This window comes from Amborella trichopoda, chromosome 2, assembly GCF_054954075.1.
Source record: "Amborella trichopoda isolate Santa Cruz 75 chromosome 2, AtrichopodaSantaCruz75HAP2 v2.0, whole genome shotgun sequence".
In the NCBI taxonomy this organism is placed as follows: Eukaryota; Viridiplantae; Streptophyta; class Magnoliopsida; order Amborellales; family Amborellaceae; genus Amborella; species Amborella trichopoda.
Window position 1 is genome coordinate 12,681,061 of NC_142337.1, and position 120,199 is coordinate 12,801,259.

The 120,199-nt window shown below is 34.8% G+C and overlaps 2 protein-coding genes across 7 annotated transcripts; one reads left to right on the plus strand and one right to left on the minus strand.

Moving 5' to 3' along the window:
- The first annotated feature begins 42,126 nt into the window (after positions 1-42,126).
- LOC18448059 (heat shock protein 70 (Hsp 70) family protein) lies at positions 42,127-81,822 on the plus strand. 5 transcript variants are annotated; one of them, XR_002283351.2, is made up of 10 exons: positions 42,127-43,830; positions 51,961-52,173; positions 68,098-68,190; positions 68,354-68,533; positions 79,839-80,039; positions 80,120-80,266; positions 80,384-80,512; positions 80,611-80,741; positions 80,922-81,095; positions 81,512-81,822. XR_002283351.2 is itself a non-coding variant. In XM_011630166.3 (9 exons), exons 1-9 carry the CDS (start codon positions 42,661-42,663, stop codon positions 80,962-80,964), a joined length of 2,307 nt encoding a protein of 768 aa, XP_011628468.1. In that variant the 5' UTR covers positions 42,127-42,660; the 3' UTR covers positions 80,965-81,398. The 5 variants fall into 5 exon arrangements, 3 of the variants coding, with proteins under 3 accessions (XP_011628468.1, XP_088714189.1, XP_088714190.1); XR_002283350.2 differs by lacking the exon at positions 81,512-81,822 and adding an exon at positions 81,190-81,398; XM_011630166.3 differs by lacking the exon at positions 81,512-81,822 and having other exon boundaries at positions 80,922-81,398.
- A 1,195-nt stretch (positions 81,823-83,017) lies between these two features.
- LOC18448060 (protein DETOXIFICATION 40) lies at positions 83,018-95,943 on the minus strand. Of its 2 annotated transcripts, XM_011630167.3 has the most exons (7): positions 95,571-95,943; positions 89,803-90,434; positions 89,185-89,241; positions 88,208-88,446; positions 86,350-86,468; positions 85,844-85,930; positions 83,018-83,293 (listed from the first exon to the last, which is right to left on the minus strand). In XM_011630167.3, exons 1-7 carry the CDS (start codon positions 95,877-95,879, stop codon positions 83,225-83,227), a joined length of 1,512 nt encoding a protein of 503 aa, XP_011628469.1. In that variant the 5' UTR covers positions 95,880-95,943; the 3' UTR covers positions 83,018-83,224. The 2 variants fall into 2 exon arrangements, with proteins under 2 accessions (XP_011628469.1, XP_088714191.1); XM_088858065.1 differs by lacking the exon at positions 89,803-90,434.
- Between the last annotated feature and the right edge of the window lie 24,256 nt (positions 95,944-120,199).

A 120,199-nucleotide genomic window follows, 5' to 3' on the forward strand; every position in this document is an offset into this window, starting at 1 on the left:
ACACTGATTATGAAATTGAAGCTACCTTGAGGGCGCATAAACACTTATTTTTTGTGCGAAATTAACAATCTAGACAATGTCTTACAATATACACTATTTTTAGGGCTTGAAATCCTTATCTTTTTCACAACTATAATGATCAAGACCAAGATTATCGATTTGAAGGCTCGATGATGGCCCAAAAATCATTTTTCACTACCGACTATGAAATTTGAGGATTAAAAAATTGGTGTAGTTCAATTGTCACAGTTTATGAAATACTAGAGAGAGAGATAAACTTTTCATGAGAGAGTGCCACTTCAAACTTTTCATGTGATGTTCTTACAAACAAACACAAAAACTAAATAAGCTAACCATGCGACAGTGCTATGGGTGTCTAGATGATGTTGATGTCATTGGCTTTGACTAAGATTTCTTTCTATTTAAAAAGATGACTTTCTTTGGATGAAAGGCATCCATCTTTATTAATTATTTCAAACACGTCATTAAATATTAAGAATGTCAAATGCACAAAAAGGCAGAAAAAAATATGTCTTTATTAACCATTATTAACATGTATATATAATACAATTAAAAGAAGTCAAAAAAGTCATCGTGTAGGTACCTTGTAAGTCAAGATTTATTGGAACGCAAAAGAGTGTAGCAGTAACACATTGGGCTTTATGTCAATGGAATGTAAAGGAACAAATTGGGGGCAACTCTCTCTCCCTATGGCGCAAATAAAAATAAGGAAGGCGGCAACTCTCTCTCTCTATGACGATCTTAGAAGGCAGCGACTCTCTCTCTAGATCTATAGCTAGAGTATCAAGGTACCTTGCTCTGATACCATGTCGAATACATAAAAAGGCAGAAAAAAAAACGGTCTCTATCGATCATTATTAAAATGTATATATAATACAATCAGAAGTAACTTGTACAATAATATAAATTACAATAAGTAACTTTCTATACATGATATATATAAAATAAATATAAGATCTTCAATTATCTAAACATGTGTCCTTTTTTATATAAACAACAAAAATTGGAATAAACTATGCCAACATAATACCAAAGTTGGTTAAATGCAACTCTCATTTCCCATAAAGCCTTCTTCACAGGTTTTTCAAAAAAATCACCAATCTTCGACAAAATGATAGGAAAAATATTTTTTTTTAAAAATTATATCACAAATAAATTTCTTATTTTTTCATAATTTTTTATGATATTTTTGAATTTTTTGAATATCCCTTGGGGTACCCAACTCGAGGTAACTCGGGCAGGTTCGAAGCCCGAGTACTGAGCCCGACAACTCGGCACTCAGACTGTTCCTAACACAAGCACGTGGAGATATATAATCGGTCTCATGTATGAAGACGATGACACTTGAGAGATACGTAATTCTAATTTATTGCATCTCAACATGTTCATGCTTCTAAACTCATACGTAATTCTAATTTATTGTATCTCAACATGTTCATGCTTCTAAACTCATACGTAATTCTAATTTATTGTATCTCAACATGTTCATGCATCTAAACTGCACCACAAATGCACGCAACGTTTCTTATTGTCATTGCAAAATGTGGACATGATTAAGAAAGTCTTCACTGTCACTTTCAACACTGTTTTTCTACTTTGGGTGAGGGTGAGCTAATTACTTGGCAAAAAATATTAAGAAATAAAAAAATAGGGGGGTTTAAGGAGGTCGGAATTTGGGGGACCTACGAAAACATTAATAAACTTAGGATAGAAAAGGAAAAAATATAAAAGAGGGAATTTTTGGGACCATGCCGATAATACCCATTTTGCTCGAAGAAAGGGAAGTGTAATATTATTATTCTTCATTCTTATAACTCCTCATTTATTACCATTTTTTCCTTTTTGTAATTCGATATTCTATTATATCAAGAATTTTGACAATTCAGTTACTAATATTTTCTCAATGTCTCACGATTAATTTGTTAGTGTGATTCTCTACTGTACATTTCATTGCATTAGTGTTTTCTTAATGTCGCACGGTTTATTGGTTTTAGTGTGATTCTCTATTTTACTTTTCATTGTATGGAATGTTTTTATTAGAACACGGTTTATTGGTTTTAGTGTGATTCTCTATTGTACATGTTTTATTAGAACATATAGGGAAGAAAGACTTTTCAGTCACATATAGACATTTAGTCATTTTTAATTGCATTATCATATAAAATAATAATACTCTCACCCCAAAATAATGAGTCAAAAATCACTTCTACTAACTGATTTTCTTAATTTTGAGAACTTTTATTAATTTTTAATGGGTTTTCATGATTTTAAATATTGTGAACGATTCAGTGTTTTCAATAATAAGAGTTTAAATACTCTTTCAAACGTTGTCTTTTCCACGAAAAGAGGATACCAGTTTTAATACTAGCTTTATTTTCAATTTTGGATTTTTAATATTTTTATATTTTTTATGAGTTTTAAAAATGTGAGGTTCATTGGACAACGTGACGTGCTTCACTATTGCAGCCTTTTTGTTTAACTCTATAAGTCTAGATTCAAGTTTGCAGGTAACATGCTTTAAAGAGGTAATACTCATATATGTTAGTTTTATGTATTTAAAATTTTTATAACTAAATTTTTAATTTTTATTACAACTTTTTTAAAATTTTATGACAGTATTTTATATTCTTTATATTAGTTATTAATATTTTTTGTGGATTTTGGTGCATTGACGAACTCCATTGGCAACTACACGAAATTATTCAAATAATATTGTTATTTGGAATTATTTAGTAAACCCCAATACAAAAAGAAACAATAGTTTCATGCTATAGAACATGCAATGGAATAATAATTCCACTAACGACAATAATATGGAATAAAAAAGTATGACTTTAATACCTGTGTATTTATTAGAGTTTTTTATTTATTAAATTTTTTTAATTACGATCCCCAAGGCCCATGCGCGCCTACTATCATTGTCATCCCACTATAGTATCCTTGAGTTTCCATGAAATATTGTTAAATTTATTTTTTATTGTTATATTATAAAAACTATATTATCATTAAATTTATTTGTTAGAAGCATTTTTTGGCTGCGAATTGTGTGCTTGCATCTAAACATGCATCTACAGAGTTTATGTAATTATTTACGTGCACATCTATGTGTTGGGAGTTACCATCATTTTCGAATTGAAATTCAAATTTTGAATTTCAAATTTTATGATTGCTTTGGATTTTGTTTTGCTGCACAATTTCTATTGTCGTTTCCATCTCCAAAAATATCAAACTGATATTGGTAAGTTTGCATCTCTCCATCTTTATGTTTGCCTCTCTTTCCTTCTAATTGATTTTAGATGGGTTTTTATTCCCTCTCGTTGTTGCCATAAAATATCAAACCCATTCCACTGATTTTTGTTTCGCTAATTTGATTTTCCAACCTGCGTTTCTTTTTAAGCCGAGATTTTTCTTTTTTTGTGTACTTGTTTTGGTGTGACATGATATCACACGTTGATGTAGGGAAAAAAGAACACTGGAAAAATAATAATAATAAGGTTTGAGAAAATATACCATCTTTCAAAAGTATTCAAGAATAATAAAAAACAAGAAAAAGTTGAGAGAATATATCATCTCTCAAATATCTTTTAGGGAATCCACCCCAAAATATTTCCAACACCAAATTTTATTCAACTTATCAACTCCTTTACAATGAAAATGACATCTCCCTTGAAATAGACTAAAAAGAAGATAAACATTAATTAAACCAAAAAACATATCTATGCATTTTTCCTATTTTATCTCTTCTTCCCTATTTACTCTCATTCCCTATTTTCTCTCTCTTAAAATCACGTCCCAGCTTCTATCCCACGTTTCACCCTAATCCCAATTTTGTTTCTTATTGAAAAGTTAAACCCGTTAGATCTAACCTTATCCTATTTATACTCCTAAACTAACCAATAAATATCTATTTATATTCCAAATTAACTAACCCAAATCAATCAATAACTCATGCACAAAATTCATGTGCACCAATCAATCAATAACTAACTCATGCACCAAATCCCTACGCACCTCCTAGAGTTAAAAGATAAACTCAAAAAAAATAAAAAATAAAAAATTTTCTCTGTATCATTCTCTCGGGGTTGGGAGCAGCTCGACCTCGAGCTTGATTCAAAGCTGATCTCTTTTTTCATCACCATGGAAGTTGATTTGTTGAATTTGATCTTCTAGAACTTCTTCATCTTCCTTACTCAAGTGTACCTCCATCTTCGTTTTTGGACATTCAAACGCACGATGTCCTGGCTCGTTGCATCGATAACACATAAACTTTGCAGTATCTTGTTTTTCTTCATTAAATTTCTATTGGCGTAAAACCTCCTTTTGGGGGTAAAAGTATTTATCAGTGCTCCCTTGGTATTTCGTTTCTACTCGTAAAGCAAGTTGAACCATGGGCGATTTAGAAAAACATCATCCCTAATAGTAGGTTGAAAGTCATATACATATCAAGCAATCTTTTGTTTTTCCATCTATTGGAAGCTATTTCAAGTGACTAATCGATAAAACTCCCTAGTATAATAAATCGATAAAACCCCCCAATATAATCTTCTATTTTTTGTTCATTATGTCGAAGATTTTGTAGTTCTTGAAAGAAAATTTGCTCATAATCAGCAGCAAGAAAAATTTTTTTCAATTTTTTTTTCATCGTTTGCCAGTTAGTAATTTTTCCTTTTTCACTACGAAGTCGAGATCGTTGAACTTGCTCCTACCAGGCTGCAGCATACCCACGGAGCTTGGTAGCAATAAGTTTAGCCTTACGGTCCTCTGGTAATTCACTCCATTCAAAATAATTATCAATTGCACTTTCAATGTAGAGCTTACCATAAAATTCTGGTAGATAGACTTTAATACCAAAATCTCGTAGTCGCTCTACATGACGCGGATCTGGCATGTAATTATCGTTACGCTCGAAATCAACACCCTGGATCTGTCGTGAAATTTATGATGCAAGATTAATGTGGTTGCTGGTACCTTCTTCATGAGGAAGGCTATTCTCCAATCGTTGCACCCTCTGATCCAACTGTTGCATCCTCTGATTCATCTCCTGATTCATCTCACATACTTCAGTTCGAAATCCTCTAGGGCTTTAGTCAAAATTTCTTTAACTTTTCCCCAACGATCATCCATAGCAGGATTAACTTGATTAGCTTTTAGTGACATTGTAAAACGCCGAATATTTTTGGATCTAATTTTGCTTCTCTCTGGATCTAAGAGCGGATCTAACTTGCTCTGTGGATCTGACTTGCTCTGATACCAAATTGATGTAGGGAAAAAAAACATGAGAATAATAATAATAATAAAGAAATGGCTCATAGAATATACCATCTCTCAAAGGTCTACAAGAATAATATTAATAAAAAAAAATGATGAGAGAATATACCCTCTCTCAAAGGTCAGCAAGAGAATCCACCCCAAAACAATCTCTTCACGAGACCAAATTTTATTCAACTCATCAACTCCTTTATCATGAAAAGGACATATTCCTTTAAATAGACTAAAAAGAAGATAAACATTAATTAAACAAAAAAACCTCTCTACACTTTTCATATTTTATCTCTTTTTCCATATTTTCTCTCTTAAAATCACCAGCCAAATATTTACTTCTATCCTACGTTTTACCACAATCTCAACTTTGGTTGTTGTTGAAAAGATAAGCCCCCTTAAATCTAACATTATCCTATTTATACTCCTAAACTAACCAACAAATATCTATTTATATTCCAAATGAACTAACCCAAATCAATCAATTACTAACTCATGCACAACATCCTTGCAAACCAATCAATCAATAACTAACTCACTCACAAAATCTTTTCGCGCCTCCTAGAGTTAATAGATAAACTCAAAAAAATAAAAATTAATTTTTTTTTTCACTGCATCACATGCCCTATATATTAGATAGACTCCATGTTGTTGCATGTTCTCTGTCTTTAAATTTTTACGATCCATGACCGACATCGTTACCAATACCACCATGGATTCTTCAAATGCAAATAAATCCCTTTATTTTTTACAGCATTCTGACAGTGCGGGGACTGTTCTTGTTTCGCATCCTCTCACAAGGGGTGAAGAGAATTATTCTACTTGGGCTTGTGCCATGGGCATGGCCCTAAGTGCCAAAAATAAGTTGCATTTATTGATGGAATTATACCTAAGCCAAGCCTTCTCCATCTTTTTCCATTTGGGAGATATGTAATGATATGATTTTGTTTTGGCGTCTTAATGCCTTGTCCAAAGATCTTGCAAAGCGGGTTGTCTTTACCTCCACAACACAAGAAGTATGGATTGACCTGCAAGATCGTTTTTCACCTAGCAATGTCCCACAACTTTACTAAATCAAAAAATTTTAGCCACCTTTCAACAAGAAAAACGCTCAGTTACCTCTTGCTTCAGTTAATTAAAAAAAAAATGGGATGAGTTGGCCTCTCTCACTTCTTTTACCCTATGTTCTTGTGGGGCACTTAGAAATCTCAACTCTTATATCCAACAAAAAAGACTTCTACAATTTTTTTTAGGTCTTAATGAGTCCTACAATGTTGTGTGGAGTAACATGTTACTCAGCGATCCACTACCAACTATTGCCAAAGTCTTATTCCCTTGTTCTTCAAGAAGAACAACACCGTGAGATTAATTTACATATCCTTGCACCAAACGCTATAGCCTTTGTTATGGTTCAACCTCATGCACTTGAGAAACCCATCACAAACCATAATACTACCCAAAAGAAAACTAGTACATTCCCCTTGCTACATTGTGATTACTGAGATGGTCACACAAAGGACCGGTGTTTCAAACTCGTGGGCTATCCAAAAAGCAAAATAAGCATCATGCCTTCAATGTTGAAACCATTGCAATTCCTTCCATCATCCAACTTACATCCACAACAGCCCCTCAATTTATAACTGACCAACACCATCAACTTTTGCAATTGCTATAGGCTAGTAGTTAAAGTCACTTGGCCAATCTCATTGGTAATCTATGTTGCTCTACCTTTTTTTCAGCCAATGATACATGGATCATAGGCAGTGGTGCCACTTGTTTGTTCTCCATCTTTCATTCATCTATAGAACCTTCACCACCCACTAACCTTGTGAAACTGCCAACTGGTAATTTTACACATGTTCTCCATATTGGCTTTGTCATTCTTTCAAAACAAATAACTTTACACAATGTTTTATGTGTACCATCCTTCCCCTACAATTTACTTTATGTTAAAAAGCTTACATATGATCTACAATAATAACATTTTTCTTCGACCATTTTATTTTTTAGGACCGGTTATTGAGGATGTTGATTGGAGTGGGTAGAGAGCACAATGGCCTTTATATCTTTTATCCACTCAAAGTTGTCTTTGCCTCTCCAGTGTACAGTTCCAATATGAATCTGTGGCATTGGCGCCTAGGTCACCCTTCTCATGCTCATTTACATTCTCATATTAAAAACACTCAAACATCTTTTTTTCAAATAATTGTCATTGTCATGTATGCCCTAAGGCAAAATAGCTGCGACTTTCTTTTCCTAATAGTTTGATTTCTACTAATGCTCATTTTCAACTAATTCATTGTGATATATGGGGTGGTTCTGCAACTTCATCTCATTCAGGAGCACATTATTTTGGTTGACAATTTTAGTTGTAGTACTTTGATTTTTCTAATGCGACACAAATCTAAAACGAATCTATATTTAAAATCTTTGTTTGCCTTGGTGAAAATACAATTTCATTGTTCAATTCAGTCCATTTAAATGGACTACAAAATTGAGGTTTTTTTTCTGAAGATATGCAGATTTTTTTTCAAACAAATGGTGTGTTTCATTAATACTCTTGTTCTACAACATCCCAACAAAATGGCATTGCTAAACGTAAACACTCTCACCTCCTTGAGGTTACATATGCCTTACGTTCCGAGCTAATTTACCTCTTTCTTTTTGGGGGATTGCATTCTTACAACATCATATATTATCAATCACTTACCTACCTCTATTTTAAATGGAAAAAGCTCACATGATGCCCTTTTCAATTCCCTTATTAAGGGTATTTGGCTGCCTTTGTTATGCCTATAACATACATCACCAACACAAATTTGTCACCTGGTAATGCCAATGTATTTTCATACCCTCATGGTTAAAACTCCTAATGTTTATATGACCTTAAAGTTTTTATTAGCAGAGATGTCATTTTAAATGAGCATTGCTTCCCATTTTCTAAGTCTTCGTCATCCCTAAACCTATTAAACATTGTTCTCCCACGTCCATTACTTGACATTCCTACAAATATAACATCACCACACCTAGTTGATTCATCCCACATTGTTGGGCAGTCACCTTGATCTCCAACCTCTATCAAACTTCCCTCACCATCTTTAGCACCACCTACAACTTCAAATGCCCCCCGACATTCTGACCAGTCTTGCCAAGCTCCAAAATATTTATAAGATTACTAGTGTTCCATCGTTGTGCATTCTCAATCTGCTTCAACTTCTCCTCAATTGGTTCCAGATGTTTGCTATCCTTTAAGTTATATCATCTCTTATGACAAACTTTCAGCCTCTTGCAAATATTTTGTTGCCACTATTTCAACCACAACTGAACCCACTTCTTTCAAACAAGCATCCACTGATCCTAACTGGAGAGAAGTCATGAGTAAAGAGATAACTGCATTGGAAGCCAAAAACACATGGTCTTTAGTTGAACTACCCCAGACAAACGACCCATTGGTTGCAAATGGGTCTACAAGATAAAATATAAAGCAAATGGGTCTAACAAGCGTTACAAGGCTAGATTGGTCACCAAAGGATATAACTGTTGAGAGGAGCTTGATTATCATGAAAATTTTGCTCTGGGATCAAAGCTTACAATTGTTCATTGTCGTCTTTCAATAGCTACTATTAAAAATTAGTCTTTGCGCTAATTGAATATTCAAAATGCTTTTTTGTATGGTGATTTACATGAAGAAGTATTCATGAAGATACCATAAGGTATTTCACGCAAGGGAGAGCACTAAGTTTGTCCTTTGAATAAGTCCCTTAAACAGGCTTCTAGGCTATGGTTCGCTAAATTTTCATATGCATTACTACCAACAGGATATACTCAATCAAAGGCGGATTATTCTTATTTACCAAAATTATTGGCAATTCATGTTGCACATATGTCCTAGTTTATATAGATGATATCTTGATCACTGGCAATGACATTAAAGTCATTAATACCATCAAGACCTTTCTCAATGATCGTTTTCATATCAAGAATTTAGGTCCTCTGACATACTTCCTTGGCATTGAGTTTTTTCGTTCTAAAAAAGGGATCATTCTCACACAAAGGACATACACTCTTGAGATTCTATAAGACATGTGTCATTTGACTATAAAATCTATTGCTTTCTTTATGAAACGAAATTTAAAATTGAATACCTAAGATGGACCTCTTTTAGATGACCACACGCCTTATCGATGATTGATTAGTAGACTTATTTTTATCACAATTACAAGGCCAGATGTTGTCTACTTGTCCACATCTTTAGTCAATTCATGAACCAACCTCGTAAACCACACTTAGATGCTGTTACTCGAATTCTTCATTACTTAAAATGAACACCTAGTCAAGGAATTATGCTCTATGCTAATAGTAGTCTACAACTCTCTACTTATTATGACTCTGATTGAGCTAGTTGCCCAATAACCAGACGCTCGATTACTGGTCACTGCAATACGTTAGGAGACAGCCCTATATATTTGAAAACTAAGAAACAACAGACAATTTTACAATCATCTGTAAAAGCAAAGTATCATTCCATTGCAATTGCATCTTGTGAACTTACTTGGCTAAAATACCTTTTGTCAGATCTTGACATTTCTTATAATGACCCCATGATGCTTTATTACGACCAGTGTTTCAAAAAATTGCCGATTCGATCCGGAATCGGGAGATCCAAATAGGGTATCGGTGATAACTGATCCAAATGCAGTATCGGTAAAACCAGACGGTTCTTACTTTTATTTTTCAATCGGGTTTTCTTTTTATGCACCCACCCTGGTTTTTTTGAAATGTGATTGCCAAATTTTTATGCCAACTGGCACTCCCCCTTACTCCCCCCACGTGATTGCCAAATTTTTATGCCAACTTGAAGTCCCCCTTACTCCCCCCACGTGATTGCCAAATTTTTATGTCAACTGGCACTCCACCTTACTCTCCCCACGTGATTGCCAAATTTTTATGCCAACTGGCACTTCATCTTACTCCCCCTTACTCCCTCGCACTCCACCTTATGCCAACTGGCACTTCATCTTACTCCCCCTTACTCCCTCGCACTCCACCTTACTCCCCCCACGTGATTGCCAGCTTAAAAAGTCTCTACGTGCAATACGGACGCTTCACATGGCCAAGACAACATTCAACATAACCAGATCATTGGGTTTTTTTATAGTATTCATTCTTCTCACATCGGTTCGATGTGGGATATATCTATGAGTTAAAAAATGCTGGCAAATATTATTAACTTGGGATAAATTACAGTGAGATGGTGTACGCACGACAGTGTACACCCGTCATGAATAAGAAAGTTGTATGTCCGATTGTGGCAATGAAATTTGATGATAAAAAAAGAAAAAAATTATTTAAAATAATAATTAGGTGCCCATCACCCCTATCTTTCACCAAAAAATTTTAAATTTACTTACCAAAAAAACATAAAAACTCTATTAAGCTATTATATCATGGTATTATTTCATTATATGAGTAATAATTAATTAATTAGTTAATTAGGATTAAAAAATTAGTACTAGCTCATAGGATAAAAAAAATAAAAAGTAATACAACAAGCAAAAAAAAATGTAGTACAACATCTTCTTCTCTTGTCAAAAAAAAAAAAAATGATAATCAACAAGTATCATATTTTTCTTGTTAAAAAAAATAAAAGATAACACAATAAGTATTTCTTGTCAAAAAAATAAAAGGTATTTCTTAATACAACCTAAGAATAAATGGTCTAATTATATTTTTTATTTTTATAACATGATGGTCTTTAACATAAATTTAGTAATATTAATTTAAAGATAGGATTCATACAATGAGGCCATTTGAAATCTCTCTCTTTCTACTAACAATCTCTTCCACTAATTTATTCTAGAAACCTAAAAATTAAAAATAATTGGTACGCATTCTAATAATTTATACATTGATAACCAAATCTTTTATTTTATTTATTAATTTTGTATTGTAAATCATGTAGTGTACTATTTTTCTTACAGTTGTCAATAACACATTTTAAATTAGATGATATTATAAAATATTTTGGATTTGTTATTATTTATATAATAAAATAATTATAAAATATTGTCGGTATATAATATTATAGTTGGTTAGGTTGTAATAATTTGGGTTTTTTTAACGGATTAGGGTTTTTCGTCAATTCGAGATTTTAGTGGCCAATTTTTCATCGATTTAGTCAACTCTTTATTGTAATCCATATATGATTATATATTTAATCCATGATAATTCTATGATTTATTTTGTGTGATGTAAATTTATGGTCAACATAAGTTCATACCGGGAAAGAACATCTCAATATTTATAAATTGATGAAAACAATGAAAGTTAATAATGTAGTACCCCTATTTCTTATTGGATTCCTAAAAAACAACATTTATAATGAATTTTAATAATTTTTTTGAATTTTTTTAAGGCTTAATCCAAGCAATTCTGCTTGATTCCCGATCCGGATAGCTGATTCACCGATCCGGATCGGTTTTTGGGATGCCCGATCAAGGTCACCGATCCGTTTTTTAAACCACTTATTACGACAATAAATCATCCATACATATTGATGCCGATCCAGTTTTCTATGAGTGAACTAAGCACATTAAACTTGATTGTCATCTAGTTCACGAAAGAAATTCAACAAGGTCTCATTCATATTGCTCACTTCTCAACTGGTTCTCAATAAGCCAATATATTCACAAAAGCTCTTGGAAAAAAGCAATTTCAGTTTCTTGCAGGCATGTTGGGCGTACTCAATGTTTACCCTCCAACTTGAAGGGGAGTGTTAGGAGTTATCATATTTTTTGAATTGAAATTCAAATCTAGAATTTCAAATTTTGCAGTTGCGTTCTATTTTAGTTGGGATTTTGTATTGCTGTACATTTTCTTGTTTAGTAGGATATACATTGTACAATTCTATTCTTGTTAAATAGATCCCTAAAATTAACGGATTGCAACCTCTTGTGCTCTTTACATATATCCTACAATTGAGCTGTGCTCTTTACATATATCCTACAATTGAGCAATACAAGTACTGTAAAAATTATTCCATTCAAATTTGATCTAAATCTTAACACTATGCATCCTTCATTGCATATTGACATGATTATCTATGTGATCGCTTATTTTATTTTCACGTACAACACACGTAATCTCATTAGTTATTGTGATAAGCAAGTAATCTCACTAGTTACTATAGTACCATAACATGAAATCACTCCATATTATTATCTTGTATATGTCATGACTAGGACTTTACCTGAGCCTAGTCCAAGTTGGGTCTGGCTCTAACTTAGACCCAGTTGGGCAGATCTGGGTCAGGTCGATCATAATCCGGACCCAACCCATTTCATATCCTATAACTAGTGCATCAAATGGGTCCCTGGCCATTGATATTGTTGATGACTAGTACACGAGATGTGCATCCTTGATATTGATGTGGTTTCCATGGAGCATGTGAACCTTCACCAAGCATTGCCACTCAGTTCCTCACTAAGCATTTCATTCTTCTAAACTTATTGGCATTATGAACCTATTAATTTAATAGTTTCACAGTTAGCTAGTTGTATAAATTATGGGCACTCATTTTGATATTTTAAGCACAATTAATGAGCATGCGCGACTCTTCAAACTGCCAATAAACGTCAATGCTCACGACAACAAAAAACATTTTTTTTTACTTTGTCACTTTGCGTAATTCAGCTTGATATATTAATATTAATGAGTATAGTAGTTAAATGATAATAATAGCTACTAGATTAATATTAACAGGGTGTGGTTTGGATAAAGATGAGGATATAAACATTCAAAGTAAGGCACACTTCAAATAGTGTCGAAAGATATTGTTTCAGCACTACAAATTTTATAGATGACTTAACAATCTATTTTCATCTGTAATATAAAATTTAAAGTTTTAAACATAGAGGAGATCGAGCAGATTCATGAATATTTGAAATCTTGAAAATTAACTATAAAAAAAATGTACTACAAGATGCACTAATTTTAAGACTTAAATTCTATTTTTTCTCATGTCCATACATTTTGAGGTTAAAATGATCGATTTGAAAAATTTTGCGCATCGAAACAACGTTACTAAATTTTTTTATAAGAAATGATCCTATTGGACCCTCCCCCACCTATGTGTATAAGACTTTAAATGATCACCATTTAATTTGGCACGAATCTATAGAAAAGTTAAGTCTCATACTTATATGATAACTTTTTTAGATATCCATACCAACTTTAATGGTGACCTTTTTGGGGTTCTACACACATAAATGAGAGAAGGTCTTATAGGATCATTACTCGTTTTTTACATGCTCCTTAATTTGATTGTTTAGGACCTCAACTTATAGAAACTTTTTCAACGTTAATATGTTGTTTAGGAGGAATGTCAACTCTTTGGTATCCACACTACGTGACAATTGGCACCATAACGTCGACGCAACACCCTTCTATACTTGCCAATGAGGAAACAATTTTATTTTAACTCAAATCATTAAAAAGAATTAATATTGGCCGGTTAAGACCTTTCTCCTTGTCATACGAGGCAACAACTTTATTTTAAGTCAAATCATTAAAAAGAATGAATATTGGCCGGTTAAGACCTTTTCTCTAACCTACGAATAGATTAGGGGTGGGAATGGCCCGGGCCATCTGAGCTCCTAACCCAGCCCTAGCCCTATCATGGCCGAGCCAAATATAATTGAGAATAAAACAACTGAAAAATATAAGTAAAGAGGGCGGGGCTAGCCTTATCCAGGTCTTGCACAGCCCTACCCTCAAACGTAGTTGCTTGGCCCTCGACCCAAATTTTGTATCCTAGACTGGAGATTTTTAGGGTCAGGCTGGTGGGGCAAAGCCACCAGGGCCATTGCCACCCCTAAAATGGATAGAGGTCAATACATCATCTGCAATCATTTGTAGGGCGTGGACTGGGTGGCTTTAGCCCTAGGAGTAGGCCTGGGCCTGAATCATGGGTGCATGGCTCTACCCGGTATTTTTTTGCTTTCTTTTTATGAATTTTGAAAACAAATACGAAAAAAAAAAAAAAATCTAATTGGACAGCCCCCCGTTGTCCCATTAACAAGGCCGGGCTCGGCAGCCTAGCCCAAAAGTCAGATCAGCTTGGGCCATGGCCTTTTTGGCCAAGTGCAACCCCTCTAGGATCCGGGCCACGCTGAGGTCAAACCTGGCCCAGTCCAAACCTGATTAGTCCTTTGCCACCATGACGTACTCTACTATATAAACACAAGCTTGCCTCAAGATAGTTATCCAAAGCGCTCTTTTCTTCTTTTTGTCTTCCTTTCTCTTTTCTTTATTTTATTCTATGAGCCAAATGAGGAAGGCATATGCGTACCACAAGCTACCAGCCTTCCATGAAGACCCTGAAGAGCAAAACCATAGGCTTGCTCTCTATTTGATTGCAAAGACACTTGAGAAAGCAGACAGGCCAAGAAGGAGACCATCTTTTTTGAGATTGAGACTCTGCAAATTGAGAATTCGACTCGGAAAACAGATACGAAAACTGAAGAAAAGGATTCAAATGGCTTTTTTGTTTATAAATTCTGATGTGTGCATCCAACTCCATGGACAATTGAAGTTTTTGAAGAGTTTGTTTCGTGGTAAACAAGCAATGGCTAGTCTGCAACCCCCTTATCCTGCTTCAGGAGAATAATGGCATTTTCTCTTTAATATTTCACATCTCAGCTACTTCATGTAGAGACCGCGGAAAGTTTGTGTTTCTCAGTCTGCGTTATTTTCGTGATCTATTAGTCATATTTTCGTAGAGCAATGGAATTGGATCAGCTAAACCCTTCCTTACTCTGTAAAAACAGGTGTTTATTAGTGTTTCTATTGTAAAAACAGTGGTATTCTGAGTGAGGGGATGTAAATTATGTTGAGGGGATGTAAATTATGTTGAAGTTTTCAGTTACAGCATTTGAGGACTTTATGTGAAACAAACTGTGGATTATCTTCAAAATTGCATCTTTCATCTTTATGTATGATCAATGTTTAGAAAATGGGCCTTGGATTCGGCCCTGGCTGAGGGGCCCGGGTGAAATTCAAAAGTTAATTAAAAAAATAAAAAGATCATAAAATTATAATAAATTGTGGAATCAATGTATAAATATTTTGTGTAATTTGGGTTTTTTGACGATGATTTTGTGAGTTCTTCTTGTCATATGCCACATTTCTATATTTTTCTCTTTTTTGGAATTTTTGAAATGCTTCCAACTGTAAATCAATCTTTCTTAAATCCATTTTTACATATGTATTTTCAGCTCATTTGGACCTTCTTTATAGTTTTTATAGTTTTTGGCTCAGTTTCACGACTGGATTGGTGTCATTTGAGAAATAAGCCACCACTGTTAGACGAAAATAGTTAACAAGTACAACAAACAATTATCAATAATTTTTTCTATTTCATAGTTAAACTGATATAAATTGTTTAAAATAATAAATATTTTTATTAAAATAAGAGAAAGAAAGCATATCACATGTTACCTTATTCTAGCCCCATTAGGAGAGGGCTATTTTTGATAAAAAGAAAAATTAGTGAGAGCAATATGGGAAAGACAAATTGTATAATTAAGGTTTCTAATTAAAAAGGGGTTAGGTTTTATGTGGGGTGCTAAACTAAAGAGAGAGTTTAAGATGCTTTATTTCTCTCTTAAGTTATTTTAAGGGCGGAAAACTTCTACTACTCTGGGTAACCCTATATTTATTGATTTTTCATTATTGCCAGGAGCAATGATCTAATGCAACGGTTGTATCATAGTATAATGCAACAACACTTTTTAAAAACCATGTTTGTGGTATTTGTATGACTCAAAATTTTACACACACACTCTCTTCATCTCAATAATCAATCCCCAAAAAAAAAAAGTTCAATTTGAACTCTAAATATGGTCAAAATGAGTCCCCTCCAAAAACGAATCTAGACCACTCATTTGGTAAATTTCAAGATCTTGGCCTTTATAAACTCAAAATCATTTTTTTCACTTTTAACATTATTCAGCTAATGATAATAAAACCATCCAAAAAAATTGGAAGTAAAAAAATCCTTCTAAGACCTAGATCCAAGAAGCCACCAAAATGAACATCCTATGGTAATTGGGCTAAAAAAATACTTTCTAGGTTGTGTTTTCAATTTTTTATTTTTTTGTGATTGTTCATTAAAATGAAAAGAGTGTATATTTCAAATTTTGGATCAAACAAACAGTCATAACATGATTTTTGGTGGTTGTTGCATCATATTACTATGCAACCGTTGCATGAAATCATTGCTCGTTTGTCATATCGTCAAGATATGTACAATGGGCTTGAGCAAAAGGAAAAAGTTTATATAAAGTTGCAACTTTAAAATATAGAATTAAAGATGTACCTAAAAAATCCATCCAAAGTGGTTGTTTTAATAATAAAAAACCCTCTAATTGATCATCTCGACATCAAGATGTATATATATATATATATATATATATATATATATATATATATATATATATATATATATATATATAAAGATTTTGAGTCCCAAAAATGGACATGGTTTCTATGAGTCCATGTAGAAATGAGTCATCTCTTAAAAGTCTATTTTTTAGATGGATTTTTTGACCTAATTTTTATGGACATGTGATCTCTAACATGGAGATAATGAATATGAAAAATAAATAAATTTTTAAAATTAAAAATAACAATTCTATTAAGGAAACATTTGAACCATTAGTTTCAATTGTTTTTAGATGGCCACCTATTTGCATCTATCTTTAAGATAGATGCTATATACCGTGGGGACCACAAATGTAGAAATGCAGTCTCGGCCGCATGAAATTATTTTTCCCCAGAAATAGTACATCTTGCAACACATTATCTAGACCGTCTATTTTCAAAATTTTCATATGTTTATAGATCTACTTGAGTTTAACCATTTTTGGAGATTAAATTTAATAATTAGATATGAAAATAGATTTTCAAATAATTTTAAGAATGTTTTACACCAAAATTATATTTTATGATAAAATTTCGAGACGCACATTAATTGGATTGTTTAAGGTTGCAACCTTGTACAAACCCACACTAAGAAGAAATACGGTAATTCTTTTATTGCTTAGCGGATTTCATCAATCATGGCCCCAATGGTGTTTTTTTCCTTCTTTGAAAGGTTTAAATCTTGGTGTTATGGTTGATTTTAAATTTCATGTAATTTGCATACGTCTTTTTGGTTTGGTAATTGATTAATAAAGAACCTCTCGGTGATTTACACAGACGTGAAAGCACTAGTTCCAAATAATATAAATATTCCTTAATTTAGAAAGTAGGAAATGAAGCCATTCAATAAAATTTTGAGAATTTGTTAAACCTTATTTATTAGTACGAAAGGATAAATTCATTTTCATATCCCTTATTTTTAACTGAATATCTTTTAGACAATAATAATTTATAAAAATACTGCAAACTTTAAGAAAATCAAGAAGCTAGTTTGGTCCTATATATGTATAGAAACCTTAATTAGTTAGTTAGGATCTATACACCTTTCATATCTTTTAATTTATAATAGAATTTTTAAAAATAAAATTTAGAATAAAAAACATTTTAAAAAGGTTCATTTAAATAATTTTTAAATAAAAATAAATAAAATACAAAAATGAGCCTAAGGTGGTCATGGTCATGGTGATGGATTGCTACAATATAATGTCTTGAGCTCTATTCCTATCACGAGTTGGGACCTTATTTTCACTGAACTATCCGAAAAGATTCTCCTTACCCTTTTTCACTAGGAGTCTTGAAAAGCATTAAGCAATCCATTACCATTTGTATCGAGTTACTCTATCTAATAGGATAAGAAATGACTTTTTTATTTACATCAAAATCGATTAAATCAAAAGACTATGATTTTATGCTGATGATGAAAAATAGGCAACACCAGGGCGCCGGTTTAATAAGGGTGAGGACCTTAAATTTTCCCTTAACCAGTCCCAAGCCTAGATAAAAGAGGTGAGTTGCAACACAAAAAAAAAATTTAATATAGGTAATATAAATTAGGAGGCCGGTCTAATAAAGGGTGATCACCTTAAACTTTCTCTTAACACGTCCCAAGCCTAGGTAAAGGAGGTGGGTTGTGTTAGGTAAGAAGCCAGCATAAAACTTTGAAGAACAAAGTTTACCCTTGAAAAAAAACAATTGAGGAACAATAATCATGTAGCTTACCCCAAATTATTAGAATAAAGTTTGGATGATGATGAATATGAAATAAGGGCAAATATTTTGTTAAAAATTAAACTTGGTTTCAATAGAAAAGCTAGTTTATTGTATAAAATTGGTATATATGGTTGTTCCGAAGGGAGAGTCCCATGTAGTGTGCTCCCACGGGAGCAAACTATATACTTACTCATATTTAAAAACCTACTTAGGTTGTTTCCTCAATCTAGAATTTTAATATCCAGTAGTCACCAAAAGAGTATACTATTGAAAAGTGGATTTTGAGATTACAATGACTTTAGATCTAATCATCCAACTCCATTCAATCTTGGGATGTCACTTGGTTTTCAAGCACATGCTTCTTTTTCTTCTTTTTTAATTGATGGAAACGTCGAGTAGTTTACCTCCCCAAAAATTTAGGTCTTGCTCCTACATAGTATTTGTACTCGAGGGGGATATACGTAGAGGAGCGTAGTGATCGTAACAAAGTCCCTTCCATATACAAGCCAAAAGATTTTCTCCTATCGGAAGAAAATAATATCTTAGGATTTATTAGAGACCGTTCGATTTTTGAAGGACAAGATCTAAGAGTCAAAAACTCAAAATTCAAATGTTCCTTTTTTAAAAGATTCTTAGTTTCCTATCTATTTACTTAAATCCATCTTTAAAAAGGATTTCTCCCATGACAAACACCCAAACATATTCAAATATCTTCACAAGAAATATAGTTGTTGACGAACACATCCTGCACCCAGAATTAGAACTGCCGCTCTTTTATCTACGTGACCTCCTGCTTGCACCATTTTTTCACCAACCTTTAATGAAAATCTATTTGTACCTCTCTTGAAAATTCTAGCCTCTGAATTATCACTTGGATTAGTAATAGAAGATATCAATTATTTGGTCAAGCATGCCTTGGTCATCGACACCAACTTCTAGTTCTAAGAATAACAAGGCATCCCCACTTCGACCACCAACAGCCTCAATACTATGCCTTATTGATAAAAAATTGATCAAATACATGACCACTAAGAGAAACCAATATCGTGTATTTCTTGTGGAGGCCATTGCAAGGGTTTAGCAGTGGAATATATTTATATAAAAGTGTAGGCCCTCCTTTGTGAGATACGCAAGCTCTTCTTAAATGAGGTAAATTTGAGATGTGAATCGTAGAGGCTAAGACACCAATGAAATTGGATAGGAAATCTCCAAAATATTGGGTCTCTTCTCTTACAAACTCAGTTGGAAGAATGTCGACAGCTAGACATATTATACCCTCGCCCCCCATATCCTCATGATAAGAAGTTGTGAAGGGATACCTAGAGAAAGACTTCTTGATTGACGTGGTTTAATTAACACACTCAATTGAACCAGCAACATCACATGTTACATCTGAATTATTAACAAGTGGGCATCATTTTCTAATTATGTCTTGTAATTGCTTAGTAATAAGCAATCGAGGAAAGCTTCTCTCCCAATACATGCAATTCACTACTACAGATGTATATAGTGCAATTCTTTCATGGAAAATGACAACATAGTGTTCTGCATGTTCATAATAGTCAGCCCTATCAAATGTTTTTGCTGCGAGGTATGTCCATGTCTTCACAACTGACAACACAATCATATACTTGAAAATTACTACACTAATTATAGAATGGTTCCAATAAATGATCAAACCATCCAAATTTATCATAACCATTCCACACATCATGGTTAGGCTTTTTCATAACAGACAACCAATCACAACTGACCATATTCGTACCAACATTCTCATCACCTCTACTAGATAACTCCAATGCATACACACAATCTTTACCACCAGCACTAACATTAACCACATCATCAACTACAATTTAGATATCATCAATTTTTTCCTTTATAAGTTGCAAAATAGATATTCGAGCCACACCCTCGTCTTTTAAATATTCAGGTGGAGTGTCATCACTTAATGCCAAAAAAGATAGTTCATGTCTGACCATTGACAATTTGCTTTGATAAAAAACCACTAACTTGGTTTTCTCATCCAATTCGAAATTCCATTTCATTGTAGTTAGGGTTTGCTCTGCCATATTCACTAGGAGGGAATCATTTGGAAATCCAACATTGTCTTCAACAGAAATAATGTTAAAAGTCAACATTTCCTTCTGATCAATACAATGATGAATTTTTCACTATTAGATATAGAATCATCCATACTTACGTCAATAAAAGTTCTAGGCATATCCCTAATTATCTGTTCTTTTTCAGTATATTGATCTACAATTATATCTACTCTTTTCTCATTAGATTTAAGACCCTTTGTGTCTTTCAAAGCATCAATCTCTCTAGTGGAAAATTTAGGATTTTCATTTACCAAGAAATCACATACATTTATCTATTTATTTGTATGATGCTCAGGTTTTGTTGTAGGGACAACAACCCCTCAAGTTGGAGGCGTCAGTTTCCTAGCTTAGGATGATCTGGCTTTAGGTGTCAATCTGGATGTAGGAATTTTTTTTTGCTTATCTCGACATTGCCTTTGGTCTACTCGCCTATGGGAATGACATTGGCTTTGGGGTTGTCGGTCGCCCAACTTTTCTCTGCATTCATGCTCTCGTTAATACCTCTTTCTAGATTTTCCCATTTTGTCTCAATCCTCTTTTCTAGAAAAATTTTCATCCTCTTTTCTAGGAAATTTCTCTACGCCTTACGTGTCAACCTTCTCCTATCATTCTCTTTCTAATTATCTAACAATCCTACCTAGAATAGGATCATGGAATCCTAAAGCTTAGAAATTTATCAAGCTCATCCTAAATAAAATAAAAATCAATTTCTAACCTCTATATGAATGTCCCTAAAATTTAGTCCCAACAATAAATAAAAATATTGGATGCGATTTGCATCAGGTCGTATTAATGGACATGGAAAACCCTCTTCCACCAAACTTATCTCCACCTCATCAATAACAAACAAATTATATAATCTTTATTACAAATGAGATATTTAAGGCTGACTATATCAATTTGTTAAATGTGTATAAATACATCAATGGACATACCACTCCTCTAATCTCAAAAATATGAAAGTGAGTTTCAAAGTCTCTCTCCTAATCTCAAAAAATGTGAGTTTCAAAATCTCTGTTTCCTCTCTCTCTCATATAGTTATCAACAGGTACTTTGTTTTCTCTCAAGAGATGGATTCTCTATCTAGCAACTTACTAGCTGAGTTAGTAGAAGAAATCTATGTGAAGTTGTCTACAACTTTCATCCTTAGTTTCAAGAGGGCCTCTAAATCTTGGTATAACCTCCTCTCCTCTCTTTGCTTTCTACGCCTCTACTTTCTCACTCCTCATTCTTCTTCCTAACCTTTTGCACTCTTCCACCCATCCTTCCACAAAAAATCTCCTATTTTAACCATCATCTTCAAACACTATGAAGATATCATGCAACTTTGTGAACTACCCCATAGCTCTTTATGGATGCCAAGAAGAATAAACTGCAGCAATGGCATACTTTACATAGTAACAAACAGGGGTGCCTTCTACATTGTTAACCCTGTAACCGATCAATCCACTTACCTCTCGCATATTCATGAGCCTTGCGTAGTGCATTTTGGATTCTATTTTGACCTCCAAAATTGCAAATTCGAGGTGTTGGCAGTGCTTTCAGTGAGATTTATTGGAGGTTACAAGGTTTTCAACTCATCGATCGAAAAATAGGTATTCTTTGACAGAATAGAGCCACTTAAAGCTCTAATCTTCGGCTCTCTAGAACTCAAAACCATCAGACATACACGTTAGAACTATAATAACTTCAACAAACCTTATGTTATGGAGTTGGTTGGGTTTGACATGGATAAAGAGGAGGTAAAAATCATACCAGCACCACCATAAAGAGAGTGGGATGATCATGCTACGGTGTTGGAATGGGTTGGTTGTGTTTCAATTGCAGTTGTCAGCCATAGTTTGGAGCTAAGGGTCTGGGCTATAAGAAAAGAGAAGCAATGGGAGAAGGTGGTGGATGAAGATTTGGGGGAGTTGGGGCTCCAAAGTGAAAGTGAGAATAGCTATCCATCTCCAAAGGTTGTGGTTGGAAAGGATATATTGATAGTTTATGGTGATAAGATGGTAAGTTATGGGTTTGAGATTAGGAGGTTGAATGCCTTGTTACTAAGTGAGAAGGGATTATGTCATGGTGATTATCTATCCCACAAACCCACTTTATTCTCTTGAAAGTATGATGATGTTAAAAAGGCAAAAGGCAATAAATGTGGTAAGAAGAAGAGGAGCCTTGCTCAATCATATCCAAGTGCAAATAGAAGATAACATCTTCCATCACATGATTCACCAGAGTTTTCAACATGGTTTGGTGATTTTCTCATAGTTAAACACTTAGTTTTCAACATATTTTGGTGGTTTTTCCATGGTTAGACAGAGTTCTCAACATTTTGTGGTTTTCCCATGTAATATGGTTTTGAACACGGTTTGGTGATGTGATATGGTTGTATGGGCTTGGCTAGACTCATCTAATATGATTGTGTAGGCTTGGTTAGACTCATCTAATATGGTTGTTTGAGTTGGGCTTGGGAAGAGACTGAGCTAGTTGTTTTCTTATGTTCTATTTAAGTTGAATTTGTAGGGGAACATTGGTTGTAATTTATGTTTCATTACTATTTTAATTGATGGCTCTTTATCTCTCTTCTTGTTTATAACCGATTTGTATGTATGAATTCTCTCTCTCTCTCTCTCTCTCTCTCTCTCTGTGTATATTTTTTATTTATTTTTATGATTGTGTAGTGCCAATAAAAACTGACTAGGATTTAGTGCTCTCATTTAGCAGTATTGATACAATTCGCTAAAAATTTGGATTCCTCTATGTAATCTATTATAAGGTCTGGATAATTTTGAGTTAGGCTATTAAGCAACATGCAAAAGGGAAATTTTGGGTCTAGAATATTAAATAACATACCAAAAGAGAAACTACCGAATACCCCACCCCCTTTTCTCTCTCTCTCTCTCTCTCTCTCTCTCTCATATTCATATATAAGTAATGTTGGAATCTTGTCCATCTCTGTACAATTGAGATAATGAGGGGCTTAATGAAGCAAATATAGTGTCTCATATTCATATATAAGTAATGTTGGAATCTTGTCCATCTCTGTACAATTGAGATAATGAGGGGCTTAATGAAGCAAATATAGTGACATGTAGTAGGTAATATTTTCTCCAAGATTTTAAGAATTATATGAAAATTATCATCAAGAAATTAGAAGTAGCCCCCCTTTTGGCACATGTGGTCATTTTTTTAAAATAATATTTCCAATATCGTATTAACAAAAAAAATAAAGACTAGAGATAAAAAATAAGGATGTGGTTTGTATAAGGTTGTGGCCCTAAATAATAAAAGTAAGGTGCACATTCAATAGTATTTAAAGATGTTGGTTAAGTACAGAAAATCTTTATGATTGCCAAAAAATTTACTTTTATATTTAACTATGAAATTTAAAGCTTAAAAAATAGTGTCGATCGAGCAAATCTATATATACTTGAAAATCTTAAACGTTGATGGTCCTAAAAATGCATTACAAGATGTACTATTTTCAACACTTGAAATCCAGAGAGAGTAGACATAGGTGTAGATACCTCGAACCTGATGGAGAAAATCATGGAAGACCAAAAATCCTCGGGCAGGCCATCTAGAAACTTGAACTCATCATAAGCCAATGGTAAGAAGGAAAAAGGGAATAAAAGTCGCAAGAAGAAGAGGAGCCTTGCTCAATCATTCCCAAGTACAAAAAGAAAAAGATATCTTCTATCACATGACTCACCATAGGTTTCAACATGGTTTGGTGGTTTTCCCATGGTTATACACATAATTTTCAACATGTTTTGGTGGTTTCTCCATGGTTATACACAGTTTTCAACATGGTTTGATGGTTTTCCCATGGTTAGATTCATGTAATATGGTTTTCAACATGGTTTGGTGGTTCTCATGGTTAGACTCATATGATATGGTTCTTTGGGCTTGGTTAAACTCATCTAATATGGTTGTTTGAGTTGGACTTGTGAAGGGACTGCACAATTTTGAGCTAGTTGTTTTCTTATGTTCCATTTAAGTTGAATTTGTAGGAGAACTTTGGTTGTAATTTATGTTCCATTATTATTTTAATTGATGGCTCTTTATCTCTCTCTTCTTGCTTATAACCGATTTGTATGTGTGAATGCTCTCTCTCTCTGTATGTATTTTTTTACTATATGTATTTTTTTGTTTTGTTTTATGATTGTTTTGCGCCAATAAAAACTGATTAGGATTTAGTGCTTTCATCTAGCAGTATTGATACAATTTACTATAACTTTCATTCCTCTATGTAGACTACTATCTTGATAATTTTGAATTAGATTATTAAGCAACATGCCAAAGGGTAATTTTGGATTTAGAATAGTTTGCAACACACCGAAAGGGAAACTATAAAAAGCAACATACCAAAAAGGAAACTATAAAGACCTCTCTCTCTCTCTCTCTCTCTCTCTCTCTCTCATATTCATATATAGGTAATATTGGAATCTTACTCATCTCTGTACGATTGAGATAATGAGGAGCTTAAGGAAGGAAATATGTGACAGGTAGTACGTGTCTCTTTCTCCACGATTTTAGGAATTCTACGAAAATCATCATCAATAAATTAGAAGTAACCCCCTCTTTTCATATATGGGGTCATTTTTTTTTAAAATAATCTTTCTAATATTGTATTAACAAAAAGATAAAGACTAAAGACAAAAGATAAGGGTGTGGTTTGTATAAGGCTAAGGCCCTAAATAATCAAACTAAAGAGCATCTTTAATAGTATTGAAAGATGTTGCTTAAGTACTTAAAATCTTTGTGATGGCCTGAAAATTTATTTTTATATCTAACCATGAAATTTATAGCGTCAAAAATAGTGTAGATCAAGCAGATCTATAAATACTTGAAAATTAACGGTCCTGAAAATACATTATAAGATGCACTATTTTCAACACTTGAAATCCAAAAAGAGTAAGCATATGTGTAGACACCCCAATCCCAATAGAGAAAACCGTGGAAGACCAAAAATCCTTGGGCAGGCCATCCAGAAACTTGAATCAATCATAACTCAACGACAACTAATCATGAACCATACCTATGCATCCAAACTAGCATCGCAGAGCTTGAGCACTGAAAACTGCCCCCAAAGATCGAATGAGGCAGATCGGAACCAACTTGTGCCACCTTCGAATTTGTTGAATGAAATGTCACATCACCTAAAACCATACACTCGTGCTCAAACAGTCGACTGACAGTGATGTATTTGTCAATGGTGCCACCAACATTCCAAATGTCATCGAAACCTGATTGGCTAGTCAAAGGTATAAAAGAATGGTCAGAGACCGAAATGTGGCAGTTTCTGTCAGAGCGAGTTTCCAACTGATGCCAACGACATTGCCAATGTCATCGGGCCTCTGATACTCCGACCACAAAAGTGCACCCGGTCCAAGATCATGGGATTTCGAGCATTAAATGATGTTGATCATAATTAATGCTAAAGTGTCTCCATTAGCAATGGCGCCGAAGTATTTGCCTGCTGCGCTGGAATCTGGGAGGCCAAGATTTCATCTCAAAAGCCCAACGGTGATTCTAAAATAGTTTTGCCTATAAATAAGAGGCCCCTCTTAAAGCAAAAGGGTCCGAAATTTTTAGTTATTATGCGAAAGCTCTGCGGCTCTAAACCCGACCCCTATCCAAACTAAAATCCAAACCTGAACCCTAGTCCTAAGCCCTAAAATATATATTAAACCTCACTCAAACCGAAGGAGGTCCGGATAACCGACTTTGCGGGGGCCCTCTTCAACCCATATCTCCTTGTCCGGTAAAATCCCCGAAGGACCGGGAGTAGCCGTGCAATTACTAACTCTGAACCAGCACCAACTCTAAGCGTCGGGCCCAAGGGTCTAGCCTAAGGTATCATTATCATTTTCCTTCATTTTCTTTGTTTTAGTTGCTTTATTTGTTTGCTTCCCTCTATTTGCAAATTCTTCATAACTTCCCCCCTCTTTTATTATGCAATACTCGAAACTTCTTTCAAACTCCAAGACTAAGACATGTTGGAAGCTGGCTCTACCAGCGGTCTAAGCGGGAGAAGGTCTTGTGGGCCAACTTCTGCACTAAACATATTCTCTACCAACTCCTTTGACGAGTTTACACTCGAAACCAAGCAGAAACCGCACTCCATGTCGACAATTTCAAGTATAAACAATAATGTTCATGATCATTATAGCAAAATTTCGAAAAAATACTATAGGCTGGTTGGTAAATAACAATTAATAAAATTGAACATAGGCTGTTATTGAAAGGGCCTAAATATAGCTCTTATTGTAGTCAAAGAATAGTCATTGAGGGAGATCATCATCAAATGTGATTAAGTAGTTTACCAAGGAGATGGGGGTTCCTTAGTTATTGACAATGTTGTGGGAATAGATTATGGATTTATAGATTGATATAGAGGTGACATTCATGCATGTACATAGGAAAAGGATATTGTTGCAGATAGGTCAGCAAAAGATGGTGTGCAAGAGAAGGAAATAATAAATTGTTGAGAAGAAAGATGTTGCACAATTAATGTTTATAGTGGATGAGAGGCGGCAAACGTCTTTTTATAGGACGGAGTTACAGTCTTTATAACGGGTTTCTCTATGTGTGTGTTTGATGAGTCAAATGATATAAATGTATATACTTTGACATGCTATAGTAATATGTTCCACTTTTCAAAAAACAAAATCAACAGTTAATATCTACCATTAATCTCCACCATTTATCTAGAGGATGGATGATGGACAGTCATTTCATGTCCTAGAATACACAAGCACACACACACCTAAAAATGTGTGTAAAACCATGCAACCATTCCTTCTCAAATCACAATTGACTCATGAAAGCACGCTAGATGTAATGTGTATGGCAACGCTTTGGGATTGGGGAAGGAGCATCATAAATAAAAAATGTTAGACTAAACGATGATGGTTATAAGTTATCCACCAAATATGTCATTACTTTGAATTGTATGGACTACTGCAACACCATCACTATCTAAAGGGAAAAGTTTATACAGAGTCGAGGCTCTAAACAATCGTATTTGAGCCTACCTCAAAAATTTCACTAGAAAAGGTTGTTTTGATGCCCAAATATCTTCAAATTGATCATCACGACATCAAGATGCATGGACACTAAAAAAAATGGATTTCAAGTTTTGAAAATAGTGTATCTTGTAACACATTTTTGCACCGTCAATTTTCAAGATTTTCAAGTTTTCATAGATCTGTTGATCTACACTATTTTTGAAGCCTTAAACTTTATAAATAAATATGAAAATATATTTTAAGGCTATCACAAAGATATTCGGTATTGAAACCACATTCTCGATACTATTTGAAGGTAGGCTCTAATTTGAATATTTAGAGCCTAGGCTCTATACAAACAGCACCCCTATCTAAATCACAACGGGAATGTTGATAATAATACTCGAAGAAAAAAGTTGAGATGGTGATGATAACTCTTCCCATGGCATTTGTCCCATAGTACACGAACCCACACATGAATTTACATTATATCTATATTACCATCAACGTTTTCCCTCCCCTTATATTCGCAGACTCATGGCATTTGTTTTGGCCTTTATTTGGCACATATATTCTCTTGGACCTAATTAATAAGCCCATAGAAAATTAAATTTTTTTAAAAAAGTATTTTTTTGGACTTGACAATTAAGGTTTTTGATCTCATGGACTATTAAAGTAGACTTTTAAGAACTCAAAATCAATTTTTTTTTAATTAGTTTAGTTATGTAAGGCAATATATGAAATTTAAGGTCTCTTGGGACCTCGGTCTAATAAGATATTTTGTTTGTAAAATAGATAGCTCGCATTTTCCAGGGCTTCATTCCTAAAAACACCAATTTCTAGTGTTCTTTCAAAACAAATTTCACAATTGTCCAATCCCTTGTTGTGTGAACAAAAAGGACACAGTTTCTATGTTGCCAGCCTACATATTGTGGAAATGCAGGCTTGGCAACAAATATATTTTTTAAATATAATTTGATCCTAATTTTTAGAGAACATATAATCTTTAAAAAAGAGATCATGAATATGAAAAAAATAATTAAAAATTAGAAATAATAATTAAATATTTGGACAGTTAGTTACATTTATTTTTAGATGGACCACCTATTTGCCTCCATCTTTAAGATGGATGCTTTATACCTCTGGACCGCATATTGTAGAAATGCAGTCAGCCCACATGAAACAAGTTTCCGAGCAAAAATTAGAGATGTTGTTGCAGCTCACTCTTGATCATATGAAATCTTTTCCATATACATCTCCTAGGTTATCATAGCCAACAACTACCGTCTATCTCAACTATTTTGCCTTCATTTATTCCCTCAAAATTATCTGTACATCTTCCTTTTTTGTCCCCTTGTATTTGATCCACTATTTTATTTTTTGGGTAATTCAGAGGTTAAGACAACCCCTACCCGTTTTTTTCAAATAGTTTAGAAGTTAGTATTGTGAAGGTATAATTTTAGTGGTATTGATGGGAATGGAAATCACAACCTAATGATTAGGATATGGGGGTGTTATCACCTGGACCCAGCCCTTTTCCCTTGTTCTCTACTTTTTATCTAAAGAAACTCTAATATATTTAATCTCACAACATAAAATTTATGTGGGCATCATTCCTCTCTCTCATTATCTATTTATTATTCTTTTGTATTCATTCCCTTGATTTCATAAGACTTGTGCACGCTAAATATGTTTTAGAGAGAGAAACTATCTAAAAAATTTTAAAGAGAAAAACTATCTCAAATTTTAAGTTTTAGAGAGAAAGTATATTCAAATTTTAGATAGAGAAAATACCTAAAAAATCTAGAAAGAGAAACTATCTCAGTTTTTAAAAAGATAAACTATTTTAAATAAGTTTTAGAGAGAGAAAGTATCTTAAAATTATAGAGAGAGAGAGAGAGACTGTATAAAATTTTAGAGAGAGAGAGAGTACTCAAAAATTTTGAGAGTGAAACTATCTCAAAATTATTAGAGAAAAAAATTCTCTCAAGTTTTATGTTTTAGAGAGAGAAAATATCAAATTTAGAGAGAGAAAATATATCATATTTTAGATAGAGAAACTACTTAAAAATTTTTAGAGAGAAACTACAATTTTAAATATTCGAATAAAAAGTAATGATTTTTTGATAAATGCACCCATCATCCCCCATTCTAACCTTAATCTTTGTATTTTAAATGTTTGTTAGCTATAGATAAATATATATGGGGATAATCTACAACTTACCACCCTGTAAAATGTAAAGGTAAATAATAGAATGAGTTTTGAAGGGGTATATATATATATATATATATGAGGTAAACCTTACAATAGCTGGCCAACTATAATAAATAGTATATAGGTGGAATGGAAGCCATCAGATCTTCATCACGAGGTTCATAATACACATCACTATTTTAATTTTAAGTTGTTTATATAAATCTGATTAATATGAAATTTTGGGTGTATATACCTAATACTATTGCGCACTATATAAAAATATAAATATATTATTTTCAATGATTTAAAATGACCAAAATACCCCTATTATTTTTCAGGGGTAATTCGATCATTTTATATTCTGAGAAATATTTTTTATTTGTGCACCCTATTTTTTAGTACACATGTCTAAAATTTCACTATGATTTAATTTATAGAAAAATAATGAAAATTAAAATAGTGACATGCATTTTGAACTGTATGATGAAGATCTGACGGTTCTCATTCCACCTATAGCACTATTTATTATAGTTGGCCAGCTATTATTAGTTTATATATATATATATATATATATATATATATATATATATATATATATATATATATATATATAGAGAGAGAGAGACAGAGAGAGCAATGATCCAATGCAACGCCATTTCTAGAAAACCATGTTTATGGTATTTTTATGACCCCAAATTTTGCACACACACTCTCTTCATCGCAATAATCAATCCCCTAAAAAAAAAAAACTTAAATTTTAATTTTAGATATGGTCAAAATGAGTCATCTCTAAAAACGAATCTAGACCATTCATTTTGTGAATTTCAATATCTTAGCCTTTATAAATTCAAAATCAATTTTTTCTTTTTTAACATTGTTCATCTTATGATAATAAAGCCATCCAAAAAAATTGGAAATGAAAATATCTTTCTAAGGCCTAAATCTAAGCATCTCATCAAATGAACGGCCTATGTTAATTGGGCTAAAAAAATACTTTCTAGGTTGTGTTTTCAATTTTTTCTTTTTTTGTGATTGTTCATTAGAATGAAAAGAGTATATATTTCAAAATTTGGATCAAACAAATGGCCATAAGATGGTTTTCTAGCCTTTTTGCATCATATTAGTATACAACAGTTGCATGATATCATTGCTTATATATATATATATATATATATATATATATATATATATATATATATATATATATATATATATATATATATATAAGCAATAATCCAATGCAATGGTTGTATCATAGTATAATGCAATGACACTTCTAAAAAACCATGTTTGTGGTATTTGTATAACCTCAAATTTTGCACAGACACTCTCTTCATTTCAATAATCAATCCCCCAAAAAATAAAAAAAGTTCAATTTGAACCCTAGATATGGTCAAAATGAGTCCCATCCAAAAACAAATCTAGACCATTCATTTTCTGAATTTCAAGATCTTAGCCTTTGTAAACTTAAAATCATTTTTTGATTTTTTAATATTCTTCATCTAATGATAATAAAGCCATCCAAAAAAATTGGAAATGAGAAAATCCTTCTAAGGCCTAGATCTAAGCATCTCACCAAAATAAACGGCATATGTTAATTGGGCTAGAAAAATACTTTCTAGGTTGTGTTTTCAATTTTTTCTTTATTTGTGATTGTTCATTAGAATGAAAAGAATATATATTTCAAAATTTGGATCAAACAAATGGCTATAAGATGGTTTAAAGTCGTTGCATCATATTACTATTCAACGGTTGCATGAAATTATTGCCTATATATATATATATATATATATATATATATATATATATATATATATATATATATATATATAATAAAGGGGATAAAATGAAAGTTTTCGGATAAGATAGAAAATTTTACGATCTCAATCTTTTATTCTTGAAATTAAAAAGTTTTCAAATTTGAGTACATCCAAACTAGTACTTAATGTTTAAATAATACTAATGTATATTAATGTCAGATAAGATAATTTATTCCATATAAAACTGATTGTCATCCAAACAAAACCCTTTCTTTCACTAATTCTAGAATTTATTGCAGATTCCTTGGGGATGCAAGTGCAACACACGTAAGAGATCAAGAGAGAGAGTCACTACTTTGAAACATAAATTCATACCGTAGCATACATAGAGGCATAGTTGCTTTTTACAACAAACGTTTCTTAAAAAAAAATTTCTAATTTATTTAGCATATCCTATTCATTAATAGGATTGTTTGCTATAAGACTATTTATCTTTGTTACAAGGAAGTTATATATACTTCTAGCTGTCTGTCATCTGATTTCAAATTGGACAACTTGAGTTGTGTCTCAAAGTTTGAGAATTTTTTTATTGAACCTTTAGATGATACGCTCACTTAAACCATTAATAACAGTCACTCTCTATAACATTTCAAAAATAACCAATCAAATATTTTGGGCTCAAATTTAGAAAGGTAGTAGTTTGTAAAGGCATTCTAGCATAATTGCCAATTTAATATGTATAGAAAAACTCTTATAGAAATTCAAGAATACGGAATTATCACAATTTATGGGATAGCAATCCACAAATAAACATTTCACAACAATACTATAATCAATTGCAAAAATGTCAATTTTTAAATAATAAGGCAGTCATTTGCACATGAATTTTACAATGTCTAAATATTCAAATAGTAGAAAGAAATATCACAATTTTACTAAAAGCATAAATATCACATTTATTTCTAACAATAGACAAGAAAAATAAATAAATTTATTTTTCTAATTTACAGCATTCAAAATTTCTAACATAGATAAAATATCACAACTTTTATTAAAAATATTATTTTTCAAGATAATGAGGTCACGTGCGCATAAAATTTATCGCGCCTACAATTCATGATAATAAGCAGAAATAATTATTTCATTTTATTTTTAAAAAGAATAGATTATTTTTCGAGACAATGAGGTCACTTACACACAAAACTTATAAAATAAAGATCCTAGACGGAAATATCATTATTTATTAAAAACAGACTATTTTTCAGGAAGACAATGTCACTTACACACAAAACTTATAAAATAAAGATCCTGGACGGAAATATCACTATTTATTAAAAGCAGACTATTTTTCAAGAAGACGATGTCACTTACACACAAAACTTATAAAATAAAGATCCTGGACGGAAATATCACTATTTATTAAAAGCAGACTATTTTTCAGGAAGACGATATCACTTACACACAAAACTTATAAAATAAAGATCCTGGACGGAAATATCACTATTTATTAAAAGCAGACTATTTTTCAAGAAGACGATGTCACTTACCCACAAATATTTGAGAGGGAGCTTCCGATAAAAATTCGGTTCGAGAGAGGAGTTCACTGTGTTTCGACCAAAGAGAGACAGAGATCTCAAAATTTTCTAGGGTGGGAGTGCTCACCTCCCCTATTTAAATTCTTATAACGTATTATTATATTATTTTATTAGGCTCTACCTCATACCTGAGGTGTCGCGTTAAGAGTCTGTTTTTAACATACGAAAACCACGTCCACTAAAGGACGTGGCAAGCAGCAAGCAAAAGTTTAAACCAAGTAAAAACTTTTGAAAATAGTGATGGTCTTCAAGGACCATCATACTCAAACAGACCATCACCTATTTAAAAGTATCTTTTCTCGTTTTTTTTTTCTTTTTTTTTTTTTAAAAAATTTTAGAATTGTTACATTCTTCCCCCCTTAAAGAAATTTAGTCCTCTAAATTTGTGTACCTGATTACTGAAAAAGATAGGGGTATTTTTCTCTGATTTCGTCTTCTCGTTCCCAACTCGACTCTTCTCTTGAATGGTACTGCCATAATACACGGACCAAAGAAATCTCCTTGTTACGCAACACTTGCACCCTTCTATCCAGTATCAAAATTGGCTGCTCAATGAAGGATAGGTCTTTCCTGATCGGTAAAGGTTCATATTTTAAGATATGGGATGAGTTGGGCTGATATTTTCGTAGTGAAGATACATGAAAGACATTATGGACGTTTGCCAATTCGGGTGGTAAGGCAAGTCTATAAGCGGCACCTCCGATTCTTTCCAGGATTTCAAATGGTCCGATGTAACGTGGGCTCAACTTTCCTTTCTTGCCGAATCTCATAATGCCCTTTATTGGTGAGATTTTTAGAAAAACTCGATCACCTTCCTCAAATTCAAGATCTCTCCTTCGGTTATCGGCATAACTCTTTTGCCGACACTGAGCTGTCTTGAGCCTTTCAAGAATTAATGCTATTTTATCTGTGGTTATCTGGACAATTTCTGGCCCCAAAAGCTTTCTTTCACCAACCTCGTCCCAACATATGGATGACTTGCATTTCCTTCCATACAGGGCTTCATATGGTGCCATCTGAATACTGGCTTGGAAGCTATTATTATAAGCAAACTCAATCAGGGGTAAATGGTCATCCTAGCTTCCTGTAAGGTCAATAACACAGGCCCTCAGCATATCTTCCAAGGTTTGGATGGTCCTCTCCTTTTGTCCATCAGTTTGGGGGTGAAAGGCAGTACTAAAGGCGAGTCTTATCCCCATGGCTGACTGTAGTCTATCCCAAAATTTAGAAGTAAATCGAGTATCCCTGTCCGATACAATACTGACAGGAACTCCATCCAACCGCACTATTTCCTTAATGTACAACTGAGCCAGTCGATCCAAAGTGTACGTCGTGCGAATCGGTAGAAAGTAGGCAGCTTTGGTCAACCGGTCCACAATGACCAAATGCTATCATGTCCTGAATTTGTTCTAGGCAAGCCAGAGACAAAATCCATAGAGATGTGCTCCCACTTCCATTCTGGCACGGGTAAAAGCTGCAACAACCCAGCGGGTGGAGATTAAATATGATGGGGAGTCTTCTTTGACGTCATTGAAGTAAAATATTGGTTGATTCGGAATACTAAAGGTACCAATTTTCTTATAACAACCAATACTTGCATGGTATGTAGAAAGTCAATCCATGCCTAAGGTTACATCAAAATCTTGAATTTCCAGGAGTATTAAATCAACCAACAGTTCATTTTCTTCTATCTTTATTACACATGATTTGTACACTATATTGGTGTTAATTGAATCTCCCATCGGTGTGGCTACCTCTAAAATGTATTCTAATTGTTCTGGTTCTACCTTTAAGTGACATGCAAAGTGTTGTGACACAAATGAATGAGTAGATCCAGGATCAATCAAAACATGAGCTACTTTTTGGAAGATAGTAAGAGTACCTTGGATCACTGATTTTGAGGCCTGAGCGTCTTGCTCGGTAATCGCAAATACTCTTTCCTTCATCTGAGGCTTTGGAGCTATCTCTCCCTGCTTTGGAAGCTGTTGTGTCTGTAAGCTAGGACATTGTCTAATCTGGTGTCCCAATTTTCCACACTTAAAACAGGCTCCGGTATTCCAATAACAAGGGCTTGATCTATGATTTTTCCCACATTTTCTACATGGTTCTATTGGGTTTTGAAATGGCGAGGGCCTTGGCTTCTTGTTTGGCCTTTCAAACTGTTGTTGATTAGATGATGTAGATCTAACATGACTGTTCTGATTTTTCGTCTTTTGGTAATCTTCAAAATCTTTTTCGATAATTTGGGCTCGATCCACTATATCAGCATAAGTTCTCAATTTCAAGACTGATATTCTACGTCTAATAGCTGGCCTAAGACCCCTTTCAAATTTCTTCACCTTTCTTGCCTCATTGTTAATCATATGTGGTGCAAACCTGGCCAATTCAGTAAACTTGGCCTCGTACTGTGCTACTGTCCTATTTCCTTGGATTAATTCTAGAAATTCCATTTCTTTTTGGTCTCGAATAAAATCTGGGAAATACTTTTCATTCAATGCCTCTAGAAATACTTCCCAAGTCAAGGTTTTATTTTCTTTGACCAATACTCCTTTTGCCATTCTCCACCAGTGTTGTGCCTCACCTTCTAACATAAAAACTGCCAAGGCCACCTTCCTATCTTTAGGACATTCCATAACCTCGAATATTTTTTCCAATTGCATAATCTATCCCTCGGCTTCCAGTGGGTTTACAGCACCCTTAAGAGAAGGTGGGTTCAATTTCTTAAATTGTTCGATATTACTCCCACCATTTTCTGTAACTGACTGTCTGGGTGGATTGTTGTTTTCCATCTGATGTTGCATTAGAGTAACCATATTTTCCAAGGCTTTGTGAATTCCTTTCATATTAGCCTCAGCTATTCTGGATCTTGACTTTGTCGCGGTCTGTACACACAATAAATGTGATTTTAAGTATATTCTTTTTAAATTTCCATTCTTAAGAATCTTAAACCTATTGCTCTGATACCATAATAGTCACACCCCAAGAATTTACAATACTGTTATTCCTGAGATGTGACAGACAAAACATATATACATCTATTGATAGGACAAATTTACAGTGGCGAGGTCTTACAAAGTAACAAAAGAAAGCTAGCACAACAACAATATCTTCAAAGGTTGATCTTGACTAACACTCAAAATGAATCCGCAGTTATCCTGAAAAAATGTTTACCATAGTTTGATGAGTTTGGCTGCTCAGTAAGTGATCATCATGATCCTAAAAATAATCATGATTGAAAGATATCAATATTTTTCAAAATGAGATCTATTAACAAAAATGCATCAACAGTTTCACTTTCAATAAATGCATAATTAAGTATAATCTGAGTAATTGAAATGCTTATAACAATTCAAAGGATTTCACAAAATACCCTACTGGCGTCCCAGGTAGGTCACCTATATACCCCATCAGCGTCCTGATGGGTCCACTTAATCCCTATCGGCGTCCCAGATAGGTCCACTTAATCCCTGCAGGTCCACTTATACCTCACCGGCGAACTGGATGAGTCCACTTGCATACTTAAATTATTTCTAAATCTCTTTAAACATTAAAAAGCAGCAATATCATCTACTCAATATATCATTGAAATCATTAATAGGAATTTCACTTAAACCATTAATAACAGTCACTCTCTATAACATTTCAAAAATAACCAATCAAATATTTTGGGCTCAAATTTAGAAAGGTAGCAGTTTGCAAAGGCATTCTAGCATAATTGCCAATTTAATATGTATAGAAAAACTCTTATAGAAATTCAAGAATACAGAATTATCACAATTTATAGGATATCAATCCACAAATAAACATTTCACAACAATACTATAATCAATTGCAAAAATGTCAATTTTTAAATAATAAGGCAGTCATTTGCACATGAATTTTACAATGTCTAAATATTCAAAACAGTAGAAAGAAATATCACAATTTTACTAAAAGCAGAAATATCACATTTATTTCTAACAATAAACAAGAAAAATAAATAAATTTATTTTTCTAATTTACAGCATTCAAAATTTCTAACATAGATAAAATATCACAATTTTTATTAAAAATATTATTTTTCAAGATAATGAGGTCACGTACGCATAAAATTTATCGCGCCTACAATTCATGATAATAAGCAGAAATAATTATTTCATTTTATTTTTAAAAAGAATAGATTATTTTTCGAGACAATGAGGTCACTTACACACAAAACTTATAAAATAAAGATCCTAGACGGAAATATCACTATTTATTAAAAACAGACTATTTTTCAGGAAGACGGTGTCACTTACACACAAAACTTATAAAATAAAGATCCTGGACGGAAATATCACTATTTATTAAAAGCAGACTATTTTTCAAGAAGACGATGTCACTTACACACAAAACTTATAAAATAAAGATCCTGGATGGAAATATCACTATTTATTAAAAGCAGACTATTTTTCAGGAAGACGATGTCACTTACACACAAAACTTATAAAATAAAGATCCTGGACGGAAATATCACTATTTATTAAAAGCAGACTATTTTCCAGGAAGAAGATGTCACTTACCCACAAATATTTGAGAGGAAGCTTCCGATAAAAATTCGGTTCGAGAGAGGAGTTCACTGTGTTTCGACCAAAGAGAGAAAGAGATCTCAAAATTTTCTAGGGTGGGAGTGCTCACCTCCCCTATTTAAATTCTTATAACGTATTATTATATTATTTTATTAGGCTCTACCTCATACCTGAGGTGTCGCGTTAAGAGTTTGTTTTTAACATATGAAAACCATGTCCATTAAAGGACGTGGCCAGCAGCAAGCAAAAGTTTAAACCAAGTAAAAACTTTTGAAAATAGTGATGGTCTCCAAGGACCATCATACTCAAACAGACCATCACCTATTTAAAAGTACCTTTTCTCTTTTTCTTTTTTTTTCTTTTTTTTTTTTTGAAATTTTAGAATTGTTACACTCACATACTATAGTGGAATAATTTATGGTGAAGTCCTTGATTATGAACCTTTTTAAGTGAGGATTATTGCTTATATGTAATTCCCACCATTTCGTTGTAAATACAAAAGACAAATTAATCATATAGGAGTAATTATCATCATCATCATTATTATCAGAGTTTTTTCTCAACTATTTGGGTCAGCTACTCGAATTATGGTCTGTCATTCTGCTCTATCAAGCTTTAGTGAGGGCATAAGTTCCCATATCTTTTCTCACTACTTTCAACCATGTCCTTTTGGATATATCTCATGCATTTTTAAGATCTCACATAAATAATTATTTTAATTTACCACACTCATGGAAATTCGAGCGATAATGATTTGCTCAACTTTTTCTAGCTATATTTGGTCCCAAAATCACCTTGAGTATACATTTTGAGAACAAGCTAAAACAACAAAGAGCACACTCTCGATTTACAAACTACAACCAGTTAAAGAACAACATTGTATCACAATTAAAAGTTCTAAATAGAACCTTACCTCTTTCAAGGCTTCAATTTAGGCATCCACATCTAGCTCTAACCTTTTGATATAAATTTTCACCCCACTAAGAGGGATCATTTCGACCCAATTGACAGTGATAAGTTGGGTTAATGAAAAAAATGAATACATTATTGGTATCAAGTATCAACATCCAAGTCAAATAAGCCAGCATAAATTACAAATTAAGATAACTATATAGATTGAAACTTGAAATTGAAAGTTATCTGCTATATTGATAAGGTGGTGCTAGGGTTGGCAATGGATCAAGCAACCCCTGTGTGGCCTGAAGGCTGGGCTACCGCCAGTGCCGGTCTATCCTAGCCTCCTTTTTTTTTTTCTTCATTTACATTTTGTATGGCCTAGCCCTACTATAATAGGGCTAAGGCCGGTTCTATGGAGACAAGGACCGGACTAGGGCCAAGGATAGCATGGCCCAAGCCCGGCCTGTTGCCACCCCAAGGTGGTGTAGTGTGCCAGCCACTTGTTATCATAATATCCTACACTTCACCACAGAATGGCACTTAGATTGGCAAGTTTAATATCTAAATCAACTATCCATGGCTTGTACAAGTGGGATTCGTGGCAGTAACATCCTATTTACCCCTATCCCAAAATTTGCAGTAATCACTAATTTCTTTAACCCCTCTTCCAACTTGACTCCTTGCAACAAAACTTGGAATTCAATTTTTCGGATGCCTCCATCTTCTTAAATTTTGATTGCTGGTGGCCCAGGATTGACACTAGAGTTGTGTATGAGGGAGCAAACTAAATGATGATATGGCTAATGAGCACTCTATCATAATTTTGCCTCGTCAAGGTAAGAATGCAGTGATTGTATATGAATTTTGTAATTTTTCTGTCTGATTCAACACAACAGTCCTTCACCTCCCTCAATTCATTGATGGCTTCTAATATTATTAAATCAATACAATGGGCAACACAAAGGCTCCAAGCCAAATTCTTCCTCTTATTAATTAGTAACTTCCTTGGTGTAACACTTTTTTTTTTTTTCTTGCCTTAAAAAGGAATATTTTAAGGAGACATTTTTTAAAAACATGTCCTCTGCCAAATTTGGGACAAAATAAATAGCAACGAAGCCCCTAAAATGGGGGATGGTGGACCTTTTGACATTATGCTTTGGGCAAACCACACGTTTCCCAAATATAAATGAATACCATCGTTCATCCCTCCCTCAAACTAATAAGTAGAAATAAATTTGATTTAACTTAGATGTGAGAGATTATCTTTTGTTTCAATTGAGTTTTTATTTTATCCAAACTTTTTGAAAATATCTAATTATTTTATGGCTGAGGTTCTATAAGGCGCCCTCCTTATAACTGTAGAAGTAGGTGCGTATCCAAAAGTTGTGTGGAGATGTAGTTTTGGTGGTGGAAACCTTATGATGACCTTAAAATCTATTTTATCTCTAGCTGTAAAATTTTAAATTTCGAAAATGGTAAAATCGAGCAGATCTATAAATATTTGAAAATCTTAAAAATATTCGATTCATATGACTTGTTGCAAGAGTTACTATTTTTAAGATTTATTATTCTTTTTTTTTCTTCATTTCCACTCAGAGGTTGCTCTAATATTGAAACACTATCTTTTAGAAGATTTTTGAGTTGCACCTTACTTTAATAGAGTAAGGTTGCAACCCTATGCATACTTTTTCCTTATTTAATAGGATGTGATTTCTATAAGGCCTAGGCTTCACCATAAAAAGTAAACCTCATCTCAAAACCTCGTATGGAAAATACTTCCAGCATAGGAAACTCCTACGAGGGCTCTTAAATCTACTTCCACTACTGAAAATTAAATTTATAGCTCAAAAAATCGGGCAGGTATGTGGACACTTAAAAATGAGCGGTCAACATAATTCGTTACGATATACATTATTTTTAGGACTTAGAACCCCATTTTTTTTTTTTTTTAACATCCATGACTATCAAGATCAATATATCGACTTGAAGATTTTCTAATGCTACAATTTTTGGTGAGATTTAAGATGCCACTTCACTTCTTTTTATAATGCCTAGGCCCTATTTTAACCTTTTCCTATTTTGTATGATATGAGGTTCACTTCAGAATGGGAGAGGCCTAGATTTGATCGGACCATATGAATAAACGGGTTTGAGAAGTTGACACGATATGGAATTTTGGAGGCCAAATGAGTCATCCAAAAACGTATCTCAAATAATTGGAAAAAAGCTATCAAAATGATTACGAATGGATAATTCACGATCTCTCATCAATTCTTTCTCGACCATACAAATTCGAAGCCTTAAATTACACCTCCTCCAACAAAAACTCCCACCAATCCTCCTGTTCAGCTCTTTCAAAGCTAACGTTTCACCTTCTTGTCGAAATTTATTATTCAAGTAAAGGTTTCACCTTTTTGTCGAAATTTATTATTCAAGTATAGGTTTCACCTTCTTGTCGAAATTTCTTATTCAAGTAAAGACCAAAACGTCCTTATAAATGCTACTCCAGGAAAGACCAAAACGCCCTTATAAATGCTACCAAAACACCCTAAAATATCCCATGGGCCCTTAAAACGTCATGTATTGTGATAGGGCGATTCACTTCAATTGTACTTGATTTATAATAGATGCTGATTTATGGTACATCAACGTGAAAATTATTCCCTTTATTGTACTTGATTTATAATAGATGCTGATTTATAGTACATCAACATGAAAATTATATCACGTTTTCATATGAGTCCAAACGTTTTGCTACCTCCTCACCAATGTTAAAGAGATGCCATATTTCGAATAGAGTAATGTATACCTTAAAAGATTTATACGGTCTCTTTAACAAATGGTAGGGTTTCTTCGAGCAATGTTTTATAAACTGGATTGGTGAGCTGAAATGGTCGTCTTGGTTCCGAGACAGCTCGAAGCTACTCAAACCAACTTGTTGGTTTTTTACCGTTTTTTTGTATTAAGAGATAAAAAATTTAAAAAGATAATGAGAATCGATGGAAATGGAGCAAAACCAAGGAGCCTTAGATCCAGGCTAGTACCCTAAGGTTTCAATTTGACCGGGCAATTTCTATTAGAATTCAACGTTCACTACAATTAACCTCCAACAGTTTATTGTCAAGAATGGAGGGTGGGTGCCCATGTAGGATACTTATTATATATATAATTTTTTTTTGAAATGGTTATTACGAATTTCATTCATTGCAATGATAGAATGATTAAGTAAAGGACCTGATCACTGATGATGATTGATGTACACCACCCTTTGTAAGAGAATTAGCTTCTCCAAATCAGTGATGTAGCTCAAAATAGTCACTCAGTAAGATTAGTCATTAAATTGGATTACATAATGGGAAGCCATGTAGAATGAAGTGCTTTAATGGCTTCCCATTTTTTAACTCTTGAGGAGTGCTATGAATGTTTTGGATGGGATAGGGGTCCTCATGAATCCATTTTCGCTTGATATATAGTGGTCATTTTGGAAAAAGGATATGGGCAATATAGTAGTTGTTCCTTCTGAAATCTCATTTCTTTCCCTAAATTAGTTAGTCAATTTTTGATATTCTCTTTTAGGTTTAGAACTTTTTGATGCCTTCAAGACTTTTTCTTTGTTGATCGGTCGTTATTTGCATGAACTTTCTCGAACATTGATTAAATTTTGGGTTCCTTTTAATTTTTATTTTTTGGTCATTAATAGTGACCTCATTAATTGGGCCTAAAGGCTCTGCAATTTGTGGATCACAGGGTTCTTTCATGCTGAAAATATGGCTTAAATTTAGGGCTCCCGGTGGTTTTTTGTCTTCTGAACCACAATTTGGAGAGTTGAGCTGGTTTTCTCGGATTAATTTGAGTATGTGGTTTTGATTCGAGCTTTCTCTGTCATTACAGCTCGAAATTCAGAAGTTGAACGTTCAAGTTGGTTAATTTCATGGTGTTTATTGAGGCTAGCGCCTTTTTCACCATTAGAATTCTGTTTTGCTCCAATTCACATCGGAAATTCACATTGGAAATTTCAGGGTTTGTGTGAATTGAGGCTACGTTTTAGGGTTTCTAAACAAATTCTCTCTAGAGGGAGAGAGAGATGAGTGTGGTGGGATTTGACATTGGCGACGAAAACTGTGTAGTCGCAGTTGCAAAGCAACGAGGCATTGAGGTGGTACTGAATGATGAATCGAAGAGAGAGACACCCGCCATTGTCTCATTTGGTGAGAAGCAACGCTTTCTTGGCTCTTCTGGTTTGGCCTCAGCCACCATGAACCCGAAATCCACAGTTTCTCAGATCAAGCGCTTAATTGGTCGGAAATTTAATTGCCCATATGCACAGAGGGACCTCCATTTCCTCCCTTTTGCCACCTCTGAAGCCCCTGACGGTGGAATTTTGATCCATATTCCCTATATGGGAGAAACTCGGGTTTTCACACCAGTTCAGGTTCTTGCAATGCTCCTATCTCACCTAAAACAGATTGCAGCGAAGAATTTGGAGCTTGGAGTAACAGATTGCGTTATCGGAATCCCCTCTTATTTCACAGATTTGCAGAGAAGGGCCTATTTGGAAGCGGCAGCAATTGCTGGTCTCAAACCCTTAAGGTTGATGCATGATGGCACTGCAACTGCCTTAGCTTATGGAATTTACAAGACCGATTTTGCAAGTTCAGGAGGAACGAATGTGGTATTTGTCGATATAGGCCACTGTGATACTCAGGTTTGTGTAGCCTCATTTGAGCAAGGCCAATTTAAAGTGTTGGCCCATGCTTTTGATAGAGACCTAGGTGGCAGGGACTTTGATGAGGTCCTCGTTGATTATTTTGCAAGAAAATTCAAAGAAGAATACAAAATCGATGTGCAAACAAATGTTAGGGCGAGTATTCGATTAAGGGCGGCTTGTGAAAAGCTGAAAAGGGTTCTTAGTGCAAATGCTGAAGCCCCACTTAACATAGAGTGCTTAATGGATGAAATAGATGTAAAGGGGTTCATTAAAAGGGAGGAATTTGAGAAGCTGTCAGCTGGTTTGATCGAGAGAGTTCAGGTCCCTTGTGAAAAGGCCTTAAACGATGCAGGATTGGGTTTGGAGAGGGTTCATTCTGTGGAGCTTGTGGGGTCTGGCTCTCGTATACCTGCGATTGCAAGGATGCTTGCAAGTTTCTTTAAGAGGGAGCCAAGCCGCACTTTAAATGCTAGTGAATGTGTTGCACGAGGTTGTGCGCTCCAATGTGCTATGCTTAGCCCTATTTATAGGGTCCGGGACTATGAGGTAACTGGTTTGTTAAAGCTTATGAATGTTCTTTTGCCATCATCTGATTAGTTTGGGTTATCAAATCCTTAAATGATAATAATTTGTTTTTATAAGTCTAGTCATATGATTATGATTCCAAGCATTTGATAGATCATATTCAATTTTCGGTTAATTTTGGTATTTGATAAGTGAACCATGAGAAAGGAATTATATTTTGACTATGCATGTGTCTCTCTTGGATTTGGTTCTTTGTTGTTTAATATTTTAGAGTTCTTTTATACATATCACAAGTTATTAATTCTATGGTTTTTTCTTTGAATTTTTGGGGCATGGTTCTAGGAATTCTTCTCTTTCTTCATCTTTCATTGTTGTTATTGCATCTGTATGTTGTTCTGAATACAATTTCGTTCATGTATGCTTGATTTGATTCGCTTTTGATGACTTTAATCTTTTTTGGGGTAAAGTATATTTTAATCTTTATGAATAACTATATTTGCTACGCCTGGATCACTCATTTACAATGAATGAGATTCTGATGAGTTGGAGAATGTATTTGATAAGTTTAATTGTATTTTATTAGAGCTACCATCATTATAGCACTCTTGCTCATGGTTTTAGCAGTATGTGGGACCTTGGATGTTGAACTTCTAAAGCTTGGGTTACTGTGGTTACCTTCACACTTTTGTTGGTCACTCCTCCCCCTTCTCTTCCAGCAGGACTTATTCTTTGGTTATCTTTTATAGATTATGACCTGAACTAATTGTCATTGTCCAGTAGTGATTTTATGGGCTGTACTTTTTGTAAGGAGAATGAGCGTTATTGGCTGTCAACTCGCATTTCCCTTATATCTTGTTATTTCATTGTGTTTTTTATGAGTTAAATTTAAATAAAACATTCCTGGAAAGAACACAAAAGTTCATGATACAAAGGAACACAGACCTATTTAAGGTAGTGAAAGATCTCCACACCATAAATATTTCCTAGACACGCCCAAATTAACTTGTCGATCCACTATGGCACGATTTCCCCTCTGAAGACATGAACATAAATGATACACACATACATCCACTATGCGCCTGTCGCAAGACCTTGTTGTTCTGAAAAATATCACCCAATCTCTAAGGAGCTACAACATCTCCTCTAATATGTTTGATAATATTTATAGAGTTGCCCTTGATGTGATAGGCCCCTCCGAGATGTTACTCAATAATCTAGTCTCTGCCCAGGCAGCTTTGCTTTTGCTTTGGATCATCTGCAGTTCATCATTTTAAATGGTTCCACATGGTTCTTCATAATTTCTTGGTCCTAGTTGGCCATCAATATTGAGTTTCATATTTCCTATAGGAGTGCCCTGTGTTTCATGGATACGGGTATGCAGGTTAGTGTCCAGCACGGGTGCAGGGTGACAGATTCCTCATGCCATAAAAAAGAGGATTTGGCAACATGACTATATTATGAGGAGACAACTAAATCCAACAGTGTTTTGCTAATATTCTATTTCTTGATAAATAGCAAGAAATGATTAATTCTACTTTAACTGGCTGAATCCATATATTATTTTAAAATTCTATAGACATTTTCAAAGTTCACATGTGTCTGCTCAAAACAAAAAATAAGACCAAGTCTCTAAAATTATTTAACTAATTGTTAATAAAGAAGTAAAATAATCCAAAGAATTCGAAGCCTTATGTATGTCGATACGTGTCTGACACGTGTACGACACCCAAACAGAAGGATCTCCATACAGCTTTTAGCCTCAGCTTTCATGCTCTTGAATTGTTAGTGACAACAATCTGTGCATATTCTTTATTTTCCATCCTTGAAATTGTCAGCCCATGTAAATTGTGTTCTTTGTTATCTCTGGGAAAGTCACTCCTGCCAGGAATGTTCCTTGAAAGTTAAAATGTTATATTGATATTTTTATCCCAGTCCCCTGATTATTGCATAACCACCTGCCTTAGTAGCTCTGAAAAGTGTAGTTCTCATATTTCTATTTTTGTGGATTGGCCTTGTGGGATTTATGTTGTGACATGAATGGAAGGTATGGAGTTAATGAGTTTAGTTGTGAAATTTTTCGTAAATTCTGTCCATTTTCTACTCTTGATATGGAGTCAGTGGACTCATATTTCTGAGAATATCTCCATTGTAAATGGTTTTGAATGAAATGGGTGATATTTTGGTTCTGTGAAACATTTTTAATGGTCTTAAGCGGAGTTGAGCTGCAGCCAAGCATACCAGGGAACATGTGTTTCTAACCATCACAAATTGCATTAAGCTACATTCAGTTCTCTTGTATATTATGCTTTGAAAATTAGGAAATTCACTGTTCACCGATGTATAATGTATTAAACAGCATTTGTGATAGTTTGGTTTGAAAAGTTGTCCATTCTGAAGGAGAGAGCATAGCGAACAGTGGGCAAGCGAAGCCTTTACGCTGAGTGTGCAGTGAGCGTAGCGAACGGAGTGAGTGAATGCAGAGAACGACTGAAGGACTAGTAGTTTTCCGGGGTGGGTTTCAAGGCTTGTCTTGAAGTCTGGCTTAGTTCACCTTTAAGACTTTTTTCCTCTCTCTCTCTCTAAGTAATCATTTACCTTTAAGACATTTACCCAACACATCTTAAGTATTTGGATAAATGGGATAATTTTGGTAATTATGAATTTGATCAAAAGCATGGCTTGAAATTTATCTTGCCTTAGGTTAATTACATCTTTTGAATTTGAGCACTTTTTTTTTTTTTTTTAAATGATGAATTGTTAATATAGGGCATTCGAAGAATTGAACTTGGAAAAAGAAGGGTAGAGAAGCTTAGTTTGTTTGAATTTCATGAACAGATGTGTATCCATTTTTAATTTTTTTTAAAATTTAATTCGTACTTGTGGTTTGAAAATTTTGACGCTAGAAGTTGTTTTAAGATATTTTAGGTTACATTAGGCATTTTTGAAGCATCTAAATGGGAGAATCTGAGATACCCAGTTATTTATAGATGCTTGGTGTACCACTAGTTGTGTGTTCCTGGTACTGGTACTGGTTATTCTAAGGAGAAAATGTGGATTTATATAATTTTGATTTAGAAATATATAAAACTAATTATTATGTTATGTTATGTTCAAAGTACTACAACACGTGATGTAATTTATCTGAATATAATATGAACATTATATTTTTTAATCTAAGTATATGATATGTATCTATCATTAGATTGAGTTTGGGGAGGGTCCTTTTTGGTAATGAAGAACCAATATGGACAAGAATGTTGTGCTGGCCAATGGACCACCATTTTCTAGCATATTGTATGATTGAGCAGGTATTGAAAGCACCGTGCTGAACCCCTGTTTCACAATAGGAAAGAAAGATCCTTATGAAGTCTTTTTATTCCTGTTGTAATTTTTCAACAGAGGGTGACTTGAAGCTCTTGACACTTAGGGCCTCATATTATATACGACAATTTGTGCATCATCTATTATGTATTTTAATTCAGGATGCATATTTGGTCCACTCTATTCGCATGGACCTGCACACAAAACCACTGTTTTAGGTTGGGTGAGGGCCTCGTAAAGTCTCCAACCTCCTAACAGAATGTCCACCAAATAGACGGTCCTGATTTAATCCTTGGGGTAATCTGATTGGAGCCTTTCGTGGGCTCCTTTATCTTCCGAAAGTGATCATGGAGTTGAGGGGACTCACTTGGATACTTTTTGGGCCATCATGTCCACAAAATTTGTTGATTTGGATGCAGGTCAACATGAATAATGTGGCCCTGTGAGTTGACTAAATATTCTGGCCATCTTAAACCAGAATATAATTTTGAAACTATTCTACACGAGAAAATTATGATGACTGGCAAATCATGTGAAGGATGATAAACATTATGGAAAATAGATTTTGGAACGTGTTACAAAAAGGAAGTGACTCCGCGATTGCCTAGGCAGCACCTTGAGGCACCCCACGTCCTCTGCACTCTGCCTTTCTGAGGCCCCTTGCCCTGGATGGGGCCCATTAAGGGCTCATCTAACTGTGGCCTAATGGGTGCCTAGGCACCCTCTGCAATATTATATATATATATATATATATACATGGGAAAAGATGGGATTAGCCCACTAGCTCATATAAACAAATGAGCCCAACGTCCCAGATTGATTATGGGCCGATCTGACGATCACGGATGTCCGGTAGTGTTTGAATTACCCCACTAGCTCATATGAACATATGAACCCAACGTCCCAGATTGATTCTGGGCCGATATAATGATCACGGATGTCCAGTAGTGTTTGAATTTTAGTTTTTTTTTCTACAAATCCAAATCATTCAAAATTTTAGGCGTGTGTTCATAAAAAATAGATGAATCTTCGAAAAATATCAAAAAAATATTTTACATGAAATAAATTGACCAAAATACCTCCGAAAAGTTTGGGGGGTATTTTGATCATTTTGTTTTTCACGAATAATTTTTTTTTTATATTTTTATTAGGTGCGCCTTGATGAGAAGAACACACACCTAAAATTTCAAGTGATTTGGATTTGTAGAAAATAAAATAAAATTCAAGCACTACCAGATATTCGTGATCGTCAGATCGGCCCAGATTCAATCTGGGCATTAGGCTCATATGTTCATATGAGCTAATTCCATCTTTTCCATATATATATATATATAGAAGATACTATAAAACGCCTATAGGCGAAAATAAACAGTGATTATGCCTACCTTCATCACCGTCCAAAGTTCATCGCACGGTAACGATTGTCCAGTAGTGCTTCATTTTTCATTTTTTTTCTACAAATCGGAATGATCTGAAATTTGGAGTGTGTGTTCATAAAAAATAGGCGAATCTATGAAAAATATCAAAAAATATTTTACATGAAATAAATTGATAAAAATATCCCGAAAAGTTTAAAGGGTATTTTGGTCAATTTTTTTTGGCAAATTATTACTTTTATATTTTTATTAGGTGCGCATCACTAAGATATACACACGCTTCAAATTTCATATCATTCCGATTTGGAAAAAAAGAAAATAAAAATGAAACACTACCAGACAATCGTGACCGTGCGATGAACTTTGGACAATGATGAAGGTAGGCGAAATCACTGTTCATTTTCGCCTATAGGTATAGGGAAGACTTTTCCTATATATATATATGGGTGCAGTTTCTATAAGGTTGCAACCTTAAACAATCCAATTAAGGCGCACCTCCAAATTTTATCATAACATGTAATTTTGTTGTAAAAATTTATTAGGATTATCTTAAAATATATTTTCATATCTAATTAGAACATTTTAAACTCCAAAAATAGTTAAAATCAAAGAGATCTATAAACATATGAAAATCTTGAAAATGGACGGCCTAGATAATGTGTTGCAAGATGCACTATCTCTAAGACTCAAAAACATTTTTTTTTATATTCATATATCTCGATATTGAGATGATCAAATAGAGGGTTTTTCAACATTAAAACAACCTTTTCGATATATTTGTGAGGTGCATCTGTAATTCTACATTTTAAGGTTGCAACCTTATATAAACTTTCCCTATATATATATATATATATATATATATATATATATATATATACACATGCATGGTTGGAAGTTGTCCAAAAAGATATAGGGACTTATGACCTCACTGAGGATATGACATTTATATATATATATATATATGAGAGAGAGAGAGAGAGAGAGAGAGAGAGAGGAAAGCTTATCATTCCTTCCAGTGTTACCTCTCTTAATATTGAATTTGAATTGTGGGGCATGCATTTTTGTCTTTGTTAGTTTCCTATTTGATGAAAGCGCTTTTGGAAACTCTGGTACATTGATACATATATATCAAATGCACTATACGAGTCAATTTTAGTAACTGAGATAAAACAAGAGGCAGCCTCTTGATTGAGAGAGAGAGAGAGAGAGAGAGAGGGACTACTTAGGAGCTATACCTACCCTGCAACATCCGCCACCCCCCTTCATTGATGGGCCAACTCAAACATGAGATGAACTACTAGGTGGCCAGTAGTAAACACCATTGAGAAGTGAAATGTATTAATGGCTTTGGAGCTGTACTTCTGGGGAAAAGCAAGGAACTGGAGCAGATAACAAAGTTCTGAATAGTGTTGCAAGATTTGGAAAAAAAAACTCGTGGCATTCCTGTGTCAACTCTAGCTCCCTTGTCCTGCGTCTCATTCCGCTTAGTATATGGCCAAGGTTGGCCCTGTTTTAGCCTCGCTTGTCCAGATTTGGAAATCTTGGCCAAGACTCCACTGCCTTCTTGTGGCTAAAGCATCTAAAACATAGTGTAGGATGTAGTACTTGACCAAACATAAATTAGACTAGCGGATTGACTTGGAACTTAGTAAGTGAACTGGAAATGCTCTATGAGTTTGTGTTTACACTTGTGTGATGTTTAAAACTGCAGCATTTTCTTTGAACCCTTTAATATAATTGAAGCAAGAAACCTAACTTTTAGAAAAATAATACTAGAACATAGCTTGCTTTCCTTCATAAAGTATTATTAGATTTGATTATTCATGAAGTGTCAATGATTCACCACTTTTGGATCTCAATTTCCACATGAACCAAGTGGCTCTATCCAACATATTCCTCTGGATGCTTTTATAGAATTGGATGCCCCTTTCTCCTCTGAGAACATCCACATGTCGTCAAATATATGTCTGAAAGCCTTCATAAGTATGTGACAAGAAGATGTGTCTTCTTCAAATTAGACCCATAGTTCCTGGTTTGAGCAGAAAAAGAATACAAGAATTATGATAGAATCACACTTGTTGTATTTGATGAGAGTTGCACACAAACATAAGTTAATGTACTCTATGGAATTGTGGATCAAGAAGAACATCCCTTGAATGTGCTATTATTGGTTTCCATGAATAAGTAAGACATTCGTTTGTTATTGGACTTCTTGCCGCCTTAGTGGGCTTGTGTTATTTGTTGTATAAGGTGCATTTTTCGTCCTACAATGGCGTTGTTTGTTTAAAAACAAATAAATGATTCGAAGAGTAGGAGTTAGGATGCTTTTTTTAATATTTTGAGAACAAGATAGAATTTTTATGGCATACTGCCAGAAGTTCCTTTTTCTCTTGAATAATGTTAAGCATGGCCGTGGGTGCCTTCTGTAGGTTTTTCTCATTAAAATTCAAAGTTTAGCTTCAAAATGGTTCTTTCGGTATTTGGATAATATTAATAATAAAATAATTATGATAATTTTATTATGCAACTGCATTAAGCAGTTTTTCTTTTAGATTTTATCTCTTGTCCTTAGGATAGTATACCTTTTGGGATTTTCCATTAGCTTTTAGGGGTTTGTGTAGCATCAATTATAGAAAGCGACGTTTGGCACATGTGGATTCATCTCCCCTTTCTCATATTCTCTTAATTTTTATTTATTAAGTATTACAAAAGATTTTCATTTAGTTCAACATCGTTATCAAGGTTTAATCATGTCTTTGAAACATTCTCCAGCCTGGAATTTTGAGAATCTTATCTAGATCATGCTGACTCTATTAAATGATTGATATGATTTGCCAAATTTACCATGAAGGAACTTAGGCATTAGCAGTTCTTATAGGATAGGACATTGTGTATAACTGTTTCTGATGTCTGCCCTTTGTTGTAGTTCGTAAACCCATTGTGAAGGCATGAGACCTTGTAAATTTATTCGAATAAAAAATATTTCGAGCCATGGCTGTTCTCTTTCTATTTATTTGGAAATGTATACAATGAGACTATTTACTTCTGATACAATGAGGTAACAATCATCATTAACCATAAGATTTGAAATCGGGTGGTTGAGGATATGTCATTGTTTGGGCACAAAGCCCAAAATAAAATTTCTCAAATGTTGTGACACACTTTCATCTATTAGATTTCACATCCAATGACTAAAAATGATTGTGACCTCCTTGTATAAAAAATCAATGGTCTCGTACTATACAATACCATTTATTTGTGTGCTTGCTTGTGTTTGTGGTGTATGTATGCGTGCATGTATGTCTATATTTACATAAGCATGTATTTTCATAAATGCCTGCATATATGGATGTTGTATGCATGTTTACATTCATGCATGCATGCATTTATATTCTAGGGTTTAGTGTTCATGACAGTTGATGTTATTATACTTGTTTCTTTTGGTATTTTCCAGGTTCAGGATATATTTCCTTTTTCAATTGCATTTTCATCCGATGAAGGCCCTGTTTCAACACCATCAAGTAATATCTTGTTTCCCAAAGGGCAACCAATTCCAAGTGTTAAAATGCTTACTTTTCACAGAAGTGGTACATTTTGTTTGGAAGCATTTTATGCTAATCAGAGCGGGTTACCACCTGGCACATGTCAAAAAATTAGCTCTTTCATGGTATGGGCTCTCATTTTGGGAATACATTTTCTAGCCATTTGATTAATTTATCACTTGTTCCTTGAGCAAACTCAACCTTTGATTGTACTGACTCGCTGCAGTTAAATTTTGGTTTCACATTTGAGTGTAAACTGTATCTTTTTTCCTTTTTTGTGTAATATTCTCCACATTTCTGATGATTTCTTTGTGCCGGTAATGTTTTATGGGCTTCTAAGTTTCATTTTGATGTGTCAGCAGGAGCATATATAAGCCAGTAGTTATAGATAATCACAATTTGTTTTTGTCTTGTTGCTGTCAATATCAGAAGATATGGTATAAATTGATGAAGAGGGGTGCTTTTTCTCTATTTTTATTTGTATAAGATACACCTGTTAGTAAACCTCTCGTCAATGCACTTGGAGCCAATCACGTGCTTGATCCCTCCTTGTACGTGCACTATCGCCTGTCGCTATACATTTTCTTATTGAACCTGGGATGCATGCACTTCACCAATATCAGGCATTTTACGCACTCCAAATAGTTGTTCCTCATAGACCTCAATGAGAATCATCCTGCATGTAGGGCGTTCTTGAGTTGTCTGAGATAACACTAGAGGAAATATCATGGAGGTATTTTTAAGGAAAAAAACAATGAGATCTAGTACGATTGACGTTGATGATGTTGTGGTGGTACGTGGTCTTGCTAGGAAGCTCGGTGGGGCTTTGTTTGGTCAATTGCCCAGTACTAACCAATTATTTTTGGAGGACTGCCAATTAGGAGGTGACGCAGAGAGATGATAAGGCACTGAAATGTGAGGAACATCAGCAGATAGCTAGCTATTTATGATGCTGGGGCTGTAATCCAAGAAAAGAAGAGGATTGGTGTTGTGATGATTTCAAATTAAAAAATCGAAGTTCAAATTTCAAACCATTCGACATTAGAGTATTAGACCATACTCCATAGCCCATACCATAATCCAAACTCCATGCACTCCATAGTCCATACACAGTAAAAATAGGAACATATAATCCAAGACGGCAAGACATCGATTCATCATCAAGAAAAGGAAAGAAATAACACATAGGAGTTAGGACATATCAAATGTCCATAGTCCACAACGCTGCATACACTACTCCATACTCCATAAGTTCATATCCATAGTGCATGCATCGTTACAATAGTTACAAGTTTATTACTTACATACACACAACCAAGAGGAGGAAAAGAAAAATGAAAGAAATATAGACTTGAAGACTCAAAAGAGTCTTCAATCATTAGTCATCATATGAAAAGCAGGGTCAGCTGCATCATATGCATCAAAGTCGAGCCTATCATCATTGAAATCATCTCTTCTCAATATAATGGTCCTTCTCCTATGTCTTTTCTGAATTTGTCTCTGCTTCGTCCCCTTCGTCCTCCACCCTCGTCCTCTGGGAAGAAGATCTAGTGGGCATAGAAGGTTGGCTGCTGTCCTTGAAGCCTCCATGACCATATCCCATGTCAATCCTTCATGCCCCTCGATATCATTGTCATCAACCAACCACTCCATAGCATTCGTCTATATTTTTGATCTGAGGGGGTATCTCTTATCTCTCTTAGCAAACCTCTCCCTCAAGTATCGATTATACTTCACATAAACTAAGTCATTGAGCCTCTTTGATTCAAGCCTATTTCTTTTCTTTGTATGAATTTAATAAAATCAAATGAAACTAATTAATTTAATACTATAAATTTACAATTGACATAGTAATCAGTAATTACTAACAAGTAACTACTAATGTACTAATACAAATTAGTAAATTGTAAACTAATAAAGTAAACTAAATTACAATCTCAAAAGTACTCCAATTCCGCTCACAGCTGGACGAGGTAGTGGTTAGGCTCATGATTTGAGTGGCCAACTTTTGTAAATTTGGAGCACTACACCCATGTTGTATCCACCAATTGGGTGCAAATTGATCATGAATTACAATTATATATGAAATATAAGAAACAAACAACAAATATTAAACTTGAACTTGAGGAACTTAAGAATATTATATCTGGACCAATTTTGGCCCTTTACCTCACTGCCATTGGACACCCGAAAGGCTTCAATGAGCACTTGTAACTTACTAGCTCACCAGCGCATGTAATGTCTTGGATATCCTGATTAGGGACTAGCACATCTAGACACTTATTAAACCAGTTGCATGCAATGTTTGATGTAGCTGACTATCCCACTTCTCGTCAATAATCTCTCAAAGTGGCTCATAGCGGCTCGCATCATCATCTAAATTACCGGCTCTCTCTCTCATGCATCTTTCCATTGCCTTATATATGTAGCCCATGGGTTTGTTACTATCATTCATGCGAAGGAGCTTGACAAGAAGAAACAAATACCTCAAGAATGCCCTTCACCCTCGCCAAAAAGCCTTCAAAGGGACAATATGTCTCACCTTCTTTCCTTTCTGATCCTTGGCCTACTTGCATGCTCTCCAATCATCCAAGGTAAACATTTGCCTTAATTGGACTCTCCTCAAATGTATGCAATCTAGGCGTAGGTAGCAGGTAGCAAATATCATGACCCCAAGTCGCACAATCTCCTTCTTTATAAATCTGCGCATCATGCTGCTGGTGAGGGTGTGGCTATTAATAAAAGTTGTAACTGACCTAACGTTCTTAACTGCATCTAAAATATCGCAAAAACTGTGAAGAGCCTAAAGCATGAGGTCTATACATTGTGTTGTGTATGGTGTCCAACAGATATTAGGGTAAGCTAAGCGCAACAAATTAGCAACGACAACATTAGGAGCAGGATTATCTTTGACAACCTATATAACATGCTACTCCCCCACCTCCTTGATGCCTTTCTCCATCACTTCAAATATGTAATAGGCATCATGGCTATCATCGGAGACATCAATAGACCCAAAAGAAATAGTCCCTATAAGACAAATTTATTTGACTTCTCTTCTTCTTATCACTCAAAGTATCGGTCATAACAGAATCTTCATATTGAGCCCATGCATCCTTCTGTGACTTCACAATCTCCCTCGTGACATTCACCTCTTTTTTCCAAAGAGGCTTTGAAACTCATATGAGGTTGGGGGACTTCAACCCAGACTCAAATTGGTCAATTGCCTCTACCAAGGTGTTGAAAAGAATGCCCACCTCATAAAACCATCTAGCATTGTATTGTGTAGTTCTCTCTCTTTTCCTTCTTGATTCTATTCTCAATAGTTGTTTGCTTCTTTGTTTTCTCACCTGCAACCTCAGGGTCAGGCCGGGGCAAGAAAGAATCCATAGGCCCCATAATCCAAGCCCTCTTAGGCCCCCCACCCCCAAAACCAACTACAACTCCCTTTCCCTTCCCCATAGTCTAGGATGTAGCAAGCTGCTCCAGCTCTTCACAAGCTACTCCAGCTCTTCACACCCCTCCTAATAATTATCATCATCATTATAATTGACATGAACCCCATACCTCAGCTCTGCCATGGATGCCTCTCTCTCCTCTTTTTTCTTTGTTTACAATAGTCATAAACTTTTTTATTTCTTTAATAGCATCAAAAACATTTTTACATGGGGCAACATCCCCCCTGATACCGGCAAGATGTTTCTTAAACCAGTTTTTACCTCTTTTTGTTTCCTCCTCACTATAATTGCATCTTATGCAATTTTTATTTAAAGGATTCAGGTTATAGTCATATTTCCAACCCAGATCGCCACTCCTCTTAAATCCCGAAGAAGACATTTCAAAATAATATAAGCACTCTATAAAACAAGTTTTTTCACTAACCTTGATTGCTCGATCTCCAAACTTCCACCTTTGAAATATTTTCCTATCTCAAAATCTTCTAAAAGAAAACCTCTAATAGTCCTAAAAAAATCTCCAAAACTAAATCTAATCTCAATGGGTGATTTTTGGATCGATTTCTCATAACTTTGAGAAACCCTTTGATCCTATGAAAATTATAAAATTCTAAGTTTCTTGAGGTTTTTATATCTCTAAAATGGTTCAAATGGGGATTAGGTTGGATGTGAACCTACCCTTCATTTACATTTCTTTTAAAAAAAAACCCAAAAATGTCCCTCAACGAGGGCATTTTCGCCCTTGGGCAGGGTGGCCCAGGGTTGGGTGTTGGGGAGTGCCTAGGCAGGGCCCCATGTGCCTAGGTGGCCGGCCAGGGACAGGCCTCCTAGGTTCCCTGGCTAGGCCTAGGCGATGCGCCAGGGCCTGCCTAGGTGGCCGCCTAGGAGCTAGGCGGGCCACTTTTTGGAACATTGGATGATTCCCTGATTTGTGTGGAAGTTTCATTGGATGCTTTCCCTAGCATTATTTTGTTTGCCCTTGGTCCAATTGCAAGTAGATAGCGGTATTTGGTAGAACTTCTTACTTGTGTGAAAATAAGATGAATCGGGACCCTTATCATCTGTCGTCATATCCATGTTTTGTCACTCTTGAGTACTACCCCATGGAGATAAGAGTTGAACCCTTTTCCAACCTTGTGGTTGGTAGACTAGGAATACCCCTTATGATTGCTTTTCCACTGATTGGTAGCATCTGGGAAGTTTTTGAGGCCCTGCCCGTGGGACAGTTTCTATTTGTTGGCAAAGCTGATGCTTTTTTGATGATATGAACTCCAAGAAAGTGAGAAGTGAAAAAAAGAACATATTAAAGCAAATAGATGGGTTTTATATGCCTGATAACCTTAACTAACCCAGGGGTATGTTATGGTTGCAGAAAATCACAGATGAATCTTAATATAATTCATTGAAAGTTTTGATGCTCAAATTGTTTGTGTATTTTTAAGGGGATTCCTGGACTCACAGAATGAGTGTTTATGAGTAGGACTGGGAGATCATGCTATGTTTTGTAAGGAATGGGAAATTGACACACAGACTCTTTTGTGCAGAGGCTTTGCCTAAAGAACTGAATGACAGCTATATTTTGTGTTTTGTGTTTCTTCTTTTGGTTGAGAGGGACTTACTATGCATATGTGGAGTCTATTGCATAAGACTTATGAATGGCAATGGGGATGTCGGAGAAAATTTAGGGTTGTCTTTCATGGATTTTGATTTCATAGTTTTTTTTTTTTTTTGGGTTATTAATTTCATAGTTTCTATGAGCACAAAGGTCAACCAAGAGGCTAATGAGCTTGCTGACGATGATATACTTTTTCACTCGTGTCTCCTTGTGGTGATTTTTTTTCTCAATTTCTTCCTTTATTTTGTTATTTTTTTTGGATTCTTTATGGTTTCACTCTAGAAAACCTCGCGTGATTCTTTCTTGGCAGATACTCATAGATCTTGCTAGAAAAATGCATGTTGACTCATTACTCCTACACCCCACTTGTCTTTTTGACTATATAGAGGTTGTTTAAACCCATAAACCCTGCAATTTCCAGTGATCAGGGAAAAAAACCTATTTTGAGTTCCACCATTCCTGCCTCCATACATCCCTCCAATGGGTCTGAAACAAATGCAATCACACCGCATCCTATTCATGGCGCATTTTGCCTCTTACAGAATGTGCTCCATGAAGGAGATCTAAACTTATCAAATTAAAACCTTTGCACTAGCCTTATCCCTTCCCGGAGAATCTGAATCCTCGTATATATACCTCATTGCTCCTCCCTACGTTGTTGTTTGCATGTGAGCTGTGATCGCTTTCGTAAGTACTCCTGTCTAATAGCCATTGTCCAGAATCATAAAGCCTCATTGTCTTGCTCCACTTTACACGATGGATGACACCCACTCCCCTCATTTTCCATTTGTCTACCCATTTCACAAAGTGCATTATCTCTCTTTGAGTTCATCATTAAAGGAAATTCTGTTTGGTGCTTCTCAGATTCTTGCCTAACCACAAAATGCTTCCCGAAAAGGAATATATATGATATATTATGCGAGAGGTGGATCTTTCTTATTCTCTCGACATGTGTCTTTATTTTTCCAATTTTTCCCTTTTTTTGTGTTTCCAATTTGTTGTCCTATTTCATAAAATCACCTCTCTCACAGTTAATTTATGTTTCTTTTAAAAACCTTCAATAATGGGTTTCTCCCTCGTCTTATTATCTTGGCAACTCTATTCTTATTAATTGGGTTCTCTCAGGTTGATTCTTTTTAAAACATCCATTAATGTATCTCTCTCTTTCTTCCTAGTGTGGCAAATTTTCTCCATCCTATTGGAAACATTTGGATCCTCTCTCTCTTTTTTGGGAGCCTTATCCAAAGACTTCCTTGTTGGGTTTCTCTCACTTCCTATTTGGTCACTCTCCCTATCTCTGCTTATTGGAAATGTTTGGATTCACTCTTATTTGAGACACTCAAAAAGAGATCTATACTCTCTCACTCCACATTTTACAGAATTTGAATCGTCTTTTCTGCCCATGTTGGCTTCTCTCCCTGCATATATCCTTACGACCCCCTATTATGGTTATAGCTGCAACAATGCCCTCGTGTTCCTCTCTCATGGTTATTTACATGTTTCATTCAAACTCCTCTCTCTGTGGCACTGCCGAAGGAATGGAAAAAGGAAATGAGTTGGGGACTTCTAAATTCACATCCTCAACCAGTATTCTGATGAGTCTGGTTATTCAATTTCTTAAGAGAATAACATTCCTATTGCTTAGTTTGGTTGTAATTTTTGAGTTTCAGATTTTTCTTTTTTAATTGTGAAGCTTCACCTGAGCATTGAAAATCAAGTTTTCTCTGTCAAGTTTAATGAATTCACAATACAAGCATTGAGCAATCGGGGTTTCTTTCACCCTTTCACTTTCAAGAATTTAGAAATCGGGCTTTTCATAGGTACTGGGATCTTCTGAGGATGGGGTCGCTCCTGCTCCAGCAGCTGGATCCCGCACTTCGAGACAAGATCTCGATTTTTCCTTGATTTAGGGATCTTGATCTGGAAATCGAGGAACTATACCCCAAGTTAATGGGATCCATGTGCCTATGCCCAAAATAATGGTTCCATGAATAACTAAAGCTGCGATTCCACCAACTCAGAATCGAGTATCTTCTACTTTGGGGGTGAGTTTCACCAAACTCATTTTCGGGTTATTATGCAATGAATCGTGGATCTCCAAATTTTTTTTTTTTTTTGAGTAAAGTTAACTTTTGTATTGCTTTGGAGTGTTGGAGAGTTGGATCTCCAATTTTTTATGACCTACAAACTTTCTAAAGGCCCTAATGTCCTACATATTTTATAGTTTACAACTTTACGCGGTGAATTGTGACTTTAGTTACAAGGAAACAAGAGACGGCGGGGAGAGAGAAGGAATAAGATGAAAGGAGATAGGAAAGATAGTTGAGTTGCAGGTTCTAATTGAGGAATGAGGTCACGATCAAAAGGTTTACTTCCTTGGGGCTCGTTCACTGATTCCTGTCTACCTCTCGAAGGATTTCTATCGCTTAGAGTGTTGGGCACCCAAATTGAGCCGCTCATGAGGGTGCCTTATTGGTGGGAATAACATATATGCTTGGAAAAGTGAGGTCTCTCTTGTCTTTATGTCCTTGAGCCCCTAGAAATCTTTGACGGAGGAGACTTATATAAAGCAATGTCTTTCCTTTTTTTCTTCCCCCAAAGGAAAACTTATCTATCGCAGCGTTTCGTTTTTTGACAACAATCTCTTGCAGCATTCTTAAATGGAATCGTCAATTGATAGTTGAGGGAGAATTGTCCAACCCAACCAATTGGTGCTAATAAAAATGAGGTCGTGTACATATGTTGGTTGACTAATGTAGGTAGGTGTGCAATTTTTGTAATGGACCCACATGAGTAATTTTGTGGAGTGAATCTTGTGTAAATAATCGTTCAATGAAATTTTCTCCCAAACTAGAATAGTGCAGAAAAGTGATCTTTGGGGGCCTTGATCCTAAGCTCAATGGGCTGCTATCCCATTCAGTTTAGTATTTGCTTCTAGGCAGTTATAGAACACACTCCTGTAATGTTTTTTTTTTTTTAATATATTTTAAGGGGGCAATAGAGGGAATGTTAGGGATTCTGTTCCCTTTACCTCACATTGTACGGAACTCATTTCCTCAACTATGGATCTTCGAGCCTCCCTTGCTTCTGCATTCCTGCTTCCGATCCTAGAGCTATCCTCACTCCTGTTCCGGTCACTATGGCATTTTCTCCCTCTAAAATATCCAGTTTGAGCTAAATTTTTTCATCAGTTGAGCCGTAAGAATGCTTGGGGCCGTCGAACTATGTGGCTTTTCTCCATGATTCTTTTCGCATTAAGGGTCTGGGCACCAATTTTATTTATTTTTAGACAAGGCGAAGAATATATATATTAGATAATATTGCTTATAACAATCCCGTGAGATGTGGGTCTCTTTGGGCTTCCCACAGGTCGGGTGCTCGTGTAGTTAAACACAGTTTATGGATGCTTTAATGTATAAAATAATGAGAGACCACTTTACAAAAATTGAGAGTGTTGGGGAAGTTGGAATGATAGAGAAGGGGGAGGAGAAGAAATGAAGGTGGACGAATAAATTGAAATGAAGGTTGTGGGAGAAGAGAAAGTAAAGATGAGGGAGGAGGTAGGAAGGGGAAGAGTCAAAAAGCATTTAGGAAGACTTTGGGGTTTCATCGGCAACCCTGTCTTTAGCTAGTGCATCATCCATCATATTGGCCTCCTCCCTGTATTTGGAAGGACGACTATTAGAATCCTGCAATGATGGAAAATGTGTTCCTGTCGGCAACCCCCTCTTTAGCTAGTGCATCCTGAGTCAATGAGCCAAGGAGATGGTGTATGAGACATGAGGAATGTGAAGTACCTATATTTGCAAGAGTAACAGTGGGTGTGGAGGCAGGACGGCTATTAGAATCCTGCAATGATGGAAAATGTGTTCCTGTCGGCAACCCCCTCTTTAGCTAGTGCATCCTGAGTCAATGAGCCAAGGAGATGGTGTATGAGACATGAGGAATGTGAAGTACCTATATTTGCAAGAGTAACAGTGGGTGTGGAGGCATGAGTGATTGGTTGTTGAATATTTTTCGTAAGTTTATTTCTCACGTGATAGAAAAATTGAGTTACCAGCATAATTGAGAGCCTGGTGATGACCATTGGAGCCAATCGGATGGATATCATCACCATCTTACCTGGTTAGCCCAAGCAGGCTTACCAAACTTGTCCAAACATTTATCAACCACTTGATTAGTCCGTCCATAGTGAGTTCATTTCTTGTTACCACAGCTTCTACCACGACCTCCCCCTGAATTGTGACCATATCCTCTATTACCACCACCACCATGATCTCTACCATCACCTCTACTCATGGATGAGGTTAAGGTAGACCGGTCGCTAGCACTAAGGGCAGATGTAGGTATAGATATGGCAACCCATTGATGAGAGTATTCATTAATGAGAGAGGAGAGTTCGTTGCGAACTAAGGTCTGTCCACACATGGACTGATACTTATAGTTGAGGCTAGGCAAAAGTTTTGCAACTCAAATTTCTTCTCTTTGCTTCTTCAGTAGCTCCATATCATTTGATAACGGGTGATACATGTTTAACTATTTCCACATACCCCAAAGTGAATTGTGATTTCACTAATACTCTTGTCACCTTGCTATAAAAGAAAAATATTCTCATAATGTTTATAAATTTGTCAGATAGTCTTATTAGAAGAGTACTTATCATCTATAGTGGTGGGAAACACTTGTGATTCCAAATTGTTTTAGGAATCGGAAACACGGAATCGCGTGTGGCCAGATGATTCCTATAGTCGGAATTGTCATTCGTATAATGCATATCATATGACGTGGGATTCTTACCATTTGGGAATTGGGCTCCGATCCAATAGGAATCAAGATTTTTGTGTTATTGGAATCCTGTCCCATCAACTGGGAATCGAGATTCTTAAACTTATCAGAATTTTACACCAAACCACCTGGAACTAGGTCATAAATTATCAAGAAGCGTGTTTAATAGGCAAAAGTTTTATAGTTTTGGAATATCTATAAGCAAGAATTCCTTAATATTGGATTCTATATGTTAAGTACGCTTCTCTAGGACTCCCCTATTATTGGAATTGATGTCTTGGATAGCCCTCCCCTAACATTGGAGTGGATTTATTCAATGCCTTTTATCACAGTTCTCCACAAGTATTGAAACAAGGTCAAGTTCCCTTAACTAAGTACTTTCTTAGAGTTTTTAGATTGAATAAAGAAAATAAAATTTCTTTATTTTATTAATAATGTATTTTTAAAAATAAGGCATTTATTGCAAATTCTTGAAATTTAAGAATGAGGTAATAGAGTTTGTCGACACCCATAGAGTTTTTAGATACCTGTCATATATTTATTATTAATAAATTTTAAGTAACAAAATTTTTCAATTGATGTTCACAAAATTCCAAGCATTCCATAAAAATTTGGCAATCATTTTGATGTTTTGGATCTAGATTCCAAATCTCTCTGATTACTATTCCTAAGAATTAGAAGCAAGGTCTCATATTGGTTGAATGATGCATGGTCTTGTGCACCTATGAATCGCAAAATATGGTGAGTTGGAATCTAGATCCTAAAAACATGAGAATGAAATTAAAAAATTGTGGATTCGTGATTCCTAGCTTCCGGGAATTGGGATATGCGATGATTCTTTCTCGGAAATGTAGAATTGCAATTCTGAACTAGAATCGCTACCTAGGGTGGATGATTCCAAAAATCGTATAATGTCGGGTACAGTCCCCCAAACTTCACCTTTACCATTTGGACCAAGAAACACCTTTATAGCTTGAGCCCATAGGACGTAATTGGACCCATTTAATTTCATAGAAGTAGTTGAAATTTGAATTATATCGTTGACGCTGGAAATTCCTGGCTTACTTTCACCACCCATGAGGGTAAGACACACACAAAAAAAAGGGAAAATACACAATATTATAACAGGTCGAATATTCTTGGAAGCCCTAGACACTATTGAATCTTATAAACCTAAAAGGCCACACAAACAGCCGGTAACATGGTAAAAGATAACACAAACAGCAGGTTATAGGGAGAAATACGTATCATTCAGATGTAGACAAACATAAATCTCCTCACTAGAACTCTTGCACGAGCTTCTACCGACTTTCTACATCATCAGCCACACGCTTTGACATAGTTCAGCTGCTGTTCACCTTGTTTTTGCATAGCTAAGGGACGAAACATCTGCCACATGAACATTCACAGCAAATGCATCCAACCATATTGGTTATGTGCGCAAAAGGGAAGAAAGCCTTGGTGCCCCTCTGTGAGATCAGCACAAGCAGAATTAGAGTTTTCTCCTTTTTTGTTTTTTTTTCCTCTAAAAATAAGAAGAAAATTAGGAATATAGTTTAGTTTGAAGGATCTGATTGCTCTGATACTGTATTACACGTATAGTACCAAAGAGAAGGAAGAGAGAGATGGGAGGAAGAAGTGAGAGAAAAGTAAGAGGGAGTGAGTTGAAGAGAGAAGGTGAGAGAATGGAGAAAGGTGGTTGGATGCAGTCTCTTTAGGGTTAGATAGCCTCCAGTCCCACTCTATCTTGTCTATAATGATAAATTATGTATAAAATATAGTAATCCAGCCTTGAAAGCTGGTCTAGAAGGCCAAGAGCTGCTACCGTGGTTGGGGTCAACCACCATTCTTAGTTTGAAGATGACTTATGAATGTAAGTTCTCATAGTACTTATGTGACTCTTGTTGCTAGTTTGACCCGGTAGTGGTCATTCAATCAAATACAATTAGGCATTCTCTTTTGTCCTTTAGCTGCTAGCTTGGGTAGTAGTAAGTGAGTAGTTTGGTTGCTAGTTGGTTCGTCAGATAGACTATAGGGAATGCAAACCCAAAAACATTATTCCATGTGAGTCACCCTTATAAACAAACCTTATGTCCTTAAGTATATAAAAATGACAAGAATGCCCTATTGGCCCACAGTAAAGACAACCAAAATAATCTAATATTCAACATACCTAAATTGGTTAGTATCTATCTACATCTATTGTTTTGATATTCATTTTCTTTGCTTACTATTTTGAGAACCATACTGATCTTAGGGTTTTTTTAATTTATTATTTGCATTTTTTTAAAAAATATTTTCCATGTTCTATCTCCATTTTCAATTCTAGTTTTGAAACTTTGGAACAAGTGAAGCTTCCCTCAAGAATTAACATCAGTGAAGCTTCCGTCAAGAATTAAGTGATTTTACTAGTTTATCTTAAGAATTAAGCTTCCCTCAAGATAAGGTGAAAAAGATGCCTTCAAACTAGCAAAAATGAGAGAGAGAAAGTGTAGTGATGTAGATCATGTTAAATACATTAAGAGTGAGGCAAGGCAAGGTCAATGAAAAGTGGAGAATTATTTTTCAAAATTGTTAAATAACAACCGCTTTAGAAACACACATTAGGAGGAACCTTTGATATAAATGAGCTTGGAGGTTATAGATACATTCACAACATTAGGATATCTGAAATGAAAGAAGCTTTAAGAAAGATGAAGATAGGAAAGGCTTTAGTACTAGATGGTATACCAATGGAAGTTTAGGAAGTGCATGGGAGAAAAATTGCCTAGTTGGCAAAGCTATGCAACAAGATTTTGAGAATGAAAAAAATGCCAGACTAATGGAGAAAAAGTATTGTAGTACTTATTTATAAGAACAAAGAAACAAAGTTGTATGAACTATGGAGGGATCAAACTTATGAGCCTAAGCTGTAAGAGAGAGAGAGAGTGATTGAGCACCGACTACGACATAAAACGAGTGTATCAGAAGATCAGTTTAGTTTTATGCCATGGATGTCAACCATTGAGGCTATTTTCCTACTTAGTCAATTGATTGAGAATTTTAAGGAGAAAATACCACCATATGGTCTTTATTGGTTTAGAGAAAGCATGCAATAGGGTACCTAGAGAGTTAATTTGTTGGGTATTGAAAAAGAAAAGAGTCTCTAGAGGATATATTGGCATAGTGAGGGATATTACGAGGTAGTATGAACTGGTATGAGGATAACTAGTGGAGAGACAAGTGAATTTCAGTGATAGTGGGCCTACATCAGGGCTCAACATTGTTTTATTGGGTTGTGGATGAGTTAACCAGGCATCTATGGCATGAGGTACCGTGGTGTATGTTAGCGGATGACATAGCTTCGATTGATGAGACCGAGACAATATCAGCACAATGTTAGAACTTTGGAGGGATACTCTAGAATCTAGAGGTTGTAAAATTAGCCTGACTAAGACAAAATATATAGAATGCAAGTTTGGTAATAATATGAGTAAAAACGAGGAATTAGTTAAGATTGATGGCCAAGAAGTACGAAAAGGAGGTTATTTCCGACATCTTGGGTCGACAATCCATGAGAATAGAGAGATTGAGGAATCCGTGCTGCATAGAATTAGAGGTGGGTGGATGAAGTAGAGATGTGCTTCTGGAATCTTCTGTGATTGTCGCATACTAATGAAATTGAAGGGGAAGATTTTTATGATGGCTATAAGATCGGTCATGCTTTATGGGACAACTGTTTAATGGTCTAGAATCAACATATCCATAGAATGAGTGTAGCTGAGATGTAGATGTTGAGATGAGTGAGTGTCTAAGACAAGAAAGGATAGAATTTGGAATGAACACATCCAAGGGAACTTAGGGGTTTCTCGAATAGACGAAAAGATGAGGGAAAGTAGAATTAGGTGGTCTAGCCATGTGCAATGTTGGCCTATAACAACACCGATTAAGAGGGGTAATTTGGTACAGTGGAAGGTGCTAAAATGGCAATGACAAGGCCCAAAAGGACATCAATGGAAGTAGCGACAAGAGATATGATGACTTATGGTCTAACCAAATGTATGACCCTTGATAGAGCGAAATGGTGGAACAAGATTGTTGCAGCCAACCCCAAATAGTTGGGGTAAGGCTCAGATGATGATGAAATTTATTCTATTTTTAGCTATGTGTTTGTCTCTCACTCATATCCCTTAATAAAAACGAATGCTCAATTTACTTTTTTTTTGCTATTAAATTTTTGGCTACAGTTCCTCCTATTTTCTATGACCCCAATTTCGGGTCTATAGTGAACTTGCTTTTGAGAATGGATTTTTTTCAATTTTATGTAGGAATGACACACCAGTTGGTTTCCCAATGGAAGAAATGTGCATGCTGATAATGAAAGTGAAACAGTCAATCGTTTAATGAATCTCCTCTTGTATCTTTCTGTGAGTAGATCAAAACCTTAATATCAATATGGAAAATAACCTCACATATTAAGTCATAGTTTTTTTTTTTTTTTTTTTTTTTTTTTCTAGGGCCACAATTTTGGCCTATGGGCCTGGCCGCTTCGACCCGAGGTCTTGGCCACCTGGCCAACGGCCATGGGTCGGGCCTGGGCCAGGCCCATGCCTGGCAACAATCCATGCCAGGACCGCATGATTTCCATTTTCATATTACAAGCATTAACATTTCTTTCTACATGACTTCTAACGTACCTATTATGACTGTGTTTTTGTATATGCGTATCACGAGGGGTTCTTTTTCAGAATTATTACATTCTTCGACATTTACTTGCTTAAGCTTCTTCTTCTTGTCTTGTCATCACCATTGATCAGTCTGCTAGGGAAAAGGGCACTTGAGAAGTAAAATGTTCCCTGATTCTTGACAATCTTTCATGATCAATTTTAGTTTTTATTAATTCCTATTTATGTTACAATCAAACAAGGTGTTGCATGCCCATAGATCTTTTACTGAGGAAATTCATTAAAAAGATGATCAAACTTCTTAATCTCTTTTAGTGTTTTGATTTTCATTATATGTTATCATTTCTATTTCATTTTTTTCTCCATTTGTACATTTAGATTTTTCAGTAATGTATTATTTGAATTATTTATACACAGGCGTGCACACACGTGACACAACCAATCTTTTATGTTCCCAAAAAATAAAATATCATGTTTTAATGATTACATTTATACTTCTTCTTAATGTTTTTTTTGATAAACGTTAACTTATATACCTTTTCTTAATGTTACTAATCCATTTTCATAATTACAATACATTTTCATAATTACAAAAACAGATATTGTTATGGAGGCAGTTCATAAAAATTTGTCAATGAATACATATTAACTGTTCTTCACAAACTATGTGAGATGCCTGATGTAATTAGGATGCGGTATCATTATGTGCATAATAGAAAGTACATTAGTTTTCTTGTTGTTTTCTTTATTCTAGAGCTCTCTCTCTCTCTCTCTCTCTCTCTCTCTCTCTCTCTCTCTCTCTCTCTCTCAGGTTAACAAATTTAGGCAGTATGAAAAATTTTAAGAGAAAAGAAAGATTATCTTCACATTCTAAGGCTGGCAAAGTGAGTGGGAAGTAATTATATGTTTAAATGATCAATATAAATTTGACACATATGAAGCAGGTGCTTAATACTTGTATATGATTTTGCCAGGGGATATTCATTGGTAGTTATTATTATTATTATTATTGATGGCTGTGATAAGGGTTATTTGCAGATGCAACTTCTTCTTCCATTTGTGGGTCTATATGCGACCTAGCTTCGTATGCTTAATTCTTGTATATGATTGTTCCAGGGGATATTCATTGGTAGTTTTTTTGTATATTATTATTTTTATTGATAGCTGTGATAAGGGTGATTTGCAGATGCAACTTCCTGTTCCATATGTGGGCCTATCTGCGACCTAATCTAGGATAGGATCTAAAGAGTTGCTTTGCAAGAATACAAAAAACAACAACCACTATTGGATGGTAGCCTGCATATTTTGTCCTCCATCATTGCATGAATTACATCTATATCATTTATATGTGATCTAATATTATACATGAGAAGTTTTTCGGATACTTACATGGTGTTTACCATTTATTCGGACATGTCTGTAGATATTTCATGCTTTTATCTTCCCTCTGGGCTGAGCAAACAATTTTATATTTCGTATTTTTATTTGCTTCTGGGATGACTCTAATCCATGATCCATTCTACTTACCAGATTGGGCCTTTCCAAGCCTCTTCCGACAAGTCAAAAGTTAAAGTTAGACTACGCCTAAATCTTCATGGGATTGTTACAGTAGAATCAGCATATGTAAGCATTGATTTTTTGTTTTGTTTTGTTTTGTTTTGTTTGTTAGTTTTTCATGTTTGTGCTATCATTCTGTTAGTAACGTGCTTCACAAACAGTTGGACTATTATTCCCATGTCTAGCTATAATGAATACTTTCTAATTGACCCTAATATCTTTCCTTCAGTTGATAGAAGATGACATAGATGCTACAGATGCTCGGGGTACAGCTCCTCTGAGCACAGATGATCATGAGGCACATTTTCCATCTAGAGTTTCCTCTGATTCTGTACCAAATGGTGGCGAAAAGGCTTCTGACTATGCACCTGTTTCCACTGAGAGCGCTGCAGAAGTCCAGCATTCCAACGTATGCTTCTGTACTAAGTACCTTGATTCTGTTTTACATGGATTTAGCAGTCTACCGTGTTGGACAACAAGGACGCGGGTTGGAACTCACTAGTTTCCTGAGCCTGAGGTCCAACATACTGGCCAAGTCCACCAGAGACTTGGCCTAGTCCAAACTTAAAACATATTAGCTATTGGGAATGGGCCAAACTGGGCTGGTTCCCATATGGTTTAGTTCCAGGCTCGGCAGTGAAGTCCGAGTGAGTGTGCTCGCCCGAGTTTCCCAATGCTGGTAATGTATTGTTTCTCTTTTTCCTTGAAAACTGTGTCTTATGATATTGTTTAATCAAAAAGAGCCTGATGGCACTCTCCGGAGTCTCATAATTATCAGAAGAAGCCTATCTGCTGCCTGCCCAGCTGCTTTGGGCAGGGAGGTGGGCTTGCTCTTCACCTAGGGCTTTGTGAGCAGGTTTCATCCTAAGGCACCTATTTCTGATTACTCCATCAGAACCAATTACAAAAATGTCATGAACTTAAAATTATCATAAATAATAGCACACCTAACAGGTGTAGGCAGTTTCTTAAGCAAGTCCCTGATATCTCCAATGGCTTCCTTACTGAATAACCTAGGCAGCTCCAAGCAAGATGACTCCCGAAATACTCTGTTCTCATATTTTTTACCAAAATGTGTGATGCATTTGTTGATTGTGTGAGCTAGGGCTCGTAAGTTGGACTACGTTGATGGTCTATATTTCTCTGTATAGAAGAATAGTAGAATTTTGTCATTTTACTGTTCAACTTGAAAATTTCTTCTTTTAAGCTAATCCTTCGATATAAAGATGGACCATTGAGTCCATGCATGTGAATATCATCTTTTCTGAGAAATCTCAGTATCTGAAGATGTGAACAGCATAAAATTTGTCCCATGGATTACCACACATGGTCTACGTGATATTATTTATGGAGCTTATCATTCATTCCCCTGCCTAGTTTGACAGCTTTAGCTATTTATTGTTATCTGCATTATAATAGACTTCAGTTAGATGACTTTTTATTTTTTGATGAAATTGACAGTATATTGTTTTAGAGTGTACAACATACACTTTTCTGCTGTAAATACAAGAACGAAGAATGCACAAACTTTTACATGTGTCATAGAAGATACAGAGAAAAGAGAAAGAGAAAGAGAAGAAGAAAAGAGAAGAGAGCAATATGAGAAGCATGAGAGGAAAGAGAGACATGAGGTTCAATCCACCCTCACACACCTCTCAGCCTTATATTTTTATTGAAATTTATATGTGGACAAAACTACCCATACAAATATGATTAGTATACTTAAGTCCAAAACTTAAATAAAAGGATTTTAACACTAACCCTCAAGCTTGAGCATAAATATCGCCAACGCCCAGCTTGGAACAAACTGTTTGGAACATATAATGACCAAGGCCTTTGGTAAAAATGTTTGCCAGTTGATCCCTAGATTTCACATATGGAGTAGGCACCTGCTTATTAGCAACTTTCTCTCGGATTAAATGATAATCTACTTCAATATCCTTGGTCCTTACATGAAACACTGGATTATTGGCCATATATGTGGCAACTTTGTAATCGGAATACATCATAATAGGTTCAGCAACTAAAAATCCCATCTCCTACATTAGTGTTTTCAGCCACATCAATTCACCTGTAGTGTGCGCCATTGCTCTATATTCAGCCTCGAAACTAAATCTAGCCACAACATTTGGTTTCTTACTTTCCATGTTATCAAGTTTCCACCAATGAATGTACAATAACTTGTGGTAGACCTCATGTCATATGGCATCTGAGTAACCTCAATGGCCAAATGATTATTCGGCTTGTAAATCAGCCCTCAACCTGGGGCTCCCTTCAGATGCCTTAAAATTCTATGAACAACATACCAGTGAAGAATCCTTGGAACATGCAGAAATCGACTCACAACACTTACTACAAAAGCAATATCAGACCTGGTGATGGTCAGATAAATCAGCCTGCCAACCAATCTTTTGTACCTTTTGGTTCCTAAAACAACTCCCCCTGATCAGCCAATAATTTCATAGTTGAATCAATAGGAGTATCCAAGGGTCTAGCACCCAACCTTCCAGTTTCTTTCAATAAATCTGACATATATTTTTTTTGAGACAAACTAATGCTATACTTTGATCTGGCTAAAATTCCTATAAAAACCTTAGCTGGCCCAAATCTTTAGTTTGAACATATTGATTTAGATGTCTCTCTTCAAATGACTAATTCTTTCTTGATCATTGCCAGTAACAACAATATCGTCAATATAGACAACTAAAACAATTATTCTAGAATTTTGTTTCCAAATAAACACTGAATGATCTACATGACAATGTTGTCAGGTTCGCTTCGGAGTCTACTTCGGTTTGGCCTAAAAAATGAAGCAATTCTTTTCTTCGGTTAATTCCGGGGAAGACTTCGGGTTTTTTTATAATTTTAAAATATATATTTTTATAATTTTATAAAAAAAAATTAAAAAAATAAAAATATTTAATAATAAATAAATTTGTTACAAACAGAAAATATCAAAATATAATATGGACTAACATTGAAATGAGAACAACATGTAGTAACTTAATGTCAATTGGCCTATTGGGAAAATGTCATCGAAATAATCAAGCCATCATTAATATATCGTCTGAGTCCCAACTCATACCCTTCTAAACTTCATTATGTCCGTACAAAGAGTCAAAGAACAACTGTGCCATCATTGAAATTGCCCATATATGTACAAGCCGATCCCTATCATCATGACCAAAGCTTTTACCTTTTCAGTTGACATGTGTCAACATTATGTCTCTTTTACTGAAGCACACAAGATTTCGGTGTAAAATGCTAAATTTCAGGGTCATGAAATTTAATTCTTCGCTTCTCTTCGGTTGAGTGCGTAAAACCGAAGGCTTCGGCCGTTTCAGCCGAAGCGAACTGAAATTAACAACATTGCTTCATGATTGTGCTGAAATGCACATGCTATAACAATTTTGCTGAAGTGGAGACTGTTTCAGGCCATAAATGGCTTTCTTCAACTTACACACTTTATCTGACTCCTCCTTAGCAATAAACCCAGGTGGTTGCTCCATGTACAACTATTCTTGTAAATCACCATGGAGGAAAGGATTTTTGACATCAAGTTGCCACAATGTCCAGCCCTTGCTGGCGGCCACAAATATAGCGACTCAAACTGAATTAAGTTAAGCAATAAGAGAAACTGTTTCATTGTAGTCAATGCCAAATATTTGTGTGTATCCCTTGGCTATCAATCTAGCCTTTAATCTTTCTGCAGTGCCATCAAGTTGATATCTTATTGCATAAACCCATTGACACCCAACAATCCTTTTTCCAGCCGGTAACTTGGTGAGTTCCCATGTATCATTTGAATGAAGATCATCCATCTCCTCTTCCATTGCTCTCTTCCACCCAGTGTGAGAAAGTGCTTCTTGGCAGGACTTAGGAAGAAAAATATGAAAGCACTAGCCCAAAATTTTGATATGATGGAGACAAATTTGTAAGGTAACAAAATGTGCAATTGGGTGTTGAATACAAGACCAGATACCTTTACGGATGCTAATAGGTACATCATCATCACAAGAAGGAAGTGGATCAACAGACAAAGATGACGATTGAGAGGCCAGCTGAGTTGATGGGGGATGTCCAACCTGCATTTTTCTTCTGGTGGAATCTTTATGGGCTGCTCTTGAGAAACATCATGATGTATAGGTGCACTAGATTCACTGCAGTCAGGTAATTAGGGTGAGGAAGTATGAACAGGAATAGGAAGAGGAATAATAGAAGGCGAGGACTTTGACACTTCTCCAGAAGTAGGATAAAAATTATTTGTATCAACCACACGATTATCTTCTGAAAAGTATTGGAGTATTTTCAAAAAAGGGTAATGTCAATACAAACAAATTTCTTTTGTAAACCAAGATGATAACAACGTTAATCTAGAAGCGTGAATACCCGAGAAAGATACACTTGACAGCCCGCAGATCTAGCTTATCATGACCAGCACTTAACATATGAACAAAGCAAATACACCCAAATACTCGAGGAGGAACAACGAACAGTGGAGCATCAGGAAAGAGAACTGAGTGAGGTGTTTTTCCATTTTAAATTGAAGAAGGCGTACAATTAATTAAATAGCATGCGCTCAGTAAGGCATCTCCCAATAAACCTTTGTAACATGCATATTAATAAGCAGAAAACAAGCTACCTCAAGTGAGTGTTCAGTTTTTCTTTCAGCAACCCCATTCTGTTAAGGACTATGTGCACAAGAAGTTTGCTGTCTGAATTTCAGTCACTCACACAGCCTAATACACTGTAAAAATAACTTATAAAGGTGAGGTACTTATCATTCAGATCTGGTCACATTCTCACACTTCAACAAATTTTGGAAACACCATGTTAAACACATCTGATACCATGTCAAAGAAAAATACTTGAGGTTCAACCCATCCTCATGCACATGTCAGCCCTATATTTCATTAAAATTTATGATATCGACAAAACTGGTCATACAAATATAATTTGGACAATTAGGTCCAAAACTTAGATAAAGGAGTTTAACAACATGAAACAAAGTCCGTAACTTGGATGGTGGTTTCTGTAGGGTTTATAACAAATTTCTGCTCCAAGGAGCCTGCCTCTGCTGGTCTCCAAACATGCGTAATTTCTACTTAAAAAGTGCCTAGAGAGGTGAAAAATCTGGTAAAAGTGGGCTCAAGTCTCCACAGGGGCTGGCAGGCTCTGATAGCTCCAGCAGATGACGTTTAGAGAGTCCCCTGTCCCCCTCTACAATGAGGGCTGGCCTCTGTTGGAATCTTTACAGCTTCAGGCCTTGTAGCAAGGCATGTGCTTCCACGACTGTGCCGATGGGACCCTAAAAAGATAATGTTTAGTGAGCTGAAGAATTCCTAAAAAGCTCCTCAATGCCTACTTCCTGGTTCCCAAATGAGCAACAACCAAAATTTGGCTTGATGGTCCTAACCTCAGGGGCGCCCAAGATTAGATCTTGATATAGTCATTGGCCGCAAGTGGGTAAGGTCTTGGTGCATAAGAAGTTGGCCAACTTGATAAACTCATTCTGAATCTTGACCCACAAGATGACCTGCTGAGAATGTGTTATTCAATCCTCCCAACAAGATCCTCCTTTTGACGATCTTACGATTTTGCTCCAGTCAAATTGACCATATTGTCCCCTTTAAGAAAGCACGCCAAGGTAAGGAGGCCTGAGGCAGGTTGTGGTGGTGAGAGAAAGGTGTCAAATGGACTATTTTAGGAAGCACCCAAACCCACTGAAATTTCTGCAAAACAGAGTACCAAATATGACGCTCAAGTAGGCAGTTTATAAACAGGTGATCAATCATGTCTTCCACCTGTTTACATATGAAGCAATGATTGGGAGATGAAGACCTCTTCGTTGTAATTGATCCCCTATGAGGCCTTTTTCAATAGCACCAGCTAGTTGAAGCCTTTGGGACTTTGGGCAGTGGATGGCACTGGTTTGAACCAGTGTTTGAAACCACTACTCGGGGCAAGTACTCTGCCCATGCCCGATCCGAGTACTCCGCCCGAGTCCGAGTAACTCGGCTTGAGTAGGGGTGAGTATTGTAGCAGCAAAAAAATTACCAAAAAATGCAAAAAAAATCCAAAAAATATGAAATATATGTTTAAAGTAAGATTAAGCAAAATACATCAAAATGAAGTTAAAAAAGTAGATAAAAAAATAGATTTTAAAAAATCAATTTGTGATGAGGGGTATTTTTTAAATAATTCAGAAAAGATGGAAAATGTAAAAGTAAGTATCCATGGGCAAAACAATTTCCAATCTTTGCCAAAATGATAGAAAACATAAAAAAAATAAAAATAAAAATAAAATAAAATAAAATACAAATACAAATAAATTCGTTATTTTTTGGGATTTTTTTATATTTTTTTGGAATCTTTTTTAATATCCCCAAGTGGGACACCCAACTCAGGGAAACTCGGGCCTGCCAGGGTGGCATGCCTGAGTACTCGAAACTCAGACTGAGTAGTCAAACATTGGTTTGAACCAAGTCTTTGATTGATGACTCGTGAGTTTATGTTGTGTTTAGAGTCTGATAGAAAGAGCTGTCCAAAAACTGACCCGAGGACGCAGGGAACCAGGCCATCACCATATTGTCCCTCCCAAAGCTAGGGATAAAATGGGCTTTAAGGAGATCAAGAAGGTCATCCACAATAGGGATTCCATGGTCCGAAAGATTTCTTCTAACAATCAGGGCCTAAAGCAAGTGCCCCTTCTAAACTCATAAGACTTTGCTACTTTAGCTTCCTGGTCCACAGCCAGGAAGAAAAGGACATTGAAATGGGTCTCTAAAGGTGAGTCAGCCACCCAAAGATGCTTCCACAGTCTTGTATTCCCCCAATTTGACCCAAACTGAATATGGCATGTGAATCACCCATGTGAAGACCGGGTCCCCTTCCGAGCCGAGAAGCATGCCCGAATCATGGAGGACATAACTAGCTGGAAAATCTATTCGCTCAAGTGACCATTTTGGTGGCAAATTGCGGCCACCATTTACCTAGGAGGGCGATATTAGTGTCTTTGACATTCCTAATACCCTAGGAGGGCGATATTAGTGTCTTTGACATTCCTAATACCCATCCCACCCGCCTTTGGTTATAGACATCTTCTCATTTCATGAGATGGAACTTAATGAGTTCCCCCCAGCCCAAGCCGAAAGAAATTCTGTCATAAAATTTCTAGCTTGTTCGCAACCTCAGCTGGCAACCTAAACATATATCATTTGAAAAATGCGGATATTAGACACAGTTGTCTTAATAAGCGTTATAAGTCACATACTATTTACTGGACGCCTCAAATATTTACTGGCAAAGAATTCACTGCGGTCACAGCTCAATTTATTCGCTGGAAGAGCTTCCTCGTGGATGGAAACATGAATACCAATAAGTTTGGTTTTGGCCAGATTAATTTTGAGTCCTACTTTGAAATATCCTAAGAAGTTGTTGATGTGGCATTCATCCCCTTGTTGATAGTTCCTCTGTGATAGAAGAAGGCAAGTACATCAGAGAATAGGGTATCACAGAATTTATGGAATAGGAATATTGGATAACCATCTGGGCATGAGGCGTTGTCTTGGCCTAGGTCTCCCACAGCCTTCGAGATCTTCTGTTCTGTGAATGAACCCGTCAAGTGGCATATTGGGTGAGTAAAGTTTAGAGTTGAATGGAGAATATTCTTGGTTGGATTTTCTGGTTGGAAGAAAACAAAGTTTTCAAAGAACACCGTGATATGTTAATGTCAGGGCATTTAAGAAAACTCTCTCCTCAGCCTTGGTTGCCACCCTGCTATCCCTTTCTGTTGGTTTAATACTTGTTTCTTCTGCTAGATGGTTATTAATATTTCTCAGAAGGTCATTTTCCTTACCTGTTAAGTCTCCAAACCTCTGAAAAATCCAGTCCCTATCAAGAACTGCAATTTCTACACAGCCTAAAGGCTGCTCATCCCTGAACCTCTAAGACGGCCGATCAAGTCAGCATCAGATGGTATAAATCGACGCCGTCTAGCTAGCATAATTCAAACCTCAAGGTTTTGGCCCCCATACACTGGTTCGGAATCTAGCAATATGGGAACATGGTCTGAAGTTGGTTTAGGAAGGGCTCTGGACGGCAAACCAGGGAGGGCTTCCCCTAATTCCAGGCATATCAGGAACCTATCTAACTTTGAGAGAGTAAGATTGTTGGCATGGTAGGACATGTGCTTCACAACCCTATTGAGTGGGTGATCGATTGAGGAATTCCTGAAAATGAATTCTGAAAACATGGTCTTACGTGCCATGATGCGTCCTAGTTAGACCACCTGGTGATGATGATTTTACTACCTAAGACCCAGGCAGCTGGGGAAAGGGATGCAACTAATTATAGTTCATCCCAGAAGACTGTTCCGAGATTGGGCCAGGATGGGCTGTAAACCGCTGTGAACTTCCAACTGATGTATTGGGAACTGTGGCCAGAGTCACCATCACTGAGAAACTGTCAATGCATGCTGGTGAGAGAGCAAACACCGAAAGATCCCATATGAGCCAGATCCCTTCAGTGGCTCCCTGGGTAGGCAAAGCCTTCCACTGGCAGGGTACACAGCCATAGACTTGACAGATGAGGTCGAGTGGGTTGGCCCAACTTAGTTTCTGCCACCACATGTAGATCAGGGCTGAATTTGAGGGAGGACAAGCTAGCCTTTTGCTTGTCAGAATCTCCGAAGCCCCTATTTTTCCACAGTCCACACCGGGGCTCACATTTTTAACTGACAGGACATGGGTTGATGCCTGAAGGAGTGTCAGGAGCACTGTGCTTTCGAGGTGGAAGGAGAAGAGAGTTGGGAGGCTGAATTAGAAGCTGATGGCTTCTGGTAATTTACGTTGCAAATGACATCAATTATTCTCAGGATATTTGGAAGGTCGAATTCGAAGTTGAATTGAATGATTTCAACCATAGGAATTTGGATATGGTCAGTGCAATGCACTGTTAGGCAGCAGGAATTCTCCTGTAGCTTGAGAAGAGAGGTGGGAGGCTGAATTAGAAGCTGATGGCTTCTGGTAATTTACATTGCAAATGATATCAATTATTCTCAGGAGATTTGGAAGGTCGAATTAGAAGTTGAATTGAATGATTTCAACCTTGGGAATTTGGATATGGTCAGTGTAATTCACTGTTTGGCAGCAGGAATTCTCCTGTAGCTTTGTATATGAATATGATTGTATTTCTGTAGCTAGAAATTGATGGAAAATGATGAAATACTTGTATTGTTCTTTAATTATTCTCAGAAGATGACAAATCATTTGCTTTCTTCTATTTTTTTAATTCCTTCATCTTGTGGAAAGACTGCGATCTTAATCTGTTTGTAACACTTTTTTGGGTTTTGTTGGTGTGTTAATAACACTTGCACTGCTGAGATTAGAAGTTTAAGGTTAGGTTAAGCATATCAACATGCGGTGAAGTCTTGTTGGTTTTTCTAGTGATGATATAAATTTTTAAGATCTGAAGTTCATAACTATTGACATGGTAGCAATTGGTAAACAACTGTAGCTGGCCAGTAATGTCTTGGAACTTTCATACATTATTGACCATACCTCGAGGCTCGAGCAGTTGTAGATAATTATTTCCAACGAGTCCATTTTGTGGTGGAATGAATAAGATAGATGGCTGATGTACAATTCCTTTGCAAGGAAAGAATGGTGACAATTTTATGTTTGTAAAATAGATTTCCCTTTTTGATTGGAAGACAATGACATTAACTCTAATTGAAATATCTTCTTTTGTTGGAACAATATGAAGATAGTGGATGCTTTCTAATGTACCCATGTTACTCTGATAAAGATATCATGAAGTATCACATGTATGGACACCATACGAGTCATCATTATCATTGTAGATTCATGATTCATGGAAAGTTTTGGCAAAGTTTTATATTGGCTGCCTACCTAACACAACCCATCTCCTTTACCTTGGCTTGAAATAGATTAAGGGAAAGTTTAAGGTCCTCACCCTTCTGAGACCATAGGCACCATATGATAGTATCGAAAATTGGAATTAAGTGTAATAAGCAGTCTAGTTATTTGCAAAAGGAAGTCTGAGCTGTGAATTATTTAGACAACAGGTAAGTATATCAAGGATGATGTTTATGGAAATTATTATTCAATAACTCCCAACAGGTGTATCCAAGACGGTTCTGGACAATCAGAAGGATGTCCAAGATATGAATGCCAAGAATGTAGAGTTTCACCAATTTCCGTTTTGTTGTAGACAACTGAAGGTTTTTCACTGACAAAGTACAACCCCGATCTTTCACTGAAAGTCAAAAAGGTACTGGAACATTAATGAGATTTAGGATTATTACTAATTTAAAGTTAAATTAAAGGACAGGTATGACATGAAGAACCAAGAATAACAGCAGTGTCCATGTGATGTTCACATATCCTGGTCTTTAGAGCATCTATCCACAATGCTACCAACTTCCAATCTCTCCTACTCCTTCCTTCAGATGTAAAAGTTAATTAGCAAATGGGTACTTGGGACTGTTTCTTCCACAAGATGCATGAAATATTCCCATTACATGATTTTATGTTTATATAGATATATACACACATATATGTATACATAATGTTCTGATTACTTGCTAACATATGAAAGGAGCAAGGGACAAAAGATGAGAAGGTACTGGAACATTAATGAGATTTAGGATTATTACTAATGAAAAGGTAAATTAAAGGACAGGTATGACATAGAGAACCAAGGATAGCAGCAGTGTCCATGTGCTGTTCACATTTCCTGGTCTTTAGAGCATTTATCCACAATGCTACCAACTTCCAATCTCTCTTACTCCCTTTAGATGTAAAAGTTATTTTAGCAAATGGGTACTTGGGGCTTTTACTTCCACAGGATGCATGAAATATTCCCATTACCTGGTTTCCGTATATAAATATATATAAACATATATGTATGCATAATGTTCTGATTATTTGCTAACATATCAAAGGTGCAAGGGACAAAAGATGACATGATCTCTAAACACAAGACATTCACTACCTAACTATAACTTCTGCCTGTTGTGGTAAGTAGTATCTTTTGTGATTGCAATGGCATCTATCTCGGGACTATTGGGTGTCTGTGGCAGTGGCTTTTAGCCTTTCACTGCTGGTAGGATCTATGGAATGGTCCACTTGTCCACTTGTCATTGAGGGTGAGTTCAAAATATTATTAGATGGGCCCGCCGTTATGTTATTGCTCTATCTACTGCATTGATGTATTACGGGTATACTGTTCATAGCCTCACATTCTCCCATATGTTTGTTAAAGGCCTATGGAATTCCAGATACATTGCCTTGGAATAGGTTATCAAGTTACGCTCTGATTGTAGTACCTCTTCACTGTCCTCATGATGATTATGGCCGCCACACATTTGTGTTTTATTATACTCCACTCATTCTTCTATTATAGCTATCAATGAATGAAGATTTGTTTGCAACAGGAAAAATAAGGTAAGAGGAGAAATTCTAAAACATGCTCACTTGCCTCAGCAATATGTGAAGAGTTGATCATGTGCACATGTACTGTGTAATGTGTTTAGCTATTTGCATGCTATGGACTGGGCAAATAGAAAATCTTTTACATGAAAAATTTTAAAAATTGTGGTAAAATTTATTATGTTGTTGCGTACTTTGCGAGTTTAGGACACTTTGGCTATTAAATTGCAAAGTCTCTCAAGAGCACCTCTTCGTTTGCAGTTTGAGGGAAATAGGAAGGGAAAGCCCTCTAGGCGAGCTGAAATTCCGGTTAACGAGACTGTATCTGGCTGCATGTCCAAGGCTGAGCTAGCACAGGTGCATGAAATTGAACTTCAACTAGCTCATCAGGACAGGGTTATGGAGTTGACAAAGGATAGAAAGAATGCATTAGAAGCTTACGTATATGAGATTCGCAATAAGGTAAATTTTAAAATGCTAGTTAATTCTTTTTGGTTTCTTGAATGTGCCCTTTTTTCTAACTTTCTGCTTCTGTTGATTAGCTCTTTGATAAATACCGGAGCTATGCATCTGAGTCAGAGAGGGAAGGGATTTCTAGAAGCCTACAACAAACAGAAGAGTGGCTGTATGAGGAAGGGGACGATGAATCTGAGAAGGTTTATGCTGCCAAACTTGATGAATTGAGAAAGGTCATAGCAATCACTTCAAAATTCAGCAATCCAAACTTCCGTTCTCGTCCTTGCTTATGTTTTCTTACCATGGAACTTGTCTTTGATATGTATTTATTTCTCTTTTGCTGTCCATAGCTTGTGGACCCTATTGAAAATAGGTTCAAGGATGAGGAAGCCAGACCTCAAGTGATTAGAGACCTTTTGAACTGCATTGTGGACCACAGGATGGCTGTACAATCACTAGGGACTAGTGAAAGAGATGCAGTAAAAACTCATCCCTACCTAATGATTGTTCATACTTGTTTTGAGGATAGTGAGTAATGGTGGTGCTCATGACTTGGGTTTTTAAATTGGGTTTGTAGGTTATCAATGAGTGCAACAAAGCTGAACAGTGGCTTAGGGAGAAAACCCAGCTGCAGGATGCATTACCCAAAAATGTGGATCCTGTCCTCTGGTCCTATGAGATTAAGAGAAGGGCTGAGGCTCTAGACACGTAAGACTTTCATGACTTGATGACTGCTATTGAGTTCAACTCATGCCATCTCTCTCTCTCTCTCTCTCTCTCTCTCTCTCTCTCTCTCTCTCTCTCAGAGCAGCAGGAATCATGAAATGATGATGTTAGTGAAGGATGCATAGCTGTAAGCTGATTAGTGATTGTTCCGATGTCTTTCAGGGCATGTAGACAGATAATGAGGCCCAAGTCATCTCCCATGTGATCTAATAATGAGAAAGACGAGAGCTGATAACTCTTCAGATCCAATGGTCATGCACATGCAACCGACAACACAGTCTCTGAATGATTTGAGTGATTTGAGGTCCACAGCCCTATATACTACTTTACTTCAATGTGAGTAGCCTCAAAAAGTTTTCATCTGAGTGAGCAACCTTAGTTGTTTTACCCTGTAGTTTCATGTAACTGCCCAGCTTTTTTGTTCCTATAGGCTTCATTCTTTGCTCACGGCTTGAGAACATTTTCTGGGTAACACCTCTCCCTCGACTTTCCTAAGATTCTTTTGGCATTTTGTACCATCCTAATTACCTTTTGTCCCCATGCTTGTATTTTGTAATTTTGTATCAAGGGATCAACATGACATTGCTTTATGCATAAGACGATCTCCTATCTGAAGCACATGAATCTTGAATTTTGCAAGTAGTGAAGTGTTTGTATGTGTGTTTCTGCGCTCGGGGGGTATAGAATAAAATATCATGCTCAAATGAAGAGTTAATGGAGGCAACTCTTTTGAGATATTGAAATTCTTTCAGATTCTCTTTGGCATCGTTGTAAAAGTGGAATGACACAGAAGCGTGGCACCCAAGCAAGGATGTTACCAAGATAGCTGGAAATTCTTCCAGTTGTGCAGTTCCATTAGGATGTTATGTATGCCCTTCTCTTTTTGTCTTTGTTGAATTGAACAGTTGTATTTTCTTCAAAAGCTCTATATCTGCTACTGCATGAGATCATGCATTCCTGCTACTGCATGAGATCATACATTCACTGCCTCGGAGTAAAACCCATCTATGGGTATTTCTAAGAAAAATTTGGGGAGATTAATCTAACGAATAACCTTCAAAAAGGAGGAAAGGAAAAAGGAAAATCTTATGTGCTCTAGTGCTTGAAAGAAGGTTAGTACCAAAATCAAATGGAGATTGTCTAAATTCGGACAGATCAATGACAAGTTTGGTAACTAGAAGATGGTGGTTCCTTGGAAGTTGGACGCCCATGGAAGCTAGAGCTGTCGATACAAATATAGTGCTTCTTACAGATTTAAGGGCATGATTAGTAAATGGGAACATTGTTGTGAAAGTATTTTCAAATGATAACTCTCATGTGATTTGAGTATGAAAGTATTTTCAAATGATAATTCTCATGTGATTTGAGCATGAAAGCATTTTTAAATGATAACTCTCACCTGAACATGAGTATGAAAGTATTTTCATATGATAACTCTCGCATGTGATTTGAGTATTTTCAAATGATAACTCTCTCATGTGATTCGAGTATGGAGTTCTTTTATGTAAAAATTAAGACGATATTTTCAGTGTCCCAAACATGGTCAAAATACAAATCTCACTGCTTCCAGATTCTAGAACCAGCTTCTACCCACCCTCATTTAAAATCTCATAATCCGTTTGCTCCCCTGAAACTACAGATTTGTTGATTATAAAGTGGATCCTAAAATTTTGTATAAAAAATGTCCTCTCTAGATATTTCTGTTTTAGCTAGTTTGCTATGGCCGCCTCCATTACGCACTCATTTTTGTTTAAAGTTTGTTTGCCATTCTTCACCATCCAGTTTTCTTGCCCTGATGTTCGCAAGGGTCATTCCGGATTACACCACTTTCACAATTAATTTTGAATTTTCTACTCCAAAATTTGTGCTATCAAATACCTTTACAAAACAAATTTATTTTTCGGCACAACCTCGTTGTCGTGTTAAAGATGCAAAATACAACAAAAGATGGTGAATTTGACTTTAATAGCAAAGAAGAATACAAAGGGAAAAAAAACCCATTTCAATAGGAATGGTGCTTGCCGCAACAATGGGTTGACGATTCAAACACGGCTTAACAATTAAAGAAACTTTCGTTTGAAGAAGAGCTTACTAAAATAAATTAAATGACATACTACTAACAAAAACCCAGGCTTAACAATTAAAGAAACCAAAAGAGCTTACTACGATAAATTAAATAACATACTAATAACTAAATCCACAGGGTTTGAAATTTGGAAATTCAAGACTTGCAGGACACAGTACACCTGAGAGAGAGATTTTCAAGAAGTTAAAGCATTGAATGCAAATGGAAGAAAGGCAGGAAGAATTAAGCTTGATATTACAATTTCTGGAGTCGGATGTCAAATTTTTACTAAAACACCCGTCCCCTAAATATTACCACTATTCACCGAAAAACCAGTATCACCAGAAAACCAAGACGTAAATTGCAAAACTAGTGCAGTGATACCACTAAGAAGTGCCAATCATCCTTGTTGGCCCAATGCTGGTTGCTTGTCACCCCATTTGTTTAGGCGTTGCTGGGCAGTCTCGACCTGAAAACCATTCCAATTTCATAAATTCAATAATACCAAAAGTAGAATTAAAACCATGCCTCTGTCCATAAGGGTATAAGCATTGTATGACATACATCCTAGGGAGTAGGGTGGCAATCGAGCCGGACCTAACCTGGGAACCAAGGGATAGACCTTACCGAGGTCTAGGGACTAGGCGGGTCGGGTTTGGACCCAACAATTATTGGGTCCGGGTCCCGATCTCATATTTCTTAATTTTTGAAAATATATTAAAATATGTAGATATTTTAATTTTTGGGTCCTTCCAAGTCGGCGTTCGGACCTAGGTGCCACATTATATTTTCAGGTCCAGGTCTGGCCGGACCTAGACTTGACCCGACCCGACCCGACCCGTCCGTCCCGTCTCGTTGCTACCTCTGCTACGACCCTATGCACTCAAATGACAAATGGCGGAATTTCCATAACTCTTAGGTATGGCTCACCAGGAGGTCAGGGTGGTGGGGTGTCACAACATGACTTTGACTTCTAGAGTGCCATTTCTATGATACGAAGGAACTCATTATCTGTTGAACTGTTTAAAAAAAAACACACAACTCAATCATCCATTGAACTACCAAAAAAAAAAAACGGAAAAAAAAAAACAATGGTAAGGTGGTGGCCTGGTCATTTCCACTGGCCAAGATAAGAATAAATGGTTGATTCCCACCCAAGGCTGCGTACCATATACCATACAATGGCTCGTATAAGGCATGTATACCAATCACTCGGACAACAATAGATGGTTTTTTAATAAGAGCAAGAAATTCCAAAGGAGTATATAAAGACACCATTTATTTTATTTAGTGTATAGAGGTCAAAGTTATTGATGACCATTAGATTTCAAATCGGGTGGTCATAAATATGTCCTTTGAATAGACTCAAAGTTCAAAAAAAAATTTCCTAAATTTTATAACACATCCCAAGCCATCCAACTCAACATCTGATAGCTAGAAGTACTTGAGACCTTCTCATAATAAAAATAAGTAGTCTCGTAGTATACAATCCAAATCACGCAATACTTACAATAGGGAAAATCAAAATGCAATCTTAGGTCTCTATGTACGTGGGCTATAGTGAAATTACAGAGTAAGGGATTGTCTACAAAGACACAATTTATCGTTTATATTTTGAAGTCACAATCATTTTTGCTCCTGAAATTTCAAAATTTGTAGGAGTGTCATTGAATAGACACAAAGTTCCAAAAAACTATTATTGAACTTCATGACTTACCCCAAGCCATCCAAATTGACACTTAATGAATAAGAATGATTGTGACATCCATGTACAAAAGTGAAATGGTATGATACAATAACGACCCATAACTGGTGGGTGTAGCCCCAATATGTCCTAGCTAAAAAGATAGTTTAAAAAAGTAGAAAAAATAATAACTTGTTGACTAAATCGCCATCCACGTCAATGAATTAGTGGATGGTAGAAGCCAAACCCAAAATGATAACAATCATCATCCCATTCCATCCATAATGAATTAGTGGGATGGTAGAAGCCAAACCCACAATGATTAACAAACGTCATCCCATTCCATCCATAATCTCCCATCTAATAATTGAATACTGTTGAACCAATTATATAACAATTATATCAATAACTGCATTTTATGTTCTTATGCCAATAATAACACCTACAATATCCCAGTAAATTCAATTGATCCCATATTCAAACACAGTTACGCTTCCGGTTATTATTACGGTAAAATAATTCCCAATTATAACATGCATGTAATCAGAAAACAAAATCAATAATTTAAATTTGAAAAGAAGGGACGTCATGATCTATTTGTAGCTCTAAACACCCGGAAGGAAAATTGGGAGATGATTTGAAATTAAATGGTAATGGATGTGTAAATTGCCCATAAGATGGCTATGATACTGTAATTTTTTTACGCGTGATTAAATTATCGGCTACTTTACATTAATAAAATTATATCATTCACAAAATTATGTGCTACTTTACGGGTATTATAAAAGAGAATCAAATTCAATCAATAAAATAAAAAAATGGGTGGGAACAAAAAATGGGTCGGGTTCGGGTTCGGGTCCAGCGAGATCCGGCACGTACTTGTAAACTGTTGGAGATAAAATACTTGAAACCCTATTCGTTTGGGTGTATTAAGGATCGTATACAATAAGAACTCGTAGTCATCTTTAGCTATTAAACAATAAATCAGACAACTTGAAATCTAATGACAGTTGATTGTGATCTTGTTGCATTTGATATAGGTATTTGATGGTAAAAAAAAAAAACTCATAATGAGAGTAGCAATGGATCTGACCAAACCTCTGACCCAACAGGATAGACCTGGGACCCGACGGGTACGGATATAGATCCAACTTTTGTACCCAATAAGTGAGGTCCTGGTCCAAAACCTAGACCCAAATACCATTCGGGTCTGAGTCAGGATCCAACCGAACTTGACCCGTGGCCACCCCCACACTTAGATATATAGTGTGGGGAAAACATAAGAAAAGGAAATAGCGATGAGCGATGATTGAAGAGAATTGGTTGGTTACTTACCTCTTTACTCCAATCGGTTCGCAATGTGACCCAAGTCAAGATGATGGTTTGCATCAATGTCCCTCCTATCATTCCGGACCATATTCCCTACCAACACCAACATCATAACTTTCAAATTTTTATGTCTAAAACAATGATAAAATTTTATATTTTTTTGAAGACTCGTAAACATTAAGTCGGGATTGTATACTATGAGATCATTTTTATAACTTTATTATAAATCGGTCGCATCACTCCTAACCATTACGTGTGCATCGACGTCACTACCTAACAGCATTATTGATAAATTAGATGTACAAAGAAAAACAAGACCACGGAAAAAAAAAAATTTGGTTACATTAAAAAGATGAGATGTACAAAGAAAGACACCCCGATAAGAAGGATCCAAACACGAAAAGTGTGAATAACTTTATAAGAAAACAAGGAAGTGACGTCCATGCACATGTAAGAGCAAAAAAGATCGACAAAAATACAAAAAAAAATAATAAATAAAAGAAAGGTCTCACCATTGCTCCAAGGTTGAAATAGAAACCAAGCAAGCAACCGAAAGGGACCCCAACAAAGTAATAGCACCCCACGTTCACATACGCAACGAATGCTTGCCATCCACAACCAACCGCCACCCCTTTTACCATTCATCAACATGAACACCAAACCCCCACTTCAATTAATTATGAGAAGTAACATCCAAAATGAAAAATTTATGAGAAATATCCTGGTCTAAGAAGAAATAATATTTGCGCTCTCTGAAGAAAAATATCATGATGGAACGGCCCATCATGTTAATTTTATTCAGAGTGCGCATACATCTTTCTGAACAACCTAAGAGGATTTTTTCAATATGAAATTTTAGAAACGCTCTAAGAACCACTAGATTATTATTCTCACACAAGAAAAAAAAAAAAAAAATCGAAATGTGAGTTTTGAATCACTCAAATCTCACCGTTTGAAGATTAGACGGTCTTTATTCAATCTTGAAATGTTATTTTTATCAAGTGCATAGAGGTTGCTATTACGGTTTCTTCTTTTTTTTCCCTGAGGTTAGTCTAGGGGTTGAAGAGGTTACATCCCAATGATTTGGGTGTTCAACTTAATCCTAGATGGGTTTTACCCCAAAGGAGTAAATGAATAGTATACTCCTACAGGAGTCTTGAGGATGTTCAACTTAATCCTAGATGGGTTTTTACCCAAGGGAGTAAATGAATAGTATACTCCTGCAGGAGTGTAATATTCTCTAGTTTTAAGTAAAATTTGTCAAAAGCTTTCAAAAGAGGCATCCTTGGCTTTCTATTTCCCACCCCGCTATTCGTCTGGTGAACATCAATCATCCTCGCCGGAGCATATCCTCCATTTACTTCCTCAGGTGTAACCTAATTTTAGAGTACTTTTAGGATCTCAAATTTTTGGGCACGTAACGTCAAATTACTGACCAACCTAAAAAAATTTGATTTTAAAATACACTTTGTATATGCTTAAACAAATAATGAGATAAGAATGAATAGAGATTGTCCAATTTTTGAATAGTTAGATCTAAGTGGCTAAAAAAACTCAATTTTTTTTCAAAATAATCATAAAATGATTCTTACGTAGGTTCTAAAATTTCTTATTACAAAAATATCCTAAGCAGCTCTTTGGCTTGAATAAGTACCAATATAGTAAAGAGAAAAAGAAAGCTTTCTATATTTCTCCTACAGATCTATGTTTTTCCTACCATCCAGACGTCTAATTTTGATCAAGAGAGTCATTCACTGTTTAATCTTAGATCCCACATCTCAAAGTATTTTTTTTTTAGTTTTTTTATACAAATTTTATGAATATAAAATTTGGTACGTGCTATCTTCTCATTGGGGCGCACCTATAAAAAATATTAAAAACATTTTTCAAAAAACAAATTGACCAAAATACCCCTAAAAAATTTCAAGGGTATTTTGATCATTTTATTTTATTGAAAATATTTTTTTAATATTTTTCTCCATTGTGAGGTTAATAGAGGATTGGACGTTCAAATTTTGGTGCCAAAATAGTTAATACAAAAAAATTTAAAAATAAAATAGTGTAAAGACATGACATTGTGATTGGGGCAATCTTAACCCTCCATTCAAAATAAAAGGTTGGATAAGGAAAAGTATATAAGTTTTATGCTGTAGGGGAAAATCATAGAAAGCTTGCCCTATAGTAAATGCTCCTGCAAGTACATACTCTACATGTTCTTCATTATCATAACTAAAAATTATACAATTCACCCAAAAATAACTAAAAATTGAGATGGTTAAGGGTGATTTCACTATGTGAGAGAAAGGAAGTTCCTAATCAATAAGAAATGTAGTCACTCAACTAAGCAAATAAATAATTAAGTAGACTTACCAGATAAAACAGGTTGGATCCCATTGAGGATGAGAGTGAGGGCCAGCAGGGGGCAAAGATCGGACACTCGATTCGACACGACTTCGCCCCCTGTAAACGCGTAGCTGATCACATTGCGAATCGCAAGGACCACAATGGCCGCTACCACTGAGATGATGAAAGCCAGCGTTGTCACCACCACCACTGAAAATGCTGCCGATTTTGGATTCCCAGCACCAAGCTCGTTGCCCACTCTTACACTGGAAAGGCAAAGCACAAAATGAAAACACATTAGGGGCAGAGGTCAGCATGGGACCAAATTTTACATAAGGGTGGCAACTAGCAGGGCCTGTCTCAGCCCAGGCGTGGCCTAGCCCATCCCAGGCCGTGATTGCCTGGCCCTCAAGCCGGACCCAGTTTTTTTGGGGCCAAGCCGGGCCACCCTGACCATTGAATTGTAAATTTGGTCCTAGCGGGTCAGCTCTAAATTCCAAAGATAACAATGGATAACCCAGATTAAATCCATCGTTATGAGCACTTCAAGATTTTAAGACAGAAATGTATACAAAGCGATTTACTTTTAGTACAAGAAAATAATCTTTCTCCTCTGTCAAATTTTGAATCGGATGAGAATCGTTTTAATTTAACTCTATGCGTACATTTTTTAACTTGCTTCGGGCCTTTGACTTGGTTGACCAGATGCAAGTAACTCGGCCCAGTTAGAGTGTACTCGCAATAGTATATAGAGCCAAAAGGCCATAGAGAATCAAAAAGCCTAAAAACAGTTTAATAAAAAAAAAAAACATAAAATCATAAAAGTAAAATAAGACCAGAAAAACTATAAATATATGCAAAATAGGGATTTAGAAGAAGATTCGACAAGGAATTGTTTTCTTCGCTAGGTAACAAGGATATTCGACAAAATGCCAAGCTAATAAAACAAAAACAAACCATAAATAATTGATGGAAAACTTTGAGCCATGGTTAGAGTTACCAACCTTGCAGCCGCATTGAATCCCACGGACACCATGAACACCCATCCCGATATCGTAAAGCTGCATCACCATTAAAATTATTCTTACATAAATTAATTCACCACGGAATAATAAGATATCTTAAGTTTGGATGGGAAAAATAAATCATTTATCTTTTGTACACATATCACAATCATTTGTGTCCTTTGAATTTCAAAATGGGAAAAGTGGCATTGAATAGACAAAATTTTCCAAAAACACAGAAAAAATTCTCGGACTTTGTGACTCAGCCCCAAGCTATCCAATTTGACATCTAATGAATAGGAATGATTGTGACCTCTATATTTACCCAAAAATAATAATTGTGACCTTTATGAACAAAAGGTAAATGACCTTTTTGTAAACAATCTCTTTATTTAAAGAATTCTACATAAACTGAATCCATTTAGTTTTTATTATTACAATCACTCGTGGCTATTATATATCAAATTGGACGGTTCGCGGTATATCACAAAGTCAAAGAAATAATCTTTCTGAACTTTAGGTCTAATAAATGACATTCTTACAACTACTCCATTTGAAATTTGACAAACAAAAGTGATTGTGACATCCTTATACCAAAAATAATCCAAATAAAAATACCATATACTTAGCGCATCCAACTCGATCTCCGGATTTTCCAACAGGCCAGCCAACAAGACTATTATTTGGAAATACCAAGTCTCCAAACACAGCATCACAGCAGAAGCACAACTCAACTTGAAAAACCCCCAAAGCCCACTAAAAGCCTGCCATGTGAATCCAGTCCATGTATACTTGCACCTCTCACTATTCACAATATACACAAATTGAGCAACTACTATGATCCACCATGATATACTAAGAACCAAACTAGCACCCAAAAGCCCTAATCCAATTTTATACACTGCTAGCCAACTTAGAAAGCAATGAATCAGTACAGTGACTGCTGATATGAGGGCACTTGGAAAGACTATGCTCTGAGATTGCATGAATTTTTGGATGGGAAAGTTTGCAGCATAAGCAAATATTTGGGGGATAAGACCGTATACGAATATCGATGCGGCGGATGAAATTTCTTCAGATTCTCCAAGGAAGAGGAGGATGGGCTTACAGAACACATAGATTACAGTGAGAGGAATGGAGGTCGCCATTAAGAGGACAGTCGATCTTTGAAGATAGACGCCGAGCATTTCGTATTTGCCTGCTCCATAGGCTTGGCCACACAGTGTTTCGACTGCGCTGCCCATGCCGAGCTGTGAGCCATAAATCAATTATCACAGGTTTCAATTGCAGAGTAAAACTAGATCAATAAATACAATGAAACCAGTATATCATGTATGCTCCATCCAGCTATACCGAAAAAATTCAAAAAAATAGCAGGAAAGCATGATATAGATCTACAGACCATGAAAAAATCTATAGTCCATAGGGTCATTTTGTCCATTGAAATGGATGAGGAGGAGAGATGGCACGAACTTAGTCCTGAATCCCACTCTCTTTCCATCACCATAATTTCATTTTTCAACGGAATGTGACAATGACAAAAAAAAAATTGGTGGGTTCATATTCAAATGCAGACTCCTTCCAAAATTTATCTCAAAGATGGATTTCGGGTTTAAATTATTATCTATCAATCATTTCAACTACTGCGATCATGAATCTAGAAAGAAAATAAGGATTATCAAATACAACAATTAAATGAATACCAAAAAAAAAAAAAACCCTAAGAAATAAAGTTTAAAATCATCTATTTTATAATTTAAAAGTTTCTACAGCTTCATGATCGTGGTTATTTAAACGTTATAATATGGATTTTGGAAGAAGAATGTTTTTTATCTTCTTTTTTTTTTTACTTTTTTTTTGGGTAGTTCAAATGGAAGAATATTTTTTCCCTTTTATATTTTATTTTTACTGTTGTTTGGGTAGTTCAATAGTAAGAATTGAACGTGAGATATAGCACTGCTAAACATCACCGGCTAACCATTCAAGCCGAGCCCAATTCCGGGAACACTCTGATTCAACTCTAGAAAAGGACTACAGCTGGTTTTTTGGATTTGTCTAATCTGACAAAAATATGGATTTATAAAGTAACTTTAACACCATATGCATTGACTGTTCACATAATCTTTTCTTTTGATTGTAGCCTCCATGGCTCGGGACACATATAATCTTTTCTTTCCACATTTTTTTTAAGCTCAAAATCATACTTAAAAATAGAAAAAAACAAATTAATGTATAAGCAATGACAAATTAGGAATGAGGATCCCAGTTCTAACTTCTAAGAAGACGACAAATAAGAAGTTATGCATTCATCATGTAGCAATCTTAATAATTATTTACCTGTCTTCGTATATTATTAACATTGTAAATGTGAACTTTACGAATTTTCTAACCAAGTCACTTGAGCTTATCCCTTGTGAAATTAATATTAAACAACCGCACTTCACTCAGCAGTGGAGAATGTGTTAATGCGGGCTTTTTAATAAGGGAATGTATAATGATCTTGATAATGAGAGGCAAAGGGCAAGATGGTGGCATATATAGACTATAGGTGGCAAATATATAGGGTAACCTCGCCAGGGTCATGTGTTATTGAAAAGGGTCTTTTTGGCGATCATATTAAAATTTCCGGCTTGAAAAAGAGGGCATAACTGGATGTGGTGGGACGAGACTGCCATTTTCTTGTTGATAAAGTAGAATGGCATAGCAAGATTTTTATAGCCAACCTTAAATACACCGACCGGGTAAGACTCCGATAATAATGATCATCATCATTCAATCTTTTATCTCAATCATTTGAGATCGGTTTTATGAATCTTGTCTACCCATTCTTCTCTATCAATGGTACTCTAAGCCGAGACTAAAAACATAATATCTTTTTTTTATTATTATTATTTTTATTTGAGGAAAAAGTTTAAGAGCCGAATCTCTAAACAATTAAATTAAAGCCCACATCAAAAATTTCATTAGAAGAGGTTATTTTGATGCCCAAATATCCTCAAATTGATCATCTCCACCTTAAGATGCATGGACAATAAAAAAAAAAAAATGGGTTTCAAACTTTGGAAATATTGTATTTTGTAATGCATTTTTTACACAGTCAACTTCAAGATTTTCAAGTTATCATAGATATAGACAATCTACATTATTTTTGAAGTGTTAAATTCTATAGTTAGATATAAAAATATACTTCAGTGCTACAACAAAGATTTCCATAAACCACATTCTAGAGACTGTTTAAAGGTGCGCTTTGGCCCTATTCAAAACGTACTTTTTATTTAAGAGTAATGATATCCTTCTTCACTTATATGTGTAATACTTCATTACTGCTAACGTTAATACGAATCTCTAAAAAAAAATTATCAGGTAAATGTGGAACTTAACTCCATCAAAAAAAATCATTATCAACTTTAACCGTGATCCCTTTTAAGTCCCAGCAGCGGATCCTATAGAGTCATTTTTTTTTATTTAATACCATTTATAGCATCCATTCGACCAATCTATGGGATCCTAGCCGTCCATTCTGAGGACAATGGAATCCTGCGCGCGTTAATATTAAATGAGATTCAATGAAGTACTTGGTACAGGAGGAAGGAGAAGACGTGGGCAGGTACAGATCGTTGAGTCAAAATCATTGGCAGCTTGACCAAAGTAATGACGAATGACATTTTAAAAACTATAAAAAAACTTCAACTTTTTGGGCTTTAGCGAGTGACTTGTTCAACTGCAACAGCCTCTCAATGTTTGAGCCGATGTGGCTTCATTAACTCCTGGGCCACAATTGTAAAGAAAATAATGGGGTAGCGGTAGAGGTGAGCTGCGCCTTCAAACTTTTATCATGTATATAATTTTGATGTAAAGAATTCTCTTAAAATTTATTTTTATATCTAATTATAAAATTTAAAATTTTTAAAAAAATTAAAATCAAATAGATCTATGAACATATGAAAATCTTGAAAATGAATGGTGTAGATAATATGTTGTAAAATGTACTATTTTTAAGACTTAAAATATTTTTATTTTATATAATCATAGATCTCGATGTGATATGGAGAAGAACAATCAAAGGGTTTTTTTAACATTAAAACTACCTTTTCCAATGGATTTTTGAAGTCCATCGGTAGCTCTACATTATAAAGTTGCAATCTTATATATACTTTTCTTAAAAATATTGTTTTTTATAATATATTGTTATAAAAAATAATATCTAGAAAATTGATTCTTGTTGCTCGATAGGATGTGGATTTAATGGATTTATCCTGAGAGACATGTTTCTATAGTGAAAATAGATAGAGATTTTAATAGAAAAAAATTTATGTAAAGTTGCAACCATTTAAAAATGTAGAATTAAAGTGCACCTCAAAAATCCATACGAAAAGGAGATTTTGATAATAGAAAAACGTCTCAAGGATATGAATATGAAAAAAAAAAAAAAATTCAAGTCGCAAAAAATACTTCATTTTACAATATATTATCTGGACGATCTATTTTCAAGATTTTCATATATTTATAAATCCATTTGATTTGAAATATTTTTAAGTTTAAAATTATATAATTAAAGATGAAAATGGATTCTTGTAGCATCATAAGAGAACAGAGGCACTAAACAATCAAATTTGAGCCCACCTCAAAACTTCTATTAAAAGAGGATACTTTGAGTCCCAAATACCCTCAAATTGATCATCCCAACATCAAGATGCATAAAATGAGAACAAAAAAAAAAGAAAGGATTTCCAATGCATCTTGTAACCTATTTTTGGACCGACAATTTTCAACTTTTTCAAGTTGTCATAGATATACTTGATATACACTATTTTTAAAGTTTCAAATTTTATAATTAAAAATAAAAATATATTTTAAAACTATTACAAAGATTTCTAATATTGAAACCACATTTCTCAATACTATTTGAACGTGGAGAGAGAGAGGGGGAGGGGGGGAAGTTGATAAGGGGAGAGAGAGAGATGGCTTAGGGTACTTAGGTCAACTAGGAGAGAGAAGTATGGATAGAGCAAATGGCAAACAAAGATTCTTATAGCCCATATCAAATAAAACAAGAGTTCTTGTAGCTAATCCCAAATGCAAGAAAAAAAGATGACGATGATGATAACGACCACAACGAGGGGTGTGACATAAAGAGAAAATGAAGGTGAAGGAGGGAGATGGGATAAAATTATCTTTTTTCGGTCGGCCCCAACTTGGCATATAATTGTTTAAAGTGTTTAGATCGAATTGGAAATTAACGCTCTAACTTGTAGGGAGAAAAACTAATTTTTCTATTTTAGGCGTAAAATAGAAAAAATTAACATACAAGGGCCTATTAATAAATTTATTTTTGAGATGAATTTTTGGACTTAATTTTTAAAGACATATAATCTCTAATATGGAAATTACGAATATGAATAAATAAATAAATTTTAAAAATTAAAAATAATAATTTTAGTAAAAAAATATTTAGACCATTAATTTCTATTGTTTTTAACTACTTGCATCATGGATGCTTTGCGCTTTATAAACTGCGTATGTATAAACGCGATCTAGCGGGCATGAAACAATTTTCCAGATTTGGAACCAAACTGCATAAATGAGTAACCGCCTTATAAAATAAATTCTAGAAATATGTTTTCAAAGATGTATTCATGAAAAAATATGAAGAGGGTGCCGTTAAAAATGGAACTTCTTTATCCAGTAATTGACCATCCCACTCGCGGTGTCTCCCACCCTCCCTCTCTCTCTCTCTCTCTCTCGTTTCAGAAAGCAGGATTTAGGACAGAGATCCGTCGGAGATGGCAAAAGCTCGATTGGGCCTTTTTGCCATGAAAATCTCAAATCCTCTCTCACTCTGAAAAACTCAAAACCTTTCTCCGTAAAAACTCAAACCCTCTCTCTAGGTCTGAAAAAAACTCAAATCCTCTCTAGCTCTGAAAAAAACTCAAATCCTCTCTAGCTCTGAAAAAAACTCAATCCTCTCTCTCTCTGAAAAACTCAAATCCACTATCTCTGAACTTCTCAAATCCTCGCTTTCTCTCTCTCTGAAAAACTCAAGTCCTCTCTCTCTCTCTCTCTCTCTCTCTCTCTCTCTCTCTCGCTCTGAAAAATTCAAATCCTCTCTCTCTCGCTCTGAAAAATTCAAATCCTCTCTCTCTCTTCGTGTTGGACTCGGACTCTTTAGAGAGAGAAACTGGCTGTACGAATCAAGAGAAATTCCGACCATCCTCCCTTACTCGCACTGTCGCATTTATTGCCATTTTGGAGTTCTCTCTTTCTCATATTTCCCATTCGATCGCACCAGCTCTCTCTCTCTCTCTCTCTCTCTCTCTCTCTCTCTCTCTCTCTCTCTCTCTCTCTCTCTCTCAGCATAAAGGCAGGCGTTATTCTCAGTCACTTACCATAAGTCCATATGCGAAGATCTGGATGCCCGTGTTCCCGAGCGAGGAGGCAGCGAGCTGCAGGTTCCCCAAATGGCCGGCGAAGATTTGAGTGGCCATCGACATCACGTAGTTCAGCATATAAACCGCCACCGCAGGCGCCGCGATCCTCCATAGCAACTTCATCTCCACCCCCGTCGCAGCCACCGCCTTCCTCCCCCATCCCAACTCACTGTCACTCAAAATGCTCTCTAGCGATTGGTTGGCAAACCCATGCTTTTCGGTTTCAGGCACTAATGGCCGCTGTAGCTCGCCGGAAAACTTGCTCATTTTCGCCGAGAGAGAGTGAAAGCGTCGTTTAGAAGTGCGTGAGATGTGCAGATTAGTGGTGTGCAGGCAGGGATGGCGTTGTGCAGGCTATATATTGGCGGCTTGTATTTGATTTTGAGCTTAGTTGCCTTTTAAAACGAGTTCGAGTCTTGAGGACACCCTATTGGGTATCGTAATTATTAAAAGGAAAAGTATCCCGTCCACCTCATATGCTTATGACGTGGCTGAATCTGACGGTCTAAAATTAACCTCATATTTTATTTTTTTGTTTTTATTAAAATAAAATATTTATCTCAATGTATCTTTATTTTTATAAAGATTATTAAATAAAATAATTAAACAAATATTTTAATTAAGGGTGTAGTTTCTTTCAATATTAAACAATCGGCTCACCTTCAAATTTATCATTACATGTGATTTTGGTGTAAAAAAACCATGAGATTATTTGAAAATTTATTTTTATATTTAATTATACAATTTTAAGTATTAAAAATAATTAAAACATATGAAAATCTTGAAAATAGACGGTTCAGATAATGTGTTGCAAGATGCGCTATTTTTAAGACTCAAAAAATTTTTTTTTTTCTTTTTCATATTCACACATCTTAATGTTAAGATGAACAATTAGAGGTTTTTCAACACTAAAACATCCTTTTCCCGTGGATTTTTTAGGTACATCCTTAATTCTACATTTTAAAATTGCAATCGTATATAAACTTTTTCCTTTAAGTAAAAAACTTATCAAAATTCTCCTAAATTTATTTTTATCTTGAAATATTTTTATTTAGTCTAATTATAAAAATAAATTTAAATCCCATATTTTATATTAATATATAATTTTTAAATAAAAAATTAGAAGAAAGAAATGAAGTTCATTTCTAAGGTCGGTTCAATCAAAACCATTAAAATTCGATTTTAAACAAATTCCTTTTCGGCCGTTGGATATCATTAATAGCACACCCCCAACGACCTGAAATGGAGAAACCACTTACTTTTGGTACGATCGATGTTGCCACAGATGAGAGGACAGATGCAAATAATAAGAAAAAAAAAGAAAAAATGTGTTTTTTGCTGAAAAAACGGCCACGACGCAAATCGCATGGTTGGAGTTGGATCCAATGAGAGGAATATATAACGTAGGACAAGAGTATGTTACCATTTTCTGCCTACGCCATCTCTTTTCCATAAAATAATGGAAAGAGTCGGCATCCGCCATGGAATGGGCCTCAGAGGGCCAAATTATTTTTGGGCCTTTCTGTGCCCGGCTTTTTCGAGCTAGGCGGACTTGGTTGTTCAACTCTTAGATTTGAGTGGCACTCGAGCCCTAGTATGACTCTATTTATTATTATTATTATTATTATTATTATTATTATAATAATAATAATAATAGAAAACACTACACATCGTCTATTGGAGAAAATGAAAAATGATTTCGTCTATGTTTATCACTGTACAAAGTTCATCAGACGAACATAGTTGTCCAGTATTCAATTTTTATTTTTTTTCTACAAATCGAAATGATCTTAAATTTGGAGCGTGCATTCATAAAAAATAGGAGAATCTAATAAAGATATAAAAAAATAATTCATGAAATATAAATTGACTAAAATACCCTTTAAAATTTACAGAGGTATTTTGATCAATTTATATTTTACGAAATATTTTTTCATATTTTTATTAGGTGCGCCTCACTAAAATATACAAATGTTCTAAATTTCAAATCATTCCAATTTATAGAAAAAAAAATGAAAATTGAAACACTACCAGACAATCGTCACCATACGATGAATTTTGGACAGTGATGAGCATAAATGATATCACTGTTCATTTTCCGTTATAGATGCTGAGAAGACTTTTCTTATTATTACTATTATTATTATATTTTTTTGCTAGTTGGATTAAGGGTCGCCCTAGCCCTTAGCCGGATAGGGCCAAGCGGGGCCGCCCTATCATAGCCATGGCCCATGCCTGGCATGACCTATGCCCTAGTTTTACACGGAGCCACCTAACCCATTGCCAGCCCTAGATCTCAGGTTCACACTTAACCAAAAATTTCCATATTCGGACCGTCCTCGGCCTGGGACTGGTCCTGTGGTGGCGGCCGTCAGTGCATAAGACAGAGTTGGTACGTGTTATCTTTTTTTAGGGCAATAGTAATCTTCGAGAAAGGAAACTTTACTTTGAGAAAGGAGATTTTGGAAAGGATACTTTACGGACGTGTTTAGTTGTTTATGGAGGTAGAATTGGCATTTTCATGAGAAGTCTTGTATCCTCATTTTAAGTTAAATTTCATGAAATATCGATTTCACTCAAATAGATGGAATTGATATTTTTTTGGAAATCAAAAGTTAAAAGTATGTACCCTAATGTTATTATTGTAACTATTAATATTATTAATACTGCTACTTCTATTGTTATTAATATTAAAATTAGTAAATATTAATATTACTATTGAAAATATTTATTATTAAAATAGTGATTATTTAAATATGTTGTTATAATATTATGTTATTAAAAGGTCGTAACCCGGTGTTGATCCTACTTACGCTGGGTCCCAAGAGGGGTGGGTTGGAAATGGCTTTAACTTTTGGCTTTTTATGCACAAAGCGGCTGCTCTCAAGACTCGAACCCGGGCTCTTGCGCTGGCTGCCTGAGCCTTTTACCATTACATCAAGTGACAACCCTTTATAATATTATGTTGTTATCTTAGTATATTCTTATTATATTATATTATTATTAAAATATTTATGTTTTACTATACAATTTTTAAGAGATTGTCTACAAAAAGACTATTTTTCTTTTATACCTAGAGGTCAGAATTATTTCTACGCATTAGATTTCAAATTGGATGGCTTGGGGTGAATCACAAAATCCGAAAAAAATTTGAGAACTTTATGTCTATTCAATGACACTCCTACAACTGCCCATTTCGAAATTTAAAGCATAAAAATGATTGTGATCTCTATGTACAAAAGATAAATGATCTCTTCGCAGACAATTTTTATTTTAAATATTATAACATTATATTAATAGTAATATTATAACATTTTTTTTTCTCTATGTCCTCGTGAACCAAAAGAAGAGAAGTTTTTTCTCTAAGTGAAATAATAAGTTTCTTTGGGTAAAAGTTTCAAAAGAAGTTTTTTTTTTACCCAAAAGAAGTTTAGAATGAGAAAATAGTAGGAGAGAGAGAGGTTAAATAAAGGAAAAGAGATATTGCTAAAAGACGAACAAAACAGGGAAGGGATGCTCCTCTCTTTCTCTCTCTAATTCTGATACGCATGGCCTGGCCTGCATTTTTCTCTCTTCTAATTTTTTAAATACTCAAAGGCTGCTCCTCTCTCTCTCTCTCATTTTTTTTTAAGTCCTCTCTCTCTCTAATTCCTTTTAACATCGTCAAACATAAGGAAGCACTTTATAACTGAACGTCCCCGATAATAGAAGGGAGTACATTGATTCTTTGTTTTACTTGTGATCAGTAAATAAGTTTATCGATTTTTTGTGCTTTACAAATAGATAAAGGAGATTGTTTGTGATCAGTAAATAAGCTTATCGACTTTCTGTGCTCTATGTGATTTACAATAGATAAAAGGAGATTGTTTGTGATCAGTAAACATATTTATCTACTTTTTTTGTGCTCTATGTGATTTACGATAAATAAAGGAGATTGTTTGTTTAGCATTTTGTTAGAATCAACAATCAAATTTGCTTCTATTTTTTTAAAGATAACATCAACATCAATTTTATTTCGTATATATGGTCTCTCATTTCTTGGAGTTGAGTTGCTTGGTTTTGGAAACATTGATACCCAGGCGGATGAAGTTAATGAAGTAGAAAGAAAAATGGGGAGACAGCAATAATAAGAAGACTTATTTTGCTCTATTTTATTTTATTTTATGCAATTGATGCACTTACTGTCTTTTGGTGTGATATAGAAATTGATTTGTCTTCTAAAGTGAATCACATGCTTGATGATTTTGCTCTTTTATTATATGTGCTCACACACCCTTGATATTGCTCTTGCACCCCAAATAAATAATATAAAGGAAAATTTTATCTTTGATAATTGTGGTACTTATAGATTGAGAAATTGCTTATTTCATTTTTTTTAATGCATCAATTAATAACTAATATTGTTTATAATTGCAGCTTTCTCTATACAAGCATTGACCACGTATTAAATTTTTGGTGCCTTGTTTAGCTTCTTTAGAAGTTAGAAAGTAGTCGTTTGCTTACATAAAACTTAACAAATGGCCAGTAGAATAGTTATGGTTGAGCTTTCTAAAATTGAAAAATTGAACGGAAACAATTTGGAATGTGGAATAGGAAGATGGACTATCTCCTCATCCAAGATAGAATCATATATGTACTAAATAATGATCCACTTGTAGTTGGTGACAAACCAACTGAAAAAGAAAAAAAAAGGCTGGAAAAGTTTTAGAAGATGACCTTATAGCAAAAATTTCTACGTTAATTTTTATGCAAGATAACTTTATTAAGGTTTTCGAGCATCATGAAACATCTAACAAAATGCTAGAGGCAATAAAACTTAAATGACTCAACCTCTAAAACACACATTCAATTGCTATTAGAGTAATATAACTCATTTAAAATGAAGAAGGGTAATAATGTAGTGGAACATGTTAACAAGATACTCATTATGGCTAAGGACTTAGCCATTGTTGGGAATGAAGTCCCCGAGCATATGCAAGTTTCCACTATCTTAAATAGTCTTTCACTTTCATGGAGGATGGTAACAATTGCAGTTAGGTTGAAAGCAAAATCTCTGACATTCGGGGACCTTCTTATGTAACTAGCTTAAGACCAAGAGTATATGAACAAAGATAAAAAGAGTAAACTCATGCTTACTTAAGGACCTCCCAATTGCAGCCAACCCAAGCCAAATAATCATAAATTTTAAGGGAAGTATAATAAGATGAACAATAGGTTCAAAAATAGAGGAACTAAGCCCTCCAACCAATAAACTAAATAAGGACCATCAAAATTCTTCTTAAGTAGTCAGCCAGGTCACTTCAAGAACTGCTGCCCAAAGAATAGAAACCCGCAAAATCTAAAAAATAACGAAAATTGAAGCAAGAGGCATGAAATTATTTATGTAGTTTTCGAATGCCTAATGGCAGATCACGACATCAGAGGGTGGTGGGTAGACTCAAGCGTCAATCGGCATATTGCAACTCAAAATGTCTCTTCGATGACTTCAAAGAAATAAGAGCTGGAGAAAAACGTATCTACATTGGGAACAAAAGGTGTATGAACTTGTAGGTTGTATATAGGGACAATCGATCTTGTGTTAACTGATGTATATTTTGTCCCTTGTATGAGACGAAGTATTGTATATATCCCCTTGCTTATAAGATTGGATTTTGAATTCCGTTCCCGATCATTGAAAGTATCAATCGGAAAGCGTTGACAAATTTATGCTTGGCGACACTTAGTTGACGACTACAACTTATTCGTTCTTCATGTTAATGAAAAAGCAGATAATAAAATTTCATCTTATTCTGGGTATATTGATTGTGTAACGGTTGTTGATGCATATACTTGGCATCTTAGGCTTGGCCACATAGGAAAAGACAAAATAAATAGGTTAATAAAAGGGGGTCTTATTCCAAATCTAAGTAATGTGGAATTTCCAACATGTCAGAGCTGCTTGTCAGGAAAAATGACTAGGAAGTCATTCAATAAAGGGGAGAGAGTTATTGAATGTGGTATACTCAGACATTTGTGGCCCCCTCAATATTAAAACTCATAGAGAGATATCATACTTCATCATTTTTATTAATAATTTTTCTAGATTTGGATACGTTTATCTAATTCACCATAAATCAGAAGCTTTAGAAAAATTTAAAATATATAAAAGAGAAGTAGATAATCAATTGAGTAGGAACATCAAAGTTCTAAGAACTGATAAGGGATGTGATTACACATCTGAAGCTTTCAATGCTTATTGTCAAGAATATGGTATTAAAAGACATACTACTATGCCTTATACGCTACAGCAAAATGGAATAGCTGAAAGGCGTAATGGAACCCTTTTAGGAATGACTAGATCTATGATGGCTCATGCTAATCTACCCTAGACCTTTTGTGGAGAAACATTAGGACATCCATGTATATTCTTAGTAGGGTTCCAACTAAGGCAATAGATTCTACCCCTTATGAATTGTGAACAGGTCGAAAACATGATCTATCCAACTTAAAGAAATAGGGGTCTACTGCACATGTCCTAATTCCATATCAGCATATAAATAAGTTAGAAAACAAAACTCTACTTTACAATTTTATAGGATACCTCGAAGGATCAAAGGGATATCGATTTTATTATAAAGATAATGGGCTCATTAAAAACAGAGATACCGAGTTCTTAGAAGATTTTATTGAAAAAAACATACAAGTAGTAGATAATGATAATCTACTTAATATTCTAAATGACTTAGAACCACTACTTATAGTAGATATGGATAACCATGATCGACATGCTAATGTTGAAGTACCTACACACCTAATGTTAAGTGATCAACAGAGGTCTAGAGCTCCTTCATCGTATCTTGATAATTTCTATGTATATATGAGTGAGGAGACAGACAACCTTATTAAATGGTGAACTAAAGGAAAATATACAAATTAAATAAATCTTTATATAGTTTAAAACAATCTTCAAGACAATAGTACTTATCATTTTATGAAGCCATCCTACAAATGGTATATGAAGTAAATAGATTTGACCACTGTGTTTATGTCTTGAAGAGTGAGAGTAAATTTACAATACTCTCCTTATATGTAGATGACATCCTGATAGCTGGAAATGACTTAGAAATGATTGATACAACTAAGTCATTGCTTTCTTTTCGGTTTGAGATAAAAGATATGGGAGACGCATCTTATGTCTTAGGCATAAAAATAACTAGAGATAGAAAATAAAAAATGTTGTGCTTGAGCAAACAGAGATATATTGACTCTATTCTTAAGAGATTTCAAATGAAAAATTGTAAGTCTTTGTCTACTCTTGTTAAAAAGGGAGTAAAGTTGTATAGGAATGATTGTTCTGTAGAAGGACAAGAAAAATCTAATGTTCCCTATGCACAAGCTCTTGGTAGCTTGATATATGCAGTAAAATGTACAAGACCAGAGTTGAGTTATGCCGTAGGACTTGTCAGTAGATATCAAAGTAATCCAAGCATAGCTCATTAGAAAGCAGAAAAAAGAATTCTAAGGTACATTAAGTGAACAAAGCATCTAAAATTGTGCTTTCAAGCAGATAAACTTGAAGTTATAGGGTCTTCAGATACAGATTTTGTTAGGGATAAAGACGATAGTAAGTCCACCTCACGACATATTTACCTCTTTCGAGGGGCTGTTGTTTCTTAATCTCGTAAGAAATAAGGGTGTGTAGTTAGGTACACATAGGAAGCAGAATACATTGCATGTAGCATTGCTTGTACTCTTGCCATCTGGATAAAGCGCTTCATAGATAACTTGAAGCTGCAAATAATCGACGGACCGATCCAAATATTTTGTGATAATCAAGTTGCAATTAAATTAATTCAAATTTGAGCAAATAGTTCTAAAGGAAGACATATAGATGGTCAATATTACTACATTCAAGATGTAGTTGAGAAAGCTGAAGTAATCGTTAGTTACTTGCTCTCATCATATATGATCGTTGAGCCATGAACAAAAGGTTTAAGTGTTCAATTACTGTATAACCACACTAGCTTAATGGGACTAAAAATGTTTAAGTCAGCCAGTTTTCATGAGTGACAAATCTGCATTAGAGTGAAAATCTTCAAGATGGACATTTGTTATGAGAGACATATCCACGAAAACGTGAGAAAAATCTCATGACAAGAAATTTTCTTAAATATTATATTCAAAAGTGGGAGTATGCATGTGACTAATTATTACGCTCGGCTGTCACGGCCAAGTGGGAGATGTTAGCACGTATGGTCATAAGGCCTCGCGTGACTTTACCTACAATTGTGGGCTGGGAAGCCTACAATTGTGAGAGGAATCCTATGTTTATTACATTCAACGTTCACATGAACCAACATCCATATGAACGTTGGATGTATATCCCTGAGATCAGGGAATCCTTGTTTTCTCAGAGGCCCGTTGAGAAATATAACAGATAGCTCTTCTTCACCCTATAAAATGGGGAAGCCAGAGAGAAGAAACTGTAGCGAGAAGAAAAAAACATAGAGCTTCATCTGTAAGTAAAAATAACTTCTCTATTCTTTCTAAAAAAGGGCAAGAAAATCTGGGCTCTGCAATCACCAACCTCACGGCATCTCTTCTTTGATCTCATATTGGTCATGCACTCCATTAATTTTCGCTAACAATGAGAAAGGGGCTGGGTCATGGTGATAACACCCTCACACTAAATTACTATGTTATGGTTTCCAATTCCATTGACACCACCTTTGATAGCTTCAAAAAGCTAACTCCTAATCTATTTAAAAAGTTGGTAAGGGCATGGTTTCCCCACCGAATTACCCAAAAAAAAATTATACATAATAATATTTGCAAAAATGTTTTTAAACAAAAGTGGTTGCAGGCCCTAAAGCTACAAGTACACGTTAAGGAGGCATCATTTGATAGATTGAGGACCCCAAAACTCTGCAAAGTCGCTCCCTTTGACATCTAAGATCAAGGTCTTGGGATTTAAATTTGAAGAATAAAAACTGCTTCATATTTTTGTTCTGTCAAATCTCAAACGAACTGTCCAATTCAACATCTATGATCATATAGAAATTGAACCCATATTCAAAAGGTAATTGTTTTGGTATTGCAATTCTTAGATAGAAACATCGGCCAAAATTGTGTCTTGGAGATGGACTAGAGATCCAAAACAGTTGTTGATCACATGCAGATTTGGCCCCAAATATTTAATTTGAACCTCCAAAAATGGTGTTAATTTAATGTATTCAGAAAACTTTATAAAATGATCTAAGAAGAATGGTGCAAGATAGACCAACTATTGGGCTCTCTCTTCTTTTTTTTTCATGTACATGATTAAGTCAAACAAAAGATTCAAGAGTTTATGTCTCCTCAATCCATCTCGAAGATGGGTTTGTGAGGTGCCACTACATACAATTGCATCCATGCCAAAGCATTGCTCTATCTGAAATACAAAATTTTGTTGTATTGGAGATTGAGATAGATAAAAAATCACCACCTTATAAAAATTGATCTTACCAAAAGTAGAACTAAGATTGGATAAAGAAAATTAGAAGTCTAACTAAATTAGGGGTACTAGTTACATCTAATAGATTTTGAGATATATGTGGTATCTATGAGATTCTTGTTTTGTATGGGATTCCTAAGCTTAGATGTATGGGATCCCTAACCTTAGTTTTTCTCTCTCTTGGTTTTAGATAGAGAAGGGCAGAGAGAAAGGAGTTTTTTGGTGATAACTGATAAGAGCCTGTTTGGCTCATTGGATTCAGATTTCCAGGAGTCACTTTTTTTGAAAAAGCTGAGCTAATCACGTTTGATTCGCTTAGATTTGACACTTCTATGGGATTCATAAATACTCATTTTAACCCTAAATTTTGAAATTTTCAATTCCACTATTTTAGTGGATTTGACATTTCACGAAAATGATCCATTTTGCTGCTAAAGAATAAAAAAAAATTAAAATTTTAGAGAGAGAAAACATATTACAAATTTAGAGAGAGAAACTATATCAAATTTTAAAGAGAGAAAGTAAATGAAATTTTTTAGAAAGAAAATATACAAATTTTTTTAGAGAGAGAAACTATCTCAAATGTAAAGTTTTAAGGATACCATATTAAAATTTGAGAGAGATAAACTATCTCAAATCTTAAATTTTAGAGAGAGAAAGTATCTTCACATTTTAGAGAGATAAACTACATTAAATTTTAGAGAGAGAAATATCTCGAAACATTTAAAGAGAGAAATTATCTCAAATTTTAAGTTTTAGAGAGAGAGCATATTAAAATTTTAGAGATTAGAAACTATATCAAATTTTAGATAGAGAAATTATTAGAAAAATTTTAGAGAGAGAAAATATCTTAAAACTTTAGAGAGAGAAATTATATCAAATTTTAGATAGAGAAAATACTTGAAATGTTTAGAGAGAGAAACTATTTAAAAAAATTGATAGAAAAACTATATCAATTTTTAAGTTTTAGAGAGAGAAAGTACATTAAAATTTCAGAGAGAAAAACCACTTGAAAATTTTAGAGAGAGAAACTATCTTAAATTTTAAGTTTTAGAGAGAGAAAATATCTTAAAACTTTAGAGAGAAAAACTATATCAAATTTTAGATAGAGAAAGTACTTAAATTTTTTAGAGAGATAAACTATTTGAAAATTTTGAAGTAGAGAAATTATCTCAAATTTTAAGTTTTAGAAAGAGAAAGTATATTAGACATTTAGAGAGAGAAACTACCTAAATATTATAAAGAGATAAATTATCTCAAAATTTAAGTTTTAGAGAGAGAGCACTTTAAAATTTTAGAGAGTGTAACTATATCAAATTTTAGTGTGAGAAAGAACCTAAAGGTTCTTAGAGAGAGAAACTATCTTAAAATATTTAGAAAGAAACTATATCAAATTTTAAGTTTTAAATAGAGAAAGTACCTTAAAATTTTAGAGAGAAAAACTACCTGCAATTGTTTAGAGAGAGAAACTATCTCAAAATTTTTATAGAGATAGACTATCTAAAATTTTAAGTTTTAAAAGAGAGAAAGTATCTCAAAATTTTAGAGAGAGAAACTATATCAAATTTTAGAGAGATAAAGTATATAAAATTTTATAAATAGAAACTATCTCAAAATTTTTAAAAAAACTATTTCACATTTTAAGTTTTTGAAAGATAGTACATTAAAATTTTAGAGAGAGAAACTATCTCAAAAAATTTAGAGAGAGAGGATTTGCATTTCCAAAAAGAAAAGATATTCCAAGCAATCTAAACACGGAATTTGTATTTCCTTGATTTCTACCGAATGCAATCCAAACAGCATACACCATATTCTAAGAAATGTCAATTCTAGTAAATCTTAATTCCACTATTGATTTTCCCCGGATTGAAAAATCTTAAGCCCTAAGGGAAATACAAAGAGTGACGAAGTTTTTATGATCCCCAGTTTCCCCTATTTTAGGATTCAGATGCTAGCGACACAGTCCAATCATATAGATGGTCCAATCATATAGATGGTGGGCCCTGACACACCAAAACAAATACTTATTATTAAAAATTTTGGGAGATTTATCTAAGGAAAAAGCTTATAGAGAGTTGAGGCTTTAAACAATCAAATTAGAGCCCACATCAAAAATTTTACTAGAAGAGATTGTTTTGATGCTCAAATATCTTCAAATTGACTATCTCCACATCAAGTCGCATGGACATGAAAAAAAAATGGATTTCAAGTTTTGAAAATAGTGTATCTTGTAACACATTATGTGACCATCCATTTTCAAGATTGTCAAGTTTTCATAGATCTACTTGATCTACACTATTTTTGAAGCTTTAAATTTTATAATTAAATATGAAAATATATTTTAAGGTTATCACAAAAATTTTCAGTATCGAAACCACATTTCTCGATACTATTTGAACGTGTGCGTTACTTTGATTGTTTAGAGCCTCAGCTCTATACAAATTGCACCCTTTACTTATTTTTTGAAAATTTGGGAGATTTTACGTGAGAAAAAGTTTATATATGGTTGCAACCTTAAAATGTAGAATTAAGGTTGCACCTCAAAAATCCTTCATAAAAGGTTGTTTTGATGCTGGAAAATCCTCTAATTGATGATCATCTGGACATCGAGATGTATGAATGTGAAATGAAAAAAAGATTTCGAGTCCGAAAAATAGAGTATCTTGCAACACATTATCTGGACGGTCTATTTTCAAGATTTTCATGTAGTTATAGATTTACTTGATTTGAACTATTTTAAGAGTTTAAAGTTTTATAATTATATTTATGTTAAAATTTAGAGGTGTGCCTTAATTGGATTGTTTAAAGTTGCAACCTTATTGAAACCACACCTCTTATGTAAATATACCTTTTTTTTTTAGAATTTAAAAATATCTCCAATGTTTTATATTTTACATTCACTATTTTATTTTTGACAAAATGCACATCTAGCATTTCAATGTTATATATTTTTTATAATGCAATTGATTGAGCTCAAAGTTTTTGTTTTCATATATGTATTTGAAACAAATATAAATAATTGATAAAAACAAAATAAAATTACTAAAATATTTATACAATTATACGATTATTTTGGTTCATTTTATTTAATTAAAATTCTTAATATTTTTTTTTGACCGGTGCATTACAATGGGAAATATAAACACCCTCCGGCCATTTCCTCTCTCATGAATTCAAGCGAGAAAAGTTTGATGCATATCACACACTATGCAACTAAGTCTCTAGCACAAGCCTAGCTAGGTATCCAAAATATTTTATCTCAAGAATTTAGATATCTTTAAAGGATTGTATATAAAGAGACAATTTATCTTTTGAACATAGATGTCACAATCATTTTTATTCCTTAAATTTTAAAATAGGTAGTTGTAAGAGTGTCATTGAATAGACACAAAATTCCAAAAAAAAGATCTTGAAACTTGTGACTGATCCCAATCCATCCAATTTGACATCTAATTAGTGTGAATGATTGTAATATCTATATACAAAAGATAAATGGTCTTCTTATAAACAAAGAAAAAGTTTATATAAGGACGCAACATTATAATGTAGAACTATGGATGCACCTCAAAAATCCATCGAAAAGGTAGTTTTAATGTTGAAAAACCCTTTGATTGATCATCTCGACATCGAGATATATGACCATAAAAAATAAAAAGAATTTAAGCCTCAGAAATAATGTATTTTACAATATATTATCTACACCGTCTATTTTCAAGATTTTCATATGTTTATAGATCTACTTGATTTTAACCATTTTTGAAAATTAAAATTTCATAATTATATATAAAAATAGACTGAGATAATCCTAAAAACATTTTACATCAAAATTATATACCATGCTAAAATTTGAAGGTGCAACCTTACGTCTACAGCAATGGATGCATCCATATGCCAACTGCACCCTACAAACAATCCCTATTCTTAAACTCTCAAAAACAAATTAGAGATTGGTTTTGTTATTTCACTCCTACGCATGGATAATATATTTAACGTACTCAACATTTTTAGCAATGGCATTTTGGTTATTAAGAGGGGTGGAATGGATATTTCTATAAAAAACTTGGCATTCTATTAATAGTTAAAAAACAATTAAAACTCTACGTGGGTGATGTCACATATTAAAAATTTCTACTTTACTTTTTAACTAATTACTTAAAATACCTCTAAACAAAAAATTACTACATTATAGGATAATTATATCAAGTGTGCTAGTTTGGAATCCCTCACCAAAATGTTAGTAGCACAGAAGAGGAGAGGGAATATTATATTAGTGGGGTTAAAATATTATATTAAATTAGAATTAAACCTTTTATGGTAGGAAGGCTAGAAAACCAATAAAACAAGTTATTTTATATTTTTCCCTTCACAAACACTTAATTTATTTATTTATGTTGGGTAGATGCAAAAACTTAATAGATGATGTACCATAAACAAGCATGGTAGGTTTTCTGCCTAACCTAATCCCAGTGAGGTAATTATTTGGTGGAAGCAATTGCATTACTGTGAATACCTATTAGAGCCTGCCTTAATCCACTTATTGTTTTCATGGAAGTTTTAAAGGGAACAAATTATAGACTCCCATGGGACTAGAATGTTATCCTTAATCTTATAGGCAAAAATCTCAAGAAATCTGCAATAAATTTTATTAATCCCTTTTTAATCAATCGCAATCAATAAAAAAGAGTTCCAATTGTTGTCGACTATAACGCTAAGTGCAGAGAATATAATATTGATGTTAATAAGGTGGAAATCTAGGTATCTAAGAACTCAAAATCATTCTGTATCAGTTTTTTATTTGTTTGATGAAATTGGCATCGGTAGGCATTTTACCTTGGTAAACAATCCACTCCCACAGTGATTGAAAAGCACCTCTCATTTAGTATTTCTCGCTTTTTGTGAGGCTTTTTTAGTTAAAAAAAAAAAACTCACATTTATGGAAACACAAAAAGCATTTTGTAGAGAGAGAGTAGATACTGCGAGGAAGAGCCTTCGTGAGGTTGAGTTTGAGGCTTTTGGGCAAAACCCTAGTTAATATTGTTCCTATTTTGGGTGGTTTCATCAGCATTTTTTATCATAGGCGGATCCATAGTGATGGAGTCGACAATTGAAGTTGGATTGATGGTTATTTTGTAGTAAGGGAAAGAGGACTTTGGTAGTTCTCTACTTATTATAATTTATCCCTCGTATTCACCCAATCTTAAAACTTCTTCTATAATAATAAATTTGTATTCTTGTTGGTTGCACATGGATGTAGCGCAACTAGGATGAACCACGTATGTTTGTGTATTTGATGGTACTTGTGTTTTAGTTTGTAGTGTGTTGTTATATTTTTGAATTTCCTATTTTTACTTCTCTTGATTTCTTTTTATTTATCAAATTTATTACACCATTTACGATCTTGGGTGTTTGAGTTTCTTGAAATCATTTTTTCGGTACTAGACAAGTTGGTTTGAAGGTATTGGAGTTATTTGTAGCTCAAGAGAAGTATGTAGTAATTTGAAAAGATGGTTAATTGTATATTTGTAGAAAAGTTTGATGGAATAAATGATTTTGAACTTTGACAATTAAAATTCATGAGATATTGGTACAACTAGCTCTTCGTAAAGTGCTACAAGGAAAAATTCAACAAACCATAAAATATAAAGGGTGATGATTGGGAAGAATTCGATAGGAAGGCACTCAACATGATTCGCTTGTGTTTAGCGAATGATATACTATTTAATATAGTAGGAGAAAAGACAGCATCTGATTTATAGGCAAATCAAGAAAGTTGTACCAAATAAAATCCCTCACATATTGGATTTTCTTAAAAAGAAAATTATATTATTTGAGAATGTCAGATGGTGTGAAAGTATTTGACACTTGAGTCAATTCAACAACATAATTTCTCAACTCTAAGGTGTCAGGTTAAAGAAGATAAAACGATGACCTTGCTATATTCCTTACCAGAGTCTTTGTTATGATCTTATTGAACTGTTGAGTTGTAATAATACATAATCCTTCAAATTGGATTATGTTTGTAGTACGTAGATTGCCAATAAACTTTGAGAGAAGGTATTGATAGATGATGGAATGGGTTCAAGGATGGATGTTCTTGTGGCAAGAGGCTGGTCGGATGAAGGGGGTAGTTGATCAAGAAATTCCTCACGTGACCGTTCTTACTTCTTATCAAAGTCGAGGAGGCTTTATAACAAAGGTTGGTGGTTTGCGGCAAGCCTCACAACATAAAGAAAAATTGTTGGAAAAGAAAAAAGGTGTGGTTTATATAGAGCCTAGGTTCGAAACAATCAATTTAGAGCCTACCTCTAAATAGTATCGAAAAATGTGGTTTCAAAACTAGAAATCTTTGTGAGAGTCTTAAAATATATTTTCATCTTTATTTATAAAGTTTAACACTTAAAAAATAGGGTAGATATATCTTCAATCACCAGTTGTACTTATTGGAGTATAGGAAAGGTTACACCTAAAGAAAGTGACAAGGTGGCATGGCCTCAAGAACTCAAAGATAAGAGTGTTGAAGAAGGTAAAGTTTATATGAGAAGGATAAACACCAAGTAAGATAAGTAAGGCATGGTCATTGAGGTCATGTGGTTAGAGAATTTGCGACATTGGTTAATTTCTCAATGATATTTAAGAAAAGAATAACCAAATATGATTGATAAAGTAAAAGTGTGATTTTGCATCAAGTTTGAGATTATTGGGACGGTGATGTATAATCACTTCTTATTTGATATTTCCCTCTTTGTGTGAGGGTCTTTTGGTAAATAAAAAGTGATCTTTAGGATGTGTATGCTCATTGGAACCGAAGACAAGTGCAGCTCCAATCCACATGCGAAGTTCTAAGTTTGGTTAGGCAGGATATTTGAGGCATGGGGAGACCATCTCAAGCAAAATCGTCAAGTGCGGTCCTCCATCCCACCCAAAGTTTTATTTTCGCTTACACTTCCCATCGTAAGACCCTAGCCCTTCCCGAAAAAAATAAAATAATAATAATAATAATAATAAACCCATTCTCGCCCTTCCATCACGAAACCCTAGCCCCTCTAAAAAAATAATAATGATCTTGCTATTTTAGAAGAAGCATCCGGGTTAAGAATGGGTCGGATCGTGTCCAGATCCACAGGGATCTAGATTTGGATATAAAAAGTATACATGGGATCCTGATCCAGACGCAATCAGATCCAAAATACTCAAATCTGGATCTAGATCCAAAAAGTATACGGAATCCAGATCAAATCTGGACCCAATTGGATCCTAAAATTTTATTTTATATGTTGTTTTATATCTATAAAATATGATATATATATATATATATATATATATATATATATATATATATATATATATATATATATATATAGATATATGTGTGTGTGTGTGTATCTACCCAAAAAAAGACATATATGTATATATATAATAATATATAATAGTGTAATAACTGGGTCGGATCTTGATCAGATCCACCTGTACTTGATCCAATCCAAATTACTATTTGGATCCAAATTTTGGATCCGGATCGAACCCATCAGATCCATACCTAGACCTGGATGGGGCTCGAAATTTGGGTTTCGGATCCAAACAGGGTAAATTCTCGACCTATCCTAAATCCCCAACCAGGTAAGTTTTCTTCTCACTCTCCTCCCAGAGCGCTCTCCCTTCCCTGTTCTCTCTTATCTAACCCATTGGAATTTCTTCCTCTTCCGATCTTTCTATCGTCAAATCCATATCTCTCGACATTCCTCTCCATTTTTCCCTATGCTTCATTGTATTTCTCATTAGGTAATGGTTTCTGGTGCTCACATGGTTTGTCCCTATGCTTCATAAGCCTAACTCTATCAATATAGTTCATGATATGATTGGTTTATGAGCAATCTCTACTTATGATAGAGGGTGTCAATCTTCGATGGAGATGGAAAATTGGTACAAATCAAACAAGTGCCCGACAAAAAAATAAATAAATTTTGAATTGGTTAAGCAGACGCTCAAAATTTTAAAAGTTACAAATATTTGAAAATATAGGTAGACAGTCAAGCACACACAAAAGTACATACTAGGATAATATATAATTCACATAAGAGAAAAATGCAATGTTGTTCTTCATATTAAAATTTTGTTTAGTCAAACATGCCCTATATGATCCATTGGATTACGTTTGGGTTTAGATACAAATTATGTAATAATTAATTAACACATGGGTTAAAAGAAATTTTTTTGCGAGAAACCTTGCTTTGATACCATAAATAAAAGCATATTCACACTTGCTCATTCTTACTGGGTTCTCTACGTACAATTATTTTGTTCACCCATATTTGGGAAGAAACCTTCATTGATTTGACAACAATCCGTACAATTACCTTTTACAAAATAAGATATTGCAATCACAAGTAAGTCAAAAACAAGATTATAATAAGGAAAAAGTGTTTTTTTTACAAGGTTGCAACTACGGATGCACCTCAAAAATCCATCGAAAAAAGTAGTTTTAATGTTGAAAACTTTTTAATTGATCATCTCGACATCAAGATAGATGACCACGAAAAATAAAAAGATTTAAAGTCTCAGAAACAGTGCATTTTACAACATATTATCTACACCGCTCATTTTCAAGATTTTCAAGATTAGATCTACTTGATTTTAACTATTTTTTAAATTTAAAATTTTATAATTAGATATAAAAATAGATTTTGAGATAATCCTGATAACATTTTACATCAAAATTATATACGAAGGTGCACATTACCTCTACAGCTACGGATGCATCCATATGCCGAGTGCACCCTTACAATAATCTCTACCGACATTATTGTTAACAAGGAGTGGGCACCCAAAGTTCCCAAAAAAGGCTAAAAATCCCTTAAAATAGGTAATAATTAGGGAAAATAGAAAAAAAAAGAAGAAGGAAAAAATAGAAAAGCAATACAAATCAAGGATAGAGACTGTTTGCTTAAAATGCGTAATCTGTGTCATGGACAGAGAGACTATTGTTTGGTTTGTAACTTTTTGTATTGAGGATAGAGAGAGATGAGAGAAATTATTGTTTGCTTGTGTAATACTGGTAGAGAGAGATTACCTTTTGTTTTATAGTGTTCTTTTTTTTCTTCGCAATTTCAAAAACCACAAAAAAATATAAATTTGGATTTTCAAAATTCAAATTTTCTTAAATTTCAGTTTTTGAAAACCAAAATCTTTAAGAATTTCAGTTTTTGAAAAGCATAAAATCTTACATATTTTGGTTTCTGAAAAATTCTATCTTTTTTTAAAAAAAATTGTTATGAAGTTGAAAAATATATGTATAGTACTAGAAACTTTAAGGTATTTTCATAATAATGGTAAATATAACAAATATATATGTAATTTTTCCTAAAAATAATGAAAAGCTAAGGGGAAAATTTTCAGGGTAGATTAAGCTAGAATAGTATAAAACAAGCAAAAAGGTAATTTCGGGCAAACCTTGGTTTGATAAAAACTTTGCAAAATGACATCTTTTCTTTTTTAATTTGACTTTGGACTCAATAAATGATGAAAAATGCACCAAGAAGTAAATTTTAAAAGAGATATGAACTCAAACAATGAAGTAAATTCCAATGCTCCTACATCCCCTTTATACTGAAAAAGTGTCAGACTCAATGAGTTTTGTGGACAGGTCCAAGTCAACTGAAACGCACCCTTGTCCCAATAGAAATTGAGCTTCATGGTAGCAATTGGGTTTTCATTGCTCTGTCTCAAGTTCCATTCCTATATACCCTTGTTAAAAAAAAAAAAAAAGATTGATTCATTTCATATGTAAGTTTATTGACCAACATCAGATGAATTTAGATGCTAAAAAGCATAGAGTTTATTTAGATGCTAAAAAAGCTTGGTTAGTCGTCAATTTAGATGTTAAAAAAGCATAGAGTCTACTTAGATGCTAAAAAAGCTTTCAATCCAAATCATCTCGTGGTTAGTGGCCAATTTAGATGCTAAAAAAGCATAGAGGTTATTTAGATGCTAAAAAAGCTTTCAATCCAATCGTCTCGACCTCAAGATGTATGCTAAAAAATAGATTGTAAGTCTTGAAAGTAATGTATTATCTAATCGATCAACTTTTAAGATTTTTAAGCGTTCATAGATCTGCTTGATCTATACCATTTTAAATATTTAAATTTTATAATTAGAGATAAACATAAACTTTCAGGCCATCACAAAGATTTTTTTATTCTAAAACGATATGTTTTGGCACTATTTAAAGGTGACATTACTTTGATTGGTTAGACTCTCGGCCTTATACAAACCATACCCTTAAAATAACCCATGTAACTCATCTATTAAAATTGAACAGAAAAGGGAATTCATCCATCATTGGTAACGCTCCTTCCAATATCGATACTACTAATAAACCCTTTAATACTGTGGTTTATGAATTTTCAATCGTTCCTTGAGGCCTAAACTTTGTCAGGTGACTCGTTACTAACCCGGCACTCGTGTGATGATCCATAATCCTGAAGACTGAAAGATACTTCCTAGTAGGTAACAGATGTCACCTTGGAGTATCATGTATGACCGTATACACCATAATAAACCGTGGTTCAAAAAAGCATTTAGACACCCTTACCAAGTGGGGCTCAAGAGTCAAGACTATTCATATAAATCACACATAATATAGGTAAACAAAATAATAATTTCTCAAACTAATGAGCAATATTTGAAAAATGGGAGAGTTTGAGATCAGCCTGCTGGCCTACAGTAAACGTTCAATGGCTTGGATTGAATCTGAGTCTATCAATTGGTCACGATTGTATTTTGTATTTAATTTAATTTCTTTTTTACAAATCCAAACCACTTGCAATTTGAAACGTATATTCTTAAAAATAGAATAATCTAATAAATATATCAAAAAAAAATTTCACAAAATATAAATAGATCAAAATACCCCTAAAACTTTAAAAGATATTTTGGTCAATTTATTTATTTTTAATAATTTTTTTAATATTTTTATTAGGTGCTTCTTGAGAAGAAGAGTAGACGCCCCAAATTTTATGTGATCTAAATTTATATAAAATATATTAAATTTTAATTACGAAATGATGTTATGATCATTAGATCGGCCCATATTCAATCTAAGCTATTGAGCTTACACTATTCTATTGCTCATGAACAGGGGGAATCTTTTCCCTTAAAAAATATCTTATATAATAGAAGCCATAATAAATATAATTATTGCTACTTTTTTATTAACTAACATATCCCCTCGAAATAAAGGATGGGTTTCTATGACTCAATTGACTCATATGCACAATTGTGGCCACCCTCTAAAATCATTTTAAAGAAAGATTTTTTATCTAATTGTTTTATAGATTCATCATCCAAGCAGATTGACCATGAATATGAAAAGAAACGTAAAATTTTAAAATTAAAAATATAAATTTTTTCTGCACCATTCACATGTTGTTTAGAGGGATTAAACTTTACTTCTTTCGGATTAGTACTTTTCTTCTTTAAGAACATGGTAGGATAGACGTTTGTTAGTGTGTTGGCACTTGAGCCTGTTGACTCATGCAACAATTTTTTATAAATAAATGGAATTGTATATAATGATATCATTTATTTTGTATACAAGATAGTCACAATTACCTACAAGTTATTTGGGGAGTGTATACAAGCTAAAATTGCATAGGAAGTGTATCCACTTCCCATTTACCTTGTATATACTTCCTATAGAGGGTAGTCATAATTACCTACAAGGTTGTCACAATTACTTGTGATACTCAAACCCAATTTTGAGAAAAAAACTACCAAGTATACACTTCTTATGCAACTCCTCAACCCAATTTTTTCTCTCATTTTTTACCCCAAAGCATACTTTTTAGCAAATACCCCCCACCAAAAACAAAAAACAAAAAAAAAGACTAAACTACCCTAATACCGTTACTCACGCATCCCTCTCATCTTTCCCTCGTTTGGTCAAAACTGCGGTCCGACAGTCAAGCGGTCCGGCACTTTTCGTTTTGGTCAAAACTACGATGCGACAAATTGAATAAGTGGTCTGGCATTGCTATTTCTAGACAAAAGTGTCGTCCGGCAAAACAAACACGCGCTCAGGCACTTGTATCTAGACAAAAGTGCGGTTCGGCAAATTGAACAAGCTGTCTGGCACAGTTTTCTTGGACACAATGCCACTCGGCAGAGAATGAACGTGATCCGGCATGTTTTTTAGTTTAATGAGGTCTGGCAATGGGTTCATGACGGTCTAGCAGCCCATGTGGCTTTTGGTACCGTATGTATGCCCACGTGAATGTCATGCCAAAATTAACTTGTTTCGGTAAAAAATGGGTATTTTGGTCCCAAAAAAAAAAAAAGATCTTTTTATTCTTGGGGGTATTTGTTAAAAAAGTATATTTTGGAGAAAAAATTGAGAAAAAAAGTTGAGTTGAGGGTAAGTTGCACAAAAGTGTACTATTGGGGGTTATTTATAACTTTCCGTAGAAATTACTAGGTCAACAATATATCCCATTTGCCCCGCCCCCGCACACACACAAATACCTCTCTTTCTGGTTTCAGTGTTGTATTTGGCTTACCAAGAGGCCGTATGCGAAGATCTGGATCCCGTTATTGCCAAGCGAAGCTGCAGCGAGGTCCAAGTTGCCAATGTGCCCGGAAAATATTTGAGTTGCCATCGACAAGATGTAATTCAAAAGGTAAACCGCCACCGCCGGTGCCGCTAACTGCCCCAACAACCGCATCTCCACTCGAATCGCAGCTCTTACACGTAGGCACAACCCCAACCTCTCATCACACAGTATGCTCTCCAACACTGCCTCCCTCTCCTCCACCAATGGTCGCCGAAGCTCATCGGAAAAATTACTCATTGCCGTGAATTTACCGGAATTTTGTGCACTTCAGTGAGTGCATACTTTGGGTAAGTAGCGGGTATTTACGGGAACAATCACTATGCTTTAGCTTTAAATTTTCGAAATAATATTATCTGCCCTTTTTTGTTTTTTGTTCCTTTTTGTTTTTTTTTTATCGGTGAACAAGATCTTTTATGTAATTTTAAGAAATGACAAAGTAGCCCTTTCTTTGTGAGATTGGTAGGCATACAAGTATTATATAGCGACAAAGACGGATCCCTTGTTTGCCTTTCGTGGGAGTGAGCCTCGTGGCTACTTGAAGAGTCTCAGGTTTCTCTGAAGAGATTCAATATCCAATATCTTTACAGGTTTCTTTAAAGAGACTCAATGTCCACTAATCATATAAATATTCAGATTTATCTTTTTATAAACAAATTACAAATGAAACTAAATCATACATACCTAAACTATACTCAAACTTACCATAAAATACAAGACACAATATCCTACCCTTCCCATATTTATTGATTACAATATATACTTTCTATATTAATCGGATATACAATATATACTTTCCTTTCACAGACCTGACCCCCGTCAACTTGGGCCTAAAAAATTAGGGTTTGGGGTGCCCTAAGGGATAGGTCAGGATTGGGCAACTATGGTTCGAGGGTAGGGCCAGGTCAAGCCTAGGCCAAGGGCTAACTTGTTTGGCCCACACCTTTTTTTTATTTGTTTTTTGTTTTATTTTATTTAACCCAGCCCGGCCGTAATAAAGCTTGGGGGGGTTCTGGGCGAAGGCCTCTTTGACCAAATTTGGACTGGGGTAGGCCTAGGCCGGCCGTATAGAGACTTGGGCCAGCCAAGGCTAAGTTAGTTCTTTGTTATCATGCATTTAGGGCTTCAAGGAGTTGAGGCCTATAGTTTTGGAAAGGGATTAATTAGTAGAGTTTGACTTTAGGAGGAAGGTTTTGCACGCCGAAGAAGAGATTCAAGAGAGCTAATGATGAGTTTAGGGAACATTCACTTTCTTCATTAGAGTAAAGGGGAAAATATAAATTACCTTCTTTGTTTCTCTTGCAAGGAGCACAAACCAGGGTTGAGAAGAAGCTCTTGGCAGATACGAAGACACGTGACATGTACAATTTCGTTTTCAGCAGGTTGCTATTAACACTAAACAAAACTTACAAGTCTGAGGGTATAAATGGAGGATGATAGGTTTTGATGTAAGAGATATGGGCCATCTTCCTCTCAAAACTTAATCCAGTCGTTGGATGTCTTCTTCATTATGGTAGGTATTGCAGGTTGGAATGGAGGATAAGTGAGAGGATCATCCATTGACCTCAGTAGATGACATGAGGAGTGGGACTCTCTCTCTCTCTCTTTATTTGTTGCAATGTTCTGCACAAAATGGTACATTTTTCAATATAATATTACATCTACATACTTTAAATAAAATGCATGGCACACATTGCTCCGACAGTATTTTTACTAGGTTGCAACTTTATATAAAAAAAATTTATTTTATTTAGTATTTATTACATGGTGGTCCTTGTTGACTCACATGGGATTCTACGTGGTTGTGCTAATTAGCTCATGGACGAGTGATGCTTTTGGTTACTAGATTCTCGCCATCTAAGGTTCAACATTCAACTGCTTCACCTTGTAGCATGATGCTTATATTGCTTTCTTGCTACCCACTTTTATAGTCTTGGCCACTTCTTTTTGTTAAAACTCAAAAGGAATTAAAAAAAAAAGTGTAAATTCTGAAGACTTGGAAATCTTTAAAATAGATTGTCCAATTAACTTGTTAAAAAATACACTATTTTTAGAATTTGAAAGTTTTTGTTTTTTGTTTTACATATCCATACATTTCGAGGTGAAGTTGATAATTTGAACCTTTTCCAACATTGGAAACCTCTTTTCTACTAAATTTTTGAGGTGCACTACACTGTTATAATATAAGGTCACAACCTTGTACAAACTTTTTCTAAAAAAAGAAAGTTCATTTTTACTCGTAGTTTCTTGATTGATGGTTTCAAGTCCAAAACCCTAGCTTCCCTCTTCCTTTCCCGCTGTGGAGACCAAGAGTTCAAAAGCCGGCAATTTTTTCAAGAGTTCAACAAATTTGACAAAATATGGCTAACAATTTTGTGGATGCACCTTTCTCTCTCTCTCTCTTGATTTGTTGAAATTCCAAATGCCATGCTTGACTGAGTTTATGCTTATCTTATTATTATTTTTTATGTTTTATATATAAAATATAGTTGAAAAAATATCTTCATACTCCC

Excerpts from the sequence above, each read along its gene's own strand:
- LOC18448059 (XM_011630166.3), top strand. The coding sequence starts at position 42,661 with ATGAGTGTGGTGGGATTTGACATTGGCGACGAAAACTGTGTAGTCGCA. Across the intron at positions 80,040-80,119 it reads TATATGAGATTCGCAATAAG|CTCTTTGATAAATACCGGAG; the intron begins GTAAATTTTAAA and ends TCTGTTGATTAG. Across the intron at positions 80,267-80,383 it reads AACTTGATGAATTGAGAAAG|CTTGTGGACCCTATTGAAAA; the intron begins GTCATAGCAATC and ends TGCTGTCCATAG.
- LOC18448060 (XM_011630167.3), bottom strand. The coding sequence starts at position 95,879 with ATGAGCAAGTTTTCCGGCGAGCTACAGCGGCCATTAGTGCCTGAAACC. Across the intron at positions 86,469-88,207 it reads GATCCAACCTGTTTTATCTG|GGGTGGCGGTTGGTTGTGGA; the intron begins GTAAGTCTACTT and ends GAATGGTAAAAG. Across the intron at positions 83,294-85,843 it reads GAACCGATTGGAGTAAAGAG|GTCGAGACTGCCCAGCAACG; the intron begins GTAAGTAACCAA and ends AATGGTTTTCAG.